Raw genomic sequence first — 144,179 nt, 5'->3', positions numbered from 1 at the left:
ACGGATTGTATTACATTTACTTCTACTTTTTTGTGTTGTACTACTGTTGGTTTCCCCCTGGGTCTCCACTAGGTAATGGGACCTTGCCTTGTACTGTTTATTGAGGTTGTAAAATAATTCTATTGTACTAATTTTTTGCTGTTACTATAGTTTGTTTTTCTTTCTTTTGTTGTTATGTATCAGTGTGGAGCTTTTCTCCTTGGTTCTCCGCTGAAATCGGGCCTCTGGCCCAGTCGGACATACCCTGTCAAAATATGTAATAAATAAATAAAAATAAATACAGAGAGGCATGTCAGCACATCATTACATATTTCAAACTCCCCTCACCCCTCCCTGTAATACTTCTTCCTCATTAGAGATGACAGAATAAACTCCCTTCCCACTTTTGTTGTCAGTTTCCTTGTCCTGAATCGCCTTTACTTAGAGCAATCACAGCTCCCACCTTCACAACTTGTTATTCCACAGCTGTGCTTTCCATTTACATGCAATTGTTAACCAATCTCTATTGTGCTATCTTATTCACTGATTTTAAATGTATTAAACCCTGCCTCTCCCTTATTGTAGTATGCCCTGGCTGTTCATATACTCGTAGAGAACCCTCCCTCACCTCACTGCCATTTCTTAGCAGGTCAGATCACACAATTACACCTCTCATTCTTTTCATATTGCATGATATTAGATCTAAGTCATACCCCACTCTCTCCTGAAATCTTTTTAAGTTACTGGAAATGGTCAAATAAAATGTTTATCTCCATGCTTTCCCATGTTGCAGGAAATAGGACTTTATTCAAAACTGCCCTTTTGCACATTGCCACAATGCAAATGGATAACTGGCAGCAGTTGACCTTAAAAATATTCCACTCCACTTCTACCCATTGCTAAAAGGTCTTGTTTTGGTCACGTAACACTTTCTGTTCTTTGCTGTATTACTTCATTGCATGGAAGAAACAGATAATTTATGAATAAAGATGCATGACTTCATGAATGAAGAAACAGCTGCATTCCTTTATGACATTTTCAGAGGATGTACATATTCTAAAAGTGCAGCATTGGGATGCTGCATCCAGCTTCGAAGACGGCAAAGGGATTAATACCGGCCATGAAAATGGTAGAAGGGATGAAGAGAAGTCAGAGAAGCTAGGGTGTTCTCATTAGAGGATGTATGGGAAAGGAAGGCATATACTCCAAAACAAAGCATGAAGAGTACACACATACACAAGCTGATAACTAGAAACAAAGTGTACTGCTCAAGGAAGCAGAGGAGCCAAAAAGAAATTTCACTTGGAATAATTTAATATACACCATAAAACTTTTTAAAATACAATGGTTAAGCGCTCTTGTCCCAACGAATATTGGTAGGGATGTCATCAAACAATCAGGAAGTGCTTTACAAACATGTTTAAAACCTAGTCATACTCTGATTTAACCAAAGAAAAAAAAAAAAGGTTAACAATGAAATGAACAATTTTTAAAGACACACTGCACTTAAATAGAGCATAGGTTCGTAGGTATGTACTTGGCTACCTGCCGTCATGGGGCATTTTAAGCCTAGCCAACTTCTGTTTTAAAGGTGAGAATCAATCCCCGTGTCTGTGAGATAAACACTTTAACCATTACACCAGCTCCTCATTAAAAACTAAATAAATGAAGAATGCTCCATAAAATGTATACAAATGCATCTAATAGAGGCATATAATTTAGGTAGTAAATTCAGAAAAGGTAAATTATAAAGGAACTGCAGTAAAGATGGATCACAGGAATAGGAAAAGTAATGACTTCCAGAGTGAAGGGTCAACTTTAGCTTGGACATTTGAAAGTATTATTTCACTGAAACAGTGCAAAGAAATGGAAATCACTTCAAACTAGGCAGTACCAATTAAAAGAGCCTGATCTTTTAAATAGGAATGGGGTAACTGGAAAAGAGACGGCAACATAGCAGGAAGTCAGGGGCAGCTGCAGATTACTTGGGCAGGCCAGGGAAACCATTAATCTTTACACAGTTTAAGCATACATTTTTTATACATGTGAGGCCATGCTTCTCCAGAAAAAGATAAAATAGGCATAAGCATGATGGGAAAAATGAGAATTGCCATGTCATGCTTTCTATGGCAAGACCATCCTTGCCATGTGATAGGGGCAAAATTATCATATTCTTTCTTTTCGTTTATTCTCCAGTCCTTGACAGTTTTATTCAGGTGGCAGGAGTTACATGCACACACATTTTAGTTTTCTTTGATACATAGGTTCATAGGTGTTTACTAGGCTATCAACCACAAGGTCCTTTTTAAGTCTAACGATGCATTCAAAATCTCTAACAAGTTCTGCTACCCTTGATAAGTGTAAGTAGAGGCCTGGGAGATGAACCATTTACAGGCTGCTTGGGTCCATAAAAGACATAGGTGCCAAACTAGGGATGAATTTCCTGTTTCCCATCCAATTGTCCAAGTTACAATTGAATTGGGTTAGGGAAGAACTCTGCTTCACATGGATGAGAAGACTGTTCCAGAGAGGGGGTAGTCTCTGGGATACATACTGGTCTCTCCATCCGGTCCTATTTATATGACAGGCAATGTTTAAGTCTTTAGAATAAGTAATTCTGGTATTGTTTATTTTGCATATTGGGTTCTGACAATGCCTTGTATACCAGGCATAGATCTCCCTTCAACAACCTGTAGGAGACAGAATACAGAGATAGGGCCTTGAGGTGGTCTGCATAGGACATGTTACTTGCTGCTTGTATTCTTTTAGTGAAGAACCTCTGGGGACATTCTAATTGTTGGATATGTCTATTTAGGTACATACCAAAGGGGGGCATTGTACTCAATGATAGGTCTGATGAATGCCAAATACAGTGGATCAAGGACTTCCTTGGACCTAAATGCCATACCTTTGTTTATACTGTTGCACAACACACAATGATTTCTTCACTACTGTAGACATGTGATGGTCAAAGGCTAGATTACTGTCTATGTGTGTCCCAAGTCCCTGACTACTGGGTCAACTCTTAGGGGTCTATTGTCAAAATATAATAGTCACCAGGGGTGGATGACTTCCTGAAGGATACTATCATGCTTTTCTTGGCATTTAGTTTTAGTCCATTTGTTTGTCTGTGTCAACGCTTCCTGGAGAACATTTGTGTCGATAAGTGATTCAATGACAGATCCTAATTTGCAATCTTTTGCAGATTTTGTCAGCCAGAGGCCATTTACATTGACCTTAACTTCAGAGAAGTAAATGCCAAAAAGAAGTGATTCCAGGACTAATCCCTGAGGGACTCCGCTTGTGACTGGCCTCTTTGTAGAGGTCCCTAGTTCTAACTTCCTGGGTCTTATCTGTGAGCCAGCTGGCTACCCACTGGGTGACATGGGTTTGTACCTAATCTCTTAAGTTTGTCAACAATGCCATATAAATGCTTCTTTATGTAAACTTACCATCCAGGAAATGTGCCTAAAACAAAAACAGAGAGGGAATGGGTGTCAAATTCAGAAATATGCAAAAATACTGACAAAGGACACCCTGCTTTTGATATACCTGAAATGGCAGCATGCTGTAAAAAAACTGCCCCTTCTCACTCAAATGCATCCAATTTTGTTTAGTATCTCAGCCTCACTTTTTATTTCTATCACTCTTTTTTAGATTTAATAACATAGCATCAAGCCTCACTATACTGGGCCTCAAAATATTGTAAATTAAACTACAAAAAGTCAAAATCACAAGCTCAAAACAGACCCCAGGATTCATGAAGGCCGATTTTTCCATGCAGGAACAGTATAGGAGCTCCTGCATGGAAAATGGCCACCGAGCGATCCGGGAAAGTGCCATTTTCACGTGCATGAGTGGCTCTACACTGTTCTAGCACAGAAAACTGGCAAATATGCAAATAACCTCATTTGCTGGTGAAAAACATGCAAATGAGGTGATTTTGCAATCCAGCAAGCTGCCAGGTCTCCATGCTAGAACAGTGTCAGTGCAGAAATGTATTCAGAAAATAATTGAGTACATTTCTGCATCTGACAAAATGGAGGCATGACAGTTCGTGTTAAAGCATGTATTATATTTAATATACATGCCAATGGCCAAATATAAGGCCATTGGCATAAAAAACAGTTTATTTTATTTAAAATTAAACTTTTTTTTTTTGGCCGATCTCAGTCGTTTAAGCTTACGGGATTGTGCCGAAAATAAAAAAAAAAGAGAAAAGTCAATTTTAAGGTGAATCTGCATTTTGCCATTATAGTCAATGGCATGCATAATGTAAATGATACCAGGGAGCACTGGTTGTCAAGGGGAAAGGGTCCATTTAAGTGCAGTAACTAATGACCTGCATACTGGGGTATGCAAATGAGGGGAGTTATACTGAATCACAGATTTCTTCAAAGTGCCAGCTTGTACCTAACCGTGTAGGTGCAGCAATACAACAGTGTAAGTCTAAGAGCTGGATGGCTTCATAAGGGTGTGTGTCATGCTTGCTGTAAGCTGATTGGAGCTCTGTGGCCCGTGTCTGCCGGGTGTGTCAGATGTGCCTGAGCACTGTGTATATAGCCTAAATGGGTGTGCGCGCTACGCACGGGGATATAAACCAAAAAAAAAAAAAAAAAAAAGAGGAAATGGCAGCACTGTTTACATATGAGCACTGGATATGCGCAGCATGCCTCAGGGCTTAAACAGGGAGGAACTGGGAAGGGGAAACAGCAGTAGGAAGGCAATCAAGGAGAACTAACATAGCTGGCAGGTGGAATGTATCAGAATCAGCCAATTACACATGCAGCAGCTCAGCACATTAATATGAACTATGCAAACACCCTACAGACTATTTTTTCCTCACAAACTCTACACCACTGGTGTACACAGATGAGGGATTTTTAACTGGCAAAGCTAATTAAAAATGTTACAGGATGCTGCTGCTTTACTCCAGCAATATGTGCTAGAGACTGAGGGTGGTGACGAAGAGAATGCTGACAACCGACCCACAGTGAGGAGGAAGAGAAGATAGTACAGACCCAGGGTAACCTACCAGGGCCTACATGAGCTGGAGATAGTAGAGTGCTATAGGGTGGACAGGGACATTCTACAGCAAATTGTTGAGCTGTGCCAGTCATGCCTTACACATAGAACTAATAGAGGGGAACCCATCCCAGTAGCTAGCAAGGTATGTCTAGCTTTAAGAATACTAGTCACAGGTACCTTCCAAAGACCATCTGGGGATATTATGAGGGTCTCACAGGCATCAGCATCCAGGGTATTCCACCAGTTCCTGAATGCCATGACAGAAAATGCCAATGACCACATATAATTCCCCACCCCCCGTGAGGCGCTGACCACACATATGCATCTCTTCCACTGTATAGCAGAATACCCTGATGTAGTTAGTGCTATAGTCTGCGTGCACATTCACTTCAAAGCACCACCCAGTGAGCGGGGCAGGGTCTACATAAACCACAAGGGCTTTCCTTTTCATCAACTGCCATTCATGTGCGATGCCAAGGGCATTATCATGAATGTGTGTGCTGGTAGCCCTGGAAGCTATCACGGCTTCTACATCTGGCATTGCTCACAGCTGTATCAGGCATTTGCCAGGGGGGACATCCCGCATCTAGTGGGGGATGCTGGCCATGCAGTGGAGCCGTGGCTCATGAGACCCATCAGAAATGCACACACACCCCTGAACAAGAACACCATAATGAGGCACACGCACATACCAGGATCATTATAGAAAATGTGTTTGGGATGCTCAAGTCATGGTTCCTCTGCCTTGACATATCCGGTGGAGCCTTGCAGTACTCCCCAGCTACATGTACAAAAATGTTCGTAGTATGTGCCATTCTACACAATATGATCTTGCGGAAACGGCTGCAGCAGGAACAGCATGGGGAAGGGCCACACAGCCCCCCACCATTATTAAGACCAGTACAGGCACAGATGGACTCAAAGGAGGAACATCCTGAGCCTGCCCCTGTAGGCAGAAGGAGGTGTGCACAGTATGTCCAGGCTTTGGCAAAGAGGCAATGCATAGCACACACACTGACACTGTAGGGACCCAGAGACTGATACCTCTCTCTGACAAAACACATACAGTAAAAGGGATGCCAAACATGACACTACCTGATCTTTACCATGTACAGGGAGTATACTATGTGCATCCAACATAGTCAGCCCTCCAGCACTGTTCTCAATACTGGCCTAGCAACAAGATAAGTCACTCTTCCTATTAATTATTGAATGGAGTAGTATGTTCTCATACTTGTATGTATGATATAGATGCAAGCATGCAAGGGAATGGGGTGGCTGAATGGGATAGCAGCAGACAGCTATATGGGACAGCAGAAAACTCATAACAAATACTGGTGTCAAAATAATAGGCAACACTACACAAGGTGACAACCCCCACTGCAGTACATGGCTTAAGAAACTTAGGTTGCAAGCATGGATGTCAATGAGGTCACATATCCACCACCAGCCTCACCTATCAGGACAGTTGCAGATGACCATGAAGAAAGGCCGGACTAAGGCCCCCAAATGATGGCAATGGTGAAAACCCCCCAACAGACCTACATAGACATACTACAACAGGTCTGGCAGTTGCATTCTAGTTCTGAAGGGTAAAAAGTCTGAAACTGAAATATATGCCATTAAAATCTAACGTGTGTACTCTACTGATATGCCTCCTGTCTGCATGATAGGTCACAATACAATATGAAATGGAAGCCAACAGAGTAACCGAAATACCAGCACAGTCATTTCAAATATTAAGGTCTGCAGGTATGCACCCCTCCCCCTCAATCTGATGTAGAAATACAGTAACAAATGGCCTGCAGCACTCTCAAATGGCCTACAGCCTTTAGCAAAGGGCCATGCCTCACCAATAGTGCCAATGTACGGAATATCAGGGGGTCCCAACTAACAACCTAACAAAGTAAACAGAAAACAAATGCAAGGTTGACAAATGCCAGTAGCATGCCTACCCATGTCCTACTGCAAAGACTGTGGATCAAGTCATAAATACTACTGGGATAAATGCACAACTATAGGGATACCTCTGAGATATTGCTTACATAGTGTTAGGTGGAGGAGAAAATAATGGGGGGAGTGGTGGAGGAGAGAATAACGGGCAGGTTTAGAAGCAGGGATGTCATGGAGTGTGTGCATTCTGAAACTCTAATGTCCACACATACTACTCCAGACTGCAAACCCACTAATGAGTAGCCACAAAAACTGCTTGTAAACCACAATGTGAAGGTAAACTGACCAGATATATGAGTCCTGCCTCTGGATAACTTGGGTGTATCTGTACAGCTGAGAGGTATGGCCCCAGCAGGATACGGCCATTCCGTGAAGTTGAGAAAAGCACAAGGATGGGAAGCCCAGCCATACTAACAAAGTGCTGCATGATTTACACAGGATCAGCCATCTATTGTCTGTAACTACCCCTCCACAATGGAAGGTATGTGCCAGAATGTGTAGTCTATATGCCTCAGAATATTGGTCTCAGCTTCGTTCATCTTGTATTTCCCAGTAAATAACAGTGAGCAAAGAATGATAACTGACAGTAGTTGATGACATGACACATCACAGTGTAAAACAGTACATATGTCAGAATATTAGTGCTACAACCAAACATGTCACACAAGCGGCACAGAGAGCAATAGTTACAGTATCCTCCGTATGTTAAGCCCATTGTGTCTCCATATTGGTAACCTATTTACAGATATCCTGCAGAAAGAGATTGCTAGGTGTAGCTGTAGCACACAAAACTCTGAAATGGAGAACAAACCCTCCCTGGAATGGATGCACACACTCAATATAAAAAGTCATACTGGGCATGCTCCTACACTTAGAGAAATGAAACCCATGTCTCACAACACAGTGGACTACAGACATCGGTTATTCGCAGCTGTCTGTGCACACTTACCAAATTGTACACCGTTGACACTTCTCACACACACACACACACACACACACACACACACACACACACACACACACACACACACACACACACACACACACACACACACACACACACACACACTGGATAGGAATGCACACACATATCTAAGGCCAACATAACATAATATGCCAAACATACACACATAGAGACGTGGGGAAGAGAAAGACAGACAGCGACGGAGAGAATCCCATTATGAGGCTTGTCCCACCCACTACACATCCCATTGGCCTATATCACATGATGTGCTGATGTCATTCACTGTGGAAATATCTTTGGTTAGCCCTCAGCCTTATAGTGTCAGTGGTGCTTGTGATAACTGTGCAACACTATAGTAAAAATAGGTATCCATGTAGCAGTTGTAATCACAGTCCTGTCAAATGTAAAGTTGTGTGTGAGTGTTTGTTTCTAGATGAATGTAGTTGAGGACATTCACACTCACTAAACCTTCCTTACTCCTCATTCAGCACTGCTGCTGATGCCATTCACCTTCAAAGATACCTTTGGACAGCTCTCCAACATATAACCTCTGTGGTGCTTGCGATAACTGGGTAATACTACATTGTAGCAAACTAGTTAGGTAGGAGTTCAATCCTGGTCCTGACAACTGTGTAAATGTGAGTGTTTGTGTGGAAGTGTATGTATATCCTTGTAGAGACTTGATTTTGTGGAAATTCACACTTACAACATTTCCCTTACTCCTCCTTTAGCACTGCTGCTGATGTCACTCACCTTCAAAGATACCTTTGGAGAGCTCTCCAACATATAAGCTCCGTGGTGCTTGTGATAACTGCATAATACTATAGTGTAGCAAACTAGTTAGGTAGGAGTTCCAATCCTGAACCTGGAAACTGTGTAAATGTGAATGTTTGTTTGAAAGAGTGTGTTTATCCTTGTAGAGACCTGATTTTCTGGTCATTCACAGTTACAACACTTCCCTTACCCATCCTTTAGCACTGCTGATGATGTCTCTCTCCTTCAAAGATACCTTTGGACAACACTCCAACATATAAGCTCTGTGGTGCTTGCAATAACTGCATAATACTATAGTGTAGCTAACTAGTTAGGTAGGAGCTCCAGTCCTGAACCTGGCAACTGTGTAAATGTGAGTGCTTGTGTGAGAGAGTGTGTGTATCCTTGTAGAGACCTGATTTTGTAATAATTCCCACTTACAAAGCTTCCCTTATCCCTCCTTTTGCACTGCTGCTGATGTTACTCACCTTCAAAGATACCTTTGCACAGCTCTCCAACATGTAAGCTCCATGGCACATGTAATAAATGTGGAACAATGTAGTAGCAATAACTACATAGGTAGGGTTTTGAATCTCATTCCTGGCAAGTGTTTGTTTGTGTACATATGTCTACTTATGTATGTCCGTACCTCAAAGATTTTGGCCTCATTTACACCCAGTACACATCTCAGTGCCTGACTTTAGCAGTCCTGCCAATATCATCCACCTTAGAAGTACCTGTTGGCAACCCTAAACCATGTAAGCCCAGTGGTGCATGTGGTAAATGTGTAGCATAATGGTTTGAAAAGTTAGTTAGATAGTGGTTTGAACTTCACCATTGGCAAATGTGAATGTGTGTGCAGGGTAAAATATTTTGTGGAATCTCTCACCCATTACAACACCCATTGCCAGTATTTACAAGGGCTAGTGATGTTCCTCACCATAGTAGTACCTTGGGACAGCATCCATCTTATGAGCTCCGTGGCATGTGTAATAAATGCGTTACACTGTAGTAGCAATAAATAACTAGGTAGGGGTTTGAAACTCAATACTGGCAAGTGTGTGTGTGTGTGTGTGTGTGTGTGTGTGTGTGTGTGTGTGTGTGTGTGTGTGTGTGTGTGTTACACTGTAGTAACTACATAGCTTGATAGGGGGTTGAAACTCAGTACTGGCAAGTGTGGTTGTGTGATCAGTATCCTGTGTAGGGGTGGGGGTGATTGCGTAATAACAAGATCCATTGGGGAGTGGGTTTTGCTACATTATTATGGTGAGGACCTAGTATATGTCACAATGTCCACATTATAAGGCCAGACATTGTCAAACACCATAGAGGTTGGTGTAGACAATCCACAGCCCTATATTTCTAGTGCCGTGTGCAATGACTATGTGACAGTATGGATTAGTGAACAATAGAGGCAACCCTTCTAATACTTAGAGACCACTCTCCACCCACATATCATACACAAACACACTTGGCTAGGCAACAACCACTATATTGGTAGTTCCTCTGCATATTGGCTCACAGATAGTACCCAAGGTGTGATTTCATTTGACTACATCCCTGTTGACCACAACAGTGCCACTGACACCAGAAAGTACATTGATGTGTTACATCTCCTGACTGTGTGTTATCCAGCAAGTAAAAGGACAAGGCACCCTGTTCCATCCCCTCAGTATCTCAATCAATGTGTACAGTGGCCCTTTTGCCATCTTCCCCACTGGATGCCTGCAACAACTGTAGAGTCTGCAAACATACCCCACAAAGGGAATACCATGCCTTATACACATACCTGTATGGACAGATGCCACTAACTCCACTGAATACCTGTATCATACTGTCAATGTAGGTGCAATCACTACCTCAGTTACATAGCCAGGTCTCACCAAATGAGGTCAGGAATGCTACATCAGAAGATACCAATCTGTCCACACAATATGCCCCAGAGACCTCAAGTACACTTCCACACATCAAAGAACATGCATGCGGGACATGTGCACAATCCAGACACTGTCCATAGTATGGAATATAGATCATATACCTGGGAAGCAGTGCACATCACTGGCCACCCACAATAGAAATCTGGATGAGTGGATGGGGAATACAATACCCACCCCTGGGGACCACTCCAGTGACTATACTCCTGAGCCACACTGTGGACTATTGTCATGTGGCGTGATGCCAGGGTATTCCCATGGGCTAGCCTTGTAGAGCCTTCAGGCCAATTAACCTACTACACTCCTATGAAGCAATGAACTTATGGATCTCAGTACTTGCAAATGTGTTTGTGTGTGTGTGTGTGTGTGTGTGTGTGTGTGTGTGTGTGTGTGTGTGTGTGTGTGTGTGTGTGTGTGTGTGTGTGTGAATAGTAATCCCAGCATGTTTGGAGATGAATATACCCTGTGGCTGTGGTTATTAGCAATCGGAGGTGTGTCCAAACCAGAACATGTACCATTCTCCATTCTACAACAGATGTTGTACATCAGCGTATACCTAAGTACAACCCTCAACTCTATAATCTGTAAGGCATATGCAATCACTGTGTTACAGACCGGGGATTACCATGCACATACTGTACCCTGCCTATGACATGGTGGATGTGTCACCACACTGCCATACCCGGTGGCCTTGTGGCAGGGTCACATCTTGCTGACACACAGATGCCTAGAATGGAAATGGGATACAGCATGTGAGAACACACTCACTCAGCACTTCACTTGTGAAGGGAGAGAGGGGTAAAGCTGGCACTGAATGTGTTGCCAAGACTGTGACCAATATCTGTTGTCTCAGGATAGGTATTATCTTTGTGCAGTAACTCACAGTACTTGTGTTTAATGCTGTGGAGGTTGTTGATATAACTATCAAAGGCTGTTGTGACTGTTATCAATGTCTGCTGCATCTCTGCTGCCATAGATGCCTGTTGGAGATTCCATGAGGGATCCAAAGTTGTGTTTGAAGTTAATAAGGGAGTTCAATAGTCATGGGATACCACCTTTCCCTGCAACAGTTTTCTCCTTCTGATGTACCCTTTAGTAATGGGAGGGGGCCATCACATTGTCTTCCAGTGTTTGGAGGACAGTGTCTGGGTTCTGTTGGCTCAGGCTAGTACCATGCATTCATGTGCCTGTTTATACAGTGCCTATGTGTATCATTCCATAGTCATGCAGCTACTTCCCATTGCCATGGGTGCAGTAAAGATATCCACCCCTGTTTTCATGGCTGCAAAGTCAGCTTTGGAGAGTTTTTTCCAGGTGGTTATCTTTATGGGGGGTGTGGCTGACATGTTGAGTTCCATGTTGATTACAGCCTGTATGAATCTCACCATGCAGGGATTGACATTTTTGGATGAGCAACTGTCCAACATTTAAGTGGTCAACACAAATCAAGGTTATTGCATCCTCTACCAGGGGTCAATATGAGCTGGTCTAGGGCAATGGAAATGATATATTCCAGAAGTGTTGGACCACTGTACTGGCACTTGGCTACATTCCCCAAGTGATGGAGGGGTAGTTGAATACTCGTACTATGTCAGTGTTGCGTTGGACAATCATAGATGACAGGGTGTTGAGGAATGTACACTGACAGTCTAGGGACATAGATGTGGACCCATAGCAGGCTATGGTCTGGATTGCACTATTACTCCAAGGCAGTTGTAACAGAAGTATCTCCAATGCATTATGATGGGATACTAGTCTGGAGGTGCTCCTATCTATAATGAATATGGAGAAAACACCACCTGTGGGGGTGTGGTGTAGTCCATGTTTGGGGGCTGACAGCTTTGGAATGTGCCATAGCCTTATACTGCAGGTCTGCTGTTTGCTGCTGTGAACCACCTCTCCATTACAGCAAACATGTGTCCTCCACTCCAACAACTGCTATGAGTGACTGCATCCTGGCAGTTAGATGTCCACTGTTGAGCAGCATGACCCTCAGATTGCATACACGTGTAGCTGTTATAGTGATAATAACATTAGGAACACTGCCTAATAAGGCACCATAGGGGTGGCAAGACACTTAGCCAGTACCTGGCAACCCAGCGGTGACAGATATAGGACATCTATGGCAAGTCATTGGGTTCTGCCAATCATGCCATCCCAAGCGGAGATGCTCCGGACCCCCTGAGAATGACACATAACACATAAGCCAGTGTTGCAGTCAACCATCTGTTGATAGTACCACAGCATCATTCTTGATGACAGCAGTACACTGTCCAGGGCTACTGTTACATCTGCCTGGACCACATAATCAGAGAGTTCAACCATGTCTCCTGTCATGTAGTCCAGGGAGGTGTGTCCCAAGTCATTCACACCCACATGGATACGGAGTGATACTCATTGTTGTTGTGGAGTGACATGACTGGCTTTGTCATGTGTTAGATGCTGGCATGTGATAGATATTTGACTATTACCTGCTCCATATATAACTAGGTGAGTTGGATGTGTGTGCCTCAGTATTGAGTTACTGATGATCACTGTATTGTGCAAGGTGGTTAGTTTTAGGTGCTTAGGTTGGAGTCACAGTGTCTAGGTTAAATATGTGTCCCTTGGCATGTGCAATGTTGCAGTGTCTGAGTGAGTGTCTGCCTTGCTGGTCTGTGCTGTTTGGGTAGATGTCCATTGAGTGCCACTGGGAAGGTGGGTGTGTGGCTTTTCACTGTATGTCATGGTTGTCAAAGTGGGTGTCATGGTGAGCTACATGTTCCACATAATGTGATACAGGTATTGATCGTATCCTCTTCACCTGCTAGTCCAATCTTTGCTGGAAAGTGTATATGTCCACATTGGGTGACATATGAGTAACTCTCACAGGTCTGAGTGTTTGGAGTTTAGAAGGGAGGGTTGTCTGTGTACATGAAGCAGTTCCAACAGTGCCCCAGAATGAACAAGTGTACCAGGTTAATGGGTGAAAGCACAGATAACCGCCCTTGAAACATGCCAGGAGGGGGTGGAGATAACATTGTACTGGGGTGACAGCTGTGATGAATGAGTACTGTTGATGGCTAACAGGTGTGCCACACATCTTGATACAATAACCTGGTGAAGTTCCAAGCCATAATACTAGTTAAAGTGCAAGACAGAAAGACCTAGCATGGTGTACGGGTGGAACAGAAGGCAGACTGTCTGCCACATGTAATACTTTACCACAACTGTGCAGTTATCAGCAGCTTTGGCCATGTGAAAGCTCAGTGAGCTCTGTAGTGGGTGCTGTAACTGTGTAACACTATAGTAAACATACCTAGATAGGCAGGCGTTCCTATCTCATAAATGTGCAGCACTATAGTAGGAATGCCTAGATAGGCAGGAGTTCTAATCCCAGTACTGACAAGTGTCTGTGTGCATGTTATGTGTATGTGAATCATGTACTGTCTGGATTATACCATTTTCGACCTGTGTACTACCTTTTACACTTCCCTTCACTCCAATTTAGTAGACCTGTTGATGTCATCCACTTTAGAAGTATTTTTGGAAGTGGTGGACATATACAAGCTCTGTGGCACATCTTATAACTGCGTAGAACTATATTAGGAATACATAGATAGGAAAGTGTTCTAATCCTAATGCTTGCAACTGTTTGTGTGTGTGTGTGAGGATCATATCTTGTGTGGTTTATACCATTTTGATGTGTATGCCATACATGGCTGGTGACTACCTCCCACTGCCATTACTTTATATAGTGTGGTAACAGCATCTGCCTCACATGCAGAAGGTTAAATCATTGTACAGTCCTCTGTAAAGACGTGACTGGAATATCCATATGTTTGAAACCTATACGTGGGTGGAAGTGGTCTGTGTGGACTGTCATCTTGTGGTCCTAATTAGCATGTAACAGGAACACCTTGTATCTTAAGAGGGGTGTGTACACAATTTATATCCACTGTATACCAGTAATGTGGTACGCATGACCCTACCTTAGGCCGTTTGTCCAGCACAATATGTTGGCCTCTGTCCAGACATCTTGGCACTGACATATTGTGAGGTATGCTACAGGAATGTTGACTTCACATCAGATAGGCCTCAGTGGTGACCACTGTGATGCAATACAGTTACCCCCAGCACAAGTGAATATGCACAACAAGCAATATAGCTATTACATAAAGCAATATAGCTATTACTGATGGTTGTGTGCATGGTAAATTGCATGCACTTCACATGCCTGGGGTATTGCCAGGCAACAACAAAACAATGTCATACTCATTAGCTTCAGGCTGGTGTCCCATGTGCAGACCAGTGGGTCCTAGGTAGTTGAGAGAGGGAGTTATTGTCAGCAGATGCACATGTGGTCTTGGTATAGCATGGATGCACCATGTTTGCACATCTACAGTACTAACCGCAATAATACACAATGTCCTGTCCTCACCATAGATGTGCACCTCTGTGCATTAGAAAACCCCATCCACAACTGCAGTCGAACCTGCCACATGCATGTAGATACAATACAGATACATGTATGTCTGATACATTAGTGTACTAATCCCCAGTGGGTTCTTACCTGCACGCTCCTCATCCAGTGTGTGTGTGTGTGTGTGTGTGTGTGTGTGTGTGTGTGTGTGTGTGTGTGTGTGTGTGTGCAGCCCACTTCTACAGTGCTTCACTCAATGTCATGGCTTGTGCATTCTGAGTGTGGCCTAAGTGTGCTGAGGAGCTCCTTGGTGGGTGTCAGTGGGGGTTGGATGGCTGGACCCCCACCTGTGGCTAGCCAGACCCTTGCTAAAGCAGCAGCTCATTGACAGGCATGGCAGTTGAGGTCTGTGGCCTGATGCTGCACATGCTCATAAGTTCTGCTATGCAGGCCGGCATCATTTACCCTGTGGACTACACTGTTGCACTGGGCAGTCCTCTATCACACATCTTCTGCTCTCCATCCCCATGACAGGGCATAATGTCCAGTCACATATTGGGTGATGATGTCTGTTTCCCCAACAGAGAATGCTAGTAGGCGAGCACTCTGCATGTTACTTGGAAGACATAAACAGGAAAAAGGTCACAGGACCTCATATGGATGGCAAAATGCACATCAGCAGTGGATATTACTTGCAAATAATCCACACTACAGTGAAACCCTCCAAGCTATCATGGCTATAGCAGCTTGCATTACATACCTATTGTATTCCCCCCAATGGTGGATACTTGATTACATAATCCTCTAACCTCCATTCATTTCTGTGTAGAGGGTTGACAGTGGGCATCTTCCATGTGGATGGTGTGTGGATGGTGGCAGGTCTGTGTTTGACTGTGGTGTGTGATGGAGCTTTGAGCACATGCCTGAGGTCATGTAGGAGGCAGACACTGATGTTATTATGCCCCATGGAGATATGCTGTTGTTGCCATCAGTAGGCAATATGTACATGCTCACCATTGCTGAGGGGAGGAGTGTGGTTGATATGCATATCTCCCTGTACAACTGGGGTGGACAGAGTGGCGATGTTCTCACCTAACCTGTGTGATGCAGGTTGCCTATATCCATGGCATGTGTGTATGAGGTGTTCTTTACCCCCAGTACAGAGTGAATTGTATTGTTTCATCTGAGACTTACAATATATGTGGAGACATGATTGAAATTGTGCTTGGTGGTGTGGATATGTCTGATTCACAGTCATAGTCAGCCTTACAGGAAGTCACCTGTGAACTTACATGCTTGCTCAGATATAGGTGGACTTTCTTCAAAGTTGTTGCCTGCGCCTATGTGTCCCTGTACAGCCAATGTAGCAGCCTATTATGTGGTTTGTATATTGCTGCTGTCCACCAATGGGGATTACTCTACCGTTGTGGATATACAGGTCAGGTACTGATGTGTCCATATAGCTACAGTGGATATGAAGGTTACACACCCCTGATACACTGCCTGGTATTTGTGCAATTGGAACATGACACCACAATAACTCATTTCATATCAATTGCCACCTGTAGTGAGACCTATAGCCTGTACAATTCAATTGAAAATATAACATTCAGGTCTGTGAAAACATAGGGAAATAATACCCAGTACAATAAGCCAGTCGAATGAGTGTGCACACCCTTCAACTGATATGTTGTGTAGGTACCTCTTGAGATGGTTACAGCATTCATCTGTCTTGGTCTGGACTCTAACATCATGGCACATCTTCACTTGGCAATAGTTGGTCACCTTCCTAGAAGCACCCCTGATTGTATTTTAATGGAATTGTACAGGTTAGGGATCACATAAAGATGAGAAACATTATGAAATGATCTTCTGTGGTGGGATTGTCATACAGCACACATACCTGTCATTCTAACAGGGGTGTGTACACTTGTGATATCCACTGTATATAGTTGTGGATATAGCTGGTAGTGGTAGGCATGGACAGATGGTCATAACACAGGTGGACACTTCTCTGATTAATAGCTGAATATCATGCCTACTCTAGTACCCATATCAGTGTCAGGGCACTGCAACAACCAGTAGCTGTACACATTTCTGTCTGTTGTATGCACTGAGACTGATATTACACACATGTGCAACATGCACAACTTATGTACCTGAATGCTTGAAACCCATGTGATTTAGTATTGTGCCTTCCAGCTGAACATAAGCATACATACATGTGCTCAGGGGATACCTGGTATACATTTCTGTTGCATGTTAGTATGGCACACTGTAGTTACAGTCTTGCCGCTCAATCATACATCTCAACCTTTTACAGCAGTACATCCGGACAATGGCACGCATAAATAGGTGTCAAAGGGAACATCAGTACTGATACTGTATTAATATATCTGCACCATACATTAGTATGTTGATTGCACAGTAGGGTTTGACATTACTGTGATAACCTGGAAGATGTCCAACAGTCTTGTAGGCTATTATGTTACAATGTTATTGCTCACAGACCTGCCAATGGTTTGGCTGACATAACATAGGTATATGTGTATGTGACTACAGATATCAGTCACAAATGTGCTTATTGTCCAGCAGAACACTGCATAGTTGAATGTTATTAATTCAAGATATCACATGCACTTCAACGTACATGTCTGCAATAATACTTTTCTATGCACATGCCCTCTATAGGTCTCTTAACTTTACAAGGCAAACGTGTCATACTCATAACCACAGGTGACACGGATATGGAAAACATCCCATTAACTGGTCTAGCAGTGGCACAGTCACAACTGTTTGACAGACACCCCTGCAGTTGTCATATATGAGCTGTCCTTTCCCAGGGTGAGTCAGGCTCCTGAGCTGTGATTCCATCACACTACCTCTCAGAGCATCACATCTGCACAATGCCTAAAATGATGGGGGGATAAATAGGGAAAGACTTGAAATACTCCTGTTACAAACATAGGATGTTCGTAGAATGATACATTTAGCATTATGATGAATATTCTTAAGGATGTGGAATCTTAAACTCAAGTGTTGGTCCTTACCTGATGAATTCAATCCTCAGATATTGTCCAGAAAAGTACAGATCTCAGGAGAAACAGACAAAAATACATGGTGGTAAAATGTAGACATTCTGTGAAGATCTGTACAGTTGAGAGGTATGTCTGTGATATCTCCCACTGCAGAGAGGGCCAAGTGCTATGACCACAGCAGCTGTTTAGCAGGACATTAGTACAGCATGTCTTGTTGGGACAGATATTCTTCCAAATCATAGTTACCATTATTACAGACCAGGTACTACATTCAATTACTGGCTTACATGTTCCACTTACATTTTTTATTTCTTCTCTTTTCCACTTTGATTCATTTGTTATCTCTCTCTCTCTCTCTCTGTGGACTGCAGGGATAGAGTTGGTTTGAATAGGTGGCAGCATGGCTTTTGTAGGTGATGCTCATGACCAGGTAATGGCCTGTGCACCTATTGGGGTTCCTCACTTGCTAATTGCATGCAGAGCAGCTGTGTAGTTCTTCCAATAGCCAATGTCATGGCAACACACTCCTATAAATGAGTACTCCATGTGAGCGTTGGCCCTTTCCCTTACTTATGAGGAAGACATCCTGGAGTTGTGTGAGCTACTACTTCTTACAACAAGATGTATGGAGACAAGCCAACTAAATGGTGGGGAAGGTTCAAGACTTAGGGGCTGAATGTGAGTATTACTGTTATATGTTTGGAATACTGCTAGTTTAACAGGGTTCGTCTGCACATGGTACTTCTGTATGGGTCTCAGTCTGACAAAGTTATGTCTCTGCACAGCTCTCAACTGTAGGGCCATCCACATAATTGCCACAGTTTAGCGTGTTATGTATGGGCTGTTCTCCAGACAGGTGTTGTCCTTGGCAAATCAGTAGCATACTCTGGTGACTGCATTATGTAGATGGTAACATCCATTTGTTTTTCTGACTTTATATCCCTCAGAAAATAAATGTTACAATAAACCCTGTAACACCAGCAATGTTCACAGTATTTAACAGCAATATTTCATGTATGGCCGTGTATTTGGGCTTCTGTCCACCAATTATGTCAGGCTTTGTCTAGATGTCATACAGTAGTAGGTGGATAGGTATACTGGTCTATCATTATTTAGTGCTGTAATTCCTGCTGAGGGGAATGGCTGGGAAACATGTTGAAGTCTGTACATTCAAGAGGTTGGTGTATACAGAATGCTCTTAAATGACCTTTAACATATTTTTATGTGGGGGACAGTAACACATGTTTTAAAACTAGGCTGTTAGAACATGTCAGACATATTACTGATAAGAAATATGTCAGTTCTATAGCTTTACATTTGAATAAATCTCACCGTGGGGACAGTAGTGGGTCTGAAGGTACTGTTTCTGAAAATGTCTGTTCCTCAGTGTGATGAAACATTCATAAAAGGACAATTGTTTTGTACAGACTCACTGTATTGATATTAACTCTGATACTTTATCCCTTAGGGGATTAAATGATGAGTGTAATTGGAGGCTGTGTATTCAATTATGTAATTAGGTGTTAATTGCTTCTTGAGTTTAAGGCATGTATTTCTGGTGATGTTTACTCCTTGAAGGCTTTGGCCAAGACATCAGAGTATAATAAACATGTGTGAATTACTGGCTGGTTGTATTTTTCTTTGGTATGTTCCGACATTTTATTTGTTTTGCTAAGAGGTTGTTGTATGTCTGGCCATTGTGTATGTCCTATCATGATTTTGTAGCAGGGTTCTATTCACTTATTTATTTGAACTGTGTGGGGGGGGTCAGATGTGAGTGCCATGGCTGCTTTTGTGTGTGTGTGTGTGTGTGTGTGTGTGTGTGTGTGTGTGTGTGTGTGTGTGTGTGTGTGTGTGTGTGTGTGTGCACACCTCAGTATTTATTGATAATAAATCTATAAATTGTTGTACACATATATGGATCTCCCTACATATCTCACTCTTTCTCTATGTATGTTTTTATTCATATATATATATATATATATATATATATATATATATGTATATATCTGTATATATCTATATATATATATATATATATATATATATATATATATATATATATATATATATATAGTTATAGATACCAATCCTTCCTAATTGCACACTTGTCTCTTCTCTATTGTATACTGGCTGTAAAGAAGGGTATGTTTGAGAAAACATTCTCAAGCAGTACAGCTGAAGTGGCTTACTGGTAAATTGTACAGACTGTGGTGTGTGGGTCCTGGGTTCAAGGGCTGTTTATTTTGTTGCTAGGCAGAACAAAGACTGTTGAATATAGTGGTTAAGGCAATTTTGAGCAGCTTTGAGTGTGTTTGCATGGGTTTGCATGATGGTAAGCGGTGTTAATGTATGGTTAAACGAATAGGTGCTCACACCATGTAGGCTTCGCTTACCAGTGTGCAAATCTGCTTAGCATTTACATTTAAGGAATGCTGAAACTTGTTAAGCATAGCTTAGCACTGGTAACCAGTGATCACATTCCAGTCTGATAAAATAGCAGGGTAATGACATCTTTAATAAGTGTATTTAATTTCCTGTACATAACATGCTTCTATGTGCTGTCATTACAGTAGCAAGAGGTGTGAGTATACTGTATGGGACACCTGGGTATACATGGGTAGTACCACAGTCTTTTCTCTTTGGATTTGTTTCATACATGGGTAGTATCCCAGGTTATATGCAGTCATACTTGCGTGTTACACCAGCTACAGTACACTGGTTGACAAAAATAGTTTAACACATATTGCCTCATTACATTAGTACTTTTAACAGTGATTTTTCAAGTAAGAGTAGATTGCAGATTGTAGTACTGGAACCATACACCCCTGCATGCAAAGCTGGACTCTGAGTACTGAGCATCCTGTTCTTGGTGTTTGAACTGTATGTTTATATGTATCTCCTATTGGATATTGTTCTAATACGTTGATATTAACTGTAGACTACTATGTTTTTTGGACATGCCATTGAGGACTGCTGTCATGTAGTAATGGCATACCTTTCAGTTTCAGACGTGTATTTTGCAAAACATTCATCCTAATGCATAACCTGTTGGCTATCTACTTTCTGTCTGTCCTCTGCACAGATGTGCAGATGTCAGGTATTGCTACGACCATACCACTATGTACGTGACTGTATTGTATTGTGCTGTGGGCCTGGACATGCTGGGGCCCAGTGTCATGGCCAGATGAGGTAGGAGAGGTGGGATCACTGGGACCGGCCTTCCCAAACGTGCTATGGTGTTACAGTTTTAGAACATATGTGGGTTAGTAATAGTCAACATAATCCAGGATTAGTTATAACAGCATGCGTAGATATTCCCATTAACCCAAAACACCAGATTTGGAACAGTTGCATAGCAAAGAGAGCACATGCATATATGGAACCACAGTGGCCATTACAACGGCATGCAGGTTACATTGACAGCAACAGGCCACCAATGATAGCATTTCAACATGGAACATTAATAGAAACACATTTCAATATTTGTTGAACAATAGGACATATGTCCCAACAGTAGGTTTGGTGTAAAACATACCCATTGATTTGTGTGTTTAGATTATTGTTGTAGATATGGTTGAGGGGGGAGATGTCAGTTAACTTGTATATCCTTGCAGTACTCACAACTTTAATGATCATTGCTCTAATCATTACTCTACATGTATTATTACAATAACCTATGGCCTTGGTTTGGGCAGTGGTATGTTTTTACACAGTGAATAATTCAACCTTCTTATGGCTACTTTCTACTTCTCTTATCTGGAATACCTGTGCGGGAAATGGTTGTTAACACATATTCACAAAATCCTAGTTGAAATTATGCATACAGCTTACTACCACTCCCAGGATTTGAACCATGGCTGTGTCTGCTAAAAATACAACAAATTTTGTTTCAGCAGAGTGAGCTATTGAGCAGCTGCTATTTATTCTTTTAATGTTTTTTGTCTAAGTCTCTCTTGGTTGTACAATCTGACCTTGTAATTACAACATTCTCATACAGACATTCCTAGACATATTTTTTTATGTAGCACAGTGTGGGAAACAGTGGCTAACACAACATTACTATTCAGATATCAGATCTTGGTGAATGCAACATTTCAAGCCATAAAATAGCAGAGTAAACACAACCAGTCCAAGATTTAGAATGTTATTGCCAGACAGTTACAGTTCTCTTACCTGGAAGACCTGTGGTGGGAATATTTGAAATTATGCCAAGCAGTTACAGTTTTATTTAAATATGACCTATATGGGACTATTACTGTCATATTGTCTGGTTTATTCAGTACAAACCATACAAATTTTTTATACTGCTGGGTGACATTCTACTCCTTTACATTTATTTGTTATGACTACTACAAGCAGGATTGTTACTCATCAGCCTCGTGATGCAGCCTTTGCAAACTACTGGCATTGGCCTCCTTGTTTGCCACCCGCTCAGCTGAAGCTGCAATGAAAATAGAGAAACATTTAGGCATACCTATCCATCACATACACAGACTAGAATTTGGTAAACAGTTATTGCTATGAATACTAAGGGTCTATATCATATGAGTGAATCGCACAAATTGTGTTCGCTCATAATATCAAACGTACTGGTCCTCGAAGTGCTTTTTCTGAGATCACGGTACAGTGAAGAATGGAATATTTGCCCTTTCCTCACTGTAGTGCGATCTTGGAATTGGAATATATATTTAGCGGGGGTGGGGGGCACAGCCCCCCACAATAGGAAGTTCGAGGTCTGGCATGTTTGATATTATGAGCGTTTGTGATTTGTGCGATTCGCTGATATGATATAGACCCAAATATTTACACACTGCTGGGACATCACCCCTCTGTCTTGCTTCTTGGACCCACTGTTCCAAGAGCTCCCTCTTCCTCTGTTTCAAGTTGGCATAGTGGTCCCGGACCGGCTCACCAGTCCAAGGGATACCAGTAGCACTGGTGAGATCACGGGCAAGACTTTCCCAGGCTTCCGCTTTGTATTGGGAGCCCTGGTACTGGTCCTGCTGCAGTCTCACATCATGTTTTTTTACAAGGAGTCCTACCATGACCTTGGACTCCTGTATGCCACAGCGCTGCACCCAGAAGCGCATGCCCTCTCTAACACCTGCCATACTGCCTACAGTGGGGAGCTACAATGAATTATGAGCTGTATTCCCACCTGCAGGGTTTAAATATGGCAGATTTCCCACCCTTTACCATGATTGGATGGTTCTGAATATGCTGAGCTAAGCTAAGCTATGGGCAAACCTGCTTAATTAAGGTTGGCAGTGCTTAAAGGAGCAGGTTCAGCTCTGCTTACCAATGTGCAAATCCACTTAGCTGGGCTACTCATTGCTTAGCATTCATATGTACATAATGCTTACACCCGGTCAGCATAGTTGTGCAATGCTTAGCATTAATTATGTTTTATTTGATTGGACTGCCATCAGTATGGGATTGATTCATCATTCATTACATATTGTAAAAGTGTTTACTTTCGTGACATCCCCCAATGTGCTGTGATTACATTTATTCTTGTGTGATTATATTGTATGGGGCACTTGTGTTTACATGGGGAGTTTCACTACTTTATGACACTGACACCTCACATCTGGGCCTAATACACTACTCTGGTTGAGAAATATAAGTTATTTCCTACATAAATATACAAATAAATTAAAATTGTAATGATTATACATGCAGAAATGGCTTTGGTGAGGCTCGAACTGTGAATGACTATATATAAGGCATATGCTCAAAAAACTACAGTATTGCACTAATGCTTATGGTGGATGTCTATTGCTATTAAACTTATCATTCCATTTCAGCTGGGCTAAGCATAGTTAAGCAACAGGCACACCCATGCAGCTACACTTAAACTTTATTGCACATGTGAAAAAAAGATTTGTTGTGTTTTTTACTTCATACCCTTCAGTATATCCATGCTAATGCTAGACCTGTTATTCTATCAACTTTCTAGGTTTGTAGGGACAATTGTCCCTTATGGCTTTGTCCAGATTTCTTACTCTGATGAGTTGGGAGGTGTAACAAGTGATCTTGCTCTATTTAAATTACTGTATGGCAATTCTGGTGTGCAGGGGACAGTTGTATTGTGAGAACACTGCTCTCAGACACACCCCTGCACTCGTACATAGAACCATGTCCGTATTACAGCATGGCAGCACGCCTTCATGATGGCCGTGCTGCACTGTAGCGGTCCCTTCCATGCAGGAATAAGCTATTCCTGCATGGAAGTTTACTGAATCCAGTAGAGAGTCTATAAATACAGTGCAAAGAGCACTCCACCACTTATTCCTCCCCAGAGTGAGGTCTCCTCAAATCTTGATGTTTAAATATACGAGCTCCAACTATTCATAAACTCAGAGAAAAGAGTAAGGTATTAAAATTAAACTAAAATAGAAAAAAATTAAAATGGAAAAAAAAAAAGTTTTCCTTTTTCTCTGAGTAGTAAACTCAAAGACAGCATTCAGTGTAATTAGCAGCAATATTACCACCAGTGCAATTGAACGTTGGCATTACAAGTCTGAGCTTAAAGATTTTAAATGTTGGTAAACTAGGATTTGACAAACTATAATGTGCCATTTCTTATTAGCATTCAAAATGCAGCAAATCTGAATGACAGAAATTTCAGCCACTAATCTGTTTTCTTCATGTCATACAAAGGGAATTTGGTTTTCTTTTTTAAATTTTTAGGGGAGTAGATACTGAAGTTTCTGGAATTTGACCTGGTTTGGTAATTTAAAACAGATAGCTCATTCACCATGATTTCAACATCTTATATTTACTGCAGTTTGTTTTATTCAGTTTTCTGAACATATATATATATATATATATATATATATATATATATATATATATATATATATATAAATGCCTAGAAAATCTTGGTAATGTGCAGAAATTATACTTATTCACAGGTATAATTGTTAAAGAATAACCATAAATCAGTGCCCACAATCATGCACAGTAAGGAAGTAAAGTCACAATGTAAATATTCGATTTCCCACTTTTTATTCACATTGTATTGCCTGACTAATGACATCATTGTCATACCTTTTTCATAAATGGAGTAGGATGAGATTCATCCTACCAAACCCCAGTTTTACAGCAGGGCCAATTAATAATTATATTCATATGACTATCATGACTATCTGGCAAGAAAGACAGCTGTAAGCACTACTGAGAAGGTTAGCATGCCTCAAGTAACTAGATCCGTCAGCACGACCTTAAAAATGTTTCTACTTATGGCTGATCAGTGAAATGCCTAGAAATCAGCAGTTTGTGATTGATGAATTGCACACTCAGCAAAAATAATGTTGCAGTAAATTGCCTGAATATATATTTCAACACCAGTAACAAATACAATCAAACATAATAAAAGCTATTTTAGCAGGAAGGCTAAATACCAGTGTAATCCCACTGTGCTGGACTTTGCAGAACCTCTTCCTCCAATGTACTAACTCCATGACTACACAACCTCAACAATGTCTGTGTCACAGTGAACCATGTAATTCATAGATAGCACAGTTCTTTTCTTCTTTCGGTAAAATGGTAAAGGCAGTGCTTTGTCCCAGAATCACTTCAGTATGTATGTATGTGATGATGGCAAATTTTGCAAAAATTGGTAAAAATGTTGTTGACATAATGTAGGTATATAGTAAACTTGTGAACAACTGTAATTAGCTCATTAGCATTCAAAAATGCAACTTCCTGTAATTAGCTGACTTGTATAAATTATACAATAAAAGCTTATTACTATTCCAAACATGCATGCTGATAGGACAGCCCAGTCAGTGTATCTATTGTAAATCACACATATACCAATACAAAGAAGTCCGTCCACTGAAATATTGTTGATAGACTGAACTTCCCATTCATATATGCTCCTTAATGCCATCCATAAATGTATTTAACAAAGGGCAGGATAAAATCTACGAAAAATCAAGGACATTTTGCAAAACTCTGACTATGATGAAAAAGGAAGGGTAATCCCCCTTTACAGGGAGAAAAAACATTGCTAAACACAATGAAGTCAGGGAAAGCTCCAGACTCAGATGAGGTCAGAGCAGATGTGATGAAGATGTTGGGTGATTTAGGGTGGAACTGGTTCAGTGCTAAAGACAATGAAGTCAGGGAAAGCTCCAGACTCAGATGAGGTCAGAGCAGATATGATGAAGATGTTGGGTGATTTAGGGTGGAACTGGCTCAATGCTAAAGACAATGAAGTCAGGGAAAGCTCCAGGCTCAGATGAGGTCAGAGCAGATATGATGAAGATGTTGGGTGATTTAGGGAGGAACTGGTTCCAGAGGCTAGTCATAGTATTATGGAGAGAAAGGCATATTCCCAGATGACTGGAGAATAGGCATTCCACTGCCAGTGTATTAGAACAAGGGGGATATTCACAACTGTGGGCAAACTCCTGTCACACTGCATGAAAGTACTGGAGAGATTGCTAAATGCATACACAGAGTAATAGAAAATAAGATTGGAGATGAGCAATTTGGATTCTGATCAGGAGTAGCACAGCTGCCCAATGTCTGTAGTGAGACATTTAGCTGAGAAAAAGCCAGAAAATGAGCAAAGAGTCTAAATGGGCATTCCTAGACTTGGAGAAAGCATATGACAAGTTCCCAAAAAAGCTGACAGTGGCAGTCCTGCAATGGTTCAAATTTCTAGAAACATTTATATAATTAGTGCAAGTTATGTAGAAGGCCTTACGGACACAAATATAAAAATGTTTGTATTCAAATAGGGGATCCCAGAGGGAATGGGTGTACATTAGGGTTCAGAACTGACTTCAGTGTTATTCATACTGGTGGACTGTATTAGTAAACATACTGGAAAGGGCAGATCAACAAAGCTGATGAATCAGACAATGTGGAATCACAAGCAAACTCTGAAGTTCAGAATATGTTAGCAGAATGGAATGGAAAAGTGAAGCACATGGGATGAAACTGTGTACAGACACAACAGTTGTAATGGCAGCAAGTGGGAAAATCAGTAAAAGCTGAAAACTGAGACAGAAGGAAAATAGCAGAACAGGCTAGCAGCTTGAAATACCTTGGTGGGGTGGTTGAGGAGAAGGGAAGTCTGAATGAAGAGGTCAGAGCTAGTATCAGAGAGGCTGCAGCCAACTGTCTCTGACTGTGAGTTAGTGTGTGACAGAAGAATGCCAAAGAAGCTAAAAAGTAAACTGCACAAAACAGAAACTTGGGCAGTGAAGACAGAGTAGTTGAGGAATCTAAAAGTGATGGGGATGAAGTGGCTGAAATGGGTGCTAGGATGCACACTGTGTAGATAAAGAAATGAGGGCATCAGAGCAGAAGCCAAAGTAGCTCCAATTGCAAAGAATGTCAAAGAGAACAGACTACAATGACACAGACACATGTTGCAGAAGACAATCTGGTAAATAAGAATTAGAACAGACAGAAATATGTCAGGAGGAAATGAGGGCATCAAGCAAAGACATGGATGGATTGTGTGACAGGCAGGCTTGATCGCTGAAACAAGTAGGACAGTGCCACTGAATAGAAAAAGATAGTGACAGTTGAAATGACACCCCAGCACTATGTAGAAAATGGGATAAAGGGGATGATGATGATGATGGATTTGCATGCTCTCAGCTGATCATCAGCTGCCTGACAGTGCCACTTTTTTCCTTGGTGTCTCTGGTACTATCTCCTGGAGCTGGGATTGCACTAATAGCAGGCTAGGCAACTGAGGTGGAGCAACCTGCACTATCTCACACACACACACACACACACACACACACACACACACACACACACACACACACACACACACACACACACACACACACACACACACATAACGCACACACAATCTGACCCTATATTATTAAGATCTTTTGATTTTTTTTGCATGCTCAAACTGGTTAGAGACAATTACATCACAACCTCCACTGCGTGCAGCGGTTACTAGGTCGGGTCTCCCCAGCTACCATAATTTTGTCAGCAATCTACTCTGCAATTACTATGCATTCCTATCAACATGGATGTGTCTTTATCATGGAAATAAACCTTTTCATCCCTTCCTCACTCTCAAAGGAAGCAAGACAAAAAGACGCTCATTTCCAGCTTCCCCCAGCTCATCCAGTACCTCAGCCACTAGTAGCTCTCTGGCTACTGAGGTCTTATTAAGGGCTGAATCCTTCTGCACCATAGAGCGTGTGGCTGTAATTTGTGAAATTCCTATATACTCAATGAATGAGATGTGGATACATGTTGATTTATCAGTTCCGTGGCCTAATGGTTAAGGTGTTTGCCTTACAAACACAAGGTGCAGGGATTGAGTCTCACAAGAGATAATTGGCTAGGCTTGAAATGGCTCGCAAGGGCAGTTAGCCTAGTACTAACCTATGAACATTGTCAAGTCTTTAAACAACAATAGTAGAAACACTCATTAATGATAGAGACAAAAATGGACAGTCAATTACTTTGTAACAAATTCCATCTAAACCAGTACAGCATGCGTTAACCTAAAATTTATTTATATATATATATATATATATATATATATGGATTCCTATTACAAGAATGAAAGTTCACAACTTCGACCTTGTAATAGGAAGCCTCACTTACGTGAAAGTTCACTTTAATGAAAGTGAACTTCAGAAAGTGCACTTCACCAAAAGTACCGCAGCACAGTGGAGGACATCAGAAAACAAGCTATGTCCTCCACTATGGTGCGATACTCATGGACTTTAGGGTTAGGGCATGGGTTAGGGTAAGGGGATACTTAGTAAAGCTATCCTCTTACCCTAACCCATGCCCTAACCCTAAGGTTCGTGACTATCGCACCATAGTGGAGGACATTGCTATGTCTTTCACTGTGCTGCAGTCATCATGGACCTTAGGGTTAGGGTTAGGGCACGGGTCATGGTAAGGGGATAGCCCGTAGGGCTATCACCTTGCTATGACTCATGCCCTAACCCTAAGGTCCGTGATTACTGCACAGAAGTTCAGTACAACGCCAGTTCGTTGTACTGAACTTCACGTAAGTGCACTTTCGCTGCAGTGTGCATTCCATACACTATTTTGAAGTAGTGAACCTTTGATCTAGTGTATGGAATCCATATATATATATATATATATATATATATATATATATATATAGAGAGAGATCGTCAAAGAATTTTTGCAGGTTCATGATGCTTTGCAGTTTCTGTAACTAAATCTAGTAACTCCAAAGTCATACTGCTGTAGAAATAAAGAGAATGCTTCACTTCACAACAACAAAAAAGTATGTCCTTTATGTCTGAGGTACTGTAAGCTGAACTTAGTATATGATGCTGATTGTGGGGGAGGGTGTAGATACAGCCCCCACAGTGTTGAGTGCAAGAAGTATAATCCCCTTCAAATATTTTTGTGTTGATTTGTACCTATTTCAGAATTTTATATTTTTCATTCTCACTGGTCATATATAGTTAAGGATGTACATTCCTCACTTATTTCAGTCTATGCTTTGCTGAAGTGTATTGAAATGTGGGTGTGGTGTCTCTTCAATGGTTTACTATCAAAATCTCGAAAACTGAAAAAAATACTGTTCAAGGCATCGTAAGTAGGGTAAGTGTCACTACTATACTTCAAATCACATTTTTGCCTGGGGGCAAGCCACCCTGCAACTCCCTGTGGGGGGCTGCACCCACTACACCCCCTGCTAAATATATATTACAACTCCGAGATTCCACTACAGTGAAGAAAGGGATGAATGTCTCAATCCATACTGTACCGCAATCTCCTAAATTTTGTCTCCTTGATTGTTACAATAAATTGTTCATTAGTCTAACTGTTTGGAGCTTTTCTCCCCTGGACTCCACTGAAAATGGACACTTGCTGTCCAGCCGAACTATCCTGGTAAAAAAATATTAAATAAAATAAATAAATACATAAATAAATCTCTGTTTGTTACATCAAGCTCATATCAGTGAATGCACAGTGGCATTCACTGATATGAACTATTGATAATTTAATGCTCAGCAACATGGGAATAGGCTGTCTGTCATTAGACATTCATGTGTTCGCAGAACCCACGTTCAGCATGTTGATGGTAAACCCTCTTTAACATGCCATTTAGCAGTATTAAATCTACCTCATGAAGGAATGTATTTTATCACATTTTGATATGTGTATTTTTTTAATTATATGTTTAAATTTCCAAGTCCACTTCATCGTAACATTACTCTAAGTAGAGCAAGCTTTTGCACTTCCTTGTAGACAGGCAAATTGGGGAGGTCAGTGAAACACATTTATTATCTTAACTACACAGCATAAAATCATCTCTCTCTCTCTTACTGTTTCTAGTATACTTTTCTTGTTTCTGTAACTTTGGCTACACTCACACTACATAGTATTTACACAAGGATTCTGTAATATTCTGTATACTGTATTCCTCCAGTTAGTAGATTAGTGGTTACTGGTATATGTATTTAGGGTCAGATTCTAGAGGCTTTTAGGTACAACATATCAAACCACCCCAAGCTATAATGCTACAAAAAATTCTGTAAATGTTTCCACAATTCTTCAAGCCAAATAAGCTAGCAAGGAGTTGCAGAGGACCACAACAGATTTTGAAACCCCTTCCACCAGAAGATAATTCTTGATGCACCAAAAAAATCATGTAAACTTTACATTAATTGGAGTATGCATATGTATAATTCAATAAAATGGCATTGTACATAGAAGGCAAAGGTAATTTCTGAAGTAAAAAAAAAAAACTGAATGCCTCCCCATAGATTGGCAGCGTAATCGCAGGTATTACATGTGTAAATCCCATATGCCTGCAGTAACTTTCTCAACATATGGATGAGCTGTATACAGGGCCTATTCATTGTTCCATTATCAAGGGTAAAGCCACCAAATGTGGTCAGTTATGTGGTACTGGTAGTCATCCTCTTCTAAGTAGGACTGACTATAAGCAATCATTTTTTTAAGAAAACTATGATATATGTGTCAAGCACCAAAGCATGCTATGAATTTTACCACAGATCTAATAATGACAGTGTTTTACTTATTTATTTGCATCTGCTAACAAACAAGGATGATTACTGACCCCATGCAGACCATTTCCATATTCAACCTAAGAAGACTATCTGGTTAAATGACTTGCTAAAAGTTGCACAGCTAGGCAGAGAGATGTGGAAATTAAACTCTGGACTAAAGGAAGCACCTTGCTAACTGCCCATAGCCTTAGTCCTCTGCACTTTACCTGTCCTGTATATACTAGTATGGTCGATACAGAAGTGGTGCTGTGGGACTGGACACATTTGGACACAGTCTGGGACATACACTGAGATCAGGCTGCTTTAGAATGGGTCAAGCATAGGTAGAGGGTTCTTTCATGAATGCTTATAAATGTTGTTACCTTAATCAGATGTGTCATGCTATACAGGGTGTGGCAACTCTGGCATAGTGTGTTGTAGTTTCCAGGGATACACAGTCCAAGCATGACAGCTTAATGGGGGAGTACCTAAAGAGTAAAGTCAGGGTAACATTCCAGGACAACAGAGACCCTGAGATTTTGGTGTCTGATACAAACTGTAAAAACATTCAAACAGAACATTAAACAAGCAGTTCTTTTTTCACACTCAGTGGTTAGCAGTGGTTTACAAAGATATACAACTATTTCAGAAGTTTGACTTTTAGCAACTTACAGGTATAAGTCATTTTTTGGAAAAATTGTATAGATAAGTATTTGTGTATTTAAAAATGACATTTCAAGATCTGATAATGTAATGTATATACACCACGTAGCAGATGTAAGACAAGTCTGGAATAGCACTGAAATAGTTTTTCCAACTGTCTGATTTTGTATCTATACCAATAATATAGTAGAAAGAAAGCATCCCTCCAGAGAATAAAAAACATAATCCCATGTTGGAATTCCAATGTCATCTATCATTGCAAGCCTTAGCTCATAAAATATCAGTCATCAGCACTGACTGTGAATAAAGGTGAGGAACCCATTTCAATCCATTGTATTTGAATTTACTCAGACTGTAGAACCTCTGCACAAGCACTGTTTTTCAGCAAACTGTTTGCACATAAGATACACTCTGCTGAAGACTGCTTTATACACTGAAAATGCAAAATAGACCAACAAGCATCTCACCCGTTACCCAGAATTCTAAACATTTATGATCTGGCATGCATTGGTGGAGAATGTAACCCAATGGATACTGCAGATGGTTGTCTCTGTTAAACTAAGAATGCGCTAGGGAAATAAGAACTACTATCTGCCCAAACAGTTAAATGAAAAATGAAAGAAAGGATGGAAATACTAGAAAGTATATATAACCAAAAATACTAATATTCTTATTTATCATCTTCTTAAAACAACCTGCAGGCTAGCTCTCTCTTATTGGTATTATTCATAACTTTGTAACAAAGATGTTCTTTTAAATTGTAACAATTCCTTTAAAGCAAATCCCAGTTTATTTCCAATAATTGTTTTAAGTTTGGGCAAAGCTTCAAGAATACTCCAATTATTAGAGAGTCTAATGGAATTCCTTTAAAGTATGGAGAATTTTGGCTTTGCCTGCCATCAGCGAGTCACTTTAAAACACAGTTGACAATTAGCGATTCCCCTGAAATATGATTGGAGTGCATACTATTTTTATGCAGATATCTATTTGCATAAACTTCCTTTTTATAAATACTTGTATTATTATCATTACCATTCCTTACTAGTTTTACACTCAAAGAAACAAATGTCATACTGGGAGGAGTTAAGCATAAATCAAAAAAAATCAGTTGTATTATTTAGAAAAATCAGCACATTCAATTAGTTGCTGTTGTTCACTCTCCCGGACAAGGAAGACATCATCTACAAATTGTTATAAAAGGAAGATTTAGACACAAGTTTAGATGGACATTCATAAATATAATGCTTTTCCCATTGACTTAGAGCGATGCTGTCATTTTTCAGGGCATAACTAAAAGTCAACTGTTAAGAGTTACTAGGTTGCATACTGATGATCAAGTTTGTAATGAAGAGATGAATGTTATATGAAGTCACTGAGATGGGTTATGATAGTTTTTAAATTACCTTAAATCTGAAATTTTAAATGAAAGAAATGGATTGGCCAAACCATATTTTATGAATAATGGTGTTATTTCTGTTGATGCTAAAAACAGAATTACTTGCATTATACAACTACATATAACAAAAAAACTAATAATGTTAAAAAGATTATCTCTAATAATTGGAGTATTCTTGAGGCTTTGCCCGAACTTAAAACAACAACTGGAAATAAACCAGGATTTGCTTATAGGAATTGTTCCAATTGAAAAGAACATATTTGTTACAAAGATATGGTTAATACCAATAAGAGAGAGCAGCAATAAATCTGGCATCTCCCCTTGTTATAATTGCTCATGTTGCAAATGTACTCTAATGAAGACTGACTTTCGTCACCCTAGAACTAACAACTACTTCATTTTTGAATGTTTCGCTACTTGCAATACTTCCTACTTTCTATACTTGGCTACATGCAGTATATGCATGAAATTCTGTGTAGTAAAAAGCAGCAGTAGGTTAAAAGATTGTATCATAAAACATCGCTATGATATAAGGAGAAATGTTAATATGAATGCTCTTGCTTAGTACATAATGGAAGCTGGTCATGATTCTATGCTTAGGGTTATTGAGGTAGCTCATTAGAGTGCAAGGGGTGGTGACATTAATAATAAGTTAGAGATTATGGAATAAGAATGGATCATCCATTTATAAGCTGACTGTGAACCTAGCATTAATGCCACTGTTAATATAAAGCCTATTTTAAAATTAAAACAAATGTGTTTGAAATAAATGTTATAATAATTATTTATGAATTACTTATATACTGGGCTGGATTTACGAAGGCTTGCACAGAGTCTAAGAGTAGTGTAAGATGGCAGACAGCCAATATGTCTGCCAAGCGATCCAGCAATAGCCGGCAGGGACATGCATGAGAGCTTCTAAAGCTACTCTTGCACAGACAGTGTTATGGCATGCAAATTACCTCATTTGCTGCTGAAAGCTATGCAAATGAGGTACATTTGCGATCCAGGAAACACTAACCTGTCCATGTAAGAGTAGTGTTATTTGCAGAAATGTACTCCGTTGGTATTCTGCAAATAGCTAAACGGAGCTATGACAGATCCAAATAAAGGATGCATCTAGTTCAGGAAGAATGCCAATGGCCAAATATAAGGCCATTGGCATTTGCAAATATTAGAAATCCTTAAAATCCATTTTTCCCCGATCGCCGATGTTTAAGCGAAGCACAGCGCCACACAAACATGCGGTGCTTTAAATAAAATTAAAAAAAATTGAAAAATAGCCAAAAATGGGCATTTTTCACTAAAAAGTTTGTTCTGCCATGCAGGTGAATGACAGGCTGAAAATAACATGGCCACTGAGTAGTGGTTGCTAAGGGGGGGAAGCTCAGTGTGAGAGATGTAACCAAGCATTAGTAGGCAATCCTATGCAAATGAGGATAAGGATAGTGAATCCCAATTTTCCCCGGCATGTGAGCCATGTACCTAGAGTGTAAGAGTAGGAGTAGGGGAGTAGTAGAGTAAAAGATAGGTGACATCATGAGGGGGTATGTCTGAAAGACTGTAAGCTTATTGGAGCACGGTGGCTTGTGTTTGCCCTGAGTTGCTCTTGATTGCAAGATGTATGTCTACAGTTGTTTTAGCTGAAAACAAGAAACCAAAGGCGTACACCATGGATATATCTGAAATTTCTTGCAAACAGGCACACCGTGTGTGTGCGCGCGTGTGTGCCCGTGTGCACGTATTTGCGCTTGTTTGCTTGGCACTGCCCTGGGCGGAAACAGAAAGGGAAAAGGAAGGAAAAGAAGTAGTAGGAAGTTAACCAAGGAGAACTAGCAGAACTGCCAGGTGAAATATATCGGAATCAGCCAATTACACAGGCAGTAGACTAGCCCAGCCCAGCACTTTAAACTCTGCAAACAGCAGCCTACCCTGTTTTTTCCCAAGAACTCTGCAACACTGCAGTATACAAAGAGTGAAAACTTAAAAAGCTTAAGTCAGACAAAATGTTAGGGGCTGCTATTGCTATCATAAACCAACATGTGCAAGATGCTGAGGGTGGTGATGTTGTGAATGCTGCTGAGCAACCCACAGTGAGGAGACAGAGAAGAGTGTACAGACCCATGGTAACCTACCAGGGTCTACATGAGCTGGAGATAGTGGAGTGCTATAGAGTGGACAGAGACCTCCTGCAGCAAATTGTTGAGCTGTGCCGGCCATGCCTCACACACAGAACCAACAGAGGGGAACCCATCCCAGGGGATACCAAGGTATGTGTTGGCCTACGAATACTAGCTACAGGTACCTTCCAGAGACCAACTGGTGATATGATGGGGGTTTCACAGGCATCAGCATCCAGGGTACTGCACCAGTTCCTGGATGCCATCTCAGCACATGTCGGTGACCACGTATATTTCCCCAATTCCTGTGAGGCATTGGCCAACAATATGCGTCTTTTCCACCAAATAGCAGAATACCCTGAGGAAGTGGGTGCAATAGACTGCACGCACATACACATCAAAGCACCATCCGGTGAGCGGGGTGGGGTCTACATCAACCTCAAGGGCTTCCCCTCCATCAACTGCCAGGTCATGTGCGATGCCCAGGGCATAATAATGAATGTGTGTGCTGGCTGCCCTGGAAGCTATCACGATTCCCACATCTGGCATTTGACGCAGCTGTACCAGAGATTTGCCAATGGGGACATCCCTGATGGTCACCTAGTGGGGGATGCTGGATACGCACTGGAGCCGTGGCTGATGACACCCATCAGAAATGCACACACACCCGAACAAGAACTCCATAATGAGGCACACACACAAACAAGAAACATTATTGAGCATGTGTTTGGGATGTTCAAGTCACAGTTCCAGTGCCTGGACACATCTGGTGGAGCCTTGCAGTACTCACCAACTACATGTACCCAAATTGTCATGGTATGTGCCATGCTACACAATATGATCCTGCAAAAACAGCTGCAGCATTAACAGGATGGGACAGGGCCAAACAGCCCCCCACAATTGCCAAAGCCTGCACAGGCACAGCGTGACTCAGAGGAGGAACAACCTGAGCCTGCCCCAGTAGGCAGAAGGAGGCATGCCTAGTATGCCTTGGCCTTGGCAAAGAGGCAACGCATAGCACATACACTGACTCAGTAGAAACCCTGGAAATGACACCTCTCTCTGACTTGCACATACAATAAAAGGGATGCCTAACTTGACACTACCTGTTTTCAAACATGTATAGGGAGTGTACTATGTGCATCCGACATAGGCAGCCCTGCAGCACCACCTGAGGCATGATTGGCCTATTTTAAGCAATATAAAGCACTGTTAAGCACATTTTACCACTATTTAGCATATTTAAACACAATTGCGTGGAGCTGCGCACTGCGCTAACTAGCACAACGTCAGGCAACGTTGAGCAATGTTGGGCAATGTTGGGCAAAGTCGGGCAAAGTTGAGCAAAGTCAAGTAAACACGCTCACACCTGCTTTCCTGTTCCTTAAGCAGTCTGGTCTGCCCAGCAGGAAAATAAAAAGCAGTGACAGGGCTCAAACTCAGGATACTGTGCACTATAGTCACAGTACTGAACCACTAAGCCATGACAGCATTTCACTGGCACAGACACACCAGGACAATTGTAGACTAACGCAAACACAAACAAATGCTGTATCATGCCCTTTGAAGAGGCATATGAGTAACTTCCCCCCAGGCCTATGCAGACTGATAACAGCAGGCCAGGCAGTGTGATGTGGGTTGGGTAGGCTATGAAGTCACAAACTAATATATGTGAAATTGGAAACTATGATCTGTAGTACAGTAGTATGCATCAAGCCAGTATGATAGGCAACAGTACAGACTGAAATGGAGTACCTGACATAGCAGTGCAGGCCTAGCAAATGTGTATGTACACCCACAGTAACAATCAGGTCTTCCCCCCTGGGTAGAAATGTACAACTAATAGCTGTCCCCCCTGTATGCAAAAATGTTGATAAGTCTATGCAAAGTGACTCATGGAAGCCCTGCAGGCACAGTGTGCTTCCTGTCAATGTACAACACAAAGGTGAGCCCTGAAGTAAAAAACAACTTGATTTTTCACACACATATAGTATATATGTCCATACTGGGCATGCTCACACACTTTAACAAATTTAGCAAATTTCAGTCAGCAACATACTGAAAGGTCATACTGGGCATGCTCACACACTTGGGCCATGTCTGAGTACAGCAGTGGGCCACACATATCTGGCAGTTGCAGTTCTTTCCCCAGAAACTTGTCACCATTCACCATTGCTAGTAGGTACTGCTCTAGCCTCCTGCCTGGTCGCATCTTCTTCCTAGTAGGAAACCCCCTGTCTATCCCTCACCGCGTGGCACCCAGGGCACACTCAGATAAGGACCTATTCCCAGTGTGGGCTCCAATTTAAACAGTTAAAATTGAACAGAGAATTTGTACCTTTGAAAAGGGACACTAGGGAAACCCCCTGTCTATCCCTCACCGCGTGGCACCCAGGGCACACTCAGATAAGGACCTATTCCCAGTGTGGGCTCCAATTTAAACAGTTAAAATTGAACAGAGAATTTGTACCTTTGAAAAGGGACACTAGGGAAACCCCCTGTCTATCCCTTGCCGCGTGGCACCCAGGGCACACTCAGATAAGGACCTATTCCCAGTGTGGGCTCCAATTTAAACAGTTAAAATTGAACAGAGAATTTGTACCTTTGAAAAGGGACACTAGGGAAACCCCCTGTCTATCCCTCACCGCGTGGCACCCAGGGCACACTCAGATAAGGACCTATTCCCAGTGTGGGCTCCAATTTAAACAGTTAAAATTGAACAGAGAATTTGTACCTTTGAAAAGGGACACTAGGGTAAAAGTACTAGCCTACTCACTAATTTGTACACTAAGGAAGTGTGCCGTTGGCAGGAGCTAGTCAGTACCTAGCAAAATCTGGTAATCTTACAGTATAATTTCCTTGAATTCAGGTAGTGTCTCACTGAATAGTAGCTTACCTTAACATAAACTGGTACACCTACCTTCAGCTACCTTTGAGACCCTACAGACTCCTAGCGGTGTTAGCGAGGTTTTGTAAACCCTACCTTTTTTTCCGCCATTTTTTTCAAAACCAAACTGCTAGTAGGTACTGCTCTAGCCTCCTGCCTGGTCGCATCTTCTTCCTAGTAGGTACGCAGTCACATAACAGTGCTTAAATTGTTTAAACTGTTTAATACTTGAAAGTTGCTTCTGCAATAGCAGATTTCTTATTGTTAAGTGTTATTTTTCAAGTAGCGTTACAGTCATATCTTGGCTTGACTGTAAACGGCTTGCCTCATCGGCGTGCAGTCACATATCAGTGCTTAACTTGTTTAAATTGTTTAATACTTGAAAGTTGCTTCTGTAATAGCAGATTTCATATTGTTAAGTGTTATTTTTCAAGTAGCGTTACAGACCTATCTTGGCTTGACTGTAAACGGCTTGCCTCATCGGCGTGTTTACTGGGAAGCAGCGTGTTGGCGCTTGTTACAGAACTGACTTGTTTTTGTGTTTGAGAGTTAACATTGCAGTACTGCCTCATTTTTTGAACTGTATTTGCCTAGTCATAGTGTTAAAACAGTATAGTTTTGCCTCTTAGGCGTGTTTTTTTTGTGAAGCATCATGTCTGCGTGTGTCTACAGAGTTATAACTGCAGCATTGTTCTGGTGCTTGTAATACTAATTACCTAGCAATGAGTTCAGCTGGCCTGTTTATATCACATCTCAAGAAGCTAGTGCACTAATAACAGTAAGAATAGCGTTAGTGAGCGCCGCTTTTACTACAGTCTGAAAACACTTTGTAAGCGTGCTTTCAGCACTGATAAATCATTGATTGAATATTTTTGTCCTGTGTTTGTATCCTTGTTCATAATTGCCATACAGTAATATTTGGTTAGGAATCCTAGTTTGTGATTACATTCCCATAACTCCTGTCTTTTTCCCTATCTATTACAGGAAACCCCCTGTCTATCCCTCACCGCGTGGCACCCAGGGCACACTCAGATAAGGACCTATTCCCAGTGTGGGCTCCAATTTAAACAGTTAAAATTGAACAGAGAATTTGTACCTTTGAAAAGGGACACTAGGGTAAAAGTACTAGCCTACTCACTAATTTGTACACTAAGGAAGTGTGCCGTTGGCAGGAGCTAGTCAGTACCTAGCAAAATCTGGTAATCTTACAGTATAATTTCCATGAATTCAGGTAGTGTCTCACTGAATAGTAGCTTACCTTAACATAAACTGGTACACCTACCTTCAGCTACCTTTGAGACCCTGCAGACTCCTAGCGGTGTTTTCCCCGCTCCGCTTCGCCCTCGGCTCGCTCAGCCCACCCTGCCCCCTTATCCCACCCGCCCCCACTACCTCTACATTTATAAGGTCATTAGCCCAACCCCCTTTTCTCTTGACCAATCCTGACCACCAGTCAATTTATCAACTCTCCTCCCACACTCCAGGCCTACCTTAACTACCAAGTAAAATCTTCTACCTCAGCTTACCCATTAGCCTTTCTCCCATATATCATGGGTAAAGCCTCATACCCTATTATCCTTCCCACAGTAGTACTCCTCCTTATTCCTTATTACTTAACCAGATATGAAAACCATACACTCTCAGGGATTCCTTTCCCCAAAAGCCACACTAGGTCACACTCAAACAACCCCCATCACACCAACACATATTCCCACTACCCACCCTACACTCACAGTCCTAAACCAGTGCATCTTACTCTCCGCTATCCCAAACCATCTACAACTAAATCTAATCTCAAGCTGTTATTCAAGCTACAAAGATTGTTAGATCATTTGAAAACTTGTATTGCCACAGATGGTGACATCCACCCCAATCCAGGTCCTACCGCTACCACAGACCCTAATTCCCTAAAGTTTGCCCGTGTCTCTACCAAGTCCCTCCTTATACTTCACCTCAATCTAAGAAGTATAAACAATAAGGTTCATAATTTTCATGCGATGGTAGCTACCCATTCCCCAGACATCATGTGCCTATCTGAAACCTGGCTCAAACCAACTACTAAGGATGAAGAAATCCTTCCCCCTGGATATAACATCCTTAGGGCTGATCGGATTAACAAAAAGGGAGGGGGGTTAGCTGTATTATTCAAGTATACCCTTAACATCGTCCTTAATCCTATCCTACCCCCCAAAATCTCCAATATTGAACTTATCTCACTAAAGATCTGCCTAAACACCCAAAAATTCATTAATCTCATTGTAATCTATATACCACCAGGAAATCATTCAGATAACCTTGAGCAATTGCTCAGCTGGCTAGCCTCCAATTGCCCTCAAGAAACCATAATAATAGGTGATTTTAACCTTGACTGGTCCCTCTACACTGCACCCAAAAACCCCCTCGCAATTAACCTTCATGGTTTTTCCCAAAATATTTCTTCACCTACCAGAATTGGCAACCCTAAACAAAAAGAGAGCATCATTGACTGGATTCTTACTAATAAAGACACACATAATTATTCTACAGGACACTCCCAAATGACCTCAGTGACCACCTTATTACCTATATCCAGAAACATAAGTGTCCTTGAATAACCCCCTCTTACAGACTTGTTAGAAACAAGAAGAATTTTGTCCCAAGACTTTTCCTTGCTGAACTCCAATCCTGTAATTGGTCCACCCTGAAAACTTTACCACTCAAGAGAGCGTAGCACACTTTAATAGTACTTTCCTGAAGATACTTGACTCTCACACCCCAAACCGTCAAATCAGAACCAAGGAACGAATAGCACCTTGGCTGTCTAGCGAAACCAAATCTAAAATTAAACTTGAAACCAGGCCTGGCATAACTGGAGGCGACCAAAACCCCACTAGCTGCATCAAGTTTCAACAGCTTAGAAACACTACTAAAGCGGCCACTACCCAAGACAAAAACAATATTTTGTCACCTCCAGGACAAACACCAGAACAACCCAAAGAAATTTTGGGCTGGATTTAATAAGCTCCTCCGCCGGGTAAATCTACTACCCCAACCCCTGAGAAACTCATTGGGAAAGAACCAGAGATAATAGCCAATGCTTTCAACTCTTTTTCATCGAGACCATCCAGTCCCTAACCAGTCAGCTTACCACTACCAACCCTTCTTTTACCCACACTAAAGACTCAGTCCACCCTCCTTTAATCTACAGCGGTACCTACCTCCTATATACGCATCCTCCTGAAAAACTCAAACCAACCACCTTAGCTGCTGACCAGCTCCTGCAGAATACCTTCAAATAGCGTCAGGCGCCATTGCCTATCCCATCTCAATATTGATTAATAGAACTATAACTGAAACTACCATTCCCTCTATTTGGAAAATCTCATATATCATCCCTCTTCATAAAGGGGGGACCTCCATGGAAACATCCAACTACCGTCCCATAGCAATACTGTCTCCAATAGCTAAAGTCATGGAACGGTGTGTTCACAAACAGCTCTTACACTATCTCAACCTTAATAGTCTTCTGTCCCCAACTCAGCATGGCTTCGCCCCCATCACAGTACAACCACTGCCCTTCTTTCCTTCGTTGACTCAGTCAACAACAACCAGAACAAGAAATTAATTTCCTCTGCTCTCTTCCTTGACCTCTCAAAGGCCTTTGATATGGTCAATCATAAGCAACTGCTTCACACCCTGGAAACCCTATACCTTGACATCCCAACCATAAACTGGTTTAAAGCCTATCTCGTGTAGGCAACAAAGTCAATGGCAAAACAAGCTATCCGTCCTACTTCCCAACACCATAGGTGTTCCTCAGGGCTCTATACTGGGTCCTCTTCTTTTCTCAGTTTTCATTAATGAACTTCACTCGATCATCCCCAATTCTACATGCATCCAATATGCAGATGACTCTACCCTGATCTGTTCTGACGTCTCCCTCCCGAAACTTCAAACAATCACCCAAAATTGCTTTACATTAGTGGAAAAATGGTTCTCTAAAAGGCAACTAATCCTTAATCCCACTAAAACCAAACTATTAATTTTCTACCCCTCTGCAACTACTCCTTTAGGTAAAGATCCTCTGTATGCGGACAACATGTTCCATGTGGAATCTATAAATGGTACCATCATATCCCCGGTCTCTCATACCAAACTATTAGGTGTGACCATAGATAACAAGCTTAAATTTGATATACATATTAACCAAACCATTAAATCCGTGAACAAGAAACTTGGATCTATGTACAGAATAAAAAATTTCCTAACCCCTCATACTAAACTAACCATTGCTCGCACTCACCTCCTTTCCACCCTCCTTTATGCCTCACCAATACTGTCGTTCCTCAACACGCGGGAACTCAATAAACTATCTGTTGCCTATAATAATATAGCTAGATTTATAACAGGAACCCCGTATCGTACTCACCACTGCCTCAACCTAAATAACCTCGGATGGCTCGAACTCCCCAACCTCCTCAAACTCAAACAACTTACAGAGGCTTTCAAAATAATCAACCAACCGGACAGAACCCCCTCTTTGTGCAATATCCTTACCCCCTACTCTAACCTAAAATCACTCAGGTCAGCTAATAGTGTTCAAGTTCTAACCATTAAATCTAATAACTCTGGAGGTGATGCTCTCTATGCCAATTCCATTGGAAAGCTATGGAACTCTCTACCCAATAGCCTCAGACTAATGACCTCGATTAATCAATTCAAAACTCACCTCAAAATATTTCTTAAGTCTGAATGGTTATGCCCATGTCCTAAACCAGACTAGCCGCTGCTGTAATTACCCTGCATCAGCGATCGCAACTCTTCCCTGTGACTCCAATTGGTCGCCGACCTAGTATTTATCTGTATAATATTACTGATTGTTACTTTATTAATGTGTTATTCTAATTGCGTTTCACTGTGTTTGTTTTTCATGCCAACCTATACCATTTGTAAATGTATTCTGTATTGTCTTATCTGTGGAGCTTTTCTCCCCGGGCCTCTACTGAAAATGGACATGTATCCAGCTAGACTAGCCCGGTCAACAAATGTAAAATAAATAAATAAATAAATAAAATTGCCTTGTGCACACAGTTATATGAAAACAGACGCATATAATATATTGGACTCCTGTCATAATCAAACTATGTACTACAAGTACTTAAGTTGTTCAAAGAAAGTGAAAATTCAAAGAAGATCAATAAATCTCCGATCAGTATCATCAATAAACAATGAGCACTCCTAACATTATCCAATCCATGTTCTGGCAGAAATATTGTCAAAGAGTCCATAGAGAACCATGAAGCTTTCTTTCGCTATGTCATAAATATCAATGTAAACTCATATATGTTCTGAGTCAGTGCAAACTGTAAATGAATACATGTATATGACTGACATTGCCAACATCTTGTCAGACAGGTTCATACATATTTACCCTCCTCTCACTGACAAAAGGGCCCATTGTCATACCTGGAGATTGTGAAAACCCAGAAACCACATATACAATGGTTAAACAGCTCTTTCCAAACCTAAAAACACGGCATCTATGAGATGACATGGTTTCCCTAGCTGCATCATATGTGAACTCCAAAACAAACAGACCCTGCACCTGAACAGTCTGTTGAGACTCACCCTCTGTACAGGATATGAAACTGTTGAATGGGTTACAGCAACATCTGGTACACTCCAAAAGTGTTGGTGCACAACAGACCATGGAAACTATTGTCTTATAAGCCTACTAAGCCTGATCTGCAAGGCCATGGAGTCCATCATGATGGAACTCATAAACAGAGCTATTGGGAGCCTACAAATACCCAACCCTACCCATTTTGGTTTGGTCAGGGGCAGATCATGGTTCCCAAACCTGCTAGACTGTTTTCAAGACAATCACCCAGGACATACATCAATGAAATGAGCTACACATGTCCCACATAGACCTTGAAAAGCCCTTTTCCAACATCCCAGACACATGTCATATCCACAAAATCAACAACCTGTGCATAAATATGTATGTCATCTGATGGATTGCCAACTGGGGCACAGATAGATCCCACAAGGAAGAATTCTGGTCTCCTGTTCAAGCTGGTAACAACTACTGTCCCCCATGGCTCAGTGCTGCGACCCCTCCTGTCTGGTGTATACTTTTCATAAATACAGCCAAACACACTAGGGCTATGTTTAGCAAAGTTTGTGGATGACTGCAAAAAAGTTGTCATAATCGATGTTTGGGACAATAGAGACATCCTTAAAAATGGTCTCAGTCATACAGATGTGGTGTCAAAATTATGGCCTCGAGCTACAGTCATACAAATACCACGTAGGTGCCAACACCCTAAATATGGAGGTGATAATAAGAGATCTACGGACACATGTGGGATAGTCATCTCTACTTCCAGAAACACATTCACAAAGTGGTTAGAAAATCATGCTATGTGTTCCCACTAACTGCCAAGGTCTTTGCATGTAGGTCAAAGGAGGTTCCCTCTACTCATCAGTCATCAGACCCATCTGGGAGTACCACAACACACTTGCGATTAATCTGACTAGGCACCTTCAGCAGCTGGAAAGACCACTGAAGTACCTCAACAAGAAGATTACTGGCCTCAAACAGTTGCCCCATGCAACAAGACTGAATTTAACTCAATCTGTACTCTGTTGCATACTGTCTACTCAGGAGATCTCTGCCCAACAGACAGGTCCATGTCCAATGCAGAACTGATGTACATGCGCTATCTGAAGTAAACCCAAGCTCACTGTACCACATGCTCAAGGGATATCATCATCACAACATTAAATAGAACACATTGGAGGGATACATTACAAACTCACAGACTTCCCTTGCTTTGGAACAGGCTCCCAGCCAACATTAAGCAGAGACCCTCACTGACACTCTTCCAGAGGAGCCTTGATGAGTGTATGTGAAACTGAACTATCACACCATGGATCACTTCATCAGCTGTACTACACAGAGGCCTAGGGAACTAACTCCATGGTTGGTGATAACTGTACACTCTGGCCATGCTAATATATGCCTTCAGGCAGATAGCCTATTACCTACCTATGTACCTATATATATATATATATATATATATATATATATATATATATATATATATATATATATATATATATATGTGTGTGTGTGTAGGGGGAACACAGTATAATAAGCCAAAGATGGATGGGCAGAGATGTGTGTAAGAGGGTGACCATGACAGGGAGCCATCCAGGACTGTCCCACCCAGCACACATGCCAATGGCACGAAAGACATGAGGTGCACATCTCTCCCACTGTACATAACAGCCACCAGTATCTGTAAGCATTACAGTGTATGTGGTCAATGTGCCTGCTGTACAACATGACTGTACAATGAAGTACACATCTACTATCTGTAGACATGTACCTGTCACATAGGTTCATAGGTATGTAGTAGACTATCTCCACAAAGGCATATATCAGCCCTCATAGTTGTTCAACTTTCACCACACCATTGGGTAGTCTCCCAAGGCCTAGTTCTAATAGTTAGTACCCTAAGCCCCTTTCTAGTGAGGCTGCTGATGTGATGCCTGGCATGAATTGTCTGTTTCCCATCCACTCATCAAGGTTCCAATTGAAGAGTGTCAGCGAGGGGTTCTGTCTGATGCACATTGGGACTCTGTTCCACAGTAAGGCAAGTGGGTGGGATGGTACTCTATCCCATCAGCATGTTGTATTCATCATTGTGATGAGGTTCATATCCCTGGAATGTGTAGGGTGACTCAATGTTGTTATCTGTAGATGGAGCATGTTCAACAGTTATGTGCTGGACATGGCTCTGTATGTTAGGAAAAGTGTGCCTCTGAGTAGGCGGTATGCAACAAAGAACAGATTTAGTTTTACCAGTTGTGTTGCATAACACAACTGTTTCAGGCCAGTAATTCTCTTGGTGAGGTACCTATGTGGTCTCTACAGCTGCTGGATATGCTAAGCTGAGTACATCCAAAATGGTGCACTGTACTCAATGATGGGTCTGATGATGTAAGAGTAGAGTGCCAGCACTACCTCTTTGGATCCAGATGCAAACCCTTCGTTGATTAGGTGGGCCACATAGGATCTCCCAATCACTTTGGCAACATGGTTGTCAAAGGAAAGATGACTATCTACTTGTGTCCCCAGATCCCTTATCACCTTGTCATTTTTAAGGGGGTAACACCTATGTGGTAGTTTGTGGGTATTTTGTTTTCAACAAAGAGGATCACTATGCATTCCTCCACAGTGAGCTTGAGGCCATGATTCTGACACCACACATCTGTCTCATAGAGTCCCTTCTGGAGAATATGTCTGTCATCCGGGGAATCTATTATGGCAAACACTTTACAGTTCCAGCAAACTTAGTCAACCACAACCCTCCTGTGTTGGCATGTACATTTGAGAAGTCTATACTAAACAGGAGGGACCCCAGGACTGAACCCTGGGGGACACCAGTCATTACCGGTGTAGAGTCTGACATGTAGCCAGCAACTCTTAATGTGTGGGATCTATCTGTGAGCCAGTTTGCAATCCATCTTGTGATGTATGGATTCATGGCCAGGTTGGTGAGTTCATCTATGATACCTGACTGGGGAATGGTGTCAAAGGCCTTAGCAAGGTATAGGTAGGCTATGTTGAGCTCATTTCAATCATCTGTAGCCTGGGTAACTGTCAAAGAAATCCTCCCAGTTCAAGAGGCGTGGTCTGTATTTGACAAAGCCAAACTGGCTGTGCTCAACTGTGTGAAGGTTTCCAATCTCTGTATTGTTGACTTCCATTATGATTGGCTCCATTGCCTTGCAGAACACACTCTTCAGGCTCATAGAGCATGAATGCCAAAGGGTTTTTGTGGCCCCACCCCTGTGGAGTATGAAGAATGTTGCTGTGCAACATTCTATGGGTACATATCCTGTAGAGAGCATGTAGAGAGAGGTGTAGGTATCCTTGATGAATATGGATGCATCCTCACCATATGTGCTATGATTCAGGTTCTGATGCTGGAAGGTATGGAATGAGTAGTATCCTGGGTAGTGCTGGTGTGCTGTCTGGAGCCTTGAAATAGGTTTCTGTTACTGCACAGATATCAATATCCTCCATAATGAGAAGTGCCTCGAGTGTGTCCATCTGGAGGCTGAGACTTCTGGTAATGAGTAGCATTTAGCTCACTTTGTGGTTATTTGTGTTGGTTAAGGGGTTTGGTTTGTCCTGCATGACCGGTGTTCCACACCTGAAGTCAGCACCTCATTGGTCCCATCTGACCATAAGCTAATTACCCTACATATCCACATTCTGGACCCACACCCCCATTAAGGAAGCCATGTTAAAAATATCTCCAAAGCCAACTTCATGCTTCTTAAGACAGAAGTGCTGAACTGCAGGACACCCATGCAGATGGACAATACAGTAACGACTACTGAATCCTTCCCAATTGCACTTTATAAGCACTTACATGACTGCATGCATCGTGCTATCCCAAACAGAACCCAGACGCTATCCTCCAAGAAAAGGAAGCCAATCTGGTGTTCCCCTGCCATAAATAAACTGCACAACAGAAGGAAGAAAATGTTGCAATAGAGGGTAGAATCCCATGAGTGGAGGAGCTCCATGGTCAACATCAGTAAGAAGCTGTGATCCCTGATAAAATCTTCCAAAGCTAGTTATGAAAACAAAATCAACACTGATTCTAAAGACAACCGCAAAGCATTCTATAGCTATGTCAAGAATCTCAATGGCAACACTCAGATCTGCTCTGAGTTACAGCACAATGGCACTAAATATACAGACCCAACTGATATTGTCAACATCCTGGCAGATAGGATCAGTGCTAACTTTACCCCCCTCTCACCCATGAAAGAGCACATCTCTATAACAGAAGACTACAAAGCTGCTGTTATCACGGCTGCACAGGTAAAAAACACTCTCCAAAGCGAGGAACACAGCATCCATGGGACCAGATAACTTCCCAGGCTGTGTTCTACACAAACTACAGAACGAACAGGCACCACACCGACGTACCATGTTCAGTCATAGCCTCACCTCAGGCTTTGTGCCTGCTGAATGGCACACAGCGACGGTTATCGCACTACACAAGGGTGGAGACACTACAGACCCCAGGAACTAGTATCCCATTAGCCTGATGAGCCTGCTCTGCAAGGCCATGGAATGTATCATCATATAACTTATAAAAAAAGACATTGGTAGTCTCCAAAGTCTGGACCACAACCATGTTGGGTTTGTAAAATGCAGATCATATCTCCTAAACCTGATAGATGTCATTAAAGCAGTCACCAGAACTGTAGACAAGGGTAAGCTGGTTCACACAGCCTATGTAGATCTTGCCACTTCTTTCAACACCATCCCCCCACTTTGGAATTATAGATAAACCCACTAAACTAGGTATAAATTGCTATGTCACAAGATGGGTTGCCAACTGGCTCACTGACAGAACACACACTGTAAAAGTAGCAGACTCCAAGTACGACTTTGGACCAGTGACAAGTGCAGTACCACAGGGTTCAGTCCTGGGTCCTGTCCTGTTTGGTATCTACTTCCCTGAAGTAAACTTTAACATGGAAGGTCTGTGGCTAATGAAGTTTCCAGATGACTGCAAACTAGGAGCCATAATTGAAATGACCAAAGATGTGGATATCCTACAAAAGGGCCTCACTGAGACAGATGCCTGGTGTCAAAGCCATGGCCTCAAGCTCAATGCCAAAAAGTGCATTGTCATCCCCTTTGGTAAAAACTCTGTAGCCATGAACTACAACATAGGCGGCAGTATACTTAACACTGAAAGTGTGATAAGAGACCTTGGGTCACAGGTGGATAGTGGACACACCTGTGATAATCACATCCCCACAGTAGTCAGAAAATCCTTCTACATGGCACACCTTATCACAAAAGGTGTCTCATGCAGAATAGAAGAGGACATTGTTCCCCTCTACTCATCACTCACTAGATCCATAATAGAGTACAACGCCCCTTTTGCTATGTACCTCACAAGACATCTACAACAACTGGAAAGCCTGCAGTAATACCTCACAAAGAGCATTAGCAGCCTGAAATACATTCCATACACAGACCATCTCAAAATGCTCCAGCTGTACTCTCTTGCATATCGCCTACTCAGAGGTGATCTCTGCCTAACATACAAAACTATGTCAAACACAGAGCTATTGGACATGCTCCATGTAAAATACTCACAATCCCTCTGATCTTCGGCCCCAAAACCCAGAGTGAAATACAAAAGGAAGGGGTGTATCCATTTACCTTATGGATACCCACACCTTCAGGTTAGTGGCACAGCATGAGGCCTTGGAGACCATGCAAGTGCAACTAACATTGGGCAAAGCTGCTTATCAGATTGTAGCCTGCTACAGATCACCTACCTTGTCTCAGGAACCTCATTCAGTATTCCTGAGAACAGTGGAAAATATAAAGGTCCTACCAAACACCATTATATAAGGAGATTACAACTACCCAAACATTGACTGGGAGAATTACTCATGTACAATGTCTTTTGCCCAATGCTTCCTAGAGTTTAAAAACTCAAACGCCCTGGAACAGCTGGTTACCATGCCCACTAGAGGTGACAACATACTGGACCTGATCATCACAAACATGGGGTACCAGTGTTCCATAACAGAGATAAACCCCTCACTGATAATATCAGATCATAAAGTAATCACATTGGACATCCACATCCCGGCACCCCCAGTCAAGGAAACCACTGTGAAGGAATTTTAAAAAGCAAACTGCACACTTCTCAAGACCAAAGTAGAAAGTTCCAAAGCCCCCTTGCTATAGGATAATGCTATACAATCTGCAGAATCATTTACAAGTGCATTCTATGAGCATCTACAGGGATGCATGGATTGAGACATCCCAAATAAAACCAAGATGCACTCCTCCAAAAATAAGAAACCAATCTGGTAGTCGTTGCCCATAAATAAGCTATACAACAGAAGGAGGAAACAAACACATGATAGAGCAAACTTCACAAAAGGAAAGGCATCACTGATCATTATTAGGAAGAAACAATGATCGCTTATAAAATAATCCAAGGACAGTTTCTAAAGACAAATTGCCAAGGAATGTAAGAATAACAACCGCAAAGCCTTCATTAGCTATACCAAACATTTAGGTGGCAACTCTCAAATATGCTGTCAGCTACTGCAAAATGGCAAAAAATACACTGAACCAACTGACATTGCCCACATCCTGGCAGACAAGTTCAGTGCAAAGTCCCCCCCCCATCACCCCCAAAAGGGCCTGTGTCCATCCCAGAAGAAAGCAGAGCCCCAAACTTCATAGACATGCAGGTAAAAACAGCCCTCTCCAAAGCTAAGAACACAGCATCAATGGGACTGAATGGTGTCCCAGGCTGCATCTTACACCAGCCCCAAAAGGAACTACACCCTCACCTACATTCACTGTCCAGACTCAACCTTACCACAGGCTATGTACCCAAATAATTGCATACAGTAATAGTGATCCAGCTCCACAAAGGTGGTGCCACAACAGAACCTGGAAACTATTGCCCTATAGGCCTACTCAGCCTGGTCTGCAAAGCTATGGAGCAAATTATCATGGAACCCATAAACAGAGACATTGGGATTCTCCAGACACTGGACTCTACCCAACTTGGCTTTGTTAAAGGCAGATCCTGCCTCCTAAACCTAGTTGACTTCTTTGAAACAGTTACGAAGGACACAGATGGAGGTGAAAGTAGTCCACACAGCCCATCTGGACCTCACTAAGGCCTTTGACACCATACCTCACTCTGGCATCATGGACAAGCTTACCAGCTTGATCATTAACACCTATGCCACAAGATGGGTGGCCAACTGGCTCACAGATCAAACACACATGTTCAGAGTTGCAGGTGCCATGTCCGACTCTAAACCAGTCACAAATGGCATCCCACAGGTCTTAGTCCTGAGACCCCACCTGTTCAGTAGATACTGCTCAGAGGTACAGGCAAGCATGGGAGGAGTATGGCTGAACAAGTTTGCAGATGACTGCTAACTGTGGTCCATAATTGACTCTATGGCTGACACAGACATCCTCCAGAAGGGTCTTACAGAGACAGATACCTGGTGTCAAAACAATGCCCTCAAGCAGAATGCCAAAAAATGCATAGTCATCCCCTTTGGATAAAACAAAGTGCACACAAATTACCACATAGGTGGTAATCCAGTATGTACGGAGAATGTAATTATGGACCTGGGGACCCAGGTAGATAGTAAACTCTCCTTTGATGATCACATTGCCAAAGTGCTTAGAAATTCCTTCTATGTAGCCCACCTAATGTCACCTAATGTAACCCACTTTGTCTAGTCTGATGATGTCAACATCCTACAAATATACCTGTGGAAAGGAGAACTTCCAGTAATGAGTATAGTGTGTCATGTTAATGCGTGCTCCTCTAGTATCATAAAGTAGTTGGGTAGGGGTTTGAATATTGCACTTGACAACTGTGTGTGTGTTTCCTTGGAGAGGAGCAACCTTTTTGGAGACTACTAAAACACCTTAAAAGTGGTATACTTATCTTTGTCAAGTCGGATGATGTCACCATCCTACAAATATACCTGTGGAATGGAGAGAGCTCTTAGTAATGTGTATAGCGTGTCATGTTAATATATACTCCTCTGGTATCATAAAGTAGTTAGGTAGGGGTTTGAAGCCTACACTTGCTAACTGTATGAGAGTGTGTGTGTCTCCTTGGAGAGAAGCAACCTTTTTGAGGACTACGTCAAGTCTGATGATGTCATCATCCTACAAATATAGAGAACTCCCAGTAGTGTGCATAGCACATCGTGTTAATGCGTACTTCTCTAGTATTATAAAGTAGTTAGGTAGGGGTTTAAATCCTGCACTTGCCAACTGTATGAGAATGTGTGTCTCCTTAGAGAGGAGCAACCTTTTTGAAGACTACTGAAACACCTTAAAAGTGGTATACTCATCTTTGTCAAGTCTGATGATGTTACCATCCTACAAATGCACCTGTGGAAAGGAGAGCTCCCAGTAATGTGTATAGCGCATCGTGTTAATGTGTACGGCTCTAATATCATAAACTAGTTAGGTAGGCATTTGAATCCTGCACTTGGTGACTGTGTGTGTGCTCCATGTGTGAGACACTGTTGTTCAATATGATGTGGGTTTCACTTTTACTACTGTGTGACATATCACAATGACAACAGTATGTGCATTACATGTCAGGTAGCTGTGTGGCAAATATATACATACATGTGACCTCAATTATTTCATAGGTGGGAACCCTGCTTTCTCCATGAATACATCTGCTATCTTTACCAGAGTGTGCTGCCACTTTCCAGACCTTAGGTCACATCTGTATGCTTGTGGCAAGCCTAGCCACTGCAGTGATCCCTGGCCTACCATTTCACATACACTCATTACGGTTTCTATTGAATAGTGTGAGTGAGGGTTTATGCCTGAGGTATATTTGAAACCTGTTCAAAAGCAGCAAAGTCTGTCAAAGATGGCTATTTATTATAGGTGTGCAACAACCTTTGTGAATATGCATGCAAACCCCTTATTGCGTATGTGATCCACAGAGGGATTTCCAAAACCCTTTGGAAATGTGATTATCAAAGGAGAGATGACGTAGCACATGGCTCTATGTATACATCGGTACCTGTTCAACATTTTTGGGGCTACTACCTATGTGGTACTCTGGGGATGCTATGTTTTGTAAAAGTGGATGACTATGCTTTATTTGGTTTATAGCTTTATAGCATGGGTTTGACACCAGGTATCTGTCTGTATGATATCCTTTTGGAGGATGTGTGTGCCATCTGGAGAATGCATTATAGCCCACAGTATGCATTGCTAAATGTGGCCAGACATTTCCCTACTGTGTTTGCTTGTACCTAAAAAAGCTATATGCCAAACAGGAGGGTCCCAGGACTGAGTGCAGGTGAATACCACTGGTTACTGGCATAGAATAATACTTGAAGGCTGCAAATGCTTCTGTGTGTCCTACATCTGTGTGTCAGTTGTCAATATATCATCTAACAATTGTTTATGGCCAGGCTGTTGAGGTTATGTATACTACCAGAATGCAAATCAATGACAGATAGTAACAGTATCATCCACAGCACAGTGTCAAACCGTGTCATACACACACGTGTACTCAAGTTCCAAAATGTGTGTAGTACAATGCATACTGGCCACCAATAGAAACTATGGAGTGTTAACACTGTCTAATACAGGGCATGTCACTCTGCCCATGTGTCCAATATGCACATACATGCAGACAGTGCACCTCAACCATGTTCACAAATGTACAACTGCAAATCTGTGCTGCACACATCCCACACTTACTGTCCACTCTCTAACACAAGCTGACAAAACTACACACATCAGCCAAGTGGCACATGGGCAGACAATACACAATTGGAATAAACACTGGTGTAAACAATACTACATTGATAATTATAGCTTTAATGCATCATGCCTGCTCAGCTACACCTTCAAGAATATCATTACACTTTACTGCTGGCAACATGGTAACATTGCTATTCTGTTATAAAGTCACCCTGTGCATCAGCACCATGTTAGCCTGTTCCTGCATCAATGTTACAGATGACAGGAGGTGGCACAGGTTTCATCATATGCACAGGGTGTGTTGTTGGTTTGTCAGAGGCCTACATTGAGCCATACAATCAACATGTGTGTGTGAGTGTGTGTGTGAGGGCCAATAGTACAGTTATGGGCCAATGTTGATGTAATGTGTGTGGGTATGTGTTTGCCCTAGGTGTCTGGTTTATGTGTGTGTGTGTCTGCATGCACACAGTTCCACCATGTGGCTGCCATATACAGGGATTTGTGGGACAGCTACAGACTGTACCTGGCAGGCTTTACAGATCACCGTCTCAACTGTCCCGCACTGTCCTGACACATGGACATGACATTGTGGAGGACATCTAATGTCTCACCCCAGCGTCTATCAATGACCTCAGTGTAATTATGGATGGCACCTGCTAGGTCAGGGATATTGTCATTTAAAGAGGTGTTATGAGCCCTCTGTGCCCTTAGTCCCTGTCTGGAGTACCGCTCCATACGTGCCTGTGCCTCAATGACAGCCTGGAACATGCGTGTGGTTGTAAGAGTTGTGGCACGTCTGCCAGGGGAATGATGACCAGCAGTGCTCTTTCAAGAACCCCTGGACATCTGCCTGTGTGGTACCATTCCAGACATTTGGCTCTGGCTGCTGTGTCCTGATGCATGTGCCATAGATACCACACTGTCCTGGCCATTGCTGACTGTACACTGTCCCTCTGCTAAGGGCATTGGTGATGATGGATGTACAGGCAGTATGACTGTGTGCATGGATGGGGTGGAGACTTGTGTACTTTCAACTGGTGGCCCAACAACAGACCCTGACAAACATGCCTGTGCCTCAACACACCTATCCTCATTATCACTATTTGTGTCAGTGACATCAGGTTCCCTGCTGCACTGAACCAGCCCAACCTCAGCACCTGTGAGAGTAAAACAGGAAACACACTTTAAGACCTGTACATGATGTCAGAACACATGAACAAATGCACACATGAACACCTGAACACATGCACACATGACCACATGAACACATGCACACATGTACACATGCACACATGAACACATGCACACAAATACACACCTCACTAAAGCAAACATACACACACACACACACACACACACACACACACACACACACACACACACACACACACACACACACACACACATCACCAGCAATCTCAGAACATACTCAATAGCAGTTGATAGTGGGGTACAGTATCACAAGCCAAAAAGTCATATCACACATGTCAGCATGCAGGACATGTGTTGCTCAACAGCATGCAGTGCGAGTGTAGACAGTCCTTGATACTAACAGTATACATGGCTTTGATGCATGTGTTTTGTTGTTCGGTAATTGGCCTCCCCCTGAAACGCAATGTATACATGGACACAACATTGCTGTGCAAGTATTAAAAACTCTTTAATGTACTGTGCACCATCACTCACAGGTATACATACCATGGCTGGATGTGTATCTGTGTGTCACATAGCTATCCAATTCTGATTAGAGCCTCTGTGTCTTTAGCAAATAATTGTGGACACAGTTTTAGCTCATGCATGATGTGTATACACACAAGATCAGTGGTGCGTGTATAACTGATGGAATACCATTGGTCCACATAGCCAATGTACAGTAGTTATGGTGAATGTAGATCATATTGTGGACATGCCAGTGTCATCCATGACATGGCATGCTAAAACACAACTGCATATTTAAACATCACACATACCCAATGTGTGTCATATGACCTAGCCACTCAATAGCATTACAAGACATATATGTGTCAGTTGTGCAAATGGTGATTGGTATGCATACTGTTTATAGGTGCATATGTTTGCGCACACACAACACTGAGGTGTATAGCAATGAAAGCTATATGTAGTACTGTGGTTACAATAACTGGATGGGGTGTAGTACCATAAGCCATCATCACGAAGCATCATGTGTCACTCAAAGCTACAAATGTGTCCCAAACCAGCACCTATCATGCTGTACCAGAAGTGCACTACCATGGCTACATTCACCATTTCACAGCCAGTTGTTACATGGGTTTGTAAGGAGGCCAATAAGGAGCATTGCCTAACATGAATGTGTTGTGTGTTGCAGAGTGTTTCACTGCCCCATGATAGTCCTCTACACCTCAGTTATATTATGTGTGCTGTGTGGATGACATTTGGGATACTGGAGTGTGGCTTTATAGAGGGTTTGTGAATACTTCATGTGTAGCATGTTAACATGTTCTGTGTTTGACATAGTTGTGTATGTTGTGTGCATGAGTATCGACTCTGCCTATCCAATGGTCACTACAGTGTAGCCACATTTGTTTGAGATGGTCTGTGTATTGCATGTGTTTGAGGCAGCTAATCACATTACTGAAATGTGCGTAATCTCTCAGCAAACATGCACAGCATGCATTATGCGTAGGTGTGTTACATGTGTACATGGCCTAGAACCTGAACTATGACATGCACTTTTTATTTGAAATAATAAATGTAGAACACACTCACCAGCATATGTCCGCTGCCGTGCTGTCACACCAGATGGACCTACATGGATATGAGACAGTTTGTCAGTGGTGACAACTGTGGCATTGCTACTGTGGGTTTGCAATCTTACAGTAGTACAACAGTTTACATTCACAGGCCTACAGATTATGTTCCAAATGATCAGTATTGCACAACAACAGGCTCCACGTCTTCTAACTACATAGTACACATCTCACATATGCATGATCTACCAATAGAGGTAACAGTAGTCTACAGATATGCCATGTTACCTGCACACTCCATGTGTTCTTGCTGGGTGGCTCCAACCTCCATCAAGGTAAATGTCTGCTGTTGTTGTTGGGCAGGTGCCACCAGGCTTAGGAGCAGCTCCTCCACTCTGGTGAGGGGGGATGGATGTTAACCCCACCACCTGTTGCAAGCTGTTGTCTATGGACATCAGAAGCACGCTGCCAGACATGTCTAAGTAAATCACTGCAGCGATGGCGTACCTGCACATATGTCCGGTTATGCATGCCTATGTCATTTACCTTCCGGACATCTTGCTACAGTGCAGTACGCTCATGCTGGTCTTGGCTGGTTCTTGAGAATAGTAGGCTGTAGTGGTGAATCAGACAGCTGGTAATAATGTCATCTTCAGCACTACTGTAGCTAGGATTACGATGGTGGGCCATGATCCCTGGAAGACAAAGAACAAATATGTCTGAGCAAGTCATATGGCACACTTAACATTATACAGTGCAGATATCACTGAACTGCCATATATAGCAACCTATTAGCTGACTGGGATTAAACACTTTCAATACCACTTATCAGTGCTCACCCCACAACTGCTTGAAAGTGCCTGGCACGCTCTATATAATAAACCATGTTCTGCACAGCAACAAAATAAAACCACTATATAAGACTATACAACTGTACATGGCACACTGTATATGACACAATGCACCACCTAGCCACAGAAGGTATAGATCAAGCAAATGCATAAAAAAATATGTCATCCATCGCAATGTTTGTAAAGTCCAGTTACAGTATTACCATTATACCACACAACTTGTTGATGGCAAACCCGTGGCCAAAATATGTGCACAATTGTGGATATAGGTGGCATACTGCTGTAGTAAACTATAAATGTTACTAGATACGCAGTTATATCTTGTAACACACATATGACAGAAGACATGTTACAGGCATACCCGCACACACATTAGACATAATTACAAGACACAAAGGTATGGCAACCCAGATAAGCTTTACATGTGTACCATACAGTACTGTGCGTCAGTACTTACAAAACCTTAAGCCTGAGGAATGTAATCTGTGAGGACTACAGGGACCACACAAAACAGTGGTTCCAAGTAATTGGACATTCACCATACTTTTCTGTTTAGGCCTACAACTTCAAGTAGTACTACAGTTCATACAGGATTTGGATTCACCATCAGTACCAATCAATAAGCATACATGTAGTGCTTTAGCCTCCAATGACACACCCCAGTTTATACCAAGGGACTACATCAGACTGTATGCCATAGTGCTTTATCTGCCTAGCAACAGCATACACAGCTGTTGCTGGGATCAAAGCAAGGACACATAATACCATGACAGAAACAGTTTCCCACTAAGCTATCCCACAAATACACATCTTAGACACATTCACCAACACATTGACCATCACACTCAGTCAAATATATATACATACATATACACATCCATTGGTGTACATATACATATACATATAAGCACATGTACAGTCCACCTTTCATGGTGGGAATATCAATTATACAAAGGATGTGAGGTAGAAAGTAATGTAATAATATCGCATAGTCTTGTGAGAAATACATTGAAAGTGTTATCAGCCCAGGTAGCTTTAGTAGGCCTCACTGGCTGCAACATTGCAAACTGAACAAAACACACACAGTGTTTAACCACCACATGTCATATACCGGCACTGTATGCTGTCTTGTTTGTCACACACTAAGACCTGCATACAAATATGCACATAACAACCTTCACCAACATATATATGTCCATCCTTCACAAACAGTTGCAATATGTCCCTTGCTCTATGCACATACAGAGATGTTAATATATATGACACATATATATCTCGCCGTATGTGTGTGCCATGCACACACAAAGCCCACACTGTTGTAAGTCCCTGGACCTCACAGCTGAACTGTTGGGCCTTGCTGCAACATGAACAGGTGTCACATGTGAACACACAGTAACATTAGAGGGGGTATATATAGCTACAAATGCTAGATTAGCATACTAGCCTGGTACAGCAGTTGCCAATGCTAAGCTAAACTTTAATATGACTATCATGCATGTGTTACTCTGTTACAACCATGTTTATATAAATGTTTACGCTAATCCCCCACACAGCCATTGTCCACACTACTGTACAGAACACAGATAATATCGATCAGATGTTTGACATTTAATGCTGAGCTACATATTTCACAGTTATGTCCCACTGCACACAGCTACACACTGAATTGTCCATGGCAGTAGTTAAGCAGGACATCTGTGCATAGATATGTACTGCTGCCACGTATGAATGGTTCACATTATGTAGAGTACTCTTCAAAAACATCTACTACATGCCAGTAAATACATATCTGTTACATACCTTTCCTTTATATATGTTGGTATTATTTATTTTCCATTTTCCTTTTGCTTTTCACTGTCTCTCTCTCTCTCTGTCTCTGTCTCTCTCTCTCAGTCTCTGCAATAGAGTGATTGAGTTTGTGGGCGCAATTACAGGCTGCTTTTTATAGGTATTTGCACATGTGCATGTGATGACCTCTGCACCAATTGTTGGCCACCATTTGCTAATTGCATGCAGCCTGCTGTGTGGTAATTGCAGTAATCACTGTCATAGCAACCCAATGCTATAAATTGCTAACTCAGGTAGGCATAGCCCTTTCAGCTTTCCAAAATGGGGATCATGCTTGTTTGCTGTGGACATCGTTGTTTAAGTGAGAAGGTTGGTATAGTTCTTATATCTGCAGCCAGGAGTGTAGCCAGTGATTTGAATGTTGTACTCAGACCTGAATGTTGCTGTTTCCAGTACACACTTGTCAGTGTAGAACTGTACTCACCCCTCCAAATGCTAACACAAGATACATGGGAGTATGTACTTTCTTTTCTAATTATACAATTAACTGCCATACAAAAGTAGTTATTGAGATGTATTCTTTTGGCACATGAACTGTTTGTGAACTGCTATAATGTGAATATTAATTTACTCACTTCTGAACAGTTTGTGCTTTTTTAGTGTTGACATTAGCACAGGCTGCTCAAGAAAACTGGACAGATTTCAGTACTGAGTATGCCTACCTACACCCTTGGTAGACCCTGAACACCCAGGTATATTGTACATTTGGGTAGGGGTGCAGAAGTACAGAAAGCATTATGTATTATCGTGTGAATTTTATCTTGCTGGGCTTAAAGGGTTGCTGTGTACCTGTTAGTTTATCAAGGCAAGTAGTCTGTCTGCGTAGCTCCCAACTGTGGACCTATCCAGATGGTAGCCAGAGGTTAGCCTGTTATTCTTTGTCTGTGCACCACACCGGTCTTTTCAGCACTGGAACAATGGCATTGTCACAGTTGGTTGCTACCAGTACATGGCTACATCATTTGGTATTTTAGTGTTATACACCTACATAAGGGTATGCTTCTGGAACTCCTTCCAAAGCTATTTGCACAGTGTGTAATAGCAGAAATGCTGATATGCCTGTGTGTTTCTGCCTCTGCCAGGTCTCTCAAACACTCAGGTACATATTTGAACAGAATCAGGGAAAAATAGGTAAAAATGAGGTACACCTTTAAAATATTAGAGACATTAAGTTGAGACTTTGAGAGAACCAGAGCATATGGATTAATACACCTTTTCTGAAGTACAAACAATGTCTAACTCTTACTTATTGTCATTATTCATTAAGTGTAATTCCCCACCTTTCTGCCTAACATCAGTACTTTTCAGAGGGATTCAGAGGGACACAGCTAAAATTTGTTTCAAAATCAGGGACATCCCTGAAAAATTAGTCAGAGTTGGGAAGTATCGCCTCTGCCCTAATCAGATATGCCAGTGTTTGTCTTGCTATGATACTGTGTGGGGGTTGTAAAGTGCTGCTGTAACATTATTCCCTGCTAGAATGGCTGGTTCTCTTATCACAGTCATGTAATGCAATTCCACAAGAACTGCTGGCAAAGATCTACAGAACAAGATTTGTGTTATGGCATTCCTATTTTTCCTTTACATTCACTCATTCTGATGCATGATATATGTATTTCAGCACCAACTTGTATGTCTACCGTGGCTTAGTGGTACTTTATGCAGTCTAGTGAGTACAAGGTCTGGTGTTCGAGACTGACAGAGGTGTTTTATTTTGCTGCTGAGCAGAACAAGGGCCCTGACATACAGAGTGACTAAGGCACTTTTAAGCAGTTGTAAGTGGGTCTGCGTGGGTTTGCGCGATGCTTAGCAATGCTTAGCTAAGCGCACACAAGTGCACACAGGTGCACACTCATGCAAACCTGCTAACTACTGCTTAATAGTGCTTACTCCCGCTAACCCCCGCGATCATTTCTTTGAAAGAAAAGAAAATAGGGAGATAGGAAAGTGGTGAAAAAGGGACACAAAGAGGGAAAGACAGTAGGGAAAACAGCTTGGGATGTGCAGGACGGGTGTAGGGAAGGTCCATAGCTGCCCATTTCTTAACAGCAACAGCTGTACATATGCAATACATTTGGAGGGAAATATGAAACCTTCAACCCCTGTGAGAAGGGTGAGGACAACAAAGTATGTTGTACTGCCAATTAAATATCAGTTTATGTGTTCAGCGGACATGTGTGCAAAATGGGCAGCTATGTATGGGGCGTATTTTTTTGGGAGCAGATTGCCCTTTTTTTTTCAGGTGAGAGTGGAATGTGGGGTAGGGGAAGTAGGTATATTTGGGGAGGTAGGTTGGGGAGGTAAACAGACAAGACAAACAAAGATGCATACAGGGGTGGAATATGACACATGTGGTGGGTGAACACCATTGACTGGGAAGGATGTTTGGAAATTGCAAGCTCATGAGCCCACAGATGGCAACAGTGGAACTGAGATCCCCACCCATGGGCAGTCACCACTGCACCTTCACAGCCCAGAGGGTGGCTGTGCTGGGGGCTGCGTAGGAGGGGCAGGCTCACCTGTGAGTTGCACCACTAGTGCCTCAAGCTGGCGTAGAGGATCAGCGACAGAATGCTTGATCTCCCTATGCACCACAGCCCAGACCGTTTGGAGGGTGATAAGTGGCTGGGCACCGGACCTGCTGGTGTCAGGTGCCATCGCCAGCTGAGGTGGGACAAGTGGATCCACTGGGACCGGCCTTCCCATACGTTCTATGTTTAGGAGGATTTAATGAAAAATATGGGTTAGTAACAGTCAACAGCATTCCCAATTAGTTATAACAGCATGCAAAAGTATTCCCATTAACCCAACCACCAGAGTTCCAACAGTTGAACAGCAAGCATGACACATGCATACATAGAACAACAGTGGACATTACAACAGCATTCAGGTTCAAATGATGGCAACAGGCCACCAATATTGTGGTATTTGAACAGGGCACATGCATCAAAATAAATGCAGATATTTATAAACCAATAGGACATATGTCCCAACAAATGTTTTGAGATCAGACATACTCATTGAGGTGTGGAATTGCATTTTTATGCACATACAGTAGGGTGGAAAATGATAGCTCCATTAACAACTTAGATATCCTTCTAGTTTATACTACATTCCTATTAACTGCAGTTATATGTCCCCTACATGTATTATTACACTAGCCAATTGTCCTTAAGTTGTGAAATGGGTTTTGCTAGATCTTTATATACATGGGTTGTATCTGACATACAAACCGTCCAGGATGCAGATGTTACTACTACATATTTTGTGAGTTGCTCAGACACACTACTGCTGAGATGGTACACTGACAGCTCTACTTTCCTATGCTTATCTAGATATGTTTAGGTGAAATTATCAGTTATATGTTAACAGTTCCCTACATTTCTGCCAGCACAATGACATTTCTGGGGAACACAATACCAAGCTACTCATGTGCCAGATTAACCTGTACATGCTGGGCATGAACCAACAGTTGAGGACTGTAAATATGCTTTAAAGCTACTGGTACTCCCTTCATCCACTTTATATGGGCCTACCCAACTGTGTGTTAACAGTGCTTAATACAACAGTACTATTTCTATAATGCAAGAGTACAACAACATATCAAAGAAAATGACACAGACACACTCCAGGAATTATACCTTTATTAAAGACTTAAAACACTTTTCTAGAGGCTCTCTCATTTATTTTATATAACAGTACATGCAGAATAATTATTAGAGAATTATTATACCTTTATTTATTATGTTAAAACACTTTTTTCAGGCTCTCTCATTTATTTTACATAACAGTACAAGCAGAATAATTACTAACCTGCCTAGTGGTGCAGCCTTAGCAGCCTATCTGCATAGGCTTGCTGATTCGCAGCACGAACACCTGCAGCTGTGAAGTAAATGAAGTGATATTGAGACATACATATCCACAGTATACACTAGAACAGCAATTCTTACATACTTAATTCCATGGCTACTTAGTCAGTAGTGGGGCATTTTCCATCTCACGGGCCTCCTGAATCCACTGGTCTAGTTGATCTGCCTTGCGTCTCTTCAAATCTTCATGGTGGTGTCTGACCTGCTCACCAGTCTGAGGGACACCTGTGGCACTGGTGAGTTCATGAGCTAGATGGTCCCAGGCTTCCGCTTTGTATTGGGTGCCCTGGTACTGGCCCCATAGGAGTCTATCCTCATGATAATGGACAAGGAGCCAAACCATTACTTTTGACTCCTCAGTGCCCCAACGTTGCGCTCGAAAATGAGATCCCTCTCCAGCACTAGCCATTGCTGCCTGCAGATGGGAGCTTCAACCAGTTATGGCAAGTATTTCCACCTATGGAGCTTAAATATGCATCATTTCCCGCACTTATATGTGATTGGCCAGGTTTGAAAAAACTCAGCTGAAGGCACACCTGCTTAGCAATGGGTAAACTTCCATTGATATGTATGTGTTTGTTGAAAGTGCATGCTTATGAAAAGCTGCCATGGCTTAGTGGTTCAGTACTGTGATTATGGCACACAGTATCCCGGGTTCAAGGTCTGTCATTGCTTTTTATTTTACTACTGGCCAGACCAGCTAGGAGGTGTGGCTGTGTTCTACCGACTTTGCACAACTTTGCCTGACGTTGCTCTACGTTGTTCTGCGTTGTTTTACATTGCTCATTGTTGCCTGCCGTTGTGTTGGTTAGTGCGGAGCGCAACTCCACGCAAACAGCTTGTGCTAGTTGGCATGATGCCCAGTTACATGCAAAACCATTGCACTAGTTAACGCAGTGCTCAGCTATGAGCAATTACATTTAAATATCCTTAATACTGGTAAACTTTGTTTAGCAGTGCTTCACATTGCTTAAGATACGTTACTTATGCATCCATCAGTATGCATAACCATTTCACCTTCTTATATATATATATATATATATATATATATATATATATATAAAATTTGTTCACTACTACATAGGCCATTTCAATGCTTTTTACTAAAATTTAAATGATAAATGTCAGGAATTATTTTTATATACAAATTTCCAACAGAAAATAGAAAAGGGAGTGGTGGGACTCGAACCAGGAATGCCTCCTCTTTGTGCAAAGGCTCTACCACTACACTATCACTATTTTGCTTAACTTGCATATAAGTTTCTTATTATCCTCTTCAGTGTCTAAACTGCTAATTGTAGCTAAGCAATGGGCAAACCCGCGCAAATACGGGCAGCTATATCGGGAATAATAAAAAAATAAATAAAAGTTTTACATTTTATAATTGTACAGGGGTTTAGAATGTGGGGGAGTGTAGTGTTGTGTATGTACACATTTGAGCGGACTCACTCATGTAAGTTGACATTTCCTGATTGAGAGACTTGCAGGGGTGTGGAGTTTTGGACTGCTTGGCATTCCGACACGTTCCCTGCACTCGTGCACGCTCCATGTTAGCCTTAGAGTTGAGGCAGCGCACCCTCATTAATATGCATGGCGTGCTGCCATCTTACTCTTAGACTGGAGTTTCCATGTAAGACTGGTTTTACACGGAGGATTAGTGAATCCTGGGGACTATCTTTAAGGTCTTTTATTGTATATGTATTTAATTGTAATTCCATTATTTAATGAAGTGGTTTTGTAATGTTTGTTTTCGCACTGATGAAGGGTATGTTACCCAAAAGCTTTGTGGTTACTAAAGATTTTATTAATGTTTCAAAGTCCGGTGTTTTATTAAGTTTTTTTTTTTAAAGATAGAATTATACTCAGTGATTGGCTTAAAGAAGACTGGGTAAAGGGGAATCTAGATACAGTCCCTTTGTATATATGCTACACAATATAGAAGGACTTTCTTGTAATAGAAGATATAAAACTAAATTAAAATTCTTAATACTAATATTTCCCTTTCAAATGCACTAACAGAAAATTGACATTACTTTGTAGCATAACTCTCAATCCCTTTGTTCAAGAATTCTGAACAAAGCCAAAAATAATTGAGGGAGGGTGGAGACAAGGCCCAAAATCAAGGACAATTTTAAAATATTATAGTAATTCATTTAAAAATTTAATTAAACAACAGGTTTTGCATTTACGTGCATTTCCTGAATAATAAGAAATATGAAAGGCAGATGTATGGCATTATTGACTGGCTATAATCATCAGTGATTTACCCCAAAATCTAAAACCTTATGAGGAACAGGGCAAAAAATATGAAAAAATTCAGGGATATTCTACAAAAGTCTAGACAGCTGAGAGTCATATTCCAAATGACAATAAAAGACACAGTATGTGACCTACTCTTCCAACCTCTCTTACTTCCAAAATGACACATCTCTTCCCTTTGCATCACTGTATTAGCTAATGCAGTATTTCCTTTTTTCCTTTAAAGTAATTAACCACAAAATATTTAGCATCTTTGGAAAACAGTAGATTTTGGTTACAATCTATCTACTTTACCATTCATTCTTAAACTCGGAAGCCCTGTACTAGTTAAACCATTTGCTTTCTTTAATCAGACATTAACACGAGTCATTCTTTTGTCTTTTAAACTGCCACTTAAAAGTCCTCTTCTCAAAAGTCTTTCTCTTGCAAATGATGCAAAGTGAAAGTCTGCAGCAAAATTAGTCCCATAGCCAAATTATTAGAGAAGTGTGTCTCGCTGTAAGTTCTGCAATACTTAACTGTTTATAACCTGCTGGTCCTTAACCTACATGTTTTTCATTCTAATTATAGCACCTGACAGCTCTCTGCCCTTTTAAACATTGTATGTCCCAATATGGAAAATTAACTACTGTCTTCAGCCATTTTTGTAGATCTAAAATGAAATTTGAAATAGTCAACAACCACCTTCTAATCGATAAACTTTCCTAATATGGCTTCAGACAGGGAGCAATCTTGTATTTCCAGAATTACCACCATAACAAATATTTCAAGTAGTTTAAAATACAAGCAAATCAGATATTGTTATTTACATGTGCAGCTATAAGATTCACTGTTATTTACCCTCGACCTAGGAAAAATGCATTTTTTTTTATTTTATTCTATTTACACTATGTTGACTGGTTTAGTCCCACTAGGCCAAATACTTCTTTTCAGGGGAGACTCAAGGTAGTATTCCTACTGATTAGGGGAACTTCTCCAACTCTTTTCCATAAGTGCTATGGGATGCTTTGCATATATCTGACTTACACCAACTCAGGCAGATGGGGCCAGAATCTGATATGTAAATAACATACTAATGACAAAATCAGGTAATACAAGTAAAATATACAAGCAGGCTAAAAAAGCAATTCTTCTTTCTTTGGAACTGACTGCTTCTGATAAACTGTCTTTCGGCTTTTCCCGGTTAGGGGTTGCCACAGCGGAACTCCGGTCCGCTAATGATTGGCAGTAGATTTTTATGCGCTGGCTTGCCGGGCCTACTGCACAACCTTCAACGAAGGAACACCCATTCACGTATGTCGACACACAGAAGACGCTCTAACTGAAAATCGAACGTGCAACGTCTAACTGTAAGGCGACAACGCTACCGCAGCATAAGTCTAATTATTACATTTTCAAAAATCCGTAATGTAATTTGGAGCTTCACAAAGAGTTGTTGTGTTGATAATCAAAAACAAATCTGTTAAAGATCATCTAAGCAATCCTGTTACAATAGTTACAAAACAGAAGTATCTTAGTATTTGTCTAAATCAACATCTCTCATCTGCCAAGATACCGAAGTAACAGTAGACAAGATACCGAAGTAACAGTAGACAGTTTTAAAACAATTTAAAAACTCTCAAAAAATGTCTCACTTTTTAGCAAGATAAGCTAGAAAGGTTATAGCCATCCTTAACCTTATTCTAAAACTTGAATACATCTTTCTAGTCCTTGCAGTGCACTCCTCTCATAATATGTGATTCTTTCTGGTGACAAACAACAAAATATTTTGTTTCATTAGCTCAGTCAATTGCAGCCAGCAGCATTGTCAAAGGTTAATTGGTTACCACTTGCGTCAGTACCTATGTTGTTGTAAGATCTCTAAGGTTTAAGTTGCGAAATGATATATACTGTTGCCCATTATGTAAGAGACTCAGATTAAGATCCTCAACCTTTGATCTACAGAACAGTGTAGGACTACTGTTAATCAGAGTTTTTTATTCATTCTTTGTACAGGAGAAATATTGTTCTCTCAAAAATTATAACTAGTACTTGGAATTCATATCCTCAAAATATTGCCGTCACATATGATTACAGTACTCAGAGAACTAATTAAAACGTACCTACTAGAGACCTACGGATGTAGTTGCTTTCACAAGACAGACTTATTCAGATTAATCCTGCTATCTTGGCTGATATTTTGTCTGTTAGGTACTAACTAATGCTGTTTTGATTGAAGTAATATACCCCAGAACTTTAGCACTACCAATGACTTAGTCATATGCCAGTGAGTTTACACTGTAGCAGTGACAATCTGTGAAGTTTATCCTGCTGTAACATTTAACAGCAGGAAGTTATCTATAATCTTTAACAGTAGGGATGGTACAGCTGTTTGATTCACTCTTCTTTGCAATTATTTTTGTATTGTAGATGCATGATTCATATTTAGTTTATATAAGATTTGTTTGACTCACATCAGTATTATGTAATTATTGTTATTATTATTACTGCTTACTTTATAACTTAAATGTGATTGATTCTACATTTACGTATCTTCATACCTGTCTGTGACTACCATATGTTTTAGGGCATGACTGTAGATGCCCTAGGAAAAGCTCACCCACAATGTAAAGAAACATAAATAAATTAAATTAATATTCTGGACAGATATGATTTGCATTACTTATACTCTGTATTTATTGTTTATTGGTCTTCTTGAGTTGAATGAAGGCTCTTTATGATTTTAATGCTGATACTATAATGGACTCCCTTTGTTTAACCCTTTGAAGCTCTTGCTAATATAACTTTGCAATTTTAATCTGTAATCTTTTATTATTGAGACCCCTTTGTTTTCCATCATTTTAGTTTATTAGTCTTTGAGCGATTGTAGGACATTTGTATTTTTATTTGCTGGTATCTTGTGTTTAATAGAGGAATATCACCTATGATTATACAGCTTGACCTTTCTTAGATCTGAATGTAAGGTCCTTTTAGAATTTTTCCATGACTTCTTCAGTGTTATCTCTTACATGCAGACAGAAAAGCAGTGGTAATAGTCACAGGATGTTTGAATATGTATGTGAATGTGTGTGTGGGTGGGGGATTTCAAGACAGTCATTTATCTCACTCAGTGTATCATGGATGGATGGATTTAATCTAAGATACTTTTGGTCACCACAGACTAAACTCACAGTGGGATGAGTGGACATTTTATCACTGATGTACATATGGATTAAAGCTTTGATCACTGACCTTTAAAAGGGATCTATTTTGTACTGGCTATATCTTCTAAAATGTTGTTCAGTGGCAGGTCTGTACTTAATAAAGCAGGTATAGTTTATACTATACATTAATTATGTGGACCTGACATTTATTAAGACCACCTGGTTGGATGATAATTTCGGACCCCAAGTTATGGCCATTTTCCTTCTAATTCTTGGTTATGTAAAACTCTGGCTGGAACAATATTAGGAGGATTACCACCACAGAAAGAACTGGCCTAGGTGGACAGGTAGATTACCCACCTCCTTTGACTATGTTGCAGGTAAAGGAGCATATTGTAGATTTTTTTAATTTATTTTTAGACCTTACTGTAAGAGTTTGCTGATTATTCCTTCATAATCTTAGCATACTTCTGAACTTTGATCAATGAAAATGAAAAATGATGTGATCATCTAATGGAATTCCTTTAAAGTATGGAAAATTTTGGCTTTGCCCAAAATCAGAGACTCTGTTTTGGATTTTATTTGCCAGCTACGGTAAACAAAGTAGGGCTGGTGTTGGAACTACTTTGGTGTTATAATACTTTAATACTATATATAGTATTCATCTGATCACATTACCATTTCTAAATTGCTTGAAGGATATATGTTATATTTGTGGTGTTTTAATAGCTGGATATGTACTTTTACACGATAATTACTGTGCTCTGAAAATTATGATGTTTTGAGTGGTTTTCTCTGACTTTCTGGCTCAGGTCATGGCTGAAAAGAGTCCTTTCATAAGTTCACTAAACTTGGTTAAATAAATAAGCTAATGTCTTAAGTGTGAACACTTTCTGATCCACATTGTTCTGGAGCTTTCTCTTAATCCTCAACAGATATGGAGCTGGTCTTGCAAAGGGTTGTGAAGAAACTGCCATTTATTTATTTATAGTCACATGGGACATTTTATGAAGATGACAGTGTTGATGGTCTGGAACAGTTAGTAGCTGTTTGTTGTAGGACACTGAGTGGGTCTCTTGTTATGATACCAGAATGTTGTATCTTAAATGTATCAACCAGAGACCATTGTGAGACAAAAGCTGTATGAGCTTCAAAAATAAGGATGTGAGCTGGAATGCACATGCTAAGGACAAACCAGGAAGGGGATAAGCTTGCACATTGACTAAACATTGTTCTAAGTATCAGCCATGTATGGAGTGTGAAAGTAGTATTGTTGTCCTGTGGGTCTTTAACACATCAAGCTATTGATCTGTATCTTCTAAATTGTGACCATGGTGTGTGTTTGTGTGTTTGTTCTAAGTACTGTGGAATGGACCCAATTAGATCTGCCCTGGCTATTTAAATCTGGCCTCAGCTGTACGAGTCCTCTCATTCTGTTGGAGGATATGAGCTTCATTGAGTTTAGTGTCCTACATTATACCAGTGCACAAAAGGATTTTCATCTACAGAGCTAAACTAGACATTACAATAACATCACCACTATCTAAAACCTTAGAAAAATGCATTCACACACACCTCCTACTGTAATTTAGTACAAATAACCCACTCTCAGAAACTCAAGATGGTTTTAGACTGCACTTTGCAAACAGCATAAACTTCCACAGAAACAACAGTAATACAGATTCTGGCCTTTTTCTAGATCTCTCTAAGGTTTCAACAAAGTATCCCACCAAGGTCTTCTCACTGAGCTTTCTTCTCTTGGCTTGTCTCCATCCTTGATCACATGATTCCTTATCTACCTATCAGATAAACTACAAGCTGTAAAATGGAGGCAAACACTTTTCTTCTTCCAAACCATCACAGTCTGTGAACCTCAAGGTTCTATATTATACCCAGCATTATTCAATGTGTTCATAAACAAACTTCATACAACCTCAAATTATGCCAAAATAACACAGTGCGCTGATTTCTCTGGCTTAACAAAATCCAACCTACTTCTAAATTACAATAAAACAAAACTTATCTCAAACAAAACCTCCCTTTCAATATAATTTCCTCAAATAACACAAAAATTGAAACAGTGACCCAAGCAAAATTACTGGGTGCCATAATCAATGACAACCTTAAATTTGACCAGCATTTCCTACAAGTAGTTAAGAAAACCCTCCAAAAACAACATTTCACAGACTCCACAAGGAAGACACTAGTTTTAACCTTCCTGCTTCTGTCTCTATCATATGCTTCACCTGTCCTGACCAACTTAAATACCCCGTACTTAGTCAAACTATCCCCCTGATGCAACAAAATAGCAACATTTACAGTAAATGACTCCTACAGGAGACATTATTATGAAATCCCTAATGATACCCGATTGGCTTGAACTATCCAACTAGCAGGTGTACATGCAACTACTAACTACTCACAAACATATAGATTCATCAGATAAATGTCCATCCCTAAAAGGTAAATTCCATCTCTGTTGACAAAACAGGAACCTCTGCTCTGGAGGTAAATTCTTATTATCTATAAATAGGTCATACAACTCAGAAGGAAACTCATACTGGTACTATGTTTCAAAGATCTGGAATAGCATCCCAGTAGACATCAAAACAATGATTAAACAATATGTAAATCAGGCATGGACATGCTCATGCTTTGCTCCAGTATAAAATAATTCAGCCTTTCATCCCTTTTCCCCTTTTTCTTTCTGTCCTCCGATCAAAATCATCTCATACCACCCTCACCTATATTCAAACAATCTTCTCTACTATCTTACCTGTCAGTTTTTTTTCTTATTACCCTCTTTTTCAAAAAAAAAAAAAAAAAAAAAAAAACAGCATTTACCTCTCTTCCTACTCTTATGGACATATCTCTCATCCTCTTAGTGCAAGAAATCTGGACGAAGCTTAAAATAATGAGGGGGGATAAAGACCCAAAAAAAAGGGACATATTTTAAATATTGTTCTTGTAAACTTAGAAAGTTGCTAAAATTACACGATTTTTGTTAGCGTATATTTTACAAAAGATCTGAAGTCTGAAATCCAAATGTATTCTATTATTTAGTGGTTCCAATCATCAGTGACTTGCCAAAAAACACAAGTTGTATGAGGAACAGACCAAAAATGTGAGGAACACATTTGGATTTTCTGCAAAATTTGGACAGTTGAGAGATATGCTTCTGGACAGTCCTCTTATCACCTTACTCGTGTATGTTTTCTAAACCTCTACTTGAATATATTGTATTACAGTACATTACTATCCAATTAACACCACAAAACTTCTTTTCTATTCCTAACGATGCCTTTCACCAAACTAGCTACCCTCTGTGTTACCCAATGAAACATATAATTATGTTGTAATTTATGTATTATAACACAGCACTATTCTCATAAAAATATAATTCCAAAATTGCTGTAAACTACTACTGTTGCTTTTTAATCATTATAACATATGATTGCATTAACTTTTTTGAAATTGTACTTAAAGAAGTGCGCTGGAGAGTTTCTCTCTTTGACGTATCCGAAAAGGGGCACTTAATCAGTTGGACTTTCCTGGTCAACAAAGACAGATAAATAAATAGTGTGTTTTTTTTTCAGGCAAATTTAGAAAAAAGGCACCTCATTTTCCTGTCTTAAAAGCTCACTTTAGATTCATCCAGACTTGAGAGCTCATATCTCTAGTATCGCATTTTTTAGATCATTATTGAGATAATTATTTAGAAGAGTTATTGTCCCATTTGATATAGCATGATTTTCCGGATCCATATTAGCCTAAGTTTCAGTCTGGACATACAACTGAGATCACCTTTGTTTGGGTGAAAAGTGATCTAGTGGCAATTAGCATTGAAAGGTTATAATAAGCCTTGGTCCTACTTTCTTGTCAAAGGATTTTTGAAATGGTGTTTCAGGAGCTGAGAGCAGGATAAAGAAGGTGAGGTTGATGGAATATATCCATCTTCCTTAACGATATCACCTTCATCCAGAACAGAAAGAAAATGGTATTGAAAGAACATAACAATTACCAGACTCCCTTAAAAGTAGCTCTGGTAGAGTTTTTAATATTTATGCATATAGATACACATATGATAATCATAAGAATCCATAAGAGGAGATAACAAAATATTAGGAAAAGAGAACAGTAAGGTAATACACAGGTTAATAATGGAAGAACACCTGTATGGTTCCCAAGTATGCATCAAAGCCTTAAAGTTTATCATATGTATCAGATACGTTTTACTTGGGTAGATTGCAAATACTGGAGGTGAGACTGGTCAGAAGGAGATAACTGGGAACATGTTTTCTGGGAATTTAACAGTATGGCATGTATTACAACTTTCCTAGGAACAAATGGTTAGAACTAAGGAAATGACTGTTTTGGGCTGGAGTACAGGGCAAAATAAGGCATAATTAAGCTTAATGCTATAGGCTGCCAAAAGTCAAATTATTAGAAGTTATAAAGTAAAAGCTAAATCAGCTATAATGGAAGTGCTGAATATTGTAAAGGAGGTAACAGAGCTAGAGCTGGTGTCTTTAAAAGGGAAGAATCAAATGGCATAGAAATAAATGGAAAGCAGTGGGAACAATACATTCAGAATGATATTCAGCAAGAGGATTGAGGTTTAAGCAAAGGCAGAATTGAATGATAATTGTTAACAGGGTAATGTATATGTGTAATGCATGGAAATAAAAAAAAATCTTGCTGTGGCTAGTTTTCTTTTCTTTAATTGTATGTAGACCTATGTCTACAATGTCAGACTTGAATACAGGTTTTAAAACAGTACTGCCACAACCACAATAGTAATTTATTGAAAGAACTCTTAAAACATTCTTTGTTCCTTGTTGTCATAGCCTGATACTTCTTCAGAGTGAATAAAACTTAAAAAATTCATCTTATAAGCAAAATATTAGACATCATATACTCAACGGCTAATGAAATGCAAATAGTTCATCTCAATGGGCATATCTGTAAAATACAGCTAATATTGACATTGTGATGTATACCAGGATCTTCACAAGCATTTAGTCTTTTTTTTTTTGCCTATTCATCTCAGTAAATGTTATTCTGAATTGCACTTAATATTAATACTGTCATTTATACCTGGATGCCTTTGCAATCTTATGTTTTTTAGCCTAACAACAGAATATCCTGACCTGATGACATGATTGTAAGGAGGAGGCTGGATATCCAATGTATCCAGGAGACAAGATGGAAGGGGCAGTGCAGCAAAGCCACTCGGCTTGATCCAGAGTGTACTACTTAGGGAGACTGCAAACTAGAAATGGTGTGGAAATTGTGTTGAAGGACAGCCTTCAGATTACAGTGAAGGATGTTGTCAGAATTAGTGATAGTCTTATGGCAATCTGACTCCATTGTAAAGAAGGGGTGGTATTCATAATATCAGCCTGTACCCCACAGTAGGGTTATGATAGTCAGGAAAATAGTGCATTCAGGCAGCAGTTAAAGGACCTATTAAATAATGCAGAACAACACAAGTTGATGTTGATAATGGGGCCCATAAATGCTCATATTTGAGCAGAAAGACCAGGGCACGAGAACTGCTCAGCAATAAAGAGACACTCACAAGATCACATAAAAGAGTGGTCAACATGCAACTCTAGTAGGTTTCACTTAGTAAGGAATGGGTATTGGGGTAGAGTCAGAGATTACAAAATCATCCTCAGTGAAACAATCTGTCCACAGTCTAAACCATCACTGGCTGCAATCAGTGGCAAGTAGTGGTCAGAGAAGGCTCTATGGTCAAGAGAGACTAGGCTGAAGACCTGGATGTTTACTGGTGTGAAAGCATAAGAGTTCAAGGAGCTACGCAAGGCTGTAGCACCTCAGGAAATAGGTGGAGTTGATGAAAAATAGCAGTGTCTCAAAACAGCATGTGTGAGGTCCGTAGAACAGCTATATGGCTGAACCAGCTATGGAAATAAGATACAGGAAAAAGGCTGGTGGGATGCAGAAGTCAGGAAATTATCAAAAGGAATGAGTGCAGGAAAAATAGGAGACAGAAACGTTGGACCAGGCTAAGAAGGAATACTGTCTGGCTAATAAAGAGGCTAAGAGAGCAGTTGCAGTTACAGGGAACAAGGCATCAGTGATACTCTACCAGTGTTTGGAAAGTGACTAAGCAGATGGCACAAAGAAACTCTATCAGGCTACAAGGAAAAGAGATAAAGAAGATAATTAGACATTGTTTACAAAGGATGCCAGCAACAACCTGCTCAGCAGTCAGCAGGACTCCAAGTCAGCTTCTGAATGAAGACAGCACCACAGAAGCTGTACTGCCCCAGACACAGACTATGATGAAAGAGGAAGGGTAATCCCACCTTAAAAGGAGAAAAAACAGTGCTAAACACAATGAAGTCAGGGAAAGCTCCAGACTCAGATGAGGTCAGAGCAGATATGATGAAGATGTTGGGTGATTTAGGGTGAAACTGGTTCCAGAGGCTAGTCATAGTATTATGGAGAGAAATGCATATTTCCAGATGACTGGAGAATAAGCATTCCACTGCCAGTGTATTAGAACAAGGGGGATATTCACAACTGTGGGCAAACTCCTGTCACACTGCATGAAAGTACTGGAGAGATTGCTAAATGCATACACAGAGTAATAGAAAATAAGATTGGAGATGAGCAATTTGGATTCTGATCAGGAATAGCACAGCTGCCCAATGTCTGTAGTGAGACATTTAGCTGAGAAAAAGCCAGAAAATGAGCAAAGAGTCCAACTGGGCATTCCTAGACTTGGAGAAAGCATATGACAAAGTTCAACAAAAGCTGATATGGTAGTCCTGCAATGGTTCAAAGTCCTAGAAACATTAATAGATTTAGTGTAGAGTATGTACAAAGTCTCAATGACATAACAAAAGTGTTTGGACTCCAAGATGGGATCCCAGAGGAAATGGGTGTACATTAGGGTTCAGCACTGAGCCTGTATTAGTAAACATGCTGGAAAGGCAGATCAACAAAGCTGCTGAATCAGACAACATTGCATCACAAGCGAACTCTGAATGACTTAATATGTTAGGGAAATGGAATGCAAAAGTGAAACACATGGGATGAAACTGAATACAGACACAGCAGTTGTAATGGCAGCAAATGGGAAAATCAGTAAAAGCTGAAAAGTGAGACAGAAGGGAAATAGTAGAAGAGGCTAAAAGCTTCAAATATCTGGGAAGGGTGGTTGAGTAGAAGAAAAGTCTGAATGAAGTGGTCGGAGCTAGATTCAGAAAGTCTGCAGGCAACTGTCTGTGACTGTTAGAGTTAGTGTGTGACAGAAGAATGCCAATGAATCTGAAAAGTAAGATGTACAAAACAGAAACTTGGGCAGTGAAGACAGAGTAGTTGAGGAAGCTTGAAGTGAAAGCTTCAAGCTTCCTCAACTACTCTGTCTTCACTGCCCAAGTTTCTGTTTTGTACATCCTATTCTCAATCTAGGACCCTGCACTTGCCCAAATAAGCAATCTTGCATTTTAGCACTAATATACTAAAAGCACTACATCCTCATATACCATCTAAGACTACCTCGTCCCCTATTGGTCCTTTTAACTGTGTGATAAAAGAGTCCCCTATACTACTCTAGCATGTCCAAAGGTCAGTTAATGGTGTCCTCTCCAGTCCAACTGGTGAATCTGGGAATCTTGAGGCAATGTTACAACTGTCTCATGTACACTGACAACCCTCTCTTCCTCCAAACAGGATCAAACATATGTGAGAGATGCAACCATATAGCCAAACTGGAGGCCAAACTCTTTCACCTCAAAACTGGTGTAACCAGACCGGAGGAGAAGGTAACATCACACAGCACTAATCCAGTCTCACATAGTCCTACCACAACAGCAATCCAACCACATAAGCACATAAAAACATATTTGGAGGCTCTAATCAAAAATCTACCTAAACAGCAGAGACCTCCAAAGCAAACACTCAAGCAAATGCTATCCCACAACAAAACACGAGCAACACATAGCCCGCAAAGTCAGAGTGCCAAACAGTCACAGCCCTTAAGACAGAACAACACACCTGACACACTTGTAATAGGTGATTCTATAGTCAGGCACACTGACATTCCGTTCACCAGGCTGAACAAGGAGAAGGTCACAGTGAGCTGCCTGTCAGGCGCTAGGATCCGCCACATTACGCAAGCACTCAGGTCGCTCCAAAGCAAGTACAAGTATGACTCGGTCATAGTATACACTAGTGTGAACGACCTGAGATGTACCTCCCTCGACTACATGAAAAGAGACATAAAGGAGCTCTCTGATCATGTAGCCCAGGCCGGTATGACTCTGACCTTGAGCAGCATCTTATCCTCACCTAGAATGATGCTACAGTATAAAGACAAAATGATCAATTTTAATAATTGGCTAAAATTTTGGTGTCATTCAAAGGGGATCCAGTGTCTGTCATCCTGGGATGACATGCTTGACAAGCCATGTTGCTTCGCAAGGGATGGCTTGCACCTGTCTCCCCTGGGCTTTCGGATACTGGCAAAGGCTCTTGCCACCCCTATAGTGCCTTTTTTAGGCAAGGCTCAAAAGTCAAACCCACCTCCTTAGAAAACACTAAGAACAAGAAACTAAGGGTAATGCTGCTAAACGCCAGAAGTCTAAACCTCAAAATGCACACATTCGAATCTCTCCTCAGTATGGAGAACATCGATATCTGTGCAGTGACAGAAACCTGGTTCAAGGCTCCAGAGAGCACCCCAGCACTACCAGGTTATACCTCATACCATGCTTTTCGGCCCCAAAACCTGGACCGAATCATAAATAGAGAGGGAGTATCTATATTTATCAAAGATACCCACACCTCTAGGTTAGTAGCGTTGCACGAAGCATCAGAAACCATCCATGTGCAACTAACAGTGGGCAAAACTCCATTTGAGTTTATAGCATGCTACAGACCACCGTCTAAAAATCAGGAATCCCACTCAGCTTTCCTGAAAACACTGGAGAACATGAAGATCTCTCCAAACACCATTATATTGGGTGACTTCAACTGCCCTAACATTGACTGGGAGCATTACTCAAGCCCCAACACCCTTGCCCAAAGGTTCCTGGAATTCATAAACTCAAATGCTATGGAACAACTGGTCAGAATTCCCACAAGAGGGGAAAACATACTGGACCTGATCATCACCAACATGGGGACCCTATGCTCCACACCAGAGGTACTCCCCTCATTAGTAAGATTTATTTATTTATTTTATTTATTTTATTTTACATTTGTTGACCGGGCTGGTCTAGCTGGATACATATCCTTTTTCAGTAGAGGCCCTAGGAGAAAAGCTCCAAATATAAGAGAAGGTACAATACACAAACGTGCAGTAGTAAATAGTATTAACATAAAGATCAGACCACAAATTAATTTCACTGGATATCCAAAACCCAATCCCACCCCCAGCCCAGAAAACCACAGTGAAGAACTTCTCAAACGCGAACTTCCCACTTCTCAAATCTGAAGTGGAAACCTTCAAGGCCCCAGGATTGGTGGAAACTACGGCCCAAACCATGGAATCCTATATAAACGCATTCTATGGACACCTCCAGGAGTGCATGGACCATGCTATCCCAAACAAAACCAAGACCCAAGCGTCCAAAGGAAGGCATCCAGTCTGGTGGACCCCAGCCATAAATAAGTTGTACAACAGAAGGAGGAAGCTACTACATGATACAGCAAAATCCCTAAAAGGGAAGGCATCACTGATCAGTACTAGCAAAAAATTACGATCCCTCATAAAATCCTCCAAGGCCAGTTTCGAAAGAAAAATTGCACAGGACACAAAAGACAATCACAAGACCTTCTTTAACTATGTTAGGAACCTGGGATGCAACTCCCAGGTATGTTCAGAGTTGATTCTAAATGACAAAAAATACACTGAACCCACAGACATTGCCAACATCCTGGCAGACAGGTTCAGTGCAAACTTCTCCCCCCCTTCCCCCCCTAAAGAGCAAATATCTATCCCAGAAGAGTGCAGCCTCCCAAACATCTCAGATGCCCAGGTGAAGGCAAAACACACTGCCTCAGTGGGACCAGATGGTGTCCCAGGTTGTGTCCTACATGAACTCCAAGAAGAACTAAACCCACACATAAAAATGCTGTACAATCTTAGCCTCACTATGGGATATGTACCCAAAGAATGGCGTACGGCAACAGTGGTCCCACTCCACAAAGGTGGTGTCTCAACAGACCCTGGTAACTATCGCCCCATAAGTCTGACTAGCCTTATCTGCAAAGCCATGGAGAGGATCATCATGGAACTAATAAACAAAGACATTGGGGACCTACAGACATTGGATCCTACTCAGTTCGGCTTTGTCAAGGGCAGATCCTGCCTCTTGAACCTGGTCGACTTCTTCGAAACAGTCACCAAGGCCATAGATGAAAGGAAGGTAGTCCACATGGCCTATCTGGACCTCGCAAAGGCATTTGACACAATACCCCACTCAGGCAGCATAGATAAGCTATCCAGCTTAAACATAAATCCTTATGTCACAAGATGGGTGGCTAACTGGCTCAAAGACAGAACCCACAGAGTCAGAATTGCCGGAGTCATGTCTGACTCGAAACCGGTCACAAGTGGTGTCCCACAGGGCTCAGTCCTGGGACCTCTCTTGTTCAGCATTTACTTTTCCGAGGTACAGGCCAGCACAGGGGGACTATGGCTGACTAAGTTCGTGGATGACTGCAAGCTGGGAGCCATTACTGACTCTCCAGCTGACACGAACATCCTTCAAAAAGGTCTCACAGAGACAGATAACTGGTGCCAGAGCCATGGCCTAAAGCTGAATGCCAAGAAGTGTATAGTCATACCCTTTGGCAAAAATAAAGTGCCCACAAACTACCATATAGGTGGAAACCCATTAAATACAGAAGAAGTAATTAGGGATTTGGGGATCCAAGTTGATAGCAATCTCTCCTTTGACAACCACGTTGCCAAAGTGGTTAGAAAAACCTTCTACATAGCCCACCTTATCACAAAAGGATTCACATCCAGATCAGGAGAGGTAATAGTGCCCCTCTATTCATCCCTCATCAGGCCCATCATAGAATACAATGCCCCTTTTGGGATGTACCTTACCCACCACCTGCAGCAGCTGGAAAGACCCCAAAAATACCTCACAAAGAGGATCAAGGGACTCAAGCAGATGCCATATGCTGCCAGGTTAAAGAAACTCCAGCTTTACTCAGTCACATACCACCTAGTTCGAGGCAATCTGTGCCTGACATACAAAGCTATGTCTAACCCAGAATTAATGGACATACTCCACCTCAGAAAATCCAAATCCCTTAGAGCCACGCGCTCGAAGGATTTGAACTTCAGCACAGTTCTAAATAGAATGTGCTGGAGGGACAGATTCATAACACAGAGGCTCCCTTCACTTTGTAATAGAATACCGATCCATGTTAGGCAGAGCACCTCACTGACTCTCTTCAAGAGGAATCTTGATGAGTGGATAGGAGATCATAGATTCACCCCGGGGATTACTTCGGTGTCTCTGCTAGACAGAGGCTCAGTACACTAACCTTAAAAAGGGCATAGCAAACACAATTCTAAGGAAGGGTGGTGAAAGCCAAACACACACGGGCTAGGCTTGTAAATGCCCCAGGGCAGATAGCCTAGTATGAACCTATGAACCTATGAACCTATGATGGAAAGGAAGTGCCTGACAAGGGTGGTAGGATGCACACTGTGGGACAAATAAAGAAATGAGGACATACGAGCAGGAGCCAAAGTAGCTCCAGTTGCAGAGAATGTCAAAGAGAACAGATTACAATGGCTCAGACACATGATGCAGAAGACAATCTAGTGAATGAGATTTAGGACAGACAGAAAGACGGCAGGAGGAAATGAGGGCATCTAGCAAAGACAAGGATGGATTGTGTGAGAGAAGACCTATGACAGTCAAGCTTGACCACTGAGACAAGCAGGACAGTGGCACTGAATAGAGAAAGATGGTGATAGTTGAAATGACATCCCAGCCCCATGTAGAAAATGGGATAAAGGGGATGATGATGATGATGATGATGATGATGATGGATTTGCATGCTCTCAGCGGATCATCAGCTGCCTGACAGTGCCACTTTTTTCCTTGGTGTATCTGGTACTATCTCCTGGAGCTGGGATTGCACTAATAGCAGGCTAGGCAACTGAGGTGGAGCAACCTGCACTATCACACACACACACACACACACACACACACACACACACACACACACACACACACACACACACACACACACACACATATACACACGCACACATATACACACGCACACAATCTGACCCTATATATTATTAAGATCTTTTGATTTTTTTGTATGCTCAAACTGGTTAGAGAGAATTACATCACAACCTCCACTGCATGCAGAGGTTATTAGGTCGGGTCTCCCCAGCTACCATAATTTTGTCAGCAATCTGCTCTGCAATTACTATGCATTCCTATCAACATGGATGTGTCTTTATCATGGAAATAAACCTTTTCATCTCTTCCTCACTCTCAAAGGAAGCAAGACAAAAAGATGCTCATTTCCAGCTTCCCCCCCGCTCATCCAGTACCTCAGCCACTAGTAGCTCTCTGGCTATTGAGGTCATATTAAGGGCTGCATCCTTCTGCACCACAGAGCTTGTGGCTGTAATTTGTGAAATTCTTATATACTCAATGAATGAGATGTGGGTACATGTTGATCCATCAGTTCCAACATTGTCAAGTCTTTAAACAACAATAGTAGAAACACTCATTAATGATAAAGACAAAAAACGGACAGTCAATTACTTTGTAAGAAATTACATGTAAGCCAATACAGCATGCTTTAACCCAAAATCTCTATATATAGAGTGTCAAAGCATTTTTACAGGGTGCATGATGCCTTGCAGCTTTTATAACTAAATCTAATAACTCCAAAGTCATACTGCTTTAGAAATAAAGAGAATGTTTCACTTTATAACAACAAAAAAAGCATGTGCTTTGTGTTTGAGCTACTGCAAGTTGAAGTTAGTATATTAAGCTGATCGTGGAGGAGGGTGTAGGTATACCCCCCCCCCCCACAGTATTGAGTGCAGGAGGCATAATCCCCTTTAAATATTTTTGTTTGTATGTGTACCTACTTCAGATTTTTTATTATTCATTCTGAATGGTTCTATAGCTAAGGATGTGCATTCCTCACATATTTTAGTCTAGACTTTACTTAAGTGCATTACAATTTGTGTCTGGTGTCTCTTCAACATGGCATTTAGCAGCATTAAATCTACCTCATAAATGAATGGATTTTATGACATTTTGATATGTGTATTTTTCTTATTATATATTTAAATTTCCAAGTCCACTTCACCGTGACATTACTCTAAGTAGAGCAAGTTTTTGCACTTCCTTGTAGACAGAAAAAATTGAGTGGTCAGTGAAACACACTTGGTAACTAACCAACAAAGCATATAATCATTTCTCTGTCTCATTCTGTCTCTAGTATACTTCTCTTGTTTCTGTAACTTGGCTAACACTCCCACTACACAGTAGTTAAATAAAGATTCTGTACTAGCATGTATACCGTAGATCTCCAGTTACTAAAGTAGTAATTAAAGATATACATTTAGGGTCAGATTCTAAAGGCTTTTAGGTACAGAGTAGCAAACTGCCCCAAGCAATAATGCTACAAATGATTCTGTAAAAGGCCCCCACAATCCTTCAAGCCAAGTAAGCTAACAAGGAGTTGCAGAGGACCACACCAGAGTTTGAACCCCCTTCCGCCAGAAGATAATTCTTGCTACATGAAAAAAGCATGTGAACTTTGCATTACTGGAGCACACAAGAGTATAGTTTAATAAGGTGGCAATGCACATTGAAAGCAAAGGGCATTTTTGAAGATAAAAAATGGATCTCTCCTCATACATTGGCAATTTAACTGCAGGTATTACATGTGGAAATCCCATATGCATGCAGTAACTTTGTCAACATATGGATGAGCTGTATATAGGGCCTCCTCATTGTTCCATTATCAAGGGCAATGACACCACATGTGGTCAGTTATGTGCTTCTGGTAGTCATCCCCTTCCTGTGCAGGACTGACCATAAGCATTTCTAAGAAAACTGACTATGATATATGTGTCAAGCACCAGAGCATGCTATACATTTTACCACATATCTAATACTGTAAGCATGACAATGTTTTATTTATTTGCATTTGTTAACCAATAAGGATGATTACTGACCCCGTGCAGACTATTTTCATATTCAGCCTGAGAGGGCTGTCTGGTTAAATGACTTGCTGAAAGTTACACAGCTAGGCAGAGAGAAGTTGTGGAAATTAAACTCTGGACCAAAGGAAGCAACTTGCTAACTGCCTATAGTCTTACTCCTCTGTACTGTACCACTTTACCTGTCCTGCATAATCTAGTATGGCCAATAGAGAAATGGTGCTGTGGGAGTGGACATATTTTGATACAGTCTGGGATATACACTGAGATCAGGCTGCTTCAGAGTGCGTCAAGCTTAGGTAAAGGGTTCTTTAGCGAATGCATATGAATGCTGTTACCTTAATCTGATGCGTCATGCTATACAAGCTGTGGCAATTCTGGAATAGTGTGTTGTAGTTTCCAGGGATACACTGTCCAAGCATGACATCTTAATGGAGAATACCTAAAAAGTACATTCAGGATCGCATTCCAGGAAACCAGAGACCCTGTACAATGCTACAGTTGAGATTTTGGAGTCTGTACAAACTCTAAACAAGCTGTTCTGTTCCATATTCATTAGTTGATGGTGATTTACAAAGATATACAACTGTTTCAGAAAATGACTTTTAGCAATTAACAACTATAGGTCAGTTTTTATGGAAAATTGTATAGATAAACATTTCTGCATTTAAAAGGGACATTTGAAGATCTGATAATATAAGATCTGTGTATATATACCAAGTAGCAGATGTGAGACCAATCTGGAATAGCACTGAAATAGTTTTTCCAGCTGCCTGATTCTGTATCTATAGTAATAATATAGTAGAAAGAAAGTGCCTCTCAAGAGAATAAAAAACATAATTTCATGCTGGAATTCCAATGTCATCTATCATTACAAGCTTTAGCTCATAAAATATCAGTCATCAGCACTGACTGTGAATAAAGGTGAAGCACCTATTTCAACCCACTGGATTTCAAGATACTCAGACTGTGGAATAGACATGGGAACACTTGTTTAACATTAGCTAAAATGGAAGAAACCTCTGCATAAAAAATATTTTCCAGCAAATTATTTGCACATAAGATGCATTCTACTGATGACTCTGTGTTACACACTGAAAATGCAAAATAGACAAGCAAGCATCTCATGCATTACCCAGAATTCTAAACATTTATGATCTGGCGTGCATTTCATAGGTTCGTACTAGCCTAACTGCTCTTGTGAGCCAAGCCAGTTATCCCTTGTGAGACTCAAACCCTCCACCTTGTGTTTGCAAGGCAAACACCTTAACCATTAGGCTACACATCAGCAACTTGCTCTGTTAAACTAAGAATGTCATAGGGAAATAAGAACTACTATCTGTCCCAAAGAATTAAAGATTAATAAAAAGAAAGCATGGAAATACTAGAAAGCACATATAACCAAAAATACTGATATTCTTATTTATCAGCGCCTCAAAACAACCTGTGGACTTACCTGAAATTCTACTAAAATCATATTTCTAAGACATAAACAGCCAACTTGTATAAGGCAGACAAACTGTATACTATAGGTTCATAGGTAAGCACTAGGCTAGTTGCCCTTTGGGCCATTTTAAGCCTAGACAGTTTCTCTTTAAGTGCTTTAACCTATCCTATTTAATATTATATTGGCCTTACCCATGCTTTTGATAATTATATATTACTCTGAGTGAGAATAGCTGGGATCCTACCATAGATAATATGAGAGGACCCATACATGGGATAAAGCATTTAGGAGTTGCATCTCTCCATTAGTATTACAGGAGGGCAGTCCTGAGGTAAATTCTCCATCAGCTGTCAATAGATCCAAATAGTGCTTGAATATGGTCAAGGATAAGATTTTTTAATGTGGATGCCAGGTCTGTTCCATAGCAGTGGTATCCCTGTGAAACATTCTGTTGATGTTGCAGAAGAGGTTTAGCTCTCTAGATTGCATATTTCAGATGCCATTTGAGTGCTGATGTGCAGTAGGTCCATCAGTATTGTCTGGCTATAATCATCAGTGATTTATGCAAAAATCTAAAACTTTATGAGGGACAGGGCAAAAAATATGATACAAAGACCAGGATATTCTACAAAAGTCTAGACAGTTGAGATGGATATTCCAAAGTTAATAAAAGATGTAACATGCATCATCTCTTATTTCCAAAATGACACATCGTTTCCCTTTCTGTCATTCTACAAACTAATTCAGTATTTCCCTTTTTTTTAAAAACAAACAAACACACAAACAAACAAAACACACTGCACTGAATGTCTCAATTGGATATTTTATTAACAATTTAAGTGTTCCCGTTCCTATCAGAATGGAACGTCATCTAAATCATTGTAACAAGTCACTTCCTCTGATTAACTATCATTAAAGGGGTTAAAAATTAAAAATTTAAAGTGACTCATCTTCAAAACCACTTTTTATGTTAAGAATAAAATACAAAATATTTATAAACATGAATATCTATAAACTATCAACTTTAGTTTTTAACACAGGCTTAACAGAAATGAAATCATTTAAGCCCTCTGGAACATTGGTATTCAACAATAACTGCCAATGAAGTACCCTTTGTTCCACCAGTAATTCCCAATCATCATCATCATCATCATCATCATTCTCTTTCGGCTTTTCCCATTAGGGGTTGCCACAGCGGATCATCTCTTTCCATTTCTTCCTATCCTCTGCATCTTGCTCTGTCACACCAACTGCCTGCATGTCCTCTCTCACCACGTCCATAAACCTTATCTTAGGCCTTCCTCTATTCCTCTGACCTGGCAGCTCCATCCTTAGCATCTTTTTCCCAATATACCCATCATCCCTCCTCAGCACATGTCCAAACCAATGCAATCTCGTCTCTCTTGCTTTGTCTCCAAACTGTCCAACATGAGCTGACCCTCTAATATACTGATTCCTAATCCTATCCATCCTAGTCACACTGAGTGCAAATCTTAACATCTTTAACTCTGCCACATCCAGCTCTGACTCCTGCCTTTTTGTCAATGCCACTGTCTCCAACCCATATAACATAGCTGGTCTCATTACCCTCTTGTAGACCTTCCCTTTCACTCTTACTGGTACCCGTCTGTCACAAATCACTCCTGACACTCCTCTCCACCCATTCCACCCTGCCTGTACTCTCTTCTTCACCTCTCTTCCACATTCACCATTACTCTGAACTGTTGATCCCAAGTACTTAAACTCGTCCACCTTTACCAACTCTACTCCCTGCATCCTCACCATTCCTCTACCCTCCCTCTCATTTACACACATATATTCTGTCTTAGCCCTGCTGACCTTCATTCCTCTGCTCTCTAGAGCATATCTCCACCTCTCCAGAGTCTCCTCAACCTGATTCCTACTCTCACTACAGATCACAATGTCATCTGCAAACATCAGTAATTCCCAATCACTGCCTCAAACAAAATTAGGTAACTTTTCAAGTATAGTAAATGAAAATGTTCTAAATTCATTGCACATTATATAATGCTTATGAAGTGTATTAACATTATTAACTTTACTAATAGCATAAGTATGCTTTTACAGTCTCACCCTTAAAGGACCACTGGTCTTTCCGACATAGAATGTCAGGCAAGATGCACAAAATGCAATATAAATGACACCCTTGATATTACAATTGTAATTGCCACTTACAGAAATTAACTTAGAATAATCAAGGACAGAAAAATGAGACCCTTGCAGAATTAATCTGCATTGCTTGCAAGCACTATAACATTTCATGCCTGCATTTTTAATAGGGATCTCCCCTAAAGACTTATTATTCTCAGAAAAAGCCTTTATCTTCTTACTATTCTTGTAAACAAACCTAGGATGTTGCCCAAGCTGATTAGGCACACCTAGGGTGACAAAAACAGTATTCCAATGACTGCTAATCATTTTCTTCAAAGAACCAATAGCTTTATTAAATTCCATAACGAACACTTGAGTTAAGTTTTCACTACTACTTGATTTAGTTTCACCTACTAAGGAAATAATTTGATGTAAAAGGGGAACATATTTAGCACCTTTCATTTCACTAACCCACTTATTCAGTTCTTCCAGCATAGATTGCGGGTACCCATACACTTTAAATAAACCACATAACTTGATAGATTCCTCCTTAAAAATGCAATCATCAGACACCAACCTACTTAGCCTAATTAGCTGCCCTTTGATTACATTTCTTTTTTTTTTTGCCACAGTGAGTTCTGACTGTCAAAGTGTAAGCAGGCATTATAAAAGGTGTATTTTCTATAAATATTGGACTCATATCTACCAATGTCCAAGTTATTATAAATAGTAACATCCAAAAGATTAATGGAATGATTATTCCATTGGTAGGTAAAATTAAAAAAAAAATCAGTTGAGTGGTTTAAATAATTAATAAAAGCTTCCACCTCATTGGCAGACCATTTCCACAAGAAAAAATATCATCCAGGTACCTCAGCTACATTTCCATCATAGAAGAAAAAGGTGAATTTAAAACCATAATGGCCTCCCAAAACCATAAGACCATGTTAGCAAATATGGGAGCTGACACTGTTCTCATTGCTACACCTCTATGTTGCTCAAAATATCTACCTTCATAAAACACAGCTGTTAACAAGAACCATCTGAAATACTCAGTCTAGAGATCTAAACCTCTTCTGCAACATCAACAGAATGTTTCACAGGCAGTTATTGTTGAATGGCAGTGCACTGTTTCACAGGCAGTTATTGTTGAATGGCAGTGTTCCACTGGGCATAAATGATTTTATTTCTGTTAAGCCTGTGTTAAAAATTAAAGCTGCTCATTTATAAATATTCATGTTTATAAATGTCATGTTTTTAAATATTATATATTATTTTGTGACATCTTTATGTTGTAAGATAACATATGGTTTTCTAATCATTTTGTATTTTATTTGTAACATAACAAGCAGTTTTGAAGGTGTAGCACACATTTTTAACTTTTAGCACCTGTAAAGATATTTAATCAGAGGAAGTGATGCTGCAAGGTTTCTGATAAAGTTCCGTTCTAATAGGAATGAAAGCACTTCAATTGTTAATAAAATATCTGATTGTGACATTCAGTGTAGCTTTTTTGTTTCATTTAGTATTTGTTGTTTGCTTAGTTTGTGAATTTTTTCTTTAAAATAATTAACCACAAACTATTCAGTATCTCTGGAAAATAGTAGAGTTTAGTAACAATCCATCACATCATCCATTTTACTACTCATTTTTGAAACTAGGAAGCCCTGTGCTAGTTAAACCATTTGTTTTCTTTAATCCGACATTAACTACAAGTCATTCCATGTTCATTTAAACTGTCACTTATAAGTCCTCTTCCCAAAGCTCTTTCTCCTTCAGATGATGCAAAGTGAAAGTATGAAGCAAAATTAGTCCCATAGTCAAATTATTAGAGATGTGTGTCTAGCTGTAAGTTCTACAGTGCTTAAGTCTTTCTAACCTGTTGGGTCTTAGCTTACATGGTTTGCCAACTAAATATAGCACTTAACAGCTTTCTGCCCTTTCAAAGATTGTATGTCCCAATATGGAAAATTAACTGCTCTTTACAGCCATTTTTGTAGATCTAAAATGGAATTTGAAATAGTCAGCAACTACCTTCTAATTTATAAACTTTCCTTCTATGGTTTCAGACTGGGAGCAACCTTGTAGGTCAAGAATTACCACCATAACAAATATTTCAAGCAGTTTCATATACAAACAAATCAGAATTTGTTATTTAAATGTGCAGTTATAAAAAGATTCATAAAGCATTCACTGTTATTTTCCCTCTTCATAAATTACTTAACCACCAATGTCGTACTTATATATATATATATATATATATATATATATATATATATATATATATATATATATATTTCTTTTATTCACATTTTTTGATTGGGCTACTCCCACTAGTCCAATAGCCCCTTTTCAGGGGAGACCCAAGGTAGTATTGGTACTGGCTAGGGTAACATCTCCAACTCTTTTCGTGCCATGGGAAGTTTTGCTTCTATCTGACCTACCACAAATTCAGGCAGGCAGGACCAGTATCTGATATGTTAATTACATGCTGATATTTAAATCAGATAACACAACTAAAAGACTACAAGCAGGCTAAAAACATATATCATCCTTCTTTGGAACTGACTGCTTGTGAATAATCTAAATATTACATTTTTAAAAATCTGTACTGCAGCTTGGAATTTCACAAAGAGTTGTTGATAATCAAAAACAAAACTTTTAAAGACCATCTAAGCAATCCTATTACAATAGTTATAAAACAGAAGTATCTTAGAATTTGTCTAAATCAACACCGTTCATCTGACAAAATACAGAAGTAACAGTAGACAATGTTTTAAAAACATTAAAAAACTTCTCAAAAAATCTCTTACTCTTTATTAAGATAAGCCAGAAAGGTTATAGCTATCCTTAACCTTACTCTAAAACTTGAATACATCTTTCCAGTCCTTGCAGTACACTCGTCTCATAATATAAGATTCTTTCAGGTGACAAACAAGAAAATACTCTGTTTCATTAATTCAGACAACTGTGGAGAACAGCATTGTCAAAGGTTAATTGGTTACCACTTACATCAGTACCTACATTACTGTAAGTTCTCTAGATTTTAAGTTACCAAAATATACTGCCGTCCATTATGTAACAGACTCAGATTAAGATCCACAGCCTGTGAACTGCAGAACAGGGTAGGAATACTGTTAATCAAACTTTTTTTTTTAATAATTGTACAGGAGAAATATTGTTCTCTTGAAAAGTCTGATTTGTACTTGGAATTTACATCCTCAGAATATTGCAGTCATATCTGATTGCTCAGTATACTAGAGACCTATGGATGTAGCTGCTTTCACAAGACAGGTTTATTCAGATTAATCCTATCTTGGCTGATGAAGTTTTGACTGAAGTAATATAACCCAGAAATTTAGCATTACCAATGACTTTGTCATATGCCAGTCAGTTTACACTGTAGCAGTGAAAACCTACAGAATGTATCCTGCTGTAACGTTTAACAGTAGGAACTTATAATATTTAACAGTAGGGATGCTGCACCCATTTGATTCATTCTTTTTTTGTAATTATTTCTGTACTGTACATGCATGATTCATATTTAGTTTATGTTAAGATTTATTTGACTCACATCTGTATTATATAATTATTGTTTTTATTATTACTGCTCACTTAATAAGACATATCTGCTTGATTCTACATTTACTTATTTTCAAACAAGTCTGTGACTACTATGTGTTTTAGGGCATGACTGTAGATGACCTAGGACAAGCTCACCCACAATGTAAAGAAACATAAATAAATACATTACTATTCTAGACAGTTATGATCTGCATTATTTATACTATATATTTATTGTTTTTTGGTCCTCTTGAATTGAATGAAGGCTCTTCATGATTTTAATGGTGATGTTATAATAGACTCCCTTTGTTTAACTTTTTGTAGCTGTTACTAATATAACTTTGTTATTTCAATCTGTACTCTTCTATTTTTGCGACCCCTTTATTTTATATCCTTTCAGGGTACTTTCCCATTAAACCTCTATCACGCAGCTCACCGTGAATAAAGATGGAGTGGAGTAACTTTCTATTCACAATACTCTCTCTTAGGTTATTGGTTCTTACTCTTAGGATATTACAGAAAGTAAACCTCACAGTACCCTATCTTAGCAGATAATTATAACTGTGCTGTATTTTAGCAAATGGAATATACTGAATACCATTTTTTTACTTTGAGTTCAGTTTGTTTACACTGAAACAGCCAGACTGAAGTTCTTTTTTACCTCAAAGGAAGTCATCCTACTTCTGTTTTAATCTGTTTCTGGTTATCTACATTTATTTAAAGTCTGTCTAAACAACATAACATTTTCGGGCACAAGAAATTACACTCGTAATGTTGCTGAATGATATCGTAAAGCACTCACAGGAAAACAAAGAGCAATATATATTGCAGGTCTAATGCAATAATGTGAATAATGTTAACAGCAGTATAAAACAGACTTTTTCTTATAAAATGTTAATGTAAAGAATGTTGCATAGGAATATCTGCTGTATTTAGGATGTATTTCAAAGTGTCGAATGGCTGAATTAGGGAGTGTGCTTTATACAGCTTATTTTAAGGGATGGCAGCAGAGATTATTTGTAAGTATGACAGAGCATTCACTAGCAGTAGGACCCTCACTGTAACTAGCAATTAGTTGGATTTCATTATGGAAGGATATTGAAATACATTATTATCTGAAAGGAGAAGAAATCTCATTACTTTATTTTCTGTCTTCTGAAGTTGAGCAGCATTTCTGTGTGTACTTAATGTAATGACAAGGAGCACAGTCAAGTCATAGAGTTACTAATTCTTTAGCTTGATGACGCATGGTAGGGATTTAACGGAAAAGTACCCCTTTCAGTCTATTAGTTCTTGAGCAATCTCAGAAGATTTGTATTTTTATTTACTGTTATCTTGTGTTTAATAGAGGAATATCACCTAATGATTATACAGCTTTGGCTTTTCTTAGATCTGAATGTAATGCCCTTTTAGAATGCAGTGTTCTTCCTCTAGAGGCCTCTTTTTTATCCTTTGTTCTTTTTGAGTTTTTCCAGGACTGCTTCACTGATATCTCTTACATGTAGACTGAAAAGCAGTGGTAATACTTACAGGATGTCTGTACATGTATGTGAATGTGTGTGTGGGGAGGGATATCAAAGCAGTCATTTATCTCACCCAGTCTCTCATGGATGGATGGATGGATTTCATCTAAGAATACTTTTGGTCAGCACAGAGTAAACTTATAGTGGGACAAGAGTGGACATTTTCTCATTAAGGTACATGTGTGAGATTTGATCACTGCCTTTTAAAAGGGATTTATTCTGTGCTGGCTATATCTTCTGAAATGTTGTTCAGTGGTAGGTCTGTACTTAATAAAGCAAGTATAGTTAAAAGTTTGCATTATGTGGACCTGCCATTTATAAGGACCACCTGGTTGGATGATAATTTTGGACCCCAGTTTGTGGTCATTTTCCTTCTAATTATTGGTTATGCAAAACTCTGGATGGAGCAATATTAGGGGGATTACCACCACAGAAAAAACTGGCCTAGGTGGACAGGTAGATTAACCACCTCCTTTGACTATGTTGCAGGTAAAGGAGCATATTTTAAATTTTTTTAATTTGTTTTTAGACCTTACTGTAAGAGTTTACTGATTATTCATTCATAATCTTAGAATACTTCTGTATTTTGATCAATGAAAAATGATGTGATCATCTAATGGAATTCCTTTGAACTATGGAGAATTTTGGCTTTGGCCACCACCAGAGACTCTGTTTTGGACTTCATTTGCTAGCTACAACAAAAAGTGATGCTTGTGTTGGAACTACCTTGATGTTATCATACTTTAATTAATTAATTAATGTATTTACTTATTGTCATTTATTGACCTGGAAAGTCCACTGGTTTAGAAACCCATTTTCAGTGGAGGCCCGGGGAGAAAAGTTCTGCAAAATGATAACAAGCAAAGTTACAGAGATAAATAGACAGAATGTGTTTCCGTTATTATATAAGGCTTTGAAGCTGAGAAATAATGAAATATATATGTGCAAAACATAAAAAAGACAGTTGTCTAGGGTATAGCAATACAAAAACATATTAGCACACAACTCATGCGCAACTTTTTTTTTTTTAATTTAATGCGATTGAGTTTGGGTAACTAGTAGCTGGTTATAACAATTGGGGTTTAATTGTAGATTTCATTAGTGAAAGAAAATAATAAGAATAAAGAGATTTTATGGCGGTCCGGTATTAAGGGTACATGAACAATGTCATAGCTTAGTGGTAAATCACTTTGTCTATTATGTGCAGGGTCCTTGGTTTGAGCCTTGCAATGGGGCTAGTAAGGTAATGGCTTTTTAGAGAGGATTTGAAAGCTTTATGGGAATCTAACATAGTAATGGTTAGTAGAGTCTAATGTGCTCAGAAGAATATATAATACTTGTATATCAGAGTGCAAGTGATGTGTACACTGTATCTTTAAGAAGCACGTCAAGGTTATATGTGCTGGTATAAATTCTAGACACATGGAATCTCTAGTGCCATTTTGAAAGAACAGCTAGGGAGAGAGAATGCAAGATCGCAGTTGTTAATTTGTATATAAGTTACTTAACTTAAAGTCAGTAATCTTCTATAGTGATGTGTCTATATAAAATAAGCCTGGATGAACAAAAACCACGAAGACTCTTCTACTGTGACCTAAATAGGAGAGAGACATGGTCTCAGAACTGGGATCAAAGAGAATAATATTCAGAGCCATGAAGTGCAGAGATGACAGTGAAGGTAAAACTGAGAGAAACGAGCACAAACAGAGCCAGAAAAGAATCAAAGGTAATGAGAAATAGCAAAAACTGTTTAACTGACACAAAAGACAAAAAGGGGCATTACACGGGCACAAACTGCATTATTAAGCAAGCAGAAAGCAAGAAAAGTTTATCAGCTAAAGGTAATGTTTAAAACAAAAGTTTATGATGAAACGATTAAGAGTAAAGCAAAACGACCATGTTTAGAGCAAAACTAGTGTGTATGAGACAAAACTGGGCATGTTTAGAGACAGATGAGCACAGGAAAAGTACGTTGGGCATGAAATGGCTAAAACAAGTAAAACAAATATAATAAAGGAAAAAAGGCCACATTAAGCAAGAATAAAGCAAGGCTACTGCATGTGTTTCGCAAAGTGCTGTGTTTGGCATAACTACAACTTCGCATTGTATCAAGGGCACAACTAAAGTTATTCGAAGTATCCCAAAGTGTGTAAAAGTGCTTACAGAGTGTGCTTATTATTGTGCATGCATTTCAAAGAGTTGTTGTGTGTAAAGTGCTACTATTTTGTGAAATACAGTCAAAATATAGCCATTTCGAAAAGTTATTGTGCTGGGTGTGTCTATTTGCAAAGAGCTGCCATTACAGAGTGCTTCACATACTGTAAAGAGTTGCCTAGCAATGTACTGCTATTTTCGGGCCATTTTAGTGTGCTGTATGCAGTTATTCGCAAAGTGCAATTACTTCAAAGTATTATAGTGTTTTGGACAACAGACGTCTGATTTATTCACATTGTGCAGTTACTTGATATGTTTCTTACATTGATAAGAGAAGATTTCTTGCAAAAGATGACATTACAAGAGTATTACAGTGTCCAAGAGTTATCCAGTCGCATTGTAAAGTTGTTGGTGTTTCTTAAAATGATGATAAATGACTTTAGCAAAATGACGGTAAATCACTTTGGCATTTTAGCCTTTCAAAACAATATTTTAAAAGTATAAAGTGCCCAAGAAGTTTATTTCGCTAAGGCCAGTCATTCAAAGTTTGTCCGTTAGCATAATTTTGAAAAGCCCAAAAAAGTATAAATTCAGAAGTGCAAAGCCACTGGACAAAGTTACAAATACTGGCATAAGTTTCTGGCATATGTGCATGTGTGTGTTTGTGCTTATTTGCAAAACCCTTCGCTGGTATGTGTTAATATGGCAGACGGATTTTGAAACCCCCTACCGCTTGTATATGATCAGAATATTGCAGAAGACCGGAGAATATTTGAGCAAGAGAACAATATTTTAATACAAGCATCTTATGCAGGTAAAGATGCACACACCAGGGACTCATTTTGTTAAACCTAGCTGGATCACAGGCCATAGAAAGAGAGTGTTCATTTGTGTACACACCTGCAGTATATGAAAGAGAAGGTGAAAATCATCATATTGTTGTACAAGCTGAATCAAGGGAAGACCCAAGTGTTTGAAGCCCAATTTCAGAGAAATGTGTAACCCCCAGATGAATATTACATTAGAGAGGCATTTGTTTCACACAAGAGATCAGAAACCATGTGAAACATTTGCAGCTTATATAACTGACTTGAGAAACAGAGCTAAAACGTGTCAGTTTGGTGACTTAAAAGATGAGTTGATAAAGGACAGGCTTGTGTGTGGTATTAATAGTGATGCTGTGAGAAAGATTTTACTTGGTGACTGTGAGCTGACATTGAGGAAAGCCATAGAGATTTGTCAAATCCATGAGGTGACAGAAAAACACACAAGTATGCTTGCGAGTGACAAGAACATGGTTTCAGTTGGCTCCAGAGCAAATGTAGATAGTATGCAACAAGTGTCAAACAGGCCCAAGCACGTGGCAGCTACAAGATTTCCAGGAAAGGCACACATAGCTCTCAACCTTCCATCTCTAAAATGAGGAACACTAGCCCTCATAATGCGGAACAAATGGGCAAAATGTGGAACACATACCAATGGCTTACTAACAACGTCAACTAGGAGGGTCATAGGATGGTCAAAATATGCTGGTTTTACTTATAAAGAAGATATTCTAATGAATTAATAGGATTCATTTCTATTTACAATGGATTTCTCCTAACACTGAATGTGTGACAGAGTCTTTCAATGTGGAACATTTGAGGAACTTGGAGGAACATGAACTTTTAAAGACCCAAATGAGAATGATGCCTCGTAATGAGGTACACTTGAGAGGTATGATAGGCACATAGCTTTCCAGAAAATTCTAAGAAAGGAGTGCGTTCAAGCTCAGTGCAGTTCAAGCATGAATCAGCAAAACCCAAGTCTAGTTTTATTATTAACTATCACAATTGTGGTGCAAACCATGATTCTAAAAGAGAGAAGTGCTTAGCATTTGGTCAGCAATGTCACAAGTATAAAAAATTGAACCATTTCCAAAAGTTTTGCAAATCAAGTAAGCCTCATACAGTTGTAAAGAAAGGGCACACAAAAAACAAGTTGATCAAGTAGAGCCCAAGCAGTCAGCTTTCTATGTAGATGGTGTATCAGTGATTGATGAAAGAGATGATGCAGTGAAATTATTGACAAGAAGTGAAGTGTTTTGTACTGTCTGGATTAATGGAAAATCCACACAGCTCAAAGTAGACACTGGTTCAAAGTGTAATGTTATATCAGCAGACACATTTGCTAAAGTGAGAACTAATGAACAACTCAGTGTGACCAGTAGTGTGAGACTTGTTGATTATGGAGGTGAAGACATTCAAACCAAAGGTTCAGTGATGCTTTCATGTTATTTGGCTGAGAACTGTTACAACTTGTTATCCTATGTAGTCTGAAGACCAGTGCAATCTTTATTGGGTCTCAAAGATAGTTTAAGAATGAATCTGCTTTCTTTTGCTAAAGAAGTCCATCACATAAGTGCATTTCCGAGTTCCAGTTTTTCTGGAGTCATTTTCTCAGAGTATACTGATATTTTTGAGGAAAAGTTAGGCAAACTTCCAGTTGTGTATTTCATGAAGTTGGACCCAGAGATCACTCCAGTAGTCAAACCAGTCAGAAGAGTCCCGATAGCTATGCAAGATAAAGTTAAAGCTTAGTTGTATAAACTGGTGCAACAAGGTGTGATTTGTCCAGTCACAGAACCAACTGAATGGTTGTTGTCCATGTTAGCCACTCACAAAAAAAAAGCTCAGATGAAATCAGAATATGTATTGACCCAAGAGATCTGAACAAAGCATTAAAGAAACTGTATCACCTAATGCACACAGTCAAAGTTCCAGCTCTGACCCTGAATGCTACTGTATTTTCTGTCTTGGATGCAAAGAGCTCATTTTGGCAAGTGATGCTTGATCGTAAATCCTCATTTCTAACTATGTTTGGTACTCCATTTGGCAGATACAGATTCTTAAGGGTGCCATTTGGAATACATTCTGCAAGTGAAGTCTTCCAGTGTGCAATGGAGCAAATTTTTTTGGGTTATCCTTGTGCCATAATAGTAGATGATTTATTGGTTGGAGGCAATGATGAAGTAGAGCATGACAGAAACCTCAAAGATGTTCTAGACAGAGCTCAAGAAATAAACTTGAAGCTCAGTCCTCTGAAGTGCAAATTCAGACTTCCAGAAGTAACCTATGTAGGCCATTTGTTTACAAGTACAGGCTTGAGACTAGACCCGACCAAGCAAGCAGCTATTCTTGAGATGTCAGTACCAGATAATGTACAAGCTCTACAGCATTTCTTAGGCATGGTCAACTACTTAGACAAGTTTATACCAAACTTCAGTGAGTTGACAGCACCTTTAAGAGAGCAAAAATGTTGCACGGTCATGGTTGGAACAACACCAGAAGACATTTGAAGACCTCAAGCAGAAAATTGCCATCCCACCTACATTAAGATACTATGATGCTTCAAAATTGTGTCTTGATGCAGTAATATTTCAAGAGGGAAGACCAATAGCTTATGCATCTAGAATACTAATTCAAACTGAGATGCACTATGCTCAAATTATGAAAGAACTTTTGGCAATAGTATTTGCATGTTCCAAGTTTCATGATAATATTTATGGTCAAGCTATTCAGATTGAAAGTGATCATCAGCCTCTAGTTACTATTCTAAAGAAGCCTATGCATTCTGTTTCAGCGAGATTACAAAGCATGATGCTCAAATTGCAAAGGTACAATTTCAAAATGGTCTATACAAAAGGCAAATTTCTTTATCTGGCTGATACCTTATCCAGATTGCCCAGAAATACTACAGAACAGCTTGATGCAGAGACTTTTGACTTTGATGTGATGTCAGTCTGTAATTTTTCCACCACTAGACTTGATGAGTTAAGAGATCTCACTTAGACTGATCCAATTTTGCAGAAGCTCAATCACTACATTAATGTTAGATGGCCGTCAAAGCAATCTAGTGTACCACCTGAAGTGCAAACCTATTTTCCTTACAGAGATGAATTGTTGATGGAAGATGGCATTATTTTCAAAGGTCATAACATTATTGTTCCTGCTTTTTGTATTGTGGTCACCCAGGATCCATATTCATTAAGGAAGAACAAGAGAATTAGTATTTTGGCCTTCATTACCGAAAGACATCAAGAGAGTACTTTCTTCTTGTTCAGTATGCAATAGTACTAGATCGCAATTTCAAAGAGAACCGTTTTAGCTAAGTCCAGTTCCTGAACTACCTTGGTCTACTGCAGTAACTAATATCTTTGAGTGAAAGTTTACCTCTCAACCTGGAAACATCAAAAATCTGGACAAAGGCCCATGAAAAATAGCTACAGATCTGTATGCTGATTAACATAAAATTTGCATACATACTTATGTGGCCCCACCCACTCCAATGGGATTGTGGGATATCACTTAGTAGTACGTAATTAAAGAACTGTTATCAAAATGAGAATTGTTCGAATTAATTGCTTAATTGGACATGATATATAAAGTCTGTTTTGCATTGTTGAGTTGTCTGAAGAAGTTGGGGTATTGGCCTCAACGAAAGCGCTAACAATAAAGGATTGTGTGTGAAGTAACAACAGTAAGCTTGCCTCTGTGTTCGTTTTACCAGTTTGTCTAGAGAGTGGTTTACAGTAACTGTTATCAAAATCCTGACACATAAAAACGCAAAAGGATGACACCATTGTGGCTTCAGGTGCTCAGGAGGATTGTAAGATCCAAGGCTAATAGTCAGCAAGCCATGACGATTATCAGAATGAATTACACTACATAGTGGCATCAGGTCTTCAGTTAGCAGCCTTATTACTCTTTCACTTAAAATGATTCTGGGATTAATGGAACTGAGCCTGTCTTTAAGATCCAAATTAGTCTTTAAGATCCAAAGTAGACAGAGATGAGAGCATGTTAAATAGTGACAGTGGTACAACAGGCGGCACACTTACTTTTGGTGCAGAAGGCTGTGGGTTCTAATTCCACACAAAGTAGGCCAATTGCTGACACTCCAGTGAAGCATAAGGGGTTGTTGCACTCCTGAGTAACTCATCCTTCAGATGAGCTGTTAAACTGCTGCCCCATCTGTGGTTGAGTTTGTGGTAGCTTCAGTGGATGTAAAGGATCCTATAGCACCTTTCAAAAAGAGTAGAGGAAGTTCTCTGCTACTCTGACCAAATTTACCCTAGTATTATAAACACTCCTTGAGGTTTTCCACTGAAAAGAAGGCACTAGCCTTGTGGGACTAACACATTTAACAAAAGATAAATAAATAAAAAACATTGTTAACTTCATAAAATGTTTAGATTTCCTCATGTCTTCAGTGTGGCTCTTCACCCTATGGCTAGTTTAAATGTTAGGACTTTATCCTATTAGTTCAAAACCTATCATCCTTTCTTTTACTAGCTTGTTTTCATTCATGTAACAGTCAAACCATATGCCAGTTTCACAGGCACTTTGTTTTATTCTGATATTCAATTCCCTCATTCATGAGATGGTTGTTTGTTGAAACGTATAACCCCCACACCCCAACACACATAGGTCACCTGCATGACACCAGACTGACTGGATATAAAAATACTACAATAATGTTTACTGAAGGAGGTCAGTAACAAATCATCAGATTATTTTTTTTCACGAGGAAAGTCCTTTGCAGCTAGAATAAATATGTGTCTAAAAGTTAAGTAAGCAACAGACTGCAAATAAACATTTGACGTTTATAATGGATATTCTGAGTGCAGGAGAGACAGTAAGCCATCATATCTGTTAACCCAGATGACTGAGGGTTGAGTTATTATAACTTCGGCAAGCCTGAGAGCATTCTGACAGGGAACTGGGACAGTACAGTTCCTTCTCATGGCAGATTGCCAGGTGTGCAGAGGTCAGAAAGAAGCAAGTAGCGGAGGAAAGTAAAAGCCACTGGTGGTTGCTGTTAAAAAGCATTATGCATATCTCATAAATCTGCTAGAGGATACCTTATAGTGACATATATGCCTTTCCTGTTATACCTTGTAACAGCTACAAATTACATACATTTTTTATCATTTGTTAAAATCCAGTTGAGGAGATAAATTTGGGGGTCTGAAGTTGTTAGTATACCACTATAAGCCAGAAAAAAATCAAATATTTTTTATTTACACAGAAGTTTAGAAAACAAGTCTAATTTGCAATTTATTTTATTTAAATTCTTCATGTATTATCAACCTCTCAGTCTCTTAGTGCAAGAAATCTGGACAAAGCCACAAAAAGTGCGACACTTAAATATTGCTCTTCCAAACTTAGAATGTTGGCACTTGGCAGTAGGATAACAAATTTTGTATAGCATGAATTTTTGTGAAGGCAGAAGAGAAGTCTGAAAGTCAAATGAATCACATCTGAGAATATCAGAGTGTAAAGACAGACACAGAGATACCATGTGTTAGCCCAACATGACAATGCACATGGAACCAATTTTGCAAAACTGTGATTTCTCTGGAAATGGATCACAGGAGAAAAGGGTAGCTAACTCACCAGGAAACCTTGACATTTCCACGATTAAAACAAGGAAATGACTTATTCAAGTGCAGTACCTTCACCTTCTTACTATGTGTTCACTGCTACTGTAAGCATGCAGAAATCACTCCCCTTAAACAGACTAAAGCTACTGCTGGTATTAATACACTCAAATCAAGTTTAACTGGGACAGATTTTAGAGTTTGTACTAATAGTTGTTGCTTAGATCTCTGTTGAAACTGTCCCCCCCTATTTTCTGCTGTGTCTTCAGTTGGTATAACTGGTTTTTGCAGCTTGTGTGTTATCTAACTCAAGGATCACTTGCATAAAATTTGACCTGTTAGTAACAGCCTGCATTTAATTGCTGGAACCTGTGTTCTGAGAGACTGCCTTCCAGACTATCTGCAAACATACTGAGCTGAGTATATTTTTTTTTTTACAGAGTTAGTTAATTGTTGCTTAGATCTCTGTTGAAACTGTTGCCTCCCTGTTCTGAGAGACTGATCAGCAAATATACAGAGCTGAGTATATATATATATTTTTTTTAGAGTTTGTACTGTTTGTTGCTTAGATCTCTGTTGAAATTGTTTTTGTCCCATCCACTGACTGCGGTGGTGGTCCTGCGGTAGCATTGTTGGCTCACAGTACGACGTTGTCTTGTTCGATTCTCAGCTAGAGTGTCTTCTGTGTGGAGACATGCGTCAATGGGTGTACCTTCGTTGAAGGTTGTGCATCAGAGCTGGCAACTCGGCACGTAAAAAATCTACTGCCAATCATTAGTGGACCGGAGTTCAGCTGTGGCGACCCCTAACCGGGAAAAGCCAAAAGTCACAACAACAACAACCCTCCCTCTTTTTGGTTTGTAGTTTAAATTTGGTGGCTTTTGCAGTTGCCCGCACCACTGTAGATTTGATCTGGGACACTCCCCCAGTCCCATCTCTTTACCACATTCTACCTAATAAACTCTTTCTGCACTTGCTTTTAGTCCTTTTTAATTTAATTGCATTTTTTAAACTGTGTTTGGTCTAATATTGCTACATACTCAAGTGTGCCAGCTTGCACTGCATGTAAATTGTTTTTGCTACTTTTCTGTAAAAAAAAAAAAATAAAATGCTGTAAGCCTGTTTCCTACCTTTCCTGTAACTAGTGTTTCAGATACAGATTTGCTCTATCCAGGGCTGTATGTAAGCTTCTGAGCCCGACAAGACTTTCTGTGTTGGAAGGAAGCCTTCTAGCTTATCAGTGGGAGTGGTAAGCACTAGGTAACCTGTCTACCACATAAGGAGTGGTTTTGGCCCAGAAATTGTAGTTACTGGCCGTTTGAGCAATCTCTTCCATCTCTCTCAACTTTCTGATTTGAAAGCCTGCATTTGCTCTTGTTTCTGTCCTGTAACTTGTCTAGTGCAGATACAGATTCTTAGTTTTAGCACTTAAATTTGCTTATTCATGCTCAGCACTTGTTCAGAACTTTTAATCACTAAATAAGCTACTAATTACTATAGCACTCAATCTTTCTCATTACCTAGAGGAAAACAGTTTTTGTACTTACTTTTCTCACTTGCTTAGAGAAAAACAGTTCTTGTACTCACTTTCCTCACTTATCTAGAGGAAAATAGTTTTTTATTCAGGCATGTTCAAGGGTCAGCTCCCAGTGTTCTCTCCTGTCTATCTGATGAATCTGGGCATCTTAAGGCAATGTAGAAATTGTCTCATGTACACAGACAACCCTCTCCTCCTACCACCCAACACTACAACCTGTGAGAGATGCACTTATCCAGCCAAACTGGAGGTAAAGCTCTCTCCAACCAAAACTGAACTTGACAGTCATGAGGAGAAGGTAAACATTTGCACCACACAACACTCATCACATAGTCTCACTAAATCTACACCACCAAAATCCACACATAGTAACACAAAAACATTCATGGAGGCTCTCAATAATAATCTGTCTAAGCAGCAGAGACCTCCAAAGCAGAAACGCAAGCAACCTCCATCCCCCAACACAACCCAAATGACACACAGCCCACAGACTCAGTGTGCCACTCAACCACAGCCAATAAGGCAAAACAACGTACCCAACACACTATAGGTGACTCTATAGTCAGGCACACTGATGCCCCACTCACCAGGCTAAACAAGGAGAAGGTTACTGTCAGCTGCCTGTTGGGTGTCAGGATCCGCCACATAACCCGCACACTCAGGTCACTCCACAAGTACAAATATGACTGTCATTGTCCATGTTGGTATGAATGACCTGAGATGTACCTCCCTGGACTACATGAAAAGAGACATGGAAGAGCTCTCCGATCTTGTAGCCCAGGCAGGTATGACCCTAGCCCTGAGTAGCATTCTGCCATCACCTCGAATTATACCGCAGTACAAGGACAAAATGATTGACTTCAACAATTGGCTAAGATTCTGGTGTCATTCTAAGGGGATTCAGTATCTGTCTGCTTGGGATGACATGGTTGTTAGACCACGATGCTTTGCCACAGATGGCCTGCACCTGTCGCCTCTGGGATTCTGGATACTGGCTAAGGCTCTTGCTGCCCCTATAGTGGCTTTTTTAGGCAAGGTTCAAATAACAAATTCACCACCATAACAGGAACAGGCAAGCAAAAACTGAGGGTAATACTACTCAGTGCTAGAAGTCTAAATCTCAAAATGCACTCACTCGAGGCATTCCTTAAAATGGAGAACATCGATATCTGTGCAGTGACTGAGACCTGGTTCAAGGCTCCAGAGAGCACCCCTGCACTACCAGGCTATAACTCATGCCACACTTTTCGGCCATATAACCTGGACCGAAACACCAAAGGCAGAGGTGTGTCCATATTCATTAAGGATATCCACACCTCCAGGCTAGTTGCTCAGCATAATGCATCTGAGGTTATCCAAGTGCAACTAACTCTAGGCAAAACTGCAATCCAAATTGTAGTTTGCTACAGATCCCCCACCATGCCCTTGGATTCCCACTCCTCTTTTCTTGATGTACTGGAAAATATTAGGGTTCAACCAAACACACTAATAATGGGTGACTTCAACTACCCCACCATTAACTGGGAAAACTACTCGTGTACCAACTCCTTAGCTCAACGTCCAATGCCCTGGATCTACTTATTCACACCCCCACCAGGGGCAACAATATCCTAGACCTAGTCATTACCAACATGAGTGACCAGTGTTCCACACCTGAAGTCAACTCCTCATTGGTCCGATCCGACCATAAGCTAATCACCCTTGATATCCACATCCCACCCTCAACCCCCCATTAAGGAAACCACGGTAAATAATTTATCCAAAGCCAACTTCATGCTTCTTAAGACAGAAATGGTGAACTTCATGACACCCATGTAGATGGACAATACAGTTACAGCTGCTGAATCCTACACAAATGCACTCTATAAGCACTTACACAAGTGCATGCTATCCCAAACAGAACCAAGACGCTATCCTCCAAAAAAGGAAGCCAATCTGGTGGTCCCCTGCCATAAACAAACTGTACAATAGAAGGAAGAAACTATTTCAAAAGAGAGTAAAATCCCATGAGTGGAGGAGCTCCCTGGTCAGCCTAAGTAAGAAGTTGAGATCCCTTATAAGATCCTCCAAAGCTAGCTATGAAAACAAAATCGCCACTAATTCCAAGGACAACCACAAAGCATTCTATAGCTATGTCAAGAATTTCGATGGCAACATCCAGATCTGCTCAGAGTTACAGCACAAAGGCACAAAAATTACAGAACCAACTGATATTGCCAACATCCTGGCAGATAGGTTAAGTGATAACTTTACCCCTCCCCACACCCCCTAAAGGGCCCATATTGATACAGGAAGAATGCAGAGTCCCTGTAATCATAACTATTCAGGTAAACGCTGCACTCTCTAAAGCCAAAAACACAGCATCCATGGGACCGGACAACATCCCAGGCTGTGTTTTACACGAATTTCAGAATGAACTGGCTCCCCACTTAAGCACCATGTTTAATAATAGCCTCACATCAGGCTTTGTGCCTCACTGAATGGCACACAGCAACAGTTATCCCACTCCACAAAGGGGGACCCACCACTGATCCTGGGAACTATCGACCTATTAGCCTGATGAGCCTGGTCTGCAAGGCCATGGAATGTATCATCATGGAACTCATAAACAAAGACATTGGTAACCTACAAACTCTGGATCCCACTGGTTTGCAAAAGGCAGATCATGCCTCCTGAACCTGATTGACTTCTTTGAGGCAGTCACCAAAGCTGTAGATGAGGGTAAGGTGGTTCACACAGCCTATCTTGACCTCACCAAGGCTTTCGACACCTTCCCCCATTCTGGAATTATAACTAAACTCACTAAACTAGGTATAAATCCCTATGTCACAAGATGGGTTGCCAACTGGCTCACTGATACTACCCACACTGTAAAAGTTGCAGACTCCAAATCTGACCTCAAAGCAGTAACAAGTGGAGTACCACAGGGTTCCATCCTGGGACCTCTCCTGTTTGGTATCTACTTTTCTAAAGTACAGGCTGGCACAGAAGGCCTCTGGCTAACGAAAGTCGCAGATGACTGCAAGCTAGGAGCCATAGTCAAGTCCCCAAATGATGTGGACATCCTACAGAAGGGCCTCACTGCGACAGATGCCTAGTATCAGAGCACAGGCCTCAAGCTCAATGCCTAAAAGTGCAGTGTCATCCCCTTTGGTAAAAACTCTGTACCCATGAACTATCACATAGGCAGCAATCTACTTAACACTGAATGTGTGATAAGAGACCTTGGGACCCAGGTGGACAGTAGTCTCTTCTTTGATGGTCACATTGCCAGAGTAGTCAGGAAGTCCTTCTACGTGGCACACCTCATCATAAAAGGGTTCTCATCCAGGAAAAAAGAGGTTATTGTTCCCCTCTACTCGACACTCATTAGACCCATTATAGAGTACAACGCCCCTTTTGGAATGTACCTCACAAGACATCTGCAGCAGCTGGAAAGGCCACAGAAGTACCTCACAAAGAGGATTACTGGCTTCAAACAAATGCCCTACACTGACTGCCTCTAAAAACTCCAGCTTTGCCCCATAGCATATCGCCTACTCCGGGGTGATCTCTGCCTAACATATAAAGCTATGTCAAACCCAGAGCTGTTGGACATGCAACACCTAAAGAAATCCCAGTCCCTCCAAGCTACATGCTCTAGGGGCCTAAACCTTGTCACCACAATAAACAGGACATGTTGGAGGAATAGATTCCTGTCCCAGAGACTTCCTATACTCTGGAAAAGGCCACCCATCCATGTCAAGCAAAGTTCTTCATTAGCACTCATCAAGAAAAATCTTGATGAGTGGATAGGAAATAGGAAATACACCCTGGGGATCACTTCTGTGACTCTGCTCAACAGTGGCACAGGAAAATAACTTTCTTGGGTGGCATAAGCCATGGAACCTTGTTGGCTAGGCTTACGTAGGCCCTTGGGCTGATAGCTTAGTACCTACCTATGAACAACTTGTGCTACACCAGAACAAGATATACCAAAAGGTGATCCCCAGTTCATGGTCCAGAAGTTCAGATATTCTTCTAAAGTCTGGAAGTTCAAGTATATAATATCAAATCAAGATGATATCTCAGTATCAGCACTCAAATGTGTAAACAGAGTGTTGTCAAATCTTTGAGAAATATGAAGATGTTATGTGACTTATGTCTCTGCAGCCTGCTTATTTTCTAACTAGGATCTGCCACTACTACCAGTGATTTGCCGAAAAACTACAATTTTATGAGAAACAGACCAAAATATGAGTAAATAAATCTAGTCTGGACGTTCTGTGAAAATAAATCTAGCAGTTGCGTTTTTTTTTTTTTTTTTTACCTGCAACAGCCAGTGGAAGTGGAGCCACGATGGGAGATACATTTTCTCATTTTCTACCTGTGTCCTGTTATTGTGCTGTGATTGTGAGCCTGAACTGTCTCTCCTGAGTTTGCAACCATTAACCTAATATTTTAAAACAGCTTGCCAAGTTGCTGCACGAGAGTCGTCTTTTGTTCCGCTCCGTTCCCTGGTTGCTGTGTGCTCCTGCGACTTAAATCCAAATATCCAATTTATTTTTATACAGACTGCAAATCACAAATAAACAGGCTGCCAGGTCATTTAATACGGATAGTACATAGTAGAACTAGACACAGACAGACCTGAGGCTTCCCCTCGAAGCTGACGTCATTGCGCACACCCTGCATGTGATGATGTCAGGACCAACTTTAAAAAAAAGTTTGAAAAGCCACGGGAAATTCAGGAATTGAAGGGGCCACTCAGAAATTCGTGGCACCCCATTATTTTTACCTCAAAACTGGTAAATACTGAGGAATATGATACAGTTGAGAGGTATGAGTGGAACAATCAACATTACTTGGTTTTGGCAGACTCTTATTTGAATTGGTTTGAGATTGATCTACTAACTAACCTAACATTCACTGATGTTATTACTAAGTTGAAACGTCATTTCTCAGTTTATGGTAGTCCACATAAACTTCTGACAATGGTACTCAATTTACTAGCCAGTTGTTTCAGAAATTTGCAAAAGAATGGGACTTTGTACATGTCACTAGTAGTCCCGAATATCCTTAGTCTAATGGTCTAGCTCAACATGCAGTGCAAAGTGCAAAGCAGTTACTTGAAATGTCAAAGCGTGACAATACTGATGTGCCCTTGAATTTGCTTAATCTCAGAAACATACCCTGTGATGATATTCTTGGCTCACCTGCTCAAAGACTACTTCCAGGCAAACTAGAACTATGCTACCCTTTACTTCTAGTTTATTGCAGCCTACACCAAGAACAACAAAACTATCAAAGCTCAATTGTTGAAGAAGCATAATATCCAGAAATCTAGTTATGAGAGATCAAGCAGATTATTTCGTCCAGTGAGGGAAGAAGAGACAGTACGAATCCAGACAACAAAAGCTTTTGATTGAATAGGACAGATTACAGGCATCTGTGCAGAGCTGAGATCCTACCTGGTAGACTCTGTGGGTGTTGAGTATAGGAAGAACCACAGACATCTCTTTCTGCACCAGAACCATCCTTACCATCGCAACATTGCTTCTGTGAAGTAGAATCCAAATATAAGAGTGAATCAGACACTGTTCCCACACTAGAATGCGTTCAAAATTCTGATTCCATTCCAAAAAGTGATCTGAACATTCCACAGGTCAACCATTTTGCAGAGACAGTTCCAGTTGCTAAATCTCATTCCCAGTTTTATGTCACACGATATGAGCGAGTATCTAGGCCTAGTATGAAATATGCAGCAACATGGACCTGATTTTATATATCTATGTATTTAGCATTATATAAGGCATGACTAAGAATCACCTGTGATTTCTGCATGCCATATAGCCTTATAACATAATGCAATCTATTTCTCAAATATGGAGGATGTAGATCAGAGCACAGGTGATTGTGCGTTGTATCTTTAAGAAGCACATCAAGGCTATATGTGCTGGTATAAATTCTAGACAGGTGCAATCCCTAGTGTGATTTTGAAAGAGAGCTAGGGAGAGAACATGCAAGATTGTAGTTGTTAATTTGTATATAAGTTACTTAAGTTAAAGTCAGTAATCTTCTATAGTGATATATTTGTTTAATATAAAGCTGCTTGAACAGTACCCATGAAGACTCTTCTACTGTGCCCTAGATAGGAGAGCAATAGTATTCATCTGATCACATTACCATTTCTAAATTGCTTGAAGAATATATTTTATTATTTAGTGTTTGAATAGCTCAATATGACTTATACATGACAATTAATGTATTCTGAAATGTGTGATATATTTGAGTGTTTTCTCTGACTTTCTGGCTCAGGACATGGCTGAAAAGGGTCCTTATATAAGTTCACCAACTTGTTTAAATAAATAAGCTAATGTCTTAAGTTTGAACACTTTCTGGTCCACATCTTTGTGGAGTTTTCCCCTACTCCTCACCAGATATGGAGTTGGTCTTGTAAAGGTTAAGAAACTGCCTGTTATGTATTTATAGCCATATGGGCCATTTTATGAAGATGACAGTGTAGACGGTCTGGCATACTTAGTAGCTGTTTGCTGTAGGACACTCAGTGGGTCTCTTGTTATGATACCAGAATGCTGTACCTTAAATGTATCATAACCAGAGACCATTGTTAGAAAAAAGCTATATGAGCTTCAAAAATTAGGATGTAAGCTGGAATGCACATGCTAAGGACACACCAGGAAGAGATTAAGCTTGCACATTAACTAGACATTAAGTACCAGCCAGAGATCTCATGTATGAAGGTAGTATTGTTGTCCTCCGGGTCTCTAACCTATCATGCCATTGATCTCTGCTTTTCTGAATTGTGATCACGTTGTGTTACCAGCTTATTTAAGAGTTTGGAGTGCATTGGCTTCTGCCAGCTGCAAGGAGTTGACCTAGTTATTTGCAGTAAAACTGAATAAGTTGCTCCTTTTCCTCAGATTCACTCAGATTAATTGACTGGGCCATTAGGGTTATTGTACCTGGTGTTGATTGCTATGTGTTCACTCAAACTAATGTTAGGTATGTCAGTTATGCAGATGCAATGAATGCATTGTTTGTTTACTCAAAGTATTGTGTATTGGACCCAATTAGATCTGGCCTGGCTATTTAAATCTTGCCTCAGCTGCACGATTCCTCTCATTCTGTTGGAGTATATGAACTTCACTGAGCTTAGTGTCCTATATTATACCAGTGAACAAAACAAGCCCATCCACAGAGCTAAACAACTATAGACTTATCACAATATCATCACCACTATCTAAAACCTTAGAAAAATGCATTTGCACATAGCACCTACAGTACCGTAACACAAACAACCCACTATCAGAAACTCAACATGGTTTCAGACTGCATCACAATACCACTTTTGCTCTCCTACACTTTACAAACACCATAAACTCCTACAGAAACAGCAGTAATATAGATTCCAGCCTTTTCTAGCTCTTTCTAAGGCTTTCAACAAAGTATTCCACCAAGTTCTCCTCAATGAGCTCTCTTTTCTTGGCTTGTCTCCATCTACCCTCACATGGTTTCTTATCAGATAAGCAACAATCTGTAAAATAGAGGTAAACACTTTTCTTCTTACAAACCATCTCAGTTTGTGAACCTCAAGGTTCTATATTATACCCAGTATTATTCAATGTGTTCAGAAACAAACTTCATACAGCCTCACATTATGCCAAAATAACACAGTGTGCTGATGATTAAACAATCATTTAAACAACCCCTGTATGAGAGATCACCCAATGCAGTCAAATATTGGCTAAAAAAATCCAACCTGCTTCTAAATCCCCCCCCCAAAAAAACTCTTAAACAGCATCTCAGACAAAACTGCCATTTGAATATAATTTCCACAAATAACACAAACATTGAAACAGTGACACAAGCAAAATTACTCTGTGCCATAATCGACAGCAACCTTACATTTGACCAGCATTTCCTACAAGTAATCAAGAAAACCTACTATAAATGAGGCTCCATCTACAGAGCCAAACAATATTTCACAGACTCCACAAGAAAGACCCTAGTTTTAACCTACCTACTTCTGTCTCTATCATATGCTTAACCCATCCTGACCAACTTAAATACCCCATACTTAGTCAAACTACCCCCCTGCTACAACAAAATAGCAACATTTGCAGTAAACCACTCCTACAGGACATATTATTGTTAAACCTTTAAACCCTAAAGCTACCTAATTGTCTTGAACTATCCAACTGTCTAGTGTGCGTGCAATCACTAACTACTCACAAATGTATACAGTCATCAGATGAATGTCCATCCCCAAACAGTACATTCCATCTCTGTTGACAAAATAGGAACCTCTGCTCTGGGGACAAATTCTTATTATCTATAAACAGGTCATACAACTTAGAAGAAACTGATACTGGTACTGTGTCTCAAAGATCTGGAATAGCATCCCAGTAGAAGTAAAAACAATGATTAAACAACATTTAAATCAGGCATGGACATGACCATGCTTTGCTCTAGTATAAAATAATTCATCCCAGTTTCCCTCCTCCCCTTTTTAATTTTTGCCCTTCAATCAAAATCATCTCCTACCACCCTCACCTATATTCTAACAATCTTGTCTATTACCTTATCTGTCAACCTTTTTTTCTTATTACCCTGTCTTTCAAAAACCCATCCTTTTCGTCCCTTACTACTCTTATGGACATATCTCTCAATCTCTTAGTATAAGAAATCTGTTCAAAGCCTAAGATAATAGGGGGATAAAGGTCCAAAAATAGGGACATGTTTTAAATATTGCTCTTATAGACTTAGCAAGTTGCTAAAATTACATGATTTATTTTAGCATATATTTTCTGAAAGATGTGGAGTCTGAAATTTAAATGTATTCTATTATTTATTGGCTTCAATCATCAGTGATTTGCCAGGAAAACCACAAGTTTTATGAGGAACAGACTAAAAATGTGAGGAAGAAATCTGGGCATTCTGCAAAAATCTGGACAGTTGAGAGTTATTCCTGTGGACTGTCCTCTTACCACCTTATTGATACATTTTTGTTAAATCCCTACATTCATATACTGTATTGCAGTACATTACTATTGAATTAACACCACTAAACTTCTTTTCTATTACTAACAAAACCCTTTCACCAAGCAAGCTACCTACTGTGTTACCCAATAAAAAGTATGGCTATCTTATTATAATACAGTACTATTCTCATGACACTATAATTCCAAAAATGCTATAAACTACTACTGTTCTTTCTAATGATCATAAAATATGATTGTATTAAATTTGAAACTTGTATTAACTTTTTTAAAATTGTACATAAAGAAATATGCTTGAGATTTTCTCTCGAGGCATTATCTGAAAAGGGGCACTTGCTCAGTTGGACTTTCCTGGTCAACAAAGACAGATTGGAAAAAAACACTATTTATTTATTTATTTATTTATCTATCAAATTTAGAAAAAAAGGCACCTATTTTTCCTCTTCTTAAAAATCTCACTTTAGATTCATCCAGACTTGAGAACTCCTGTGTCTAGCATCACATTTGTATATCATTACTGAGACAATTATTTACAGGAGTTATATTCCCATTTGTTATATCATGATTTTCTGGATCCTTATTAGCTTAAGTTTCGATCTGGACATACGACTGAGATCACTTCTGTTAGGGTGACAAGTGATCTAGTGGTGATTAGCAATAAAAGGTTATAATAAGCCTGATCACACTCAGAGGATTTTTGAAATGGTGTTTCAGGAGCTGAGAGCAGGAAAAAAGATTGTGATGTTTATGGAAGATATCCATCTTCCTTAATGATATCACCTTCATCCAGAGTAGAAAGGAAATAGTCTTAAAAGAACATAACAATTACCAGACTCCCATAAAAGTAACTCTGGCAGAGTTTTTAATTGAGTCTAGAAAAAAAAGCTGCTTTTAAAAAGGGATAGAATATATATATATATATATATATATATATATATATATATATATAGAGAGAGAGAGAGAGAGAGATATTCATATATATATATATATATATATATATATATATATATAAAATATATATATATATATATATACACACACACACACACACACACACACACACACACACACACACACACACACACCTATACATGCACATATGATAACTATAAGAATCCATAAGAAGAGGTTTGAAAATATTGGGAAAAGAGAACAGAAGGGTAACATACATATGATCAATGGGATAACTTCTGTATGACTCCCAAGTCCTAAAGGTTTACATAGGTATTTTTATAACCAAGCAGACTTCAGCAAAGCTTTCCTCAGGTAGATAGCAAATGCTGAAGGTGAGATTGGTCAGAAAGTTATAATTGGGAACATATTTTTATTTGGGAATTAAACAGATTGGCAGGTATTACAAATTTCCCTTCACTGTACTTTGTTAGAGGAAATGATGGCTGTAACTATGGAAATGATTTTTTGAGGTGGAGTATAGGACTTCAAATGCCCAGACATAATAAAGCATAACTAATAGCTAAATGCTATAGACTGACAAAAAAAATCAAGTATTAGAAATTAGAAAGTAAAATATATACCAGTTAGAACTGAAGTATTGAATATGGTAAAGGAGGTAAAAGAACTAGAGGTGGTACCTTTAAAATGGAAGAATCAAACAGATTAAATGGAAATCAGTGGGAACAATACATTCAGAACAATATTCAGCAAGAGGAGTGAGGTTTAAGGGAGGGCAGGATTGAATGATAACTATTAACTGGGTTATATATATATATATATATATATATATATATATATATAAATACATATATATATATATATATATATATATATATATATATATATATATATATGTGTGTGTGTGTGTGTGCGTGTGTGTGTGTGTGTGTGTCTAATGCATGGAAATAAATAATCCCGTTAGAATAAAGCACTCCCAAGGAAACACAAAATAAAAATACACAGTGCTTGTACTTATACTTCACTATAAGCCTCACAAACAGTCCAGGATAAAATCCATAAATCCACGTTTATTGAAACAAACAGTTAAGTGCTTTCACCCCTCCATCTATGCTCTGGGACATTATCAGAACTAAATGAAAGGAAAGGAAGTGAGATCACTATTATATACAAAATCTTAATTAGTAAATTGTTTGAATACCCTATAAATAGTTAATACGATTAACTTAAAATAACAATATAACACTCATTTAAAACATAAAATCTTTTGAAGTGTGTGTAAAATAAATTGAAAACATTGAATTATAAAACTCTTTAAACATTAAAGCTTAAAAGATCTTCTTTTTAACACTGGTAATAATGGAAAATACTCATTTAAACGTGGTACATTTGTAGCATATAATCTCACTATCCAATAAAGTTCTCTTAAATCAATGTTAAGTTCACACCACCCCCCCTTTTGGGCTGATGGGCACAATTTCCAAAATCACAAACTTGAAACTGGTAAAGCTCTGACATACTAGGATGTGTTTATACAGTGCATTATAATTCAATGTTTTCAATTTATTTTGCACACACTTCAAAATATTTTATGTTTTAAACTAGTGTTATATTGCTATTTTAAGTTAATTGTATTAACTATTTATAGGGTATTCAAACAATTTACTAATTAAGATTTTGCATATAATAGTGACCTCACTTCCTTTCCTTTCATTTAGTTCTGATGATGTCCCAGAGCATAAATGGAGGGATGAAAGCGCTTAACTGTTTGTTTTAATAAACATGGATTTATGGATTTTATCCTGGACTGTTTGTGAGGCTTATAGTGAAGTATAAGTACAAGCACTGTGTATTTTTAATGCATGGAAATGAAAACTGCTTGCTATGGCTAGTTTTCTTTTCTTTTATTGTATGTAGACCTATGTCTAAAATGTCAGAATTTAATAAAGGTTTAAAAAACAGTACTGCCACAACTACAGTAGTAATTTATTGAAAGAACACTTGAAACAATTTTTGTTCTTCTACGTCCTAAACTGACACTTCTTCAAAGTGTGTAAAACATCAAACAACTCATCTTATAAGCAAAATATTAAACATCATATACCCAAAGGCCAGTGAAATACAGACAATTTATCTTAATGGGCGTATCTGTAAAATACAGCTAATATCTGTAAAATACAGCTAATATTGACATACCAGGATCTTCACAGACATTTAGTCTTATTTGCCTTCATCTCAGTAAATGTTATTCTGAAATGCACTTAATATTAATACTGCCGTTTATAACTGGATGCCACTGGAGTTTATGTTTTTAGCCTAGCAACTGAATGTCCTTCTTTGGGGTTCTCTGGCACATAGTCCAGAACCTAAAAGGTACATTTCATAAAATGAGTGCAAATCAAGATTTACGTAAACAAAGCAAATTATTTGCTAACATATTTCACCTCTAAATGCTAAGGAATACCCTCTGTGTTTATATATGAATAGGCAGTACTTTGACATGATAGATCTCAGATGTCATTGATTCTAATATTTTATATAGTTAGCTTTGCACATTTCAGTTATAATATCTTTTTTTTCTTTTTTAAATGATGTAGCTAACACATTGATATGGAACATAGTATTTATTTATATATATATATATATATATATATATATATATGGGTGTATTATTTTTCTGCAAAAGCTCGCATGCTGTATGCTTTTGATATACTTGCTTGTTTTCTCTTGGTCAGATAGAGAAGTGCTCAGACTCCCATTAACTTGATCTCATGTAACAACTTGGCTCCCACAGCCCTGCCAGAACCCTAATTCTAACCCTAAAACTCTATTCCGAGTCCCTGACCCTAAGATCCCCTTCTCAACCCTTAACCCTAAAATGCACTTTCATGATCCCTAGACTTAAAACTCCCTTTCTGTTCTCTAAAGCTAAAACTCCCTCATGTTCCCTAATCCTGAGGTCACCTTCCCATTCCATACCCCTAAAACCCCCTCAAATTCTGTAAGACTAAAATCCTCTCCTACTTCCTTCCCATAGCTGCTTGCCTAAACTCATATTCAGGTTTTAGCATGAGCAACAGCCTATGTTAGCTATGAGGTGCTTTAGTCCCTCACTTTGAGACAGTGGTTTTTGAGCACTTGGGACACGAGTACTTGTAGTGCTCCCTATATATATGTATATATATATATATATAAACTGAGGTGCACATGTTAACACAAAAGTTCTGGAACAAAATACACAGCATCAACACCACTGCAGTAATCCACATGAAATTTATTAGAAAAACTGTATCAAAGCAAAAGCAGACCAGGCTTCATTTGAAAAATGAACTTCTTTCATCGTTGACATCACAAAAGAATTCCAGTCAATTTAAAATAACATTACTATCAAAATACACAGTATATACATATAAACTTACAAATAAATTTAATGAAAAATCAAAATATTAAAATATTTCATCAATTATATCTGTAAATAAAATATAAAAAATGTAATAAACCAAATAAATAATTAAATACATAGATTTAAACATCATGTACTCCATCTGTTGGTTAAAATTATATGGTTCATTCATACCCAATCCAAATTAATAATCCACTTCTTTTCTTTAAAACGAAGTGTATGTATTTTATCAAACTTGTTTGGAGAGGAAGAAATAACTGTCAATTTTCCGGATGTTTTTTCTTTATGATGAACCAAAGCACTATGTGTTCTGAAATATCTTAAATCACTCAAGTAGAATAAAAGTCTGTTTTAAAGGTTCAGACTCTCTAATGTAAAATATTTATATGAATTTTTACTAGAAATAGATTTAGTTTTCATTACATGTTGGACAATATACATGATGTCCACAAGAGTAACATTCCATAGGTTTAGAACCAATTAATTTCTGGTTAGGTAAAACAGCATATGGATTTTTAAAAGATGAAAAATGACTGCCAAGTCTCCTACCTCTCCTAGAGGAAGAATTGCATCCATCATATATTAAGTCCCTCCAAACCATATCCGCTTTCAAAATAGACCACATGTTTTATATAGCATCCCTTATTTTATGTTATCATACGTCATCACAAACCTAAGGGGTTTATCTGACAAATCAACTTACTTCTTTGGTAACTCATGCAATAACTGCTGTCCTAATTTGTTACCAGCCTTGACTTTCTCACCTGTTGACATATCATATGCTCTATTTAAAAATCAGTTCTTTAAATCTGCCAACACTTTCTTCCAGTCTTCATCATCACTAACAATGTGTCTTAACCTCAAAAACTGTGAATATGACATATTATTTATCATGTGTTTCGGATGACAGCTTTCTACATGTAACAAAGTATATTTTAAAAATGGCTTATGATAAAAACAAAGTATGCAAACTGCCATCCGAAAGTTTCATATTCAAAACTTTCAAAAAGTCTGCAGTGAACAAATTCATATTATGGTATATTATAGCTTACTTAGAGAAGTGGAGTTGTAATTGTTAAAGGGACTATTGTAAGACTACAAAAAGGTGGAGTATCATTAGCCGACAGTTGTGGTGCAAATGGAAATAATGAAGCAATAAGGAGTCTCTAAATAAGATTAAAAAACAGCATTTTTAATTTTATGAGCAGAAATTTGCTAAAAATGTGAAAGATGAAGCTCAGGAAAGACCAAATTAAGCTGTTATTTGATTCTAAATCTATCTGAATACAAAGAAGGAGGTTCAGCAGCCGTGCAGCTACCTGTGTTCATTTCATCGTCGGTGACTGAGTCAGAAAATAGGATGAAGTCAATGTGCAGTGCAGTCTGTAGGTGTGATCATGTTGGAACAAAGGATTGTTGGGAAGCATGTTGATATATTAATTATGCAATTATCTAAGAAAAAGGTAGTTTATTTATTTAGTTGTTTTTTGTATAAGGTGTTTATTGATAAGTCAGAAGCATTTTCACTTAAGTCCCATGAAAAAAAAAAGTTAAGAAAACCTCTGCACTGTATGATGAGATAACAGCAGAATATTTAAGCAGTTAACATGGGAGTCATTTGGTAATTTTGGGTTAACTACATCCAACATAGTTTATGGAAAACAGAAATGACTGGTTAAACACTGAATTACCTCATGAATGAAATAGTTGTGATCATAAAATGAGACTATCTTGCTTTTAGAAATAACCCCATTACATAAAACATATTGATTCCTAACTGCAGTTTTTGTTCAACTTTCTGTGATGCCACACATTTGTAGAACATTAGTAGTTCGTGATTTATGCCACTTAGTGTTTTTTTTTCTAGGTGGGTTGCTTCTCCTATAGGGTACTGCAATTTTGTACAGCAGTGTAATATCGCCATTCATTCCTGACATTATATAACGGTACAAATTTATTATGTATGTTCAATGTTTCACAATCCTGTAACATATTATTAATACTTAAACATCAAATACAAATTATAATGGCAATACACGATATATATTGCTAAAATTAGCCATTATATTTAAAAATGTAAGCAGAGTGAAAAAAAGACAGTAGATGATGCTATAAGAAAAGGGTAATTGGTCCGAAATGAAGAAAGTGACTGATAAGTTAGAAATAGAGTGAAAAATAAAAGTCGGGTTCAAATTACAAACTACACAAGTTTACAAATTCATGGTTGAGAGACAAATAATGCTAAGCAGGGATGAGGGTTTCTTAACGACTTTAATAATATCACATTTACTGCATTTTTAATGCCTATTTTCATGTCTGGATCTGGCTTTTCTGTCAGTGGGCTCTAAGGACCAGGCTAGACACTTAGCTCAGCTCTGGCTTGGCTGTTCTCCAAGTATCCCAGGCTTGCCTACCTCTATGCAAAATATATTATTTTTGATATGGCAGTCTTATTTACATTTGTAACCTACAACTTGCATTCTTTACTATTTCTGGCCATCTACTTTCTAATATCATACCATTAAACATTTTGTGTAAGACATTAAGCTGGTTCAGAAATGGCTTTTAAGTTAGCATATGCCATTTTATGAAATAGTGCAATATAGCACACTGCCACACTGAGAAAAGTAAATACAATAGACAATTGTTTCTCAAGGACGAGGAACCCTAGTTTCAATGCTCATATCTTGTGCAGAAATGTCTCATAAATAGAGCATCCAGCTAGACTAGTTTTAGTGAATGGCTGTGATAAGTAATCTGGAGATGGGTGTGTTTCCTGGATACGAGCAATGCTACAGATGATAAATATTGCTAGACTGGATCATGACAAAAAACAAAAAAATTCAGTCAACTGTTCTCCACCCATACCACAAAAAGAATTTCCTTAAGCAAGATGTTTATATACGTTAACCTTCTGCTTATTTGGGAATAGAGATTGTGTTTCATTTTCATTATGGTTCATACAAATACTTAAAGTGCATTTGTAGTATATTCAAATTTCAGCATATATATGCTAAAAGATCACATTAAACTAGCTAGGAAGGATAATGATTTTTTTTCATAGGTGTTACATTATTAATTTTAGCATGAAACATTTTCCTTAGCAAATCTTCTATGGGTGATGCTAAAAGAGCCACCACGGACCCCGGGAACTACCGCCCCATTAGCCTAATGAGCCTGGTCTGCAAGGCCATGGAACGTATCATCATGGAACTTATAAACAAAGACATTGGTAATCTTCAAACTCTTGACACCACCCAGTTCGGGTTTGTAAAAGGCAGATCATGTCTCCTAAACCTGATTGACTTCTTTGAAGCAGTCACCAAAGCCATAGACAAGGGTAAGGTGGTTCACACAGCCTATCTAGATCTCGTCAAGGCTTTTGACACCATCCCCCACTCTGGAATTATAGACAAACTCACTAAACTAGGTAGAAATCCCTATGTCACAAGATGGGTTACGAACTGGCTCACTAACAGAACCCACACTGTGAAAGTAGGAGACTCACAATCCGTCTTCAGACCAGTGACAAGTGGAGTACCACAGGGTTCAGTCCTGGCACCTCTCCTGTTTGGTATCTACTTTTCTGAAGTACAGGCTAACACAGAAGGTCTTTGGCTAATGAAGTTCACAGATGACTGCAAACTAGGAGCCATAATTGAAACTCCTAACAATGTGGACATCCTACAAAAGGCCCTCACTGAGACAGTTGCCTGGTGTCAAAGCCATGGCCTCAAGCTCAATGGCAAAAAGTGCATTGTCATCCCCTTTGGTAAAAACTCTGTACCCATGGGCTACCACATAGGTGGTAGTCTACTTAACACTGAAAGTGTGATAAGAGACCTTGGGACACAGGTGGACAGTAGCCTCTTCTTTGATAATCACAACACCACAGTAGTCAGGAAATCCTTCTACATGGCACACCTCATCGCAAAAGGTTTCTCATCCAGGAAAAAAGAGGTCACTGTTCCCCTCTACTTGTCACTCATTAGACCCATTATAGAGTACAATGCCCCTTTTGGTATGTACCTCACAAGACATCTACAGCAACTAGAAAGGCTGCAGAAATACCTCACAAAGAGGATTACTGGCCTCAAACAGATGTTCTATGCAGACCGTCTCAAAAAAACTCCAGCTTTACTCCGTCGCATATTGCCTACTCAGAGGCGATCTCATACAAAGCTATGTCAAACCCAAAGCTGTTGGACATGCTCCACTTAAAGAAATCCCAATCCCTCTGAGCTTCACGTTCTAGGGACCTAAACCTTGTCACCACAATAAACAGAACATGCTGGAGGGATAGATTCCTGTCCCAGAGACTTGCCATACTCTGGAACAAGCTACCTATCTATATCAAACAAAGCTCCTCATTAACACTCTTCAAGAAAAATCTTGATGATTGGATGGGAAATAGGAAATTCACCCCGGAGATCACTTCTGTGGCTCTGCTAGATAGGGGCACAGGAAAATAATTTTCTTGGGTGGCGAAAGCCAGGGTACCTTTTTGGCTAGGCTGTATAGGCCCTGGGGCCGATAACCTAGTACCTACCTATGAACAATGAAACAGAAGTGTTTATACATTCTTTTCACATCTGTTTATTTTACGATGGCATGTTAAAGGTGAATAGCAATGCAAAACAATAATCGTATTTTAAAATTAAAGTTTACAGGCAGTCTGATAAACCTTGTGACTCTATTGATCTTTTTCTGGTTTACATATGGAGACTTTGTCAGATGCATGGAAAGGACTATTATTTTCTGTAGTTTCTCTAGGAAGCCAGAAAGCGAGGCAGAACTCCAAGTGATTACTTGGCCAGTGGCCGATGTAACATTAGTAGCCGTTCCTCATCTGCTATCAGCAATACATAAGTAATTTTTAAAAGTGAACAAGCATATAATAAAGGCACTTCAGTTCTGTTTTCAATATATTTCAAATTTACTGAAGCTTACACTGAGCATTCATTAGGATAACAGGCATCCCCGAACTTGTTTTCAAAATACAAAATGCAAGGACACTGCCCAGTGCTTTGAATGCATTCTTTTTATAGACTATTTTCCCAAATATGGTGATGACTATAAGTACTTTTATGAAATTCTTTTTTACATTAAATATAGAAAATTAACTGTTAAGAATATGAGAACCAGCTTGCTAGAGTGACATTGTCAAAATAAAATATCAACAGTAATACAGTTACAAGTGGGAAAGCTTTAATATAATTAAAGTACTGATTGAAATAACTGAAATATTCCAGTTTCTGTTGCCCATGTCAGCAATGTGGTAATTCAAGGATGGTTTCTGTCACTCTTCTTTGTTTTGTATTTAACCTTTATTTATTGTTCTTTCACATTACTGTCATCATGCAAAGACACACAAAGCAGACCTGTAATAAGGGGATTTGGGGCACTAGGCAGCAGACTGTCTCTACATGATTGCAAAGGTAATCAAATAATGACAGATTTTAAACGGTTAACCTTCCTTAAAGAAATACTTAACAGTTTCAAGATGTCATTATGAGTGATGTCTTACAAACAGTAACCATTTGAAATGTTAGGACCCACTCGAGTGAGTTCTGAAATGCAGAGACTGATTGACTGACAGAACAGACTTACATATATGAAGTCTGGCATGCATTTCTTGGAATATTCCCTTTTCTACAAGTTATTGCAATTTCTGAGTTAGTCTGTATAAGTTTGGGGAGGGGATATGGGGGGGGGGCTTACCCTACCCCTGCAAGAAGTTGTTTAAAGAAAAAGTGATTTTCGAGATTCGCGCTTCTCCTGTGTTTACGTTCTTTTTTTCCATCTTGTTGACACTCAGCATTTTGAGTATCAAGATTTCAATAGGGAGCCCTTATAAACAACTTGCAGGCTTGTCTATGTTATATTTTTAAAGGTATTTTAAATGCCTTAAAATATGGTTTACAGTTAGTTAACAAGATTCTATTAAGAGATCTTTTTTGTATGCAGATGAGGTTGTTTTGCACAAACCCCACCTTTGTGACATGCTAACAACAAAGCGTTTCCAAAATATTTGTTAATAAAGTGGTAGTCTGACTACAAAAGTCATGAAGTACTAATAACCTGAATTATTCTATGTGCACAGATGTTCTGACCAAAACTTTTATTACAGTCACAACATACTCTCAATGCTTTATGCTGCATCTATATGTCAAATATTAAGTAAAGGAATGTAAGGTAACATTCTACATTCCACTAACAATTTTCAAATTAACACCATCTGTACTTGTGAATCTTGCACTCATTAGTGGATAAACTGCAAAGGTAATGTACAATTGCAGTGTTTCTTTAACTGAAAAGAAATATGTATGCTTCCTCTCCCTTCAGTAATTTGTAGTGGTTATTTACATGACAGTGCATGAGATTTTTAAAAAACATTACTTTGATGTGTAGATTACAATTAAAAGGGATCTTTGATGGAGGATAAAAAAACATGCTCTATCACCCTCATTTTTGTTTATTTGGTAAGGTGTCAGTGAAAGTTAACTTATATTCTCCAGTCCCCTGGTAAGCATGTAATATGACATTGCTTCATATCCTTCTTATATATATTCATTATGACTTACTCATACCTCTCAACTGTCGACATTTTCAAAGAATGTTCAGATTTTTGCCTCATATTTTTAGTCAGTTCTTCATAAAATATGTGGTTTTCTAGCAAAAAATAAGGATTTATGTCACTAAATAATGGCATACATCTGAGTTTTAAGCTTCAAATCCTTCAGAAAAACGCATTCTAACACAAATTCTGTTATTCCAGCAACTTTCTATGTTTATAAGAGCAATATTTAAAAGCTGTCTCTATTTTTGGGCCTTTGTCCCCTCATTATCTTAGACTTTGTCCAGATTTCTTGCTCTAAGAGGTTGACAAGTATGGTCTGACTCCCCCATTTACTCTTCAGGCTATATTATTCATTAACCAAATTCCATCTGTCTATTTCTCCGTCTCCACCTTGGTATCTCTCTATATTTATCAGACTTTTCTACATACTGCCTGCTTCTGTGTAGGCTGTTCATTTTGTATTTCCACATCTCTTTCTGAACTGTATTCTAGTCTCTAGATGTAATTAGTTCTCAGAAGTGTTTGAAAGGTTCTATTTTTCCATGTCCATTCAGGAGTAGTAGTTAAACTCCCCTTAGATTTGCTGTTTACATAGTGTCTAGTCCCTGCCCTTATGAGGTATATAATGATTTTATTACTTCCATGTGACATAATTAATTGTTATAATATTCTGTTTTATAGGATACAACCCTCATCAAACAATTTCACAAAATTACAATCACATCAAAACTACACGCACACTCACTGCTAAAATAATTCAAAAGGTGATCATATGGCTAACAGTTACTTCTGAGGTGCAATTCCACAGTAATGCAACAATGCACGGGGTGACATTTGGTCTCAGTGTGACAGCGGAAGTAGATGGGATGCCTTTATGCATTGCTGTAAGCCTGTGAAGATTGTATTTTTACAAGTAATATAACAAAACTATGATGTTTCCTTCTTCTCAAACTTCATTTGCTGGTCATATTAAATGCATTCATGAAATAAAGTTATCTTTTTAGTAAGTACAGTATGCAAGGTTATCACAGGGCATAGACTGACTACTGATGTAACCATGATTCATCCTTTAATCTTTCACTGCCATGTCTCATATTAAGATTATATGTAAACACATTAACAGTTTCTGTTTCTGCTCTTTGTTAAATGAGGTAACACCATGATCACAGCAAGGCATAGAGCAACCATTTGCAGAAGTGACACATAAAAATATCAAAGTTGTGTTTTGCTCAGATTCACAAACACATGTATATTGTACCCCACATTCCCAACCATAACAAGAAAGCCCCCCCAAAAGACAGTGCACTTCCCTTACAGGGGACGCCCTGCAGTGTTGAAATTAATTGACTAGCTGAGGAGTCTTTGTATATAAATGATGAGATTCAAACTTATGTCTCCATCCTGAGAATTGGGCACCTTATTCAGTGGTATGCTATTAAGTATTCAAGTGTTCATCTTTCCCCCCCCCTACACGCTAAAACTGTTTCAGAGTTTTGTTGCTTTCAACACATAGGGAGTATAAAAAAAACATTATGTGAAAAGAGATCACTATGCTCCCACAACAACATATGAAAATTTGGTCTTATTTGTAGAAATGTAAACTCCAGATGAGTAATGTTAACTGTTGGCAGCATGATTTCAGTTTTGAATACTAAAGGATGTGTATTTTGTATAGCGAATCAATAGTGTTTACTATTGCTATTAACTCATAGACCTAGATGATGCCAACTACAATTACCATTTTTTGTACTTAGTGATGCTGTAAGAAAAGGTAAATCATGCAGGAAGCTGAGAGGAAGAATCTGTGGATACACTAGTGCAGTTTTTCTCTATGTGAATCAAACACACACACACACACACACACACATACACACACACTCTCAAACACAAACAGAGTTTGTATGAAATTGACATTTCTTTCCTTGTGAAGCTATTTTTACCCACATTTAAAACAAGGTAGGCTCATGCATTTTTATTTTATACATTTATTAACCATGTAAGCCCGCTGGACACACTCCTTTTCAGGGATAGCCAGTAGGCATTGTCTACCTAAGTAAATTGCTTACAGTTACACAACAAGCAGATGATTATGGGAAGAATCAAACCCTGTACTGTTAGTTACCAAATGTAGCTCACATACAGCTTGGAGTCTCACTCCTCTGTGTTACAACTGCCAGTCTTATGAGATCACTGCTGTTCACCTGGATGCTGATAATTTACACATCTCTGAAGAAGGGTTGATTATAACGTCATCTCTTGCTTCCAGTAAAGCAAAGTAAGCTGAGAAAAACATAAACTTCTATGAATGAGTAGTTCTCAACCTTCTTCTTTCTCACTAGTACTAACAAGCTGACATTAATGAAATAGCTGCCTCATGAGAATTCTTACATCTGCTTTAGCTGAGCAAAAAAGGAAATGGAAAAAAGAATATATGTATATATATATATAAATGTATATATATATATATATATATATATATATATATATATATATATATATATATATATATGGGTCTACTGCTTTTAGTCGAATTACATTTGGTCGAAAATGATTTCAGACAGCCCACTTCACTGAAAATGCATTTCTCTGAAAACCCATTTGTTCGAATTCCATTTGGTTGAAAATGGAATATAGCCACTGTCCCACTGTAGTACAACCCTGGAGTGAGAATATAAAGTAAGGAGGGCTGTGTGGGGCACAGCCCCCCACACTGGGGGTTGTGGGGGGCATAGCCCCCACATAATTGCAATGTATGCACTATTATATACATGTGTATCCATTAAAAATACATTGAAACATATAACATCAGTAACAACTAGTTACAAAATGTGGGGGGCTTTGCTCCCCACACTCCCCTTTCTTTATATTCTCACTCTATGGTCACACTGCAGTAGGGCAGGGGCTAAATTCCATTTTCAACCAAATGGAATTTGACCAAATGGGCTTTCAATCAAATGAGCTTTCAGTGAAGTGGGCTGCCTGAAATAATTTTCGACCAAATGTAATTCAACTAAAAGCAGTAGACCTACATATATTTATATATTTATATATTTATATATATATATATATATATATATATATATATATATATGTATATATATATATATATATATATATATCATAGTAAGCAAACAAATCCAGCACTCAAAATAATGTCCAAAGAGGGGGGTTTATTAGATCAGTGACTTCTAAAACACACACATCAGTGTCACTAAATATTGCTGGGTGCTCTCATTTTTCTTTTGCTTTATTCTATGCATAAATTATTTTTTAAAGTTCTTGCCTTTTTGGGGTTCCCTCTTGCCTTTTTCTTCTGCTCTGTCCCAAACAATTTTTACCAGATTGTTGTATGCTTTTTCTGCACTGGTACACAAACCATCCTAATTTTTCTCTCTTTGACCTAGTCTGCATTGGTGCTAGTTGGGTTTCTGCTCTGATATCCTCATTTCTTCATTTGACCCTCAGTGTACATCCTACCACCCATCTGAGGCAGTTCCTCTCTGTCACCTCTAGCTTCCTCAACAGCTACACTTCACTGCTCAGATTTATGTTTTGTCCATCTTACATTTCAGGTTCTTTGGCATTACCAGTCCAGCACTACCCCTGACAGTCTGACAGTCTGACAGTCTGTGCCAATAGGCTGCAGCCCTCTGATTCTGGCTTTCACTTCCTCATTAAAGACTTGCCTTCTCCTCAGCCACCTCCATTTCAGATACTTGAAGCTGTTATCCTGTTCCACTGTTTTCCCTTGTATATAATTTCTCAACCTCTGATTTCCCCATTTGTTGCCATTACTGCTGCCTTATCTGAAGTTAGTTTCCTCCTCTTTGTCTTCAGTTCTGCATTTCATTCCACTCTCATTTGCTGATGTTTTTGTTCAGTCTACCTGTAATGATACATCATCTGCATGTAACAAGTTTGCTGATCTGTATCCTCTGACCGGTTTGTTAATGTAGTCCATCACTAGTATGAACAGTAGTGGGCATAGAGGTGAACCTTGATGCACACCTACTCCTACTGGAAACATCTCTCTGAGTCTGAACACTTTGTACTTGTGTCATTGGGTCCTTGTACATAGCTTGTACTAATTCTATCAATGCAGCTGGGAAGTCAAACCACCACAAGACTACCCAAATTGGCTTTCTTGAGACCTTGCCATATGCTTTCTTTAGGTCTAGGACTGCACAGTTGGACTCTTTCCTCATCTCTAGCACCTTTCCAACTATCTATCTGCAAACATAAAGCAAGTTGTGCTGCATCTTGATCTGAACCCAAACTGCTCATATCCCATCCGCATATTTATCAGTCACCCTCTCCAGAACTTTCCTGTAGTGCGACAGGAGTTTGATGCCACTATACTACCCACAGTTGTGAATGTCCTCTTTGTTTTTGTATACAGATGCTAGTATATGTATTTGCCAGACATCTGGGATATGCCTTTCTTTCCATACTGCTACGTTTACCCTCTGGAGCCATTCTCCCCTAACTCAGGCAACATCTTGGTCATATCTGCCATGACCTCATCTGAGCCTGCTGCTTTCTCTGACTTCATTTTCCTTAGTGCTTTTCTTACTTTTTCCTGGGGTGGGGAATATATTTTCTTCTTTATTCTAGGCTGTCTGGGGCAGTGCAGCTTCTGTGGGGTTTTCTTCATTCAGAAGCTGCTGGAGGTATTCTTCTATCTAGATTCAATGTCCTGTGGACTGGTGCATAGGTTGTTGCATCCCTTATGAAGGGTGTCTGATGACAATCTTCTTTATCTTTCTGTCATTGCATTGCAACATGATAGTTTCTTTGTGCCGTCTACAGATTCACTTTCCAGAAGTTAGGAGACTGCCTGTGATGCCTTGTTTTTTTCTTTTAGCCTGTTTGTTAGCCAGACAGCATTCCTTCTTATCATAGTTCATGCTTTCTGTCTCCCAATTTTATTTGCACTACTTTCTTTTGATGACTTCCTGGCAAGGGAGCCTGCAGGATTTTTTGCAGGGGGGGTGCAAACCCAAGCCCCGCCCACACAGCCCCCCCCCCTCTGCTGCCCCACCCACTCACAGCCCCCCCCCTGCCCATGCAGCCATTCCAGTGTCCCATTACTTGGCTATTTCTCCCCATTTGTCATAGACACTGTTCAAATCTCTCAGCGCGCATACTGTTTTATGCTTTACTTCTACAATGATTACAGATATCTGGATTTCATTTACAACTTTTATTTCAAATTTTATAGCACAAACACTGACAGACATTTACTAAACCTAAACAAAGCAATAGTCTTACAATGAAAACAGACTTAGCATTAAAACTTCTCTACCTTTGAAACCCACATTCACTGAAACAGCATCGAAACCCACATTCAACGAACATGCATCTGGCCAGTGGCAAGGTAAGTTTACCTTTGGCCCGTTTCCAAATCATAGGCTCCTTGCACACATTTTTAGAAATGTGCAAGAGTTCTTTGATTCACCTTCCTGACTATTAATTATACTACATAATAATTGAATTATATCCCTTGTATAATACAGCACCACTTGTTAGAGTGTGTTTTAAATTTATAGTTCTGAACATCTTTCCTTTAAGCAATGAAACAAATCATATGAACCAATAATGACAACCTGCCCAATTCAGAACATTTCAACCATAAAGGAACACTCAAACTTCTGTCATACAATCCACCAATATCAATCAGTATGCAGAATCTCTGCAGAAGTAAAAGTCATCTGAATAATTCCACATTAAAGAGATCTGAAACCAATAAAGAGGTTGTTGCTAGAAAAAAAAACCTTTATATTTCAGTGTTTCATTTACAAATTCAGTGCCTGTTGCCCTTGAAGAATAAATTGCATGTGCTACATTAAAATAAATGGTAAGTTGGTATATTGCAATAGGGAATGGGTGGTGGGCTGAAAAACAGGTTCATAGTTATTAGGTGCCTCATCCAAAGGAGGACATACTAAGAACTACAGTACCATACCCCCTTAAAATACAAATGTACATGCTGTATGAATAGAACCTACAGCCCTTTGCATCAAGATGCAAGTATGCTACCTGCTGTGCTAACACTGCTTTAAAATTCTATACCACAATAATGATACCATTTGCTAAACAAAACAGTTGCACATAAATTCCACCTGTTAGAGCTAACTAGGGCATTTCTCTCTGACTCTGTCACACACACACCCCTCAACTTCTTAGTGCAAGAAATACATAAATTGAAGTTACAACTACTGTAAACTCTGTGTGACCATGATGTGTGTTTGTTTTTGACAGAAAGGTATAAGGGAACTCATGGTTATGTATATAGTTGAATCTCTCTGTACTGAAGTACTCCCTACCATGATGCTGTTTTAATAGTGTGTTTGCATTCAGAAACTTTTACAGTTTTTATACTGAATTTTATAGCTACATGAATTAAAAAAAAACCAATTTCCTTTTCAGAGCCTAAGCTAAAAAGTCCACTCCTTACAAGCACTGCTTCCCCTGGAAAACATCTATATCTGCATCATCACAGAGACCTAGTTCAAGACCGATGACAGCACTCCTTTAATGCAGGATTTGAATACCTGCCACAAGTTCAGGCCTATCACCCAAGATGAAAAGGTGAGGGTGTCGACATATTCTTAAAGAACATTTCATCTCCAGACTTGCTAGGTGAGATAATGACGTGGAATTCCTCTGCATCCAACTTAGCATTAACAAAACTCCTTACTGTGTCATACCTAACTATAGGTCCCCTCTATGTACCCCATCAGTCCATATCTCCTAACTAATATGGTGTCCCTATGCATTAAGCCAACACCATTATTCTAGGAGACTTCAATCACATTTTCTTCCAAAATTGCCATTTTGAGGAAGGATTATTAGGGGAGAGCAACATTTTGAGCCAAAATTGGGGACAATGGAGAGGTTTGGATATTCCTAATTCTACAAAGCGATTTGCACATACCTCTCAACCTCTTAATGCAGGAAATCTGGACAAGGCTAAATATATTGGGGGAACATACAAACACTACTAAAAATTGCTCTTGTATAAACTTAAGACACTTGATAGAATAACAGGTCTTGCATTAGCATGCATTTTTCTGAAGGTTATGACGTCTGAAACTCAAATGTCTGTCATTTAGTGACTTCATTGTATGAGGAACAAACCAAAAATAAGAAGCAAATATCTATTCATTCTGCAACGATATGGACAACTGAGAGGTATAGTTCAACCGGGGCTGTCCGAGTTTGCTACCCCCCCTCACAAAATCATGGTCGAATGGAGCCTCCCCCCTGCAGCCATTCCAATGTCCCATTCCTTGGTTATTTTGCCCCGTTTACCATAAACACTGTAATGTGCATACTGCTTTACTTCTGTGATGATTTAGATTTCATTTGAAAGTTTTATTTTGCATTTTACAGCACAAACTCTAATACATATCTGTTAAACAAAGCAATGCAGTCGCACAATGAAAATAGACAACGTTAAAACTTCTCTGCCCTTGAAACTCACATGCATTGAAACAGCACTGAAACCCACATTCAAAGAAAATACATTTTGCCTGTGGCAGATAAATATTAACTCTGGGCTGTCTTCAAAATCATAGGCCCCTTGAACATAACATACACATGCTCTTTGATACACCTTCCTGACTGTATTACATTATATTCCTTGTACAATACAGTACAGTTGTTAGAGGGCATTTTAAATTTATTGTTTTGAACATTTTTCCAGTAAACAATGAAACAAAATGCATACACCAATGACAAAACTGCCCAAATCAGAACATTTCCATCATAGAATGTCTACTCAACCTTCTATAGTCCACCAGTATCAGTAAAACATATACCCAATCTCTGAAATAGTAAAATCCACATTAAAGAAATTTGTAGCTAATAAAGAGGTTGCTGCTAGCAAACAACTTTATATGTCATTGTTTCATCTACAAATAAAGTGCCTGTTGCCCTTGAAGAATAAATTGCCTTTGTTGCGTGCAATAAAAAATGATAAGCTAGTAATACCGCAATAGGGAATGGATAGCAAACTGATAACAGGTTCATAGTTACTAGGTATCTTTGCCAAAAAGGACTGCAGCATCCACCCCCTTTACAACACAGTACAGTATCAGCAATGCATCTACCTACTGTGGGAGTAGAACCCACAGTTTTCAGCATCAAAAGCAAGTACACTATCTGTTGTGCTATTAACAATACAAGCAGACTAAACATAAGCAGCACTAAACTTTTGCTCCCCTGCAGCTCTCAGCTCCTTATAAAATCTACTCGACACTCAGCTGTATCTCTGAACTTTGCAGCACAAGAAATCTGGAAAAAAACAAAATTTATTGGGGGGGGGGCAAAAGGCCAAAAACCAGGGACACATTTTAAACATTACTTGTATAATGTTGGAAAGTTGCTAGAATAAAATGCTGCGTTACCACCATACATTTCACTGCCATGTCTTGAACCCAGGGGACCCTGTGCAAAACAGTCAGAGCAACATGCCACTATGCCAAATCAGCTGTTTTGTGAAAGAGGACGACTGAAACTTAAATGGCTACCATTTAGTGAATTCAGTTCTCACAATAGCACAGCTGTCAATCTCTTAGCACAAAATACCTGAACAAAGCCAATACTGGGTGAATACAGCCCCCAAACATTCAGTGAATTCAGTCCTCACCATAGCTCTCAACCTCTTAGCAAAAAAACACCCGGACAAAGCCAGTAATGGGGGACTATAGCCCCCAAACATATTCAGTGAATTCAGTTCTTACCATAGCTCTCAACCTTAGCACAAAACCTGGATGAAGCCAATAATGGGGGGAATACAGTCCCAAAAACAGGGATACATTTCAAATATCCATCTTGTACACTTAGAAAATTGCCAGAATAAAAGCTTTTGTTACCATGCACTTTCTGAAGAATATGAAGCCTGATATTCAAATGAGTGTCATTTTTTTTTAACATTTGTTAACCAGGAAAGTCTGACTTGGGGAAAAAAAGCTAATTTTTAGCAGAGGCCCAGAGAGAAACACTCCAGACAGCCAAGAATCAAACCAGAGAACACGTAGCTGTCAGGCAACAATGCTACCACTGGCTTTGCAAGGACACAAATACAGAAACCACAGATTTTATGAGGAACAGAAAAAGTATGAGGGAAAAACCTGCAACATTTTTACAAATGGTGGTGGGTAGGGAATTCAGGCTCTTGCCACTTGAACCCAAGTTACAGGGTTCAAGCCTTATTCTCTACCAACCACCATGTAGTGCTTTGAGAAAAGGCATTATGTACAATTCAAATTGAAACTGATAACAATGAGAGCTCATTTTGTTTTCTGTTAACATACCAGAAAACTGCACTGATTTCTGTAGTTGACAAAATTATTTTCTTACATCATGGTCACTGTATATTCATACTTTTGTTGTCAGTCGTACCTGTATACATGCTTTACCTTTATGTCTCATTTTACATACATGCCTCTTTCAATGTGGTACTGTTGTGAAGGGATGTACAGTTTTGGATTTCCCCTTAATGTAATGCTATATTTTACATACCTGATGATTGTGGAAATGGACTCTAGCTGATGCCATGATGCAGTGCCTTGCACTAGTACCTCCCCAGCTCACTCACACACACACACACACACACACACACACACACACACACACACACACACACACACACACACACAAATGCATTAACAGTCTAATGAAGTGCTTGAGAGCTTTTATAGTAGCCCAGGATTTATTTCTGACTTACTAGAGGGCTTCCTTTTTTTCTTCTACATGAAATGCCTAACTGTATGACTGTATGTCTTGTATTTATTTCAGCTCTCATGGCCTTCTTGGTAAGTGATCTGCAGTTGAAATTTTTGCATCTGATCAAATGACCTCATAAATCAAATTGTCTCTGCAAGCTTCCCAGAAATACTTCATTATAAAGCATGCAAAATGACTTTCATATCCTATTACAAATAGGCACTGTAGTATGCATTTTTTTTTCAAATTAATTAGTGAGCCCTTAATACAGATTGTGCTCTTACAAGCTACAGCAGTAAAGAATTTAAGCTATAAAATGAAAAATTGTTTTCAACCTCGTATATGTGTATACTACCAAACATATATGGATTTTTTGTGTGCGTGTGTGTGTGCGTGCGTGTATACCTAATGACCATCTGAGTTATTAGTTTTTGAAATGCTACAAAAACAGATATTACTGTGTGTGTCTGTGTCTGTACCTGATGACCATCTAAACTACTAGTTTTTTAAGTGCTGCCAAATAGATCATATATTAATTTGTGTGTGTGTGTGTGTGTGTGTGTATGTGTGTGTGCGTGTGTGTGTGTGTGTGTGTGTGTGTAAATTAAATCTCAAAGAGTGTGTGTGTGTCAGCTACTTGGGGCAGGGACATGAAGCACTGTTTTCACAGTCCCAATGTGGAGCCTTATTGGGGAGCTGGGGAGTGGTAGATGGAGACATACAGACCCCGGGGTGAGTGTGTATCCTGCGTACTCTTAAGGGAAATCGTGCTTGATGCAGGGAGGTCTGCATCTGGAAATACCAAGTATATCCATTTGTATTCTAAATGCACATCACTCTCCAGTGTCAGGAGTCAGGCTCATTGATTACTGGCCCAGTGTGGGGACATCATAATATGTATAGGTTGTTGTATTCCCTTTGCATGGGACTTTCAGAGACCAACTGGGAACACATATTTCAGCGTCCTCCATCTCAAGAATACTCAACAAGTTCCTCAACACAGTGCTGCTACATTTGAAGGAGCATGTATGGTTTCCTTGAGTACTACAAAGAGAGAGATAAGGCCATGTATACTTTATATGACATTACTCTTCTCCATGAGGTACTAAGGTGCCATATGACTGCACACCTGTAGCAATAAAGGTTCTACCTGGCTCACAGTCCAAACATCTGAGAATAGGAAGGGATACAATTTTGGGAACTGCCAAATAGCGTGCGAAAATACTGAGATCTTACATGGTGTCAGCACAGCAACCATGTAGTTCACATGCTTCATACATGTCCCCATATATCTCACCCACTTCCTACACAGTGAAATTCCACATATTCATCTAGTTAATAAATGCAGGTGCTGTTCATAGATCATAGTCAAGTACTAGGATAGCTGTCCCTGTGGACCATTTTGCGACTAGCCAATTTCCTTTCCTAAGGAGAGAATCAAACCCTGTACTTTGCAGCTGTCAGGTAAACAACTCAAACATTACATCACCCTCAACCCTGTGGCTAATGTTAAGGTTTATGGCTGCAATTGCACTGTATACAAATGTACTGACCCTCCCCAAAGGCACATGCTGATAACTTTGTCACAGATTAAGCTAAATCCACACTGGAACCCTGGTGTGTGTTACTTGGCAGTTTGGATAAAAGATGCAGCACATCTGTGGTATTTTATGTGGGTATGGCTAGGGTTGGAATTTAGCCAATTTAGTCAACAAGTGCATGAAAGAGTTTTTTTTTTAAACCAAATTAAGAAAAGAAAAATCTTGCTATGCTCATTATAAAAGGCTTCATTTTAGGAACAGATTCCAATGTGTTGGGTAGTCTGCCTTGTTGGTTCTGGGAAATGTTGAGGAACAGAGCCATGCCAACTCATTTTAATTTAACTGTTGGTAGACTGCAATCCGTGGATAAGTGGTGAAGGAATATGTGAAAAGAGTGTCATAACAGACCACTAAAGATGCTGATATCATCATGATAGGATACCTGTTCTAGTACACCTAATAGAGGTATGTGTCTCACACTACACACACACACACACACACACACACACACACACACACACACACACACACACACAACTCACTCTGAAAGAGTCCCATCTTCTGTCCGTTTCAGTTCCTGCTCGTTTCCTCCCGCTTGCGAACGTCCGTGTGAGTTCCCGCTCGCAAACTTGAAAATATGTGCAATGAGCGATGATGTCAGCGCACCCGCGACTGGACTTCTTAAAGAAGAACGCATGATGTCAGCACGACTTCTTTCTTCTTAAAGAAGAACGCCCTCTAAAAAAAAAAAAAAAAAAAAAACTTTTTTTTAAATTATAACATTAACTAGTCAGCCGATTCCAGGGGGGTGCAAGTGCACCCCCTTGCACCTGCCTGCGGGCGCCCTTGCTTCCTGGACTTCTCAATTCTCTAGTCCTCACTCATGCTGTTTTTTGGTGCTGCCATTCTTCTAAACTCCACCCATGTCTTCTACTTGAGCTCCTACAGCCATGGGTTTTTCTTTGAACTCTTGTACTTTCTCACCAGTCAGCTTCCAGGTCTTCAGCCTGGTCTTTGTTGACCTTACAGACTTCTCTGACCACTGCTTGCAGCTGATTGGGGCAACCGGTAGTTTATGCTGTGGGATGACTGTTTCAATGGGCATGACTTTGCAATCTCTGATTCTACCCCAATTGCCCTTTCTGTACAATGAGGAAGTCTACTTGAGTTGCATATAGGCCAGTCTTACTTGTAATCTTGTGACTGTTTTTCTTGTTGAACAATGTTTTGACCATCATCAAGCCATTTTCCAGACAGAGGACTAGAATGGGCTTCTCTGTTATTCCTGCTGCCCAACCCATGTCGACCCAGGCAGTACTCATATCCTGTTCTGTCTGTCACAATATGTGAATTTAGATTACCCATTATTAACACCTACTCATGCTGTCCTAATTTATCTAGTAGGTCCAGCAACTGCTGGCTGAATGCACTCTTTTTTTTCATTATCCCAACTCTGCTGTGGAGCAAAGGGTGAGATTATAGATTGTTCCCTATCCTTACACTAGACTCTGATTGCTTTGAATTTGTCACTAATTTTGATGACATCCCTCACTGTGAAGCATCTGCATCATCACTGTTCCCACACCATTTTTAGTCTGTCCACCCCTTTTGCAGTGGATTCTGAATCCCAAAACAGGTGTTTTTATATGCACTTCCCTTCTATCATTTTTCCTGGATACAAAGAATGTCCAGCTTATTCCTCCTCCTTACCATCAAGTCATCCACTTCCAAGCTGCGTCCTGTCAGTGAATCAAAGCTGAGTGTAGCAATCTTTATTTCACTTTTGGCAGGTGGTTTAGATTTACATTCATCTTTCACTCAACAGATCTATCCCAGGTAACGCAGGTTGGGCACCTGGATGCTGGCAGGTCAATAGCTTATTGACTCATGGCTGCTGGGCTTTATGGTGGCTATACACTGGCCAAGACAAGCACATAGACACCTCCCACAGAATGGGTCCTTGTCATATGTCAGAGTATGCTGGAATGACAATCTGCTATCACTGGCAAATACCCATGCCCATTTTTGGCAATATTAATCAATTCGATCAGATCATCTACAGCTAATTTTTAACCATGCTCTAAAGCTGAGAAAATACAAATTCTTTTCAATGGAGAAAGCCATCCAAGCACCATACTGTCACCTTTTTGGATAGAAAGACACCCCAGCAGATTAATTTGCAGTGAATTGTCAAATGACAACCAAAGCTTATGCTCCATCTGAATCTGCCGAGTCCATTTGCATAAAAATGGCATATTTTTGATTTTATGTGGACTTAATTTAATCTCTGTATGAGAAGGAAGCATGTCTTTGTTTTTTAAAAGTGTCTGACTAAGAGTATTACTAAAGAATACATAATCCTAAAATGTTATCTAGCATGGATCCCCTAGAAGGAATATTTACATGTAAGGCAGGCCTACCATCCAGACGCCTCCTGGAACCTATCATTGCATGGATAAACCATCCCCCAAAATATGATCATCTTACTTTTTATAATTTCTGCAGTGTTTTTGTTCTACTGTTCAGTTGTTAATCGAGTGTCTGTCCCAAGATCAGACATGTTACTGTGATAAAATGATTCTTGTGCAGCATGCAGTTACTGTTGTCCTGCATTTTATATCTTTTTTTCCTTAGGTTAGACAAATTCCTATGAGTCTCAAAAAGACTTTGCTTTCTGAACTAAGAGCAATAGGCTGGTATTAAATATTAAACAGAACTCAGCTTTTCCAACTACCAGTGCTCTCTTATAGTAGTGTGCAGTCTGCCATTCAAACAGTCAGCTCTAGGATGGCATGGAGACATCCCCCTGAATGTGTAATCCAAAGTCTAAAAGCATCACAGCAAACTCAGCCTTCAGTACTACCATACCACCTTAGTTGTTGCCTTAGTCATCATACAAGTAAGATGTGGACACACCCATCATTCATTCTCATTGGTTAAGTACTAATTAATTCATTTATTTATTGAACTTCTGATTACCTGGCTAATCCAGAAAGGGTCATGGAGACCCAGAAACTGTCCTGGCATTCAATTGTCACAAAACAGAGCAACCAATTCTGGGTAGGCACTAGCAGCATAATTTTGTTGAAATATTTGCTGTCAGAATTGCGTTTGGAATTTGGAATATTTCTTTGCTTGATCATGTTCAGAATTTAAACCCTGACATAACTAATGTAAGTGTATTTAAAAACACATTGAAGTTTTTAGCATGGAATTTCACTTTTAATTGCACTGGTGCAGCCAGTCCACACACTGTCACTGTATCTTGTAAACACCAGTTCTATATGACATTTGTAAACAGGCTGGTCAACCTCTCACAAGCTGCTGTATAAATAGAAATGCAGATGCAACTTAAGGCTAAATAATTTATAAATACATGTACAGTAACTGAGAGAGCTTCATTCATTATGTTACAGAACATTATGATAAAGATGTTTTCAGTGCATGTATTTCATAAAATGCTGTATCTAGCTTAATATTTTGCAACAAAATAATTTATTTTATAGTTTACTATAGTGATTTTTTTAGGGTTTATGACAACAGATCGAAAAGTAATTTCTGTGAACGGCATATAGATCGAAAATGCTGTTAATCTAAATCAGTTTTGGGGGGGATTGTGCCCCCCCCGCTAAATATATACTCCAACTCCGAGATTGCACAACAGTGAGGAAAGGGCAAATTTTCCAATTTTCACTGTACCATGATATAACATCACCACTTTCGAATAATGGCATTTTCGATCTATATGCCGTTCGCAGAAATTACATTTTGATCGGTAGTCATAGACCCAATTTTTTATTATTTTAATTGTATTGAATTATGAAGCATATGCTGTGTGTGGTAAGACTTTTAAAGCTTCATGTAATGCATTTATTTTGTGTGGGAGTCCATTGGAAGTCACCTGGACCATATTTGAACTTACTTTGAAATATTACATTCTTTTCTCTTTGTATGGATTTTCATCATAATTATAAATATTTGCAATGTCAGTGGCTTGACAGGCAGCCCACGCATTATACATCATCGTGGAAAAGGCTGTGGATTCTATTCCCACACCTGGTAGATTGATTATGGACACAAGTGCAGTATAAAGGGAATGTTGCACTCCCAAGTCAGTCATCCTTTAGATGAGATGTTAAACTGAGGTCACATCTGCTTGAGAGGGTTGTAGCTCAGATGTATATAAAAGCTATCACAGCATCTACAGAAAAGAGAGGGGATCCTTTATTTAAAAAAACACACAAAAAACAAAATTTCTATATTTGCATATTTGTAAAAATGTACATATTTGTAGGTACATATATACACATTTCTATTTTTTTGCTGTTTTTCATTTTCTTCGTTGTTGTTCTTCCATAATTGATCCCCACTCCTCCTTCTACGACCATTTTTGCACTATATCTGACAAAATCCATTTTTTATTAAACAAAATTTCATTCAGTCTTGCATTCAAAATAACCCAGATTACATAAAATAAATTCTTATCTACCCTTCTCACATATTCTTTTTTCTTGCTCTCATAGTATCCATACATAGTCATATTCAACAACATCTATGTTGTTTGTCATTAATATTCTGAAAAAAAAAATCTTCATACAACTTTTTCCAGAGTTTCACCACTCTTACATTTCAACAAAAAATGCTCTGTTCTATCTTTCTCCCCAAAAAATAAAGACTATTTTTTAACTTTTTTTTATATAGACTATTTATTACAAGTCTTCTGAGGAAATCCAGACACTACTATATTGGTACAGCTTTTTTCATGACTTTAAATGCTTTAATCAATTCTGGAAAATTTTACTATGGATTTACATAATATTGTTTCTTCACCTTCTATCTTGCTCTATATCATATTTTTTTATTTTCCACATTAGTATTTTTTTCTTGACAATTTTTAATTTCTCCATTTACTTAATCTTTTTCTTCTTCTCACAATTTCCCAAACATTTAGTAAGTATATTTAAACATTCTCACTATTAATTTATATGTCTTCCTTTACTCAATTTAATGCTCTATACAACTTTAAACAAGAAGCATAAGCAACTGGATTTAGTAACCCCAATCTCCTTTATCTTCACTTATATACAACATATGTCTTTTCACTGGATTCTCGACTGCACAATTTTCTTTTCATATTTTTGTGGGATCATATAAATATTTGACATGTATGCTATTCTTCCATTAATACATAATTCACTAGATAAACATTCTCCTGAATGCTAATATATACATCCTCCACAGAAGACATATTTCTCTAATAAAATCCTCCCACTACTTCATAATGACATAATTTTCCAAAATGTTATCCCTAGCAAAAAATACCTCATTCATTTAAAAATACACACCCCCAGTTTTTACCATATCATCTAAACCCTTGCTTTTATCTTTATTCAAGATTATTCCCATTTCCTTTAACATCCATTCAGACAAATCAACACTTCCCTTATCCATATTTTGTTCTTAGCAAGTACAACTATATCATGTGCATAAGTCAAAACTAATGGAATCACCACCTTCTTTTGCATCACATATCTAGCATCTTTCATTTTATGAGATATTTCATTCACTATTGCATTCATTGCCAGTGCAAACAATATTCCACTCATGGGACATCCTTGTCTTAAACCACACTTTATGCATATTTCTTTTCTCATCCATCCATTCACTAATACTCTTCTAATTCTATTACCTATTCCACACTTCTCTGTTACATCCCACAAAGCATCATGTCCCACTGCATCAAATGCTTTGCTAATGTCACCTACCATAAGTTTCACATCCTCACTTTTACTTATATCATCCAGAATTTTTCTGACAATGGATAACAATTTTTGACATCCCTTTCTTTTTATACAATATATACTTTCTTCCCTTTTATACCATATGCACATTGTTCCATAAAATCTTTTACTCTTCCTTCCATTATCCTCTGTACTATTCTCATAAAAAATAAAATCTGTGTTATTTAGTGTTTAGGATCTACATTTTTTTATTTTGTTCTTCTCATCTTTCTTCCATATAGATTTTAATACCCCCCTACATAACTCTTCATAAACAAATCCTTCTTTCAACCATTAATTCAGCATACTTATAAAATACTCTCTTTGCCAATCCATTAATTTCTTATACACTCCATACCCTGTACCATGTGGGCATGATACCGAAACATTTACTTTCCTAAGTACTTCATCCAATACACTAATTGCAATTTCTTTTTCAAATTATTCCTCAACTCATTCTAGATTTTTTCCTTTCCATTCTCTTATTTTCTGACAAGTCCATTGACTTTTGTTCCAGACTGTTAATTTACCACATTTTATCACTGCCTGTATTGTTTTACATCTTTCCTTTTCTTTTTTACATTTTTCCTGTTAAATCACAATTTAAGTCCCCTACAGTTATAATTTTCATGTTAACCATCACATAGTCTAATATTTGTTGAAACAAAACAGAATCTCTTTCCATGTTAGTTTTATATGTATATAATGCTAAAATTCTATAAACATATGTTCTCCACCTTACATCTACAACAGTTAACCTTCCCATCCTTACCAGTGCTGCATCCAGTATTTTCACTGTTTTCCACACAACACAGCCACTCCAGAACAATATTGACTTCTTAAGTTCCATATCATATTTCTACCCCACATTTTTTTCTGTTTTCAGTCTTTTGTACTTGTCAGGAATCTTACATCCTCTAAAAGAATAACATCTATATCACATTTACCACATCATTCCTGCATCTCTATCCTTAATGTTAATACTACTGGTCATGTTTACTGAAAGTACTCCTTTTTATGTTTAGGGGAAATATTTCACGTTTCATTTTCTTATTTTTACTCTTTTCCAAGTTGAATGTTTTTCCTGGGCTAATGTACAAATAATCCTTAATCCTCTGAATCAGAATTTTCACTAGCTAGAACTTCAAAAAAATATTTGTAACTATACTGTCTCCTGACTTTTCTCCTGCATGCTCACTCTCTCATCATTTTTCTCACATTTCTTATTCTAAAGTTTCTTTTTTACCCAGCTTCTTCTTGTCCTTCCTTGAGTGTGTTTTCTTCCTGCTTCCTTTTTTCATTATTTACTGTTTGCTCTTTTTTTTTTTTATTGATTTAACACATACAATATATACACAGAAAGGAAGACATTCAATATTACATATTGTTACATAGTGTCAAAAATACAACAGACCATCAGAGTAATCAAATCCAGTTAAGAAATCAAATATGTTGATATTTCAATAGCAACATTTCAAGATTATCCCAACAATTAGATGTCTTAGTGTGACTTACAGACCGTATTCTAATTGCTTCTTTTTCAGTTTTACGTAACCTTGTTCTTAAATTTAGAAATTCTTTAAATGTAGGGACTGAGTTTGTTTTCCATTTTTTGTAATAATTTTACTAGCTATTGCAAGGAGACTCCAAAACATGCTTTGTTTAGCTATTACAGATAATAGAAGTGGAGCATGTATTAGTATTGTTGGTCTAGTTAAAGAGCATATTAGTCTATAATCCTATAACAATACTTCTCTCTTCCCAGTAAACATTTAATTTCTCTCACTCCTTGAGCAACTGTGTCCAATCAGCTTTTACATCCTTACTGCAGCTCCTGCTAACTTTACTAAATGTGGAAATTTTATAAGGGGTAACAATCATTATAGGTATATAGTTCTACATAAAACTTTCCAGTATAGATATAAAGATGTTTGACTAATTGACAAGTAGCACAATTTTATTCTTATAATCAATTCCAAAACTTTACATACAAGTTATTATTATTTATAATTAACTTTTATAACTTAGACTTACTTTGTAGGTTTACTTTTAATAATAGCAATCATATATTCATACAACAAGGGAATAGTGTTGTCCTCCTTTTCACCTACATTATACATAAATTCATCTAACTTCTTTCTAATGGATAGTATTAGTTGATTAATAGATTTATCCAACTTACATTGTTTTATTACTTGTTCTGATGGCTTAGATTTCGCTTTTCAAAGCAATAATCAATAATTATAACCCATTACTTTTTAATATAGTCATTTTAACAAATCTAGCGGTATATGTGATGGGAAAGCACAAGCATTACCAATTTAAAATTAATGGAATTTTACAAACCTGTATCTTAACTGTTTTTAGGGTTGATTTCATGTATGGTGTCCAAGAATTGAAATGAATTTCCTTCTAAAGTTTCCTTCATACTATTTGCTCTTAACAATCCATCCAAGTGTCCCTTTTTACACAACCTGAATTCAGGCACACACCTTCTTGCTTTATGTTCTTTCTTCATATATTGGTTACATTGTACCTTATCACACTCATTAATTAAATGAGAAAAGCTCCCACAAAAGAGACATGATTTAGGCTGGCCAGCATATATTAATGCCTCTCTGACCAGTCACAAAAATAACACTTGACAGGTGTTTCACCATGTTTTCTCACATTTCAAAACAGCTTCCAACCTTCAACTTCCATTACATAAGTTTCTCTCATTTCTAACCTTTGCAGTATTATCAAGAGTTTCACACCAATCCTGCATGCATTTTTTAAAATTGTCTTCTTCCACTTCATCAGTTCTAAACTATAAAGTAACTTTTTTTACATGTAGGTTACTACCAGAAAACAAATAATTGTTCTACTGGATAAATGTCCTTTTCTGTTACACGGTTCAATACATTTTTCATCAGTTCACCAGTTTCAAATATCACAAAAAGTTTCTGTCCCAATATGTGTAAAAGTTCAAATTTCTTGAGCTTCAAAACCAAGAACAGTTACCAAATTGTCTCCATATAATATCTGTCTATTACAATGTCATTGTTTTCTTATTCTCACAGTTGATCTTCTCTTCTTTTTAAAACAGTCTTACAGTTTGCTTCTGCTCTTCTTTTTTGCCTTCTATTACTGCTGCATCAGTTTAAATTGCTGCATTCTCTTCTGTCTCAACACCTGGCTTCTTTTCCATATTACCATCCTCAGCACTTCCAAAAAGGTATCTGCCATTTCACCTCATGAAACATCAGAACTGCCAGCTAGATCATCCTGTTTGATTAATTTTAGTAGAACATCATCTGCAAGCCTTCCTAATGCCAGTTCTGTTAGCTGCACCACTTCAACAGACTCACTTCCTTCTCCATGGAGACAGGTAAATGCTGACATTTCTAACATCCATCACACAGGAATCCTTATTTTCATTCTGAAGTTCCATATTGAACCTCCAGGTACTCACATTCCACCTCCAAACTTTCCATAGCTTTTTTCTTCTTCTCCTTCATGCTGCTGCTTCCCTTAAGCCCCCGCCTTGCTGATGTAGGAGCTGTCCAGCTCCATCTAGCAGCTCCAAAGAGTAGAAGTTCCCTGGTGCCCTCACCAAATATTCCTTAGTAGTATAAGTACCACCTCAGGTCTCCCCTGACAAAACCTGGTCAACAAAGTATAAATTAAAAAACTTAAATAAAAACCTTTTAAGTGATGCAAAGAGATGATTCTCTTATGATTCATAAGAGGACCATGTCTTTATATTGCCTATAAAGGATCAGGATACAACCAATCAAAAAAACACTAACCATTTCTTAATAACTTGATTTTCATTTTGTGTTTGGAATATCTACTCACTCTAAGTTGCATATCATGATCAAACAATACTCTAGCACCTCAAACACTTAGCCATTGACTGAGTATGGTCTTGAGTGGTTATGTTATTGTTGTTATATTGTTCTATATATGGGGTGAAAAAGTAATACAAGTCACATGGCTGGTGACTTGCTCAAAGTCTCACAGTTTGCAAGGTGAAAATGAAAGAATCAAACCAGGACTTTAGTATGAAGATTGTTAACACTACGTAGCCTTAAGTCTTGGAGATAAGTTGGCAGATTATTGATTATTGATCTGATCATTACTTGACAACCATGCAGCTGATCCATCTGAAGCTTTGTTAGTTGTATCATAGAAATTACAAATAAGTTTTAACCTACCATTTCAGAATCTGTACTCCTGACATGAAGAATAGGTGTGAAGTTCCAAATTGGTTGCTATTAAGACACAGATTCAACCTATATAAAAATAAATAAATAACTCGTATCCTTAATTAAAACATCCTTAAGAAAGTACAAAATCTGCAATGCAGTAAGGGAATATTTTGCTAGGTTCATAATGATGTCTTACACAAAGCATAAAAGTTTCTTTTGTGGCCCACCTGAGTTCTCTCTGAGAAGCAGCCAGGATACATTCACCCAGTTGCAAATGGACTTAAATGTTCCATTACCTTAGATGTGCTGTGTTCACTTCTCAACTGTCCAGAGTTTTGTAGAATGTCCAGAATTTTTCCTCATATTTTTGGCCTGTTCCTCATAAAATCTGTGGCAAATCACTGAGGATTGAAGTAACTGAATAATGAAATACATTTGAGTTTCAGACTTCATATCCTTTGGAAAATGCATGCTAACACAAATCCTGTTATTCTAGCAACACTCTAACTTTATAACAGCAATATTTAAAATCTGTCCCTTACTTTTGTGCTTGTCCAGATTTCTTGCCCGAAGAGGTTGGTGCTCTGACTACTACCATTCACTTTATAACAACTAGTAAAGCTGGTGAAAGACCAAAGGAAGTGGCTCTGAACTGGACATGATGCTTGCCTTCCTTAAATCATTGGTATCATTGGTGACCTCTCCTTATTTTTATATGCAGATTCAGAATCCTTGTTTATAAAACACATCTAATCTTCCTTAGAGAAGAAGGGCAATCATGAGATTGTCTCTGTTTTGCATTTTTTGTTTCCAGTTTTTGTTTTGTATTCATTTTGTGGTCTTGCTGTTTCTTTCATTTGATTAGAGTTTCCAAAGGGATGTGTTTCGTTAGCTTAGTTTATACATGATGCGTTCTATCCAGTGGCATTTGAATCTATGACATGAATCATGGATCCTCAGACTACGCGCCTATTATCAGTTCTAGCAACAACCTATCCACCATTAGCCTCTATCCAGCAGGATGGAATAGCAGGTGCTGACACTGCAAGTCTTTCCCTTGGGTATCAATGAAGAAAATTGAGAGCTAGAGATAGGATTACCCGCCCCTTCTTTTACAGATATCATTACCTGTACCTGCCTGCAGAGATCTACTTCTGCAATTAAAATCCTATATTGGCTTTGCTGTTAGCACCCTACACCACCTTGGACTGACAACATCAGTGGCAGCTGGACAAACATTAAGGAGGCACAACAGAGTATATGCTGTTCTCTCCATTTAATACATTATATGTCCCATCCACTGAAGACAGCTCCTGTTACTTTGCCTGCAAATAGTTTACTTACTATTATTTTTATACTGGCTTATTTACATTTTAGAAAAACCAAATTAGTGAAAGAATGTAGGTGTAAGAGCTCCTAAAAACGTATTAACAGTCCTTTATGTTGCTGCAGGTAAGTGAGGCATATTACAGATATTGCAATATTATATGTGTGTGTGTGTGTGTGTGTGTGTGTGTGTGTGTGTGTGTGTGTGTGTGTGTGTGTGTGTGTGTGTGTGTGCGCGTGTGTGACAGTAATATATATATATATGAATGTTGAAGGGAATGCACTGGATTTTTTCAGTAAACTCATTACATCACAGTATAATCAAGAAAAACTAGTTGACATATGAGTCATCCATTCGTCCACAGCTCCCTTTCCCTCTGTTTGTAGATAGAATCAGGGTGTCACTTCAACAGTGCTGATCATCTAGAGCCAAGGTTCACAGCATGGGTGGCTAGCCCAGCCACGGTACATTTATGAAGCATATGACATTATGTAATGTTGTAGAAATACCACATACAGGCAGGAAACAGGCTCCAAAGTGTTTATTCTTTAGCACCTCAACTTTACCAGTCTTCAAGAAGTATAGAATAAAGTA

Source organism: Protopterus annectens, chromosome 7.part0 (genome assembly GCF_019279795.1).
Source record: "Protopterus annectens isolate FY-2018-M chromosome 7.part0, PAN1.0, whole genome shotgun sequence".
In the NCBI taxonomy this organism is placed as follows: Eukaryota; Metazoa; Chordata; order Ceratodontiformes; family Protopteridae; genus Protopterus; species Protopterus annectens.
This window is presented reverse-complemented; position numbering follows the sequence as displayed.